This window comes from Xyrauchen texanus, chromosome 14 (assembly GCF_025860055.1).
Source record: "Xyrauchen texanus isolate HMW12.3.18 chromosome 14, RBS_HiC_50CHRs, whole genome shotgun sequence".
NCBI lineage: Eukaryota > Metazoa > Chordata > Actinopteri > Cypriniformes > Catostomidae > Xyrauchen > Xyrauchen texanus.
This window is the reverse complement of record NC_068289.1, coordinates 41684678-41798512: the sequence shown is the minus strand read 5'-3', so window position 1 is coordinate 41798512 and position 113835 is coordinate 41684678. Positions and strand designations below refer to the sequence as shown.

Sequence of the window (113835 nt, the reverse complement as noted above, 5' to 3'; positions counted from 1 at the left end):
CTTTCAACTGGGGAAAGTGCAACGGAACGACACTTTATGTCAGACTTCTAACTTGGAAACTCGTGCCGAAATCTTCAACTCCCATTTAGTCGAGATGCAGGTGTGTGTAATGTCACCCACCTTCAGGGAGGTTTACAGTCAGTAACAAACATTCAACTTTATTTAATAATATCCATTAATGAGTCAAAGTTCTTACATTAAATGATACTAAAACATGTTTAGCAAACATTTTGCAGACACCGTGTTAAAAAAATGGTTAATTACACTCTCTTTGTTTTGATTATTGTAACAATAGCATTGCAGAGCTGTATCAGTTAGTTTGCTATGAGACATCTCTGTCAATCAATGTACCCCTCAAAACCACAATTTAATCAATCTCAAAATTAAAAATATGCATCTTCTTTGACACATTTATGTTTAGTTGTCAGGTATTTGTATCTGAATTTCGAATGAAGTGAAAAGTCACATCATGCGTGATCACTATCAATCATCGTTTTCATGATCGACCATTGCTGCCAGGTCTGAGTACTCGAGTACTTGTGCCCATCCCTAGTGAAGACAGGCTTAATATTATATCTGACTGCCAGAGGAAATATCGTGTTATAATAATGTTGTGCTCTGTTAAGGTGGGTGGGACAGTAGAAAAAAAAAAACAGGCTTGATCTAATGGATGGAACGGATGTCAAAATTTCAAGCACAATCAAAAAGGCAATTTTGGAGGTGTATTCCAATGAATAGACAAATGATTATCTGCTCCATTGCTGTGTGATAAAATCTTTTTGTTTTGTAATTTTTCACACAGGAGAGGGGCCAGAACAAATGTAGACAACCATCCATTCTTTCCCATCTCTCAAATATACTGCGTTCTACAAACTACAGTTAAAAAAAGGTAAAAAACTATAATACTCATGTAAAAGGGTTTAAAATGGGCAAGGAGGAAGCAGGAACTGGCTGAACAGTCAAAGTAATGTTTAATGTAAACTTAAACAAAAAGACACAAAACACAAACTCACACATGGCAGCTGAGTGTGGCTCCACCGCTCCAGGTAGCCGGCAGCGACTCCTCCGTCCTCCGGCGGACGGCCACAGCTGCTCCTTTGGGTGGACGGCAGTGGTGATGACTCCACGACAGTGCATCCATCCTCCTTCCCGGGTTTCGGCACCAATGTAACAGTATCAAGGATGGGCAAGGAGGAGGCGAGAACCGGACGGAGCATCAAAGTGATATTTTAATGAAAACTTCAACAAAAATACACAAAACACAAACGCACACGCGGCAGCTGTGTGTGGCTCTTTCTCTCTCTTAAACTGCTGTATCGGGCTGCCCTTATCCCTGTCCTCGGCTGATTAGCCTGATTGGTGGCCGAGCGTGCGTAGTCTCAATTGAAAATGTAAGCCTATAGGGCTGTTTTTACAGAGATGTACTGAGCTGTACAGTGACAGTTTTGCACGTTTAGTTTAATCTCCAGTTCTTGGAAAATCTGCAAGTGTTGACTATTAAGGGCATTGCAATAGAGAACATGCACAATGAGTTTTAGAAATTGTAACTGAACATTTTAATTAAAACAAGGATGTTTCAAGGAGATTGAAATAAAAATAGATCGTCCGCATCCCATCCAGAGGCCAGACGTGGGGGTTCCAGAGGTCTGGGAGCAGATGCCAGAGCATGCCCCGTCCCTGAGAAAGAAGGTCCTTCCACGGGGGAATTAACCAGGGAGGGGCTGTCGCGAGGAGTTCGAGATCCGAGAACCAAGTCCGAGTGGGCCAATAGGGAGTCACTAGAGTGACCTCCCTGACCTTGCACAGCACCTGTGCAAGCATGCTCACTGGGGGCAATACGTACTGGCGCAGCCCCACGGGCTAGCTGTGTGCCAGTGCGTCTGCCCCGAGGGGAGCCTCTGTTCGGGTGTACCAGAGCGGGCAGTGGGTGGTCTCTCGGGAGGCAAACAGGTCTAACTGTGCTTTGCCGAACCGTTCCCAAATCAGCTGGACCGATTGGCGGTGAAGCCTCCACTCTCCACTGGGCAAGTGTTGTCATGATAGCGCGTCCGCTACCACGTTGAGGTTGCCAGGGATGTGAGTGGCACGCAGCGACTTGAGTTGCTGCTGGATCCAAAGAAGGACACAACGGGCGAGTTGTGACATGTGACGGGAGTGTACGCCGACTTGGCGATTTATGTACGCTACCGTGGTGGTGCTTTCTGATCGGATCAAGGCGTGTTTGCCCTGAATTAGCGGGAGAAACCTCCACAGGGCAAAAAGTACAGCCAACAACTCTAGGCAGTTGATGTGCCATCGCAGCGGAGCCCCTTTCCAACGGCCCGTGGCTGCGTGCCTGTTGCACACAACCCAATTTGGAGGCATCTGGGGTGACCAGGACACGTCAGGACACCTGCAGCAAGGGGACTCCTGTCCATAGAAAGCGAGGCATTTCAGCACTGATTGCGCGCACTCGTTGGTGACGCGCGCTGACATTGAGACTGAGTCTAACTCCATGCCGAGAAAAGATATGCTCTGAACCGGGGTGAGCTTGCTATTTTCCCATTTGACCTGAAGCCCTAAACGGCTGAGGTGCCCGAGCACCTGGTCCCTGTGGGCACATAGTAACTCTTGGGAGTGGGCCTGGATGAGCCAGTCGTCGAGGTAGTTGAGTATGCAGACGCCAGCTTCCCGGAGCGGGGTAAGGGCAGCCTCTGCGACCTTCGTAAAGACGCGAGGGGACAGGGACATGCCGAAGGGGAGCACCTTGTACTGATACGCCTGGCCGTCGAACGCAAACTGTAGAAAGGGTCGATGTCAAGGCAATATTGAGACGTGGAATTACGTGTCCTTCAGGTCTACTGCTGCCAACCAATTTAGATGCTGGACGCAAGTTAAAATGTGTTTTGTCTTGAGCATTTTGAATGGTAGTTTGTGCAAGGCCCGGTTGAAAACTTGCAAGTCCAAGATCGGTTGTAAGCCGCCGCCTTTCTTGGGTACGATGAAGTAAGGGCTGTAGAAACTCTTCTTCATCTTGGTTGGAAGGACAGGCTCTATCGCGTCTTTGAGTAAGAGAGTGTCGCGATTTCCGTGCGCAGGGATTTGGCATCTTCGCGTATATTGCAGTAAAGCGGACACAAAGCTGAGGGGGGGACCTGGCAATTTGAATTGCATAACCAAGTCGAATGGTCCTGGCCAGCCAGCGTGACGGATTAAGAAGTGAGAACCACGCATCCAAACTCCGAGCTAGGAGCACTAAGGGGACGATTATTCTTGACGTACCCGGAGGGGCTTCACAGCGGGGCGGAGCATGTAATGTGGCATCGGGAGGCAAGGGTGCACTTACCTTACTCCGCGCACCCGGCAGGGAGCGGGTTAGTGACTGAGGATGAGGTCTTCATCAGAACCGGACGGCCGGGGAACAGTCGTGGGGCTGAAGGCGAGAGGTCTGCGTCCAGCATGCCGGGACTGTTGAGGTGTGGTGGCAGAGTGCCGTGAGTATGGCATTTGAGGGCCAGGTGACCCAGAGACAAAGGATATAACTCTTTTATTGACAATGTGGGTACCGCAGCCCTAAGGGGGTGCGGCAAATGAAATAAATTCAACTGAGGATTCTCCTCCCGGCCCTGCACCGGGGGATGGAGTGGTCTTCTTACCAGCTCTGGAGTGAACGTATTGGTCTCTGGGTCGTCCGTCTCAGTTCCTCTTGGGAGCCTTCCGGGTCCTCGAAGGGGTTAGTGAGACTTCCTGTGGGGCGCTCGATGCAGTGGCTGAGAGCTGGGCCCGGGTTGAGGCGGAGCTGCTCGTTTTTTGGAAGCCGCAGGAGGATGCCTTCAGCGAGCAGACGGAGCATGGCCCGTACTGGCAGCTTTGCGGTGGGGCACGATGTGAGATATGGCCTCCATCAGCTTCTTCACCGCTGAGAACTGCTGGGCGAAGTCCTCGACGGTGTTGCTGAAAAGGCCGAACTGGGAGACAGGTGCGTCGAAGAAGGGTTTTTTGTCCACTTCGTGCATCTCGACCATGTTCAGCCACAGATGAGGTTTCTGAACCACGAGAGTGGCTGTCGCCTGCCCGAGTGACTGCGCTGTGACCTTCGTGGCCCTGAGGGCGAGGTCGGTTGCTGAGCGCAGTTCCTGCAGCACGTCGGGATCAGGACTACCCAAGTGCAGATCTTTAAGTGCCTTGGCCTGGTGGACTTGCAAGAGGGCCATGGCATGCAGGGCGGAAGCGGCCTGTCCGATGGCACTGTAGGCTTTGGAGGTCAGTGAAGACCGCCGCGTCAGATGCTGCGTCAGATGCCGCGTCAGACGCTGGACCACTCTCCGATGCAGCGGGGAGCTCATCCAGCTCGGGGGGGCTCAAGAGAATAGGCGGGCTGGCTGTGAGGTGAGCCGCTGTTGCCTCGAGCCCAGACGGAAGTCAACGAGCGTGCCGGGGGATGGGTGGTTCGCACGGGAGTACCCGGCGAAATCCAGCCCGCTGCCATCCCCAAATCACATCCATCACCAGTCGGGTCGTCCTCAATCCCGTGGGAAGAAGGAGCGACGCAGGGGGCAGCTGGAGTGGCGTTCCTTTTGAGGAAGGAAAGCCACGACTGCAACGTAGCCATGGACATATTCTCGCTGTGAGAACATGAGCCATCCACAAATGCTGCCTCGGTGTGATCACTGCCCAGACACATGAGACAGCGCCTGTGGCTGTCAGGAGTGGAGAGCACTCTACCGCATCCAGGAACTGCACAGGGGCGGAAAGGCATCTTTATAAAGATGCGTCCTGAGAAGGACATTCAACACCGCTGTGTATTTGCTCTTTTAGAGAAAATAACTCCTTTAACTGCGCTGTCGAAGCGTCCAGGGGCAAGCTGCACTGCTGTGCAGGGAAGGAGAAAGCCTCAAGAGAGACCCCTAGTGTCGATTCTTCGACACAACGTCGAAGTGAGCAATAGATGGGAAATCTAAATTATAAGATAAAAAGTCTAAATTATAAGAAACAAAGTCTAAATTATAAGATGGAAAGTCTAAATTATGAGATAAAAGTCTAAATTATGAGATAAAAATCTAAATTATAAGATAAAAAGTCTAAATTATGAGATAAAAAGTCTAAATTATGAGATAAAAATCTACATTATGAGATAAAAAGTCTAAATTATGAGATAAAAATCTAAATTATGAGATAAAAAGTCTAAATTATAAGAAACAAAGTCTAAATTATAAGAAACAAAGTCTAAATTATAAGATGGAAAGTCTAAATTATGAGATAAAAAGTCTAAATTATGAGATCAAAACTCTAAATTATGAGATACAAAGTCTGAATTATAAGATAAAAGGTCATAATTATTAAATAATAAATCATAATTGAGATGATTTTATCTAAAAAAGTTGACTTAATATCTTATATTATTATATATATTATAAAATATAATATTAATATTTATCTAAAAATCTGGACATTTTTATCTAATAATTTTGATTTCGTATTTTATAAATATGACTTAGCATCTCATAATTTTTACATTTCATCATCATTTTTATTTAGTATCTCATAATTTTGATTTTTTTTTTTCATGTCAAAAGATTGATTTATTTTGCTGCAAAAAACAAAAAGAAGAAGAAAAAAAAGATTCTGACTGACTGGTGTACTTCAGGCAACTCTGCAGGTTTAAGAGTTAACAGGCTGCCACAATGAGCACCTTTGAAGAACTAGTCTAAAACATTTGGATTGGATTTGCCAAAGCTTGCAAAGTTTATTGCACTGAATATTTGAAATTAAAGAGCAGCAACTGTTTCAAGCAGACTGAGCTACACCCTCCTTTACCCCAATTTCATGGGGTCTTTAACAGTCAAATAAAACTCAGTTTAGCTCTCTATGTAAAAATGTGACTTTAAAAGTGCTGAATGAACTCTGGAAACCTGTGGCATCAACCAGAGTTAGGACAGCTGACATAAAATTAACAGCACATAAACAAATGAGTATCACGCAACAGCAGTGAAAATCACAACAAACTCTTCTCTTTAGACTACATTATTAAGAACCTGTGGCGCAGTCCACATCAGTGCATGTAACGGATGGCGGAAAAGAAAACAATATCCACAGGTGTACCGATATGTAGCTAAATAACTTTATCATATGCCCATGCGTTGTTATTAAGTTACACAGAAACATAAGGGCAAGCCTATAATCATTAATACAAAATAATATAAATAGCAAATGAAACGTTTTATGTGTTTGCGACTGAATGGTAAAATAAAAAAACCAAAAACAAATGAATAATAATAATAATAATAATAGTAATAATAGGCCTAATAATAATAATAATAATAATAATAATAAAAAAATACATATTTAAAAAAATACATAATTGCTATGACTTTTCCTATAGGTCATAGTAAAGCAAAGTAACTCACCTCAGCCAATTTAAATAATTTCACAAATATACAATGATGTGTAATTTCGTACCATGATTAAACTCATAAATTAATTTTAAGAGAATATAAACTGTCTGATCTACTCACCATCGTCCAGATAAAATTAGGGATTTTCTGTCAATATGCGCTCGAGCGAAAATAGTCCTCCTCAGCATCCGAGAGCAAAACTTGATGTGATGGTGCAGGGGCGAGGAAAATATACTGTATGGCAACTTTCCTCAAGTAAGTAAATTCCAAAGAGATTTTTCAGCTGAAATAAAATCACTGAAGAATGTGGTCAAGTGTGAAAATCACCTGAGAGGCCAGAGCCATGAGCGCTTCCGGTTCCTACTCGTTACAGCCCGAGAGCGAAATTACCAATCCTACTATGGCTGAGGCATAGCTCATTAATATTTATTTAAGTCATTCCAACGTAGCTTTGTCGACTATTCATTGCCGAGGGCTGGGCTCATTAATATATTTATTAGGATATGATGACGTAAGGTAGTAACCTTCCAATGGAGAGGGATTTTCTTATGAATATAAAGAACTAAACATTTATAAGCGTCGCAAATTCACAAAACTTGACAGACACCGACGCCACACCGAATCCGTGCGACTCATGTTTACTAGAGCACTAAAATGCTCTATTTCAGTGACTACAAGGTTTTGTGTCAAAAGTCAATTTGCATAAATGTTTATTTTCTCAATAATGTATTTATTTGTCTATTATTATTTTTTGTATGTTAGTTTTAAACGCCTAGTTCAAAAATTTCTTAAGGTAGAATATATTTATTTTGTCAATACTATCCTCCAAACTAATATTCTAATATCATCATATTTTTGCTATAGCTTTTGAGTAAACAAGTGAACACAATAAACCCACCAAGGGTCAACTATATAATGCAGTTTTATGAATTGCTGTGTGTTTCATCATTATAATTTTTTTAATAAGCTGGAAAGCAAGTTCTAATGTGACAACTTACCCCACACAGAGTGACAACATGCCCCGCTAACGTGTGTTAAATGTAATCAACTGCATTTTTAGGTTGAGAAGAGTCGATAGCTTAGCTGCTAAGACATTAAGGTCAATGCAGAATTAATTAATTTATTTATTTAAAAAAAAAAAAAAAACCTACCCAGAGTAATATTCACTGGAGAAAAATAAGTGTGACTACTAGCCACGGTCTCATCTACCTTCAACAATATTTTACGTAAAAAGCGTGCGCGCGCCACCTAGCGAGTCAAACAGCAAAATTGCTTGGCACACTGGTTCAAGTTTTTTTTTTTTTTTTTTAATCTAAATTAGCTAAACAACAACAACAACAAAGTAAACCCTATAAAAAGAAATTCACTGTAAAATAATGGTGACAACTTTTCAGGCTTCACAACATGACATATTGTTGCCTGTATATTTTGCAGTTCATAACCGTATATTATTAAATGAAATAATGCTAAAATGCTATTCAACTTGAACTAATTAAATCTGCAATTTTCTTTAAAATATACTGAATACCACCATAATAGTACAGTTGGTAAAAAAGTTAGACAGCTTTTCGTTTAAGCCAATAAACAATTTAAACAATGCGCAGTTACCCACATAAAGACAAAACACGATGGTAACACATATGACATTAACAATACACAATATATATATAACAGCCCGATGTACACAACAGATAACAAAAATAAGTAAATGTAAAAAAAAATCAATGCATCACACTTGAAATAAATTGGACAGTAAAGCTAAATTTATCATCAATTTTACACCATATATGGTCATGGTGAATGCCTGTGACAGTGTCTCTGACAGGCCAGTGTAATAAAAACTTGTTTAGGGTTCATCCAGATGTCACCAGATGGTTGTTCAGCAGCACCTGACAATCAGCAGGACTCAAAGACTTGTCCTAAAGGCACAACAGCACCCTCCCTTCGATTTGGTTTGTGTGTCTGTGGAAATTACACTATACAGCTTGTATGCATCCCTGTGTTTTTGTGTAATTATAGACCTATAATGTTCAATATGTTGTACCACAATGACTATTAGGCTACAGTTATGGGTGAATCACATGAAAACATGTCCTAATCAACTTAAAGCCCTGAATCAAAAGAAAAATAAGAAATTATACTTTGCACAGAGAAGCCTAAATTAACACCCTTAAGAGTGAAATTTTTTATTAAGCATTTACCTCAAAAAATCATCATAATTGTATATGACTGGACATTTGTTTTCTCATTACTGTAATAGAGTGAATTTACATGTTTAAATCAGCATAAATTTGAGGCAGTACAACATTGTAAATACTAACATGATGTATATAAATATCTAACAATTTAAATTACATATAATTGCTTTTTCTCATTACAGTAATGATGAGCGGCACCTGTTCCTTGTTTGTTCATGCCTACTTTAATCCCCTTGTGTGTCATGTCTTTCGCTGGATTGTTTAAAGGGTAACTAAACCCTAAACCTACTTTTTTTAGTTAATGATCTGTAAGAATGGGGCTTTATTAGTACTGGTCATTGATTCAAGTAATTTTTTTGACATTTGTGTATAAAGTGTTTTAATTCTACAATATATGGTGTAAAAACGTCTGAGTGCTGTCCTCTTCAGGTTGAACGGTGGCTACTGCAGTTGAATTTTCCTATTGGCTGTTTGCGGTACTTCGTGACGTAAGCGGTGACAGCTGACGTAAGCAGGTTCCAGCTCACCACACCCTTGGTACGAGCTACCATGCCCATGGCAGTATAAAAACCATCTCGTTTCGTCAAAACCACTGTAGCGAGTCAGGAGTTGGAATTGCGAGTATTGAAAACGATCAGGATAGAGTATTTTAGCATCTGTTTAGCATAGCATTTATATAGTTATTTAGATTATTTCGTGTAGCCTAGGTAGTTAATTAGCATATTTGTTAGTGTAGTATTGTTAGAAGCATAGTTAGTTAGTAGCATAGTATTGCGTCAGTTAGGATAGCTTCAAGTTAGCGTAGATTATCTGTATTTAGTACAGTGGTCAGGATGGTAGGTAGGTGTAATGTTGCTGGTTGCAACAGCACTGCTGGACTGTATTGCTTTCCATATAGACTTGGAAATTAGGCGCCAGGGGTTGCACGTCCTTGTTCTGGAAGACCGCGAGTTCCCGCCTAGAGCTGTAGGAGTGTGCAAACTGCATTTTACGCGGGATTGCTTCTCCAACGCAATGGAGGTGGAAATGGGCTTCTCCAAACAGCTCGCGCTGAAAAGCGACGCAGTGCCAAACGCTGCTCCTCCTGCATGGATTCCACCACCTCAGCGGCGTCTTGAGGTGAGTGATCATATATATTTGAATCACAATTTATGGTAAGGCTAAAGTTAATCCTCTGGGGCCGACAAACGCGCGTTCGCGATGCGGGAGTGTTAAACGTATTGCACCCTTATACATTGTATTATGGTATTGACTACCTGTATAGTTTTATTTGGAGGTATATGGTTTTGTTCATGATGACGTTACGCCTTACGTCACATTCTTCTAAGTTGAGAGAACAGCTAACTGATGTTATGTTCAAGTGAAGCTTGCTAAATAAAAATCCTGCTAAAAGGATAAACATCACTGAACAGCGTTTCGTTTGTTTTTCCTGCACGTGAGTGAAGGTGAATGCGCACTCGGATGCTCAGCAGGGAGTTAAAACCGCAGTTTGAGCCAGCGGCTCGAATTGATATGGCTCCGGCCCTGTGTCCACAGACAATTCACCCTCCTCCACTTCAGGTGAAGGTGGGGGAGAAAGGTCCTCGACTTCAAAAGACCGCTCCGTGGCAAAGCTACTTGCGTCACTCTCCATTTAAGAGTCTGACAGCAGCTGTCAATTAATCTGTCACTACGGGTCTCAGGTGCACGCCCCCCCGCTCATCCCCGCCCTCGGTTCGTCCCCTCTATCCCCGCTGGGGTCTGCCCACTTTTCGAGCATTTTTCAAATATTGCTAGTGGGTGGAGTCAGACTCTGAGCAGGGGTTTAGTTACCCTTTAATGTTGAATGTAGTTTGTTATGTGTTTACTTTATAGATAGCTGTTTGATGTTGAGTACTAACCTCACCCTCTCTGCCTAGTTGGTCCTGTCTTTGTATCTGTTGGTTGCCCGCGTGTCAGGTGTGTGGTTGCCTTCCACTTTGCTGCGTGTTAGCTGGTAATCCACGGAGGATACTTCATCTCTGCCCGTGTGTCGGTTGAAGGATTGTGCGGTCACGGTGTGCTTTTCTCAAAGTTATTGTAAAGAAATCCTTTGAACTGCTCCTCTGCTATTGGGTCTGTTTCACTATCATTCGTTACATATTCTTTCAAGTCTACAACGTCTACATAGAGTGTGACATGTGTAGTCTGATTCCCGAACGAATAACTCTTATGAGTCGGTTCTTTTAAATCTACATTGCAAAACATACAGGGTAGTCTGATTTCTGAACTGTGTTTTATATATATATAGGCCGAGTGCTGTAGGTAATTACAGCAGTACTGATATAGGGACATATAGCACTCTTGCTTGTGTGATATTGCTTAAACACAACAGTTCAATGAATAAGTACATTTTTAAAAATTAGGAAAAACCAAGTACATCATAAAAACGCATTTGTGCATGGAACTACTTTCTTACGTGACCGATCAGAATCTGCCGTTGCTGGTTCAAAACAAATGGTGCACAAGAGTGGATCAATATAGAAACCGCAATGTCCTCCGACATTTTAAACAGCACCCATTGTGTAATTAATCAGTCTGTTGTGTCTCTCAGCTGTGATGAGCCATAATGCTGAAGTTGTTTGTTTAAAGCTATTTAAAGCTATTTCCTAGCTTTAGTAGTAGTGATACGAGCGATCACAGAAGAGCTGTTGTATGTAGACGCGTATTCACATCACCTAACTGGCTCATATTACACACAAAAATTATCTTTTGCCACCACCAGCTGGCTAACATATGAAATGTAAAAAACAAAAGACAAACAGTAACTCTTAACACATCTGCGCAGCTCTTACACTTTAGTTTAGAACGGCACGAACACAAGCGGAGTGATACACACAGTGAATCGCCCGAGTGCTGATGGTGTGAGACCATTATAGTGCTCATGGAATGTCTCTCGTACAATCAGATTCAAGGACCGGAACTATATATATGGAGAAATGTGTCTCATAGATTCATTACTGCTGAAATATTTAGTTACCTTTAAAATCACATTATACTCTATTCAGTTTAAACATTCCTGCTGTGTATTACAGTCATTTAAATATGTCAGTTGTAAATAATAATACAATTTTTACTCTTGTTATATTTTGTTGATATGACACAATATGGTAGTATATGATAGTACACACCCATACCTCAACAGTTCAATTTCTCTCAATCTGTCGCAAGATTATGTGTAAGAGCCTATTTAGTGAAGTCGTCATAATTCAGTATTTGAATCTATAGAATTCATAATTTCCCCTTTGAATATTTACATATTTACACATTTAATTTACATTTCAGATATGTTATGTTGTTTGCAAGTATAATCTGTACTTTTTGCAATTTTTACATTGATTTTGCATTGAGTTTTTCAGGTAGGCACTGAAAATGGTACTGACCCTTTAAGAGGAGAGGCAGCTCAGGAAGGGGCACACAGATGATTGGAGGAGAAAGGAACCAGCTTATATGTATATATGTATGTATGTATGTATGATGTATGTATATGTATGTATGTATGTATGTATGTATATATATATATATATATATATATATATATATATATATATATATATATAATGAGACATCGTTCACAGCAAAAGGATTGTGTGGATATCAGCTTTGTTTGGATGCAGAAGGATTCAAACCAACTAATAGGCTACTCTTGCATTATGTTTTGAAATTGAACATTGTGTGCTTTCCTTTTTATCCTTTTCTGTTATATGGTCTGACTAGAAGAAAGCTAATAATTTCTTTCTCATTTAAGTGAGCATCATTAAAGTGGTGGGTGCAAGGATTAAGAACAAAATGAAATGATTTGTAAATCTTTTGTTCAAAGTAACATGTATATGCAGCATCATTTAGGGCGTAGCAGCCACGGGGGACACGATTTGGTGATTTTTGTTCCCCTCACTTTTCCAAGCTAAACCGATACCGAGTCCAAATGGTGGATTTGTATACAATATTCTTGCATTCTGTTACTTTGGGCTGATTAAGTGACCATCCAAACAATCACAGGTGAGTTCCTTGAGCTGAAACAACCCTTATGTAATAGACCATCAGTCAGACTGTCAACTCATTTCTATAAAGTTGCTTTCAACTATGCTCATTTATCCATGTTTGTATCGGCATTGATGTTGATCTAAATTAATAATCTAGAGATGAGAAACACACAAACAGGGGCATATTTATCAGCATATTGTTCTTGATTGGCAGCATTACATTAAATGCACTGCTGAAAAACAAAGGACAATCCTTCTTTTAACTCATTTGTCACCACCTTCTGGCATCATCAGAAATGGTCATTGAATCATTAAATGTATCTGAGTTAATTTTGGTGAACTCAGTCCAAACACTCGAGCCACTTGAATACATTTCGGGTGTGTTCACACGTGGCAGATTTGGTTAGATTAAACCGAACTCTGGTGTGATTGCTCTATTAGTGCGGTTCATTTGAACAAGTATAAACGCTGCCATCCGAACCTTGGTGCCCACCAAACAAGCGAACCGAGACCCCCTGAAAAGTTTGCCTCGGTCCGCTTCCAAACAAACTCTGGAGCGGTTCGATTGATATATGAACAAAACATGGACCTAAGACATCTAAACAGACCAATAACAGGAAGTAATTTTCCTAATACTGACCTCAAGCATACCTGGTTCTTCTCATCATAGGAGCTATGTTGCCCATTACAGTTCGGTACTGGTGTTGGAAACGCCATCAGCTGTCCTTGCAGCATATCTTCATTTCTGTGTGCAACGGAGGAATTCCTGGCGCTGTTCTGACTCCTTTATGCATTATATTATCTCTTTGTTTGTTCTCAGCAGGTAGAAATACCACCACATATACATATATATATATATATATATATATATATATATAGGAGCGCATTTCGCCCAGCAGCCAGCATTGATTTGGATGATCGGCAAGTTCTGTCAAAACATATACGTCATAAAAGCAGTCCAAGCAGGCTGTGACTTTTTCCTGATGCCTTTCGTGTTGTATTGTTAGGTTTGGTGTTAAAAATGTTAATGTAAATGTTAAGAGAACCAGGACTAAATGTATCATTTTCTTTTTTGGTCCGGATCAAGAGGACCAATAGAACCGAACTACAAGTGTGAACGCACCCTTAAATCCCACAATGCACAAGCACATAGTAAAAATTACAATTGTGCACACGCACAATTGACATTATTGCAATTGATTAAATAATTTATTCAGGACCATTGTGCTCAGTCTTTTATTGTCATGTGGGAAACAGAAGCAAGTGCTCCACAAGATGCCAATTATTTTTGCAGTTAGTTTTGCTAAATCTTTTAATTATTCTGCAATACTTGAATCTTTAAAATACCACATTATTATTACAAATAAATAAGACACACACACATATATAGCATACTTATATATTAATATATACTGTAATATATTAATATTGAACTGTAAGTGTTGGGTATGTGCGAGCCACCTACTGACAACTGTGTTCCCCCCACTTTTCAAATGTCTGCTACGCCACTGGCATCATTACAAAAGGAAGGTGTTGGAGTAGTGGCACATGAATGCTTCAGAAAGTTATTTAGATTTATAAGCAATAGTGTGCAGTGTCCTGCTGTGAAGACTTTGTCCTCTATATAAAACCATACTAGAGTGTATTAGAGTAAATACAGTAAGTGTGATGTATCTGGTATACAATTAGAATTATGGTACCATATGATTCCCATTTTTTTGTTTTACAGTAATGTACAGGCCTCTGTGCTTCCACTAATTTACTGTAAATTAACAGGTTCATGGTTTACAGTGTACTGAGTGCAATCACAGACAGTTGAGCAAGAGTTAGGCCAGCAGTTACAATAGCCTACAGTTCATTGTGGCTTTTTGTGTCAAAAGCAGATTAAGTTTTCCATGCAGGAATAGAGCTAATGCAACAAGGGGCGTATTGTTATTCTGTGGGCGGAATGGAAGAATCAATGGAGCGCACTTTCGACAGTTGTTCAAGTGCGTGACATGCGAGAACATCCATATCCTGCAGGACAACTAAGACGGATTGATTTAATGGAAAACCACGGAAGAGAGAACCGTGACAGCGTTCAACAGGTGAGTTTGCACAATAGGCTATCAAACGATGCATTGAATACGTTTATAACCGGAAGTCTCGAGACAGTGAAAATGTTCCTGATGTGACTTTTTGTGATTTCAGACGGAAGATGACAGGGATTTTTTGTTGTCCCCGCAAAACCATACGGAGAAAGGTGGAACTAGCTCGATGTCTTCGGCCTCATTTAATTTCATCAATTCTATTATCGGATCCGGAATTATTGGTAGGCTAATATTATGTCGTTTTTTAAACAAATTTATATAAAGTCAATATTTTTTCTTTCGTATTAAAATAATTTAAAATAGACCAAAATATGCATAGTATTTAAAAAAAAAAATGTAGTTTTCCTCAAAAAATGTAAAATAGAATATTTATTTAAGCTATTTATTTAGAAATATTTCTATAAAAACTACATTCTTCCAGTGGAAACTGGGTTAGATTTCACGCGGTACTGAATCATATGACTCTAGAGCAGTTCTCGTGCGTCTTTACTCGTGGGAAAAAAACACACATATTTTTACTGGTCCTGTGATATATCTTTTGGCATAAAGGTCAGCATTGAATGTTTGAATGTATGGATTATTCTTACTATTTTTGTGAACTAGATATTTCCCACATTACGCAGAAGGGCCGGGGCTAGTTGTCGCAATTTTACAACAGTGAATAATTGTTGGTTTATTTTATTTTTTTTAAAGACAATTGCTATGTAGGCACTTATAAATACTGGCTGCAAATTATTGAAGGTATTGAAGATTAACTTTGTTAAAAAAAAAAAAAAAAAAAATAGTGGGGGCATGTTGTCACATGTCATCTTTAATAGCCTGTAGTAAAAATAGATAAACAAATAAATACATCAATGGCAAAATAACTATGCAACTATTGCACAATGTATAAACCTATACATTGTAAAAAGTGGTAAAATTAGTTTTGTTGGTGTTTCCCCAATGCATTCAGGTTGATTCAGTGATATTAAATCATATTTTTGATTTGAGTCAAAAGTTAATTTAGATGTTACCACATGAAGGACATTAAACAAAGAAAATTTCATCTTAAAATATGTTTTTATATGGAAACATCTAAATTTATTCAATTCAGAAAGGCTATTTAATTTGACTAAATTGACCTGTTAATAGATAATTGCAGTTTACAACAACAAAAGTATTTTTTATGGGTTAGATCATTAGAAATAGATCACTGAGTAAGCAATTAAGGTTACCACTTTTTTTTTTTTGGTGTAAAACAAAAATATGATGACTTTGGAATTTTAGTTTGGAGGATAGAATTCAATTTAGAATTTGAAGAAGTTTGAAACCAACATGGTGGATAAACCATGCACTTCTGTAGTTGGACATTTAACTCAAAATCTAACAGTATAACCCTAGTGACAACTTTCATAACTGTGTACGCTATCAAATCAAATCCCAAAATCACCTACCTGATTGGAAATAAAACAAATTATTCCCACATTATTGAATCTCATATCCTTCCTACTTGCGTGCATTTCAGATTGAACAAGTCCTTCACATCAGTAACTTTATGCTTTACTTTAATTAGGTTTGCCATATTCCATGAGTCAAGCAGGTCTTCCTCTGGGCCTTCTGTTGCTTATTCTGGTTGCCTTTATCACAGGTACAGTATGCGTTGTGCATGCTCTGTTAATTGTGCATTTCCATGACAGTTATGTGTATTTAAAAATACGTGCATTGACATTAATATAGGTTTGGAATGACAAGAGGGTGAAATATTCCTTTTAAGAAATGATTTCACTTTAAAACAACCAGTACTTTTAAGAGTTTTTTCCTTCTCTGCAGATTACTCCATTATCCTGCTTGTCAGAGGGGGAAATCTGTCTGGGACTAACAGTTATCAGTCTCTGGTGCAAAGCACATTTGGCCTGATCGGATATTTGATTTTGTCAGCTCTACAGTTTCTGTACCCATTCATCGGTAATCACAGACATTATTATCTGTCTTTATGAACGTTTCTTGTAATTACACAGAAATGAAGTGAGATTTGAATGAAAAAACGTTCACCCCGTTGCTTCCCACATATAGCAATGATCAGCTACAACATCATAACAGGGGATACCCTGACCAAAGTGTTTATGAGAATTCAAGGAGGTGAGCAGTTTATTCAACCTCATGCTGTTGAGTAAATGATGGCAGAATAGTTCCTTATCTTATTTCTAAATTTCTTGTAGTGTGTTTTGAGTGGACTATCCCTCCAAAAATCATTAATCCATGTTTTCTTCTTGAAGATGAGACCTGATGTGTACTCTTTATTCTTGCAGTTGGTCCCGGGGACATTCTTACAGAGAGACACTTTGTTATTCTGGTGTCTACTCTTCTCTTCACTCTCCCTCTGTCTCTATTTAGAGATATCGGAAAGCTGGGAAAGGTAAAGTGTTGCAAGTTATTCACTCTTTTAATGAATACTTTAATATCTCTATTTCATTTACTATAATATATTATGCATAAATATAATAATTTTTGAACTACAGATTTAAAGGAATAGTAAGCAATCATTAAAGTTTTGTCATTATTTAGTCACCCCCATGTCACTCCAATCTTGTATGTCATTGTTTTCCCGTGGAAGACAAAAGCAGAATTTTTGAGGAATCTTCATGAAGCTCTTTTCTACAAAAAGACAGTTCATAGTGACACACCGTGTATGCCAAGTTCAAAAAAAGGACCAAAAACCTGTTACATGTGAGAACCAGAGGCTATTTGGCATCAAAGCTGATGTGTTCACTTACCATTTTCTGAAAGAGATGGTGAGATTTCAGAACTTTAGCAATGGGCAAGATTATCAGTGAATAACTATTGATTTCTGGTGTGTTCCATCTTATGACTTCAGAAGTCATGGAATATTATCGCACAAGTCCAACATGATCTCATGAGAATTAGTATGTTTGCTTACGTAAAGTTTGGTTCTAACAAACATTCTCTTACATTTGCATAGTCACCGAAACGTACAATATTGACATATTGACAGCATTTAAATGACATCATTTTACGTATTAACACTTATAGAAACGTGCAAAAGTTTGCGTGCACTGTTTGAATAAATTATTATTGAATTAATAGAACTCATAGAATTAATCAGTTAATTACACATCATTTATTAGATAAATGCCATCACATTTATTTAACGCAGCCGACATTATAATATGACATTTTAACAGTTTCATTCAACTCTGTGGGATTTCTGCAGCCCTATACAATGTTTTAAAGGATTATATCACTTTAAACAAGACAACACTTTAAAAATATTACAATGAATAAAAAATAAATGTTTGCCACGGGATATGAGATTTCAGAATATACTAAAAAACTAAATAAACCACAAATAACACCATAAAACAATAATATAATGAATCCATAAATGCATTCGCTTCTGTGAAGAACCGACCCAAATTCAAGCCTTTTATTCAATGATGCCTCTCCATGCATCCGCCGTAACATCAGCCTGCGTTGGTTGGTTTTGTTTCAAAATGAAAAAACGCATGCCTCAAGAAGCATTAAGACCACAGGTTTTACGGCAGTGATGTTGCATGCTCATTGGCTCTCAAGTGTCTCATGACCGTTTGTGACATGCTGTATTCTGCGATGTATATGTTAGAGCTATGACTTCATGAGCACTGTTACAGTGTGCATCAGGAGAAGATTTACAGCGATTAATAATTATAATCCATTCTCTACCTCACACAATGCTATTGTATCAGGGAGCACTTCCAACATCCAACACACTGCACATCGCCATTTGGACTAATTTTGTACTGATCAATTTTTCGGAATAAATGATTGTGATTAAATGTGCCTGTTATGTTTTATATGCTTAATAATTGGTTATGGTTAGGTTTAGGAGTATTTGTGGGATTAGCGGCTGTAAAATATATTTAAATTGATATAGTGTAACAAAAATAATTGCTACAGTACATTAATATACTGGTTACATGTTTTTATATTGTTGAAAAGTGGTTATGTTTAGAAGTTGTGGTAGGGTTAAGGGATCTAAACCATATAAACTATAAAACAGTAAAATATATTTATAATTGATTCATTTATTCAAATTTATTTGTAATGTATTCGTCAATATTTTACGTTTTTAAAGCTGTAAATCCGTGAAATTGATTACTTTTGAGATGCTTTCAAACGTGCATATTGTACATTTTAGAGTTTGTCCAAACGTACAAACATGCAAATAGCTCCATTTATTAATGAGATCAGGCGGACATCAGCAGTCATATGGACTACTTTTATGGTGCTTTATGTCATTTTTAGAGCTTGACAGGTCACAATAAACTGGAATATTAAAAAAAAACTCTGCGCAAAGATTCTTCAAATAATCTGTTTATGTGAGAAATAAAACACCATACAGATTTGGAACAACATAAGGGTGAGTAAATAATATCAGAATACATTTTGGGAATTCTTCAGGAATTATTCCTTTAAAAAGAAGATGATTCAACTCTCTTTCTGTGTTTCAGGTATCTTTGTTGTCTATGCTTTTGACTGTTGCCATTCTCATCACAGTGATCGTGAGAGCAGCGACTCTTGGACCACAGATGTACAAAAGCTCTCTCGCCCTCTGTGTGCATTCATTCACACCATCCACCATATGCTCTATGTTTGCTGACTGCAGCTCAGGCTAATATTTACCCGTATAAATGCTGATTTCTGAGAAATTACATGCATGAACTTGCATTATTGGTTTGATTTATTTCTCTTTTTTAGTGGTGCTCGCTAAGGCAAGCATCTATTTTACTTTTGCTCACACTTGGAGTTGGTGATGTTGTAGATTTATTTATTTACGCCTATTTCTTTTTGTCCAGACCTCCAACAGAGGGTGCATGGGTGTTTGCTCAATGGAATGCAATTCAGGCAGTTGCTGTCATGTCTTTTGGTGAGATTTTACTTTCATTGAACTATTTTATTATGGGGTAATATTTGCCTAATATTGGTATTTTCATCATTTGAGGATTTTGGATTTTGAATGGATTCACGTCCATTATAGTGCCTTACTCGAACTGCAAGTTTTACAGGGGTTATTTATAAATGATTTATTATTATTATTATTAAATGAGGGACCAGTTGAAACTATTTGTTCTGTGGTAATCAACATCATGCTACAAATGCTGTCAATTGAGTGTAACATGTACTGAAACCTGAACTTTCATTTTAAAGGGACAGTTCACCCCAAAATGAAAATTTACTCACCCTAATGCCATCTAGATGTGTATGACTTTCTTTCTTCTGCTGAACACAAACACAGATTTTTAGAAGAATATTTCAGTTCTGGAGGTCCATATAATGCAAGTGAATGGTTGCCAGAACTTTGAAGCTCATAAAAGCACATAAAGGCAGCATATAAGTAATCCATATGACTCCAGTGGTTAAATCCAAGTCTTCAGAAGCGATATGATAGGTGTGGGTGAGAAACCGATCAAGATCTAAATATTTTTTTTTTACTAGAAATCTCCACTTTCACATTTTCATTTTTGGATGAAACTCCCTTTAAGATAGAGTTTTATAAAATATATGAAATGTTAGATAACAGAGAACAAAGTACCTTTGGTTTTTCCATTTCAGCTTTGACAGTGTTAATATTTTTTTCAGCTTTTATCTGCCACCACAACAGCTTTATGATCTATGGATCACTGAAGGAGCCCACACTGAGTAACTGGTCTTTTGTCACACACGTGTCGGTGGGCTTGGCCTTATTGGTCAGTGTTGTCTTTGCAGCTGCAGGATATGCAACTTTTACTGGCTACACACAAGGTAAATTAAGTACTATGTATCACAATCAGCACCTGTTACTTTGATTGGACTGTATCATAGACAAAAAACTATGCATGGAGAGAGCTTGAACGGAATTGCATGTTTTCCTGTTGTGTTTCTTGCCTGCAGGTGATATATTTGAGAACTACTGCAAGAATGATAACTTGGCAACATTCGGCCGGTTTTGCTATGGTGTCAGTATCATCACCACATTCCCTCTGGAGTGCTTTGTAACCCGTGAGGTAGGACGGTATTTAGTGGTATTTACACCACTACAGCTCACCATTGATATTTGGCCATTTTCAGATTACCAGCATCAGCCAATAAGCATGCCCCCACGTGGCTGATCAACTGACATATTAGCAACCCCTTGTATCAGTTTAGAAATCTACAAACAACCTTATCATAAGATTCTGAGCAATTTCTCTTTTCAATTGTGTTTTTACAGAATTTTGTAAAAACAAATAATAATAATAAGTATATATATATATATATTAGCATGCACTTGAGTTGATAAGTGGCCAAAAATAGTGCAAAATCTTAAACATTTCTTGTTCATCTTATAGCATAACTTTTCTTTTAAAATAGTCAAAACCCTACAACTTTATTTATTTATGGGTTTAAATACAAAAAAAAAGCAGATCTGTCAAACGTGGCATTTGAAATAATGCCATGCTAAAGATGCTTGTTCCAGTATTTTAATAATGTAGTAACTTTTCACATCTCTTTTTTTATGGTTTCCATACTGTGTCCAGGTGATCTCCAATGTCTTTTTTAAAGAAGATCTCAGTAACACAGCCCATGTCATCGTTACCTTTGTGATCATATCAGCAACGACTGCAATTTCCCTTTCTTATGACTGTCTGGGTATTGTACTAGAACTAAATGTGAGTTGTCCAGTTGATTCATCAACATCTAAAAAGTAGTGCTGTCAGTCGTTTAAAATATTTAATCACGATTACTTCATTTTTGTGTGTGTCAATCACAATTAATCGCATATTTTGAAAATGCTGAAATTTTACACCATATATACTTCTATTCCTTATCTTTTTTTTTTCCCTCCCCCTTTTCTCCAAATTTGGAATGCCCAATTCCCAATGCGCTCTAAGTCCTCGTGGTGGCATAGTGACACACCTCAATCCGGGTGGTGGAGGACGAATCTCAGCTGCCCCCGTGTCTGAGACCATCAACTCGCGCATCTTATCATGTGGCTTGTTGAGCGTGTTACCGCGGAGACATATCGCGTGTGGAGACTTCACGCCATCCACCGTGGCATATACGTGCAACTCACCACACGCCCCACCGAGAGCGAACCACATTATAGCATTGGGGCGGCTGTGGCTCAGGAGGTAGAGCGGGTTGTCTGCTAATCGCAGGGTTGGCGGTTCGATTCCCGGCCCACACGAATCCACATGCCGAAGTGTCCTTGGGCAAGACACTGAACCCCAAGTTGCTCCCAATGGCATGCATGGCAGCTCTGCCACCATTGGGACACAGTTTAAAGCACTTTGGTAACCTCTAAGGTTAAAAATAAAGCACTATATAAGTGCAGACCATTTATAGCAACCATGAGGAGGTTAACTTGTAGGCAATCGGGCCAATTTGGTTGCTTAGGGGACCCGGCTGGAGTCACTCAGCACACCCTGAGATTCAAACTAGCGAACTCCAGGGATGGTAGCAGTGTCTTTACCACTGAGCCAGGCCTCCAATATAATGCTTTATTAAAAATTTTCAAACAAAGTCATCCACAGTATAAAGATGTAGTATGTACTAAAATAGCACAAATTCAACTAACATTAAAGGATTAGTTCACCCAAACAATGTAATTCAGTCATTGTTTACTCACCACTATGTTGTTATAACCCTGTGACATTTTTTTATTTTTCTAAAAACAAAGGGAGAAATTATGAATACCAATAGCGCTCAGTGATGTAAACAAAAACTTTATTTAAAAACAGGTCCTCCACAGCGATAGTGACACAACATCACAACACAGCTGCACACAAACCATAGAACAGAACTGACTAAACATGTCTGAAGAGTTTATAGTCTGAGAATTTATGCATTTCTATGTCCAGCCTTATTTTTTGGTAAAGTTTTTGGACCGGAGCCAGTTCACATTGACAGAGTTACCCGCGCGAGTTTATTGCTGAGTCACCAAAGTTTATTCAGATCCATTTAATGACTCAGTGACCATTTCTGGTGATGCCAACATGGGAGTTAAAAAACAGGAGCTGATATTAAAAATAACTTTACATATTTAACACAGATCTAGTAATCTGCTTAAATGGGCAAAAACAACCGATCAAACTATTACCTCACAAACGTAATGTATAAATCAGGACTTAATGAAGACACATGCGCTGATATAAACTCCACTTACAATGTGCATTTAACATAATGCTGCCAATCAAGAACAATATATCGATAAATAACTCTCATTTGTGTCTTCCTCATCTCTAGATTATTCATTTAGATCAACATGAATTATGATAAAACACATGGATAAATGAGCAGTGTTGAAAGTAACTTTATAGAAATGAACGGAGCCATAAAAGCCTGTACCTTAATCCTGTCATGAGGTCTTCACATACCTTGAACTGCCAGAATCTTTAAGACTAAGCTAGCAAATGTCTCTCTTTGCTTGTAGAGATGTTAACATTTTTCTGTAATTTAACTGTTGTGTATTTGTTTCTCTCTCAGGGTGTTCTGAGTGCGACTCCCCTCATCTTTATCTTCCCTGCCGCCTGCTTTCTGAAGCTCTCGGATGGCCGCTGGTTTCATGGGGAAAATCTAATTCCCAGTATCATCCTGATTGCAGGTATTTGTGTTATGATTATCGGATTAATCATGATGGTGCTGTTTCCTCAGGACTGTTCACATGGAGCAGAGATGTTCTACTGTACGGTCTCCAACACCTCAGTTCTCAGCACCACTCCAATGAGCAGTGTGATACAGAATATTAACACCACACAGAATGTTAGCATTTTATGACATTTAAACATGAAATCATTTTTATTTTAAAATGTAACATTTTCACTGGGAGCCGTTTAACAGGATACTGTATGTTGTTTTTTTTGTTGCAATAAATTGTTAAGGCACTTAATGTATTTGTGTATGAAATATGAACATGTATGAAAAGTCAGTAAAATAGCTTTTTTTTCAAGCTGAGTTAGTCTATCATTTTGTTTAAATATTAAAAATGTAGTTAAGTTAAAATACACAATGTTCTCCTTCAAGTAAAAAACGTTTCCACTCAAAAATAATTTTAAGATTTACAAATTGTAATTACTAAATACTTTTTGAAATTCATTTAATTTTGTTAAAAGATTACAGTTTAATTTAATGGAATTGTGTTTTAAATTTGAAATGTGTAAATCTTAAAAAATAGGTTAAAATATTTTTTTTGTGTATCTTTAAAATGTCACTTTTGTGTCACTTTAATGTATTATTAATACATGAAAATACTTTCATGTATTATTAGTGTTCTGATGTTCTTTTGGTTGGAAAATATCTGGAGAGCTGTACCTTAAGTCATTCAAACACTTAAGTACCTTAAGACATACACATGCACCTTCTAAATCTCTGGCAAATGATAGGATACATTTGTAGGACATTCATCCAATTCATCCTGTTATTTGCTCTCAGTGTTCTAAATGATTCGGACTGATATGCAAATTGATTCAGACCATTTATTTAAAGGGATAGTTCACCAAAAAATGAAAATTCTCTCATCATTTACTCACCCTCATGCCATCCCAGATATGTATGGTTTTCTTTCTTCAGCAGAACACAAACGAAGATATTTAAAAGAATATATAAGCTCTGGAGGTCCATACAATGAATAGTGGTCAGAACTTTGAAGCTTAAAAAGCACATAAAGGCAGCATAAATGTAAGTCATACAACTCCAGTGGTAAAATCCATGTCTTCAGAAGAGATATGATAGGTTAGGTCAACATATAATTATTTTTACTATAAATCCCCACTTTCACTTTCACATCTACATTCTTGTTTTGTTTTTAATAATTCGCAATTTATTGTAAAGAATGACACGGGGGCAATATTGATCAAAATGTTTTTATTTTTTAGCAAAGATTAATAATGTAAGCCATGGGACGGGTTTGAAATATTACAAAATGTTTAAATATATATATATATATATATATATATATATATATATATATACACTTACTTTTTCATTCATCATTTGCTTTTGTATCCGTTTGCTTTACTGTCTCACATGATTAATTATTTGGACATTACATTTCTGAAACCTCTGCACAATTTAAAAAAAAATTCATATTCAAGACAAAAAAACATGGTTATCAGCACACAACTATTGATCCTCGACTGGCACTGTCACAAAGTTACATTGTAGCTACGAATTTAGGAATTTCACTTTTCTGGTTTGTCACGACATAACCAGTTATGTTACCACAATGGAAGATTGTGGTATGCGTAGTTACATAACGATCACTTGGTTTGGCTAGCATGGGATGGATTTAATCACTGAAGTCTTAATCACATGCTTTTTGGACATTCAAAGTTCTGGCCACCTATCAATTGCATTGTATGGACTAAAAACCATTGTGTTCTGCAGAAGAAAGAAGGTCATACATGTCTGGGATGGCAAGGGGGTGAGTAGATGATGAGAGAATTTTCTTTTTTTTTATCCCCATTTCTCCCAATTTGGAATGCCCAATTCCCACTACTTAGTAGGTCCACATGGTGTTACTCACATCAATCCGGGTGACGGAGGACAAGTCTCAGTTGCCTCCACTTCTGAGACCGTCAATGCGCGCATCTTATCAAGTGACTCATTGTGCATGACACCACGGAGACGCACAGCATGCGATTACTCATACTACTCTCCACGATCCACGCACAACTTACCACATATTCCATTGATTGGTTACCCCATGTGACTCTACCCTCCCTAGCAACCGGGCCAATTTGGTTGCTTAGGAGACCTTGCTGGAGTCACTCAGCACGCCCTGGATTCGAACTCGTGACTCCAGGTGTGATAATCAGCGTCAATACTCTCTGAGCTACCCAAAATTGCCATTTTTTGACCATTCCTTTAACCTTGTTTGACCAATTATATCAAAAGAACCAACTCAAAAGAGTGATTCATTAGCGAATCGGGCATCGCTAGTTTTGATTCTAAACAGCTGATAGAAATACGGACACACACGATGTGATTGCTGAAATATTAAAGGGGATGGTGCATGTTTCTTATGTCGATATACGGTAATATCCATCGCCAGACAACGATTTATCAGTAAATTTAACTGGGACACAGCAGAAATATGCCGAGGGTAGTTTTTTAAAAATTGCCGTAGCCATTGGGCATGTGAGTCAAACTTGTAGTGGCGTTCGGAGGAGCCATTTTTGAACCTGAACTCCAATTTAAACAACATTTTAGAGCTTCGTCTGAGGGAAAGATTCTGGCCCGTTCCTCACATAACGATATCGAATGGCTACAGAAGATTAAAAACATCACATACGAGTCACATTGACTATGTCTTTTCTTTTTTGGTCATTTATTGAGCTTGAAAGCTGTGGTCACTGTGAACCAAGGGCGTAGCCAGGACATTTATTTTGGGTGGGCCTCAATAAAAATAGATGGGCCAAGTTTTCGCCAAAAACTATTTAACTAAAGTTTCCTTAACAACCGGTGGTGCATTCAAAAAGTTATGTTGCACTTTCAGAAATCAGAATTTATGCATTGTTATAAATTCATATTTGAAGTCAAATAATAATATGTAATATTCTGGGTGGGCCTGGTTCTAATTTAGGTGGGCCTAGTCCCACCCGGCCCATCCTTGGCTACGCCACTACTGTGAACTATTGCTGTATGCAAAAGAGCTGTGTGAATTTAGTCTTCCACGTTAAAATAATAATACTAATGACAATAATAATAATAACAGCATGCAGACTTGAGTAAAAAAACAAAAATCACATTTGGGTGAACGATTCAGTCCCGGGTGAATAATGTACTACACCAACTCTCTAACTAGATGTCACTATATAGCCAGTAATAGTTTGCCACGTCAAGGATGACGTGAACTTCATCAGCAGCATGTGTAACTACAATCCTCTCTGCCTACAAATGTATTTGCATGCGCACCCTTGAAATATAGCATTTTCTTACCACTTTCTTCCTTATATTTATAGTTGAAATTGCATTTGTCCACAGTTTGCAATGTAAACAGGTCCCGTCTCAAACAAGCTGGAAAACTCGCATTGCAGAACGTGGGATTTAGCACATTCGCTGCTTTATTGTGACATTTGTTGTCGGGGGCGGCATGCAAATTCGCATTCCATCGTCTAAATAGTGTGTACAGTCGATGTGTCCAGTGTGAGGATGGCATGGCTGGCAGAGACTCAAACTTACCCATCGTGCCATGACTTTAAAATGCGGGGTTGCCGCCTCCCTCAGTGTTAACACTCGGAACAGAGAAGCGTCTGTTGACTGGGGCAGGACTCTGGAAAATATGGTGGGAGTTGCAGAATTTTAAGTCTCAAAGGAGGGTAACGGGACAGAAGTGATGCAGAAATTGTAGAGAGAGAAGACAGCGTTGGGTTGTGACAGGAGAGAGGCTTTTAAACCAAACCTGCAGCTGTTGAAGTTGATAAATGTGATGATTTTGTCGTTTTGGCAACAAGACTGATGACAGTTGACAGACGCGCAGAGCATCGAGGGCGATCAAGGTAAGTTCGCAACCCGACGCTTCAAGCTCATTCAAACTATGACTTGTTTCCGCGCGCAAATGAGTTTATTTATAACTGGTCGCTTTGGACACTCGGTTAGCTGTTAAAAGTAGCATGTTTCATTGATTATGTGTAAAAGGGATATTCCTGGTTCAATACAAGTTTAGCGCAATCGACAGCATTTGTGGCATAATATTGATATTATATTAATTATACCTCAATATTTCGACTCGTCCCTCTTTTTCTTAAAAAAAAAAAAAAAGCATAGCTCGAGGTTACAGTGAGGGACTTACAATGGAAATCAATGGGGCCACTTTTTAGAGGGTTTAAAGACAGAAATGTGAAGCTTAAAATGTTATAAAAGCAATTACATGCGTTTTTGTGCTAAAACTAATGTATTATTTGAGCTCTAGTGTTGTTTAAAGAGTAATTTTTACAGTTGTTATAGAGTTTGTTGACATTACATCATCATGACAACAAAGTTGTAAAATTGGCTATAACTTTACGCAGCAAAGGTAAGTGAATTTATCATACAAAAATCATTTTAACATATTGTTGCTATACATTTGAAACCAAGTGTATTTTAAAGTTTACTGATTGCCCCATTCACTTCCATTGTAAGTGCCTCACTGGAACCCAGAGTTTAACTTTTTTTTTTAAAGAAAAGAAGGGGCAAGTCAAAATGAATTTGTGTGGTAATCAATATTATGCCACAAATGCCGGTCAAGTGGGCTTAACTTGTATTGAACCTGGAATATTCCTTTTTAAAAGGATATTTCACCCCAAAAAATGCAAATTCTGTCAACACGAGAGTGAGCTCAAGTTGTTATAAACCCATAAGACACCCCATTGTGCAAGTTAAGCAAAGGATTGAATTGTATCATCATGGCGCTAATCCTAACTAAATGTGCTGGAACCGAAGGAAAGCACAACTACCCCCTGTCAACGAAATATCAACCCCTCTTCAACGCCCCTCATTTATATGTTATTTTCCTCCTAATGTAACCATATTAGATCCAGGCCTGATGGGAAACAAAATGCAAGGAAAGTGAATGAGGACTGAGGCTGTTTAATACACATCATTTCAAAATCATATCCACAAGATGTAAACAATATATAAAATTAACATGATTTAAGTTTAATAAAATCGCTTCCGTAACTTATCTGTATAAAGTAACATCTAATATTACAACTTTGTTGTCATGACAACAAAACCCTCAACAATATAACAAATATGTTACTAAGTGATTTTAGCACACTAAAAACATGTTAATATGTATTCATAATATGTATATTTTACATCTTGAGGCCATACTTTTGAAAAAAAAAAATATGGACTACCCCCATTCAATTCCATTATAAGTGCCTTTCAGTAACCGCTTTAAATATATGTAGTTACTGAAACACCTTGAACTCTTCATTATGTTCCTCAAACCACTACCGAACAAAGTGTGCAGTTTGGCAGGGCGCATTATCCTGCTGTAAGAAGCCACTGCCATCAGGGAATACTATTGCCATGAAGGGGTGTAACTGGTCTGCAGCAATGTTTAGGTAGGTGGCACAAGTCAAATTAATGTCCACATGAATGGCCGGACCCAGGGTTTCCCAGCAGAACATTGCCCAGAGCATCACACTCCCTCCACCGGCTTGTCGTCTTCCCACAGTTCACCCTGGTGCCATCACTTACCCAGTTAAACGGCACACACGTACACGGACGTCCATGCGATGTAAAAGCAGATGTACAGACAGATTGTTTAACTTATAATTGACTATCACAGTTCCAGTGGGTCAGAAATGTAACAAGTTAACTGTGCCTTTAAGCAGCTTGGAAAATTCTTTAGGCAATCAGCCAATTAGTTTCTGATTGGAGGTGTACTGAATTGGAGGTGTACCTGTGGATGTATTTTAAGGACTACCTTCAAACTCAGTGCCTCTTTGCTTGACATCATGTGAAAATCTAAAGAAATCAGCCAAGACCACAGAAAAACAATTGTGGACCTCCACGAGTCTGGTTCATCCTTGGGAGCAATTTCCAAATGCCTGAAGATACCACATTCATCTTTACAAACAATAGTATGCAAGTATAAACACCACAGGACCATGCAGCCATCATACCACTCAGGAAGGAGACGCATTCTGTCTCCTAGAGAAGGAGCGAAAAGTGAACGTAGTTTGGAGCGAAAAGTGCAAATCAATCCCAGAACAACAGAAAAGGACCTTGTGAAGATGCTGGAGGAAACAGGTAGACAAGTATCTATATCCACAGTAAAACGAGTCCTATATCAACAAAACCTGAAAGACTGCTCCGCAAGGAAGAAGCCACTGCTTCAAAACTGCCATAAAAAGCCAGACTACAGTTTGCATGTGCACATGGGGACAGAGATATTTTCCTCTGGTCTAATGAAACAAAAAATGTAAACATTTTGGCCATAATGACCATCGTTATATTTGGAGGAAAAAGGGTGAGGTTTGCAAGTGGAAGAACACCATCCCAACTGTGAAGCATGGGCATGGCAGCATCATGTTTTGGGGGTGCTTTGCTATAGGAGGGACTGGTGCACTTAAAATAGATGGCATCATGAGGAAGGAGAATTATGTGGATATATTGAAGCAACATCTCAAGACATCAGCCAGGAAGTTAAAGCTTAATGACAACAAAGTTAAGGTATTGGAGAGGCTATCACAAAGCCCTGTTTGAGCATGGAGGCCTACACACCTGACTCAGTTACACCCGTGCTGTCTGGAGGAATGGGAACTTATTGTGAAAAGCTTGGTTAAGGTTACCCAAAACGTTGGACCCAAGTTAAAGAATTAAAAGGCAATGCTACCACATATTAACAAAGTGTATGTAAACTTCTGACCCACTGGGTATGTGATGAAAGAAATAAAATCTGAAATAAATGATTCTCTCTATTATTATTGTGACATTTCAAATTCTTAATATTAAGTAGTGACTAACTGACCTAAGACAGGGAATGTTTTCTATGATTAAATGTCAGGAATTGTGAAAAACTGAGTTTAAATGTATTTGGCTAAGGTGTATGTAAACGTCTGTCTTCAACTGTGTACATGACGCTCCTATTTATAACTGTGACTTAAGAAATGTTCTACATCGTAATCATGATTTAAGATCCTCCTACTTGGAAAAACACCTGAATGCAACCATAGTGCCCTGTATTGACACAATGTCATGCAGGTATGAAGGGAAGTGATGCACCCATCTTCTGCAGAACTGACTGATCAAGTTTAACTTCTTAATCATTTAGCACTCCTCCAGTTTGCTTTCTGTCTTGCAGTGCCAGGGATTTCAGAGCTGCACAGACTGCCTCAGGAATGGATGGTAATGCACACAGCCGACCACCTGAACGAAGGTACACAGTAAGCACTTAAATGCCAGTATTTACTCTTTCAGCTCTGTTTCTCATTTTAGAGCACTTGTAAATGTAGATCCAACAAGTCTTGTTGGAAAATGTAATGGGAGATTGTAATACAGTACTTCATGCAAATGGAACATGTTCTGTTGCAAATTTGCATATTGTTATGAATCAGGTGGGCAGCACAATGGTGCTGGTGTGTTCTTCTTTTATATTCTTGATATCAATATCTTTGGGAATGCATAATCTAGGCCTTTCCTTTTTTTCCTGCATGTTAACTTGATAAAAGGGCTTCATTGCACATTACAGTTAATTGCACAATTGTATTTTAAAATGGCAGATTGTAATTTCTTCTAATTTCAGTATTTTAGTAATTTATTTGCAGATTAAGAATTGTTAATATATTATGAAGGAAATAACAGTACACATAGCAGTCCAGCAGTCATGGATGGCATGTCCATGGACAGGGCAGTTAAAAGTTACAGGGAACTGTTGAGGAGAGAGAGGGAGAATGAAACAGGTGAGCATTTTAACATTATGAGCTCAAAAGTGTCTGCTCTGAAATCGGACCGTTTAAATGAGACTGTGTTGCACATCTGTCTATAATTGTAGTAACATGATGGCATGTAACAACAAAACGAACCATGACTGGTTGTTTACATGTCTCAGTCACTTCACATGCAAGCAGGTAATTCTCAGCACCCTCAAGAAATAATTTGGCCAAAGAGGAAAATTTATCAGCCGATGGGATAATTACAAAATTCAGAATATCGCCCAATTTATTGGCCTCTACGATATATAGGTCGACCACTAATACATACACTGGTGGCCAAAAGTTTGGAATAATGTACAGATTTAGCTTTTATGGAAAGAAATTGGTACTTTTATTCACCAAAGTGGCATTCAGCTGATCACAATGTATAGTCAGGACATTTATAACGAGCAACAATTTGAAAATAAATGTAATAAATGTTCAGAACTTAAACTACAAAGATTTCTCATCAATAAATCATCTACATGCAGCAATGACAGCTTTGCAGATCCTTGTTATTCTAGCTGCCGGTTTGTCCAGATTCTCAGGTGACATTTCACCCCACACTTCCTGTAGCACTTGCCATAGATGTGACTGTCTTGTTGGGCACTTCTCACGCACCTTACAGTCTAGTTGATCCCACAAAATCACAATGGGGTTAAGATCCGTAACACTCTTTTCCAATTATCTGTTATCCAATGTCTGTGTTTCTTTGCCCACACTCAAAAAAATATTTTTGCCTATTTGCAAGATCTATCCATTTCAATTGAATAACAAATTTCCATCTAATTGAATTGCCTAATCTTTAACAAAATAAAATGTATAAATCTTACAAAATGCAAGTTTTATTAATTACATTTTCTTCAAGACTATTCAATTAAAATAGATGGAAATTTGTTATTCAATTAAAATGGATAGATCTTAAAAATAGGCTAAAATATTTTTTTGAGTTTTTCTTTGCAATTCGTCCCATAAGTCCTGCACTCCTGAGTCTTCTCTTTACTGTTGTACATGAAACTGGTGTTCAGCGGATAGAATTCAATGAAGCTGTCAGCTGAGGACATGTGAGCAAGGGCGCCGTAAAGGGGTGGAAGGTTAGGACGATTCTAAGGGCCCAGGCTGATGTAGGGCCCAGAAGAGCAGACCCCCTTTTTCTTTTCTTATTTCTTTTCTCTTTTTTATACATACATTAAATGTGCTAGGGCCCCTCATTCACTAAATGTGTATTTTGTCTGTTTTGACCATAGATTTAATATTTAAAAACAAATAATGTATTTACTGTTTCAGTCACACCCCTCCCCCTCACAATGGTTCATTCCACCTGCGCTGTTCGAGCTACGATCGCTAGTGTAGCGTCTCTTGCTTATTGCACTTGCTATGATGCAGTGCAGACAGTGGCACACGCAGGCATGTCAAATCAAATGTCAAGGCATCAAAAATGGAAAGAAGGTAAGAGAAGCCAGAGAACGCCGAAGTCGACAGCATGTCACACAGTTTTTCAAAAAGAAAGGTAGCTTGCCCTATTCCTGTATTCCAAAACTTTCAGAGTTACTTATTTTTGTTGCTACATGACCTGCTTTTATCTAGGTAGCTTAGTAAAATAATTACTGAATTATGATTTACATCCAAAAATAATAACATCTTTTTTAAAGTATACTGGGCATGGTTATTGGGTTAAATTTTATCTGTAAAAAATTTAGGGGGCCCAGAAATTTTGGTTTCCATAGGGCCCAGAATTTCTGGCAGCACCTCTGCATGTGAGGCGTCTATTTCTCAAACTAGAGACTCTGATGTACTTATCCTCTTGTTTAGTTGTACATCTGGTCTTCCACATCTCTTTCTGTCCTTGTTAGAGACAGTTGTCCTTTGTCTTTGAAGACTGTAGTGTACACCTTTGTGTGACATCTTCAGTTTTTTTGGCAATTTTAAGCATTGTATAGCCTTCTTCCTCAAAACAATGATTGACTGACGAGTTTCTAGAGAAAGCTGTTTCTTTTTTGCCATTTCTGATCTTAAGACATGCCAGTCTATTGCATACTGTGGCAACTCAAAAACAAAAGCAAAGTCAATGTTAAACTTAATTTATCGAACCAAATAGCTTTCAACTGTGTTTGATATAATGGGAAGCTATTTTCTAGTACCAAGTTAGCATGATTACTCAAGAATAAGGTGTTGGAGTGATGACTGCTGGAAATGGGGTCTGTCTAGATTTGATCAAAAATTACTTTTTTTTCAAATAGTGATGGTGCTGTTTTTTTACCTCAGTATGGTCCTGACTACACTTTGTTACTTTGTAAGCTGTCACTGTAAACTTGCTATTAATGAGGAAAGTGATAACATAATGTGTTTAACTGTGTATCTGCCTTTAGTTGTGTTTGTTTACATGACAGTCTGACTGTAATTAAAGTTCCTGTTGTCACAGGCATTGAACTTTGACATCAGTGCATTTCCTGCCTGCAGAGCAAAGCTGAGAAACACTCTTTGACACATGTGGGGGTCATGGGAAATGAACTTTAGGATGGGGAGTTCTTTGCAGAATCTGCGCTTACTTCTCCTGGTTAATTTCTTAGCTGAGGAAATGAGGACGTAATTGCATGTGAAACTGTACTGCTGGACAAGAACAGTGTCTGATTTTCATTTCCTACATGGATATGACTACAAAAAATAAATAAATAAATAAAAACCTACTAAGAACATATCTTGTGTAGTAATCCATGGCTGTGGGGCAAGAGTACAGTCTCCAGATCAGAAGACTTGTGGCCCTACTAAGACTACAAAATGTAAAATATACAAACCAGTCACACATTTTCCTTGAATACCACATGTGGCTATCTATATCATGATATAACATAAGTGTCAATGATCTTTATTAAAATACTTTCGACTTTAAGACATTGGAAATTTGTGCTTCATGGTCTCAGATTCAGCTAGTGGAGGATGATGTCAATTTAGATCGTTCCAATGCTTGTAAGCATTTACTGTGAAATCCAAGCGAGATTTTCCAACACGTTCTCATAACTATTTTTCTGCAATTTATTGACTCTTTCTCGTGCACACACACACACACACACACACACACACACACACGTTGTGTTTCCATGTTTTATGGGGACTTTCCATAGACATAATGGTTTTTATACTGTACAAACTTTATATTCTATCCCCTAAACCTAACCCTACCCCTAAACCTAACCCTCACAGAAAACTTTCTGCATTTTTACATTTTCAAAAAACATAATTTAGTATGATTTATAAGCTGTTTTCCTCATGGGGACCAACAAAATGTTCCCACAAGGTCAAAAAGTTCGGGTTTTACTATCCTTATGGGGACATTTGGTCCCCACAAAGTGATAAATACACACTCACACACACACACACACACACACACACACACACACACACACACACACACACACACACACACACACACACACACACATTTAGTCTCTCACGTTAGCTCGAGCACATCCCGGCATTATTGAGATTTTAGTTGGAAGCAATTCTGACAGTTGATGGCGTTTTACGAGAGCCTTTTGAGCTTCATGCAAACTGGCTGGTTTTCCATCTAGAAATGTTCAAGTAGTTTTGCTTGTGGTTTTCTGAGGGAAAGTTGTTGTGTAAAACAGTGTGACCCTTAACCACACAGAACTTGCTGTGTAATTCGGGAGCAAGATTCTGGTTTGTCTGGCAATGCAGGGCACCAGGCCATCAACCCTTGCCCTGTCTGTGGTGCAACTTCCTTTTGGATATGCAAAACCACCTATGACCAAGTTACCCAGTTCATTAGGCTGTCTTTACTCTTGGTTTAATTGTTTGGTCAGTGCAGGAGTTCGATTTTATTCTTCTGCTCCTGTAGGTCTCTTTTCAAATCGTATTATTTTGGGTCTGAAACGGTATACGTTTGCGTGGATACAATAATTTGTGACTATTTATCTATAATACCTACTCATTATTTAACTAGCTATTATAAATAAATGGTGGCTAAGCGGTTTTCAGTGGTTGCTCAGCAGTTAAGGCTCTGTGTTACTGAACAGAGGGTCAGGGGTTCAAGCCCCAGCACTGCCAAGAAGCCACTGGAGAGGCCCTTGAGCAAGGCCCTTGACCCTATCTGCTCCAGGGGTGCCATATCATGGCTGACCCTGTGCTCTGACCCCAGCTTAGCTGGGACATACAAAAAAAGATTTTCACTGTATATGTGCAAATGCATAATGTGTAACAAAAAAAATAAAGACACGTATGTCTTTCTTTTTTTATGCGAAACACAAAAGGAGATGTTTTAATAAACACTTCGGGCTGTCTTTTCAATACAATTGCATTGGATTGTGCCGCACTTTAAAGGGGTGGTTACACTAGGCTTTGAGCATGCAATTTTATTTTTAATTTGTTGATGTATGTAAACATACAGCAGATGGATGTCTTTGACCATTTTGATGCGTTTCCGGGGATGTGATACCATATGTGTGTGCGTCATGTGACTGTGTCTTCAGCTTATTTCAGTGTTGATTTGAAATGATTTTTTGGCTCATATCAGCGTGGATTGCTTGTGAAACAGTCATAATAAGATTTCTTCTTTGCAAAGGAACTGTCATTGAAGGAGTGGGCAGATAAAAACAACATAAAGCACAGAAAATGAGAAGTCTGCAGATCCTGCTATGGACTACAGACGTGCACACATTCAGCATTACAATCTTCTCCAGTATGCACAGAATGGTAAAATAATAGACTGACAAATAAGGGGAATTTAAGCTATGTCTAAGCTCTGTTTAAGCAGCTGCAAATATGAAAGCAAGATGTGGAACTTCACAGGTGTTGGCAGAATTCTCCTGAACAATGCAGTTTGGCTTCTTTCACTTGTGACATCTGTCCTTGGAATTCCAAGCTGGATGGACTGCTGTGGTAGTGTGAATAACTGTAGAAATGTTTACTCTCTTATCTTTGGGTGTTTCCAAATGATCACTACAGACACCTCTACTGGACCAGTTTATATATAATATGTTTTAGTTTGAACATTTGCGATGCTTACACCTGTCATCAACCCTTTTTTATATAAATTTTTAAAAGCATGTCGTCATTCTGTTATATACGTTGCTCTGCGTTTAGCTTTTTTTAGCACAAGAACGTGTTCATTCTGAATGCCACCATAGTGTGGATGGCCACATACACACTAATACTTTAATATACACTACACTAATACACTAATACTTTGGTTGAAAATCATGAAAACCATGTTTACGGCTCTCATCTACATTGGAACAGCATTTACCTCCATTGAAAACTGAGACTTTCGAAATCAAATATAATGCCAATATTACTTATGTATAGTGCAAGTCATGGTTTAAAATGATTAAACTAAGTAAGTGTTAAGGGTCAGTGTTTAAACAAAGATTTTGTATGAACTGTAAGATGAATGACTAATGTCTTTGAAGTCCATCCTGGATTAACTGCAAAAGTTCACATAGATGAAATTGTCCTTGTTAGCTGGCTGATGAAGTGTTTTTTTGGCAATTAATTGATAGTCTAAGTATTCCATTTCAAGAGTGTAGTCCATCATTTGACTGAGGTGATGTAGGCAGAGATCAGTGAGGTGCATCGCAGTTCAACCTGCCCGGTCATTTCGGTGATGTCTATCCTAAATCCAAGGTTCAGGTAATGGCATATGAACTATCCCATTATGGTTGGAGTTGGCATCAGTTCATCCTCTGAAGTCCATCGTAATAGACTGAAGTGATGTTTGGCTATTAGTCATCATCACACAGCGACTCGTAGCAGCAGAGTCCAACATAAAGCAGGAATGAGCTGGATACAGCCGGTTCTGGTGACCTCAGGATAGAAGTCCCGAAGTTGAGACAGGGAAACGAATAAAATAAAATTATGTTAGCATATATGCCATTCAATGTATTGCAGAGTTATAGATCATGACCACTGTTTCTGGTTCCGGCAAACCAAACTAAAGCAGCCTAATTGTTAGTTGATGGATAAATGAGGTGTATGCCTGACTAAATAGAGGAGTCTTTTGACTTGAACTTAGTGAGTGTGTTTGCATCTTGTACAGTGTTAGGGAGTCTATTCTATAGTTTAGGAGCCAAATATGAAATGGATCTACCTCCTTTTATGGATTTTGTTATTCTAGGAACTATTAACAGGCCAGAATTTTGCAATCGTAATGAATGTGATGGAATATAGTGTGGTAGAAGGTCACTAAAGTACTGCAGAGCTAGACCATTCAAAGCTTTGTACGTAGTTAACAGAATTTTAAAATGAACACGAAATTTAACAGGTAGCCAATGTAATGATGATAAAATGGGGATAATATGATCATATTTCTTGGTTCACGTCAGCACTCTGGATGCTGCATTTTGAACCAATTGAAGTTAATTTATTGATCTTGCTGGACATCCTCCATGTAATGCATTACAATAATCTAGTCTTGAGATCATGAACGCAACAAAGAGCATGTGTTCTAATTTAGCAATATTTCTTAGGTGGAAGAATGCTGTTCTACAAACATTGGTAATTTGATTTTCAAAGGACAGATTGGTATCAAATATAACACCTAAGTTCTTCACTGTTGAAGATGATGTAACAGTACATCCAACAAGAGTTATACTATTATATTTTAGCGGCTTATTTTTAGAGGTTTTTGGTCCAATAATTAGTACCTCTGTTTTGTCGGAATTGAGTAGAACATTTCTGGCCATTCAATCTTTTATTTAATTGATTCACTGCTAATTTGGAGAATTGTGAAATCTCATCAGGTTTTGAAGAAATATGAAGTTGGGTATCGTTGGCATAACAGTGGAAACTTATTCCACGATTCCTGATAATATCTCCCAGGGGAAGTATATGTAAGGAGAAAATCAGATGCCATAAATCTGATCCCTGTGGCACTCCATACTTTTGTTTGGTTTAACAATTCCTCATTTACATAGACAAAGTGGTAGCGGTCTGCTAAATAGGACCTAAACCATGCTAATGAAACTCCACAAATGCCAACATGATTCTTTAGCCTATTTAAGAGAATGTCGTGATCTATTGTGTCAAATGCAGCACTAAGATCTAAAAGAACTAGAAGAGAAATGCAACCGTGATAAGATTATAAGAGCAAGTCATTTGTAACTGATAAGTGCAGTCTCTGTACTGTGTTTAGGCCAAAATCCTGACTGAAATTGTTCATATATATACTATTTCTCTGTAGAAATGAACATATTTGGGAGGATACTGCCTTTTCTAGTATTTTCGACATAAATGGGAGATTTGAAATCGGTCAATAATTAGCCAATTTTCCAGGATCAAGTTGTGGCTTCTTAATTAGCGGTTTGATAACTGCCATTTCAAAGTTTCTGGGACATGTCGTAAGGATGGCGATGAGTTAATATTAAGAAGAGTTTCTGAGATTTCAGGGAATACCTCTTTTAGAGAGCTTGGTTGGTGTTGGATCTAACAAACGTGTTGTGGCTTTTGATGTTTCAATAAGTTTTGTTAGCTCTTCATGACTTATGACAGGGAAGGATTGAAGTTGCACATGAGGAAAATTATGAGACACTGTTTTCTGAGGTGCTATGACAGATGAAAGAATATTTCTACCTGAACGATAGGATGGTTTAGATTGAGTAACATTAGCTGATTGCAGCATACAAGAGATGAGGTAATGATCCTAGATGTCATTGCTCTGTTATATTATCAACATCAACTCTATATGACCGAATTAAATCTATTGTATGATTATGGCAATGAGTTGGTCATGTTACATTTTGTCTGACTCCAAGAGAGTTGAGAATATCGATAACTACTAGTCCCAATGTGTCATTTTCATTATCTATGTGAATTTTGAAGTCACCAACAATGAAAGCTCTATCTACAGTAACTACAAGATCTGATAAAATGTATTTATTTATATCTGACGGTGTCACATTAAGCATTATTAGTTCAAAAGACTTACATTTACATCCTGTCCTCTGAGTAACACCAAAATATTCACTGTAAATTGCAGCAACACCTCCTCGACCCTTCAGACGAAACCCTTCATGTTTATAACAATAACATGCTCTTTTCTACATTGGAACGGCATTTGCCACCATCGAAAACTGAGACTTGAATTCGACTCTAGTACCACATGCTTTGGAAAACAATGCCGTTTGGTAATTTTAGTTTTTAACCCAAATTAAAATGCCCATTTTCCAATGTTTTTTCTATTTAAACAATCGCCAGACTGACATCTTTGTCCATAACAGCATGTACACCTTAACAACACTAGCAATCCGTCTGCAAGATGTTTAAATGCACCCTTCAAACTGACCTTGAAACTGTTGCAAATTTTCATGCAAGGTTTTGTCAAGTCACCACAAACACAACACAAAGCAACGTAAATATTGTCAAAACAATCTTGCCTTTCTAGTTGTGATTAGTGTGAAAGAGAATGTACTAGTTGAAAGTTGAAAAGAATTTGAAATGTAGTGAGCGCTTTGCATGCCTGCAAAGGTTTAAATTTGGGAGATTTCTATGAACAGAATGTCTCTAATTTGTAATCCAGTGTTTGTCAAGAAAAGTGTAGCATGTATGGTTAAGGATAGTTTTTAAGCAACAACTTCCTAAGATGCTTTTTGACATGATCCTGCACCTTTGGTCTTCTGAATTATACTTTTGCATTCTTTTTGAAGCTTGAAAATGTGGTCACCATAAACTGCCATTGTATGACATCACTGAGCACAACATTTTTGCACAATTTCTTGTGAAGGGAAGAAAGTCATATAGGGTAAAAAACACAGGGGTGAGTAAACAATGACTGAATTTTCATTTGAGTGAACTTTTGCTTTAAATAAAGCTTACGGCTTCAGAAGATTTCGTATACGAGTATGGACTACTTGTAATGCCATTTTATTTGTTTTTGGAGCCTCATTTTCTAGGTAACTTCTTTTGTGTTTCTCAAAAGAAAAAAGTAATCATAATTGCTTCAAGTGATATATTTGTGTGGCTCTCGGTAGGCAGGAATGCTTTATATTATTTACATGCAACAAAGAAGCACAGAGAAAAACAAAATACAGAGTGGAACGTGTCCCAAACAAGTCAAGATGAGGACGGGTTTGATATTAAGGGGGTGTTAGTTTATTTTGTGAACTTTTTAAACTGTTAATATAGAATTCAATTGATGTGTGGTCACAAGTGTGTTGTATATTGGTTATTTTACAGTTGCTTTATGTTGTGTACACATTTGCAACAGCCTTTGTGTTGGAAACATACAGGTAGTTTCTGTAGCTGTCATATATCTTCTGCACATACCATATGTCTTGACTTCTCCACATACCACACATACACATGCTCCCTCTTTCTCAACAGCTGTATTTAAAGGGATAGTTCCCCCCATAATTACAATTCTGTCATCATTTACTCATCCAAACCCGTATGACTTTCTTACTTTAATGGATCAAAAAAAGAAGTTAGGTAGGCAGAATGACACCATTCTTTTTCAGTGCATAATTTTTCTAATGGTTTTGTGTTCCATATAAGAAAGAACGTCATAACATTTGGAAAGACGTGAGGGTGAGAAGCCTAAATAATGACAGAATTTTTATTTCTAGGTGAACTATCCTTTTAAAACTCCAAATTATACAACAATTTCATTAGAACTCAAAGCAGTATTTCTCTGGAGCCCTTGATTTTACACTGCCTTCCCCGTCTGAAGAAAACAAGGTCTTTATTGCTCCACGTTGCATTTCACAGAGCTCTGAAAGCATGTGGCAGGCCTCCAGGGAACACAGGAGAATGGGGTGTCTTTGTTTTTGCTGTCAGGACTGCAGGCAGTGACCGCAAACTGTTTTGAATGCAGCAAAAAGGAATATGCTCCAAATTGATTCATTTGCTGTGTTGTGTGAATGAGGAGTTGGCATGTCTTTTGTGTACTTGTACTGCCTCTGTCAGAGCGCAGATATGCTGTCCTGTTACTGCCACATTCCAGAAGATGTTGCATGTTTGAGTTCTGCAAGTGTGATGCATTTGTTGGCATGACTGTACGCTGTCAGTGTTGTGTATTTTAGTACTTGCATGTACCTGCACACTTCCAAAATCATTATGGATGCTATAGGACTGATTTAGGGGGCTGTTCACATAATTCTGTCTGCTGTACATATGCATCAAGGTGCGCTCACACTAGACTTTATGCTCCGTTCACTCCCATTCAAATGCATCCAAATGCAGGAGATTGGAAATGCAGGATTATGTGAAGAAATGTCACTTTCGCTGTGACCCAAAGTTAAACTTTAGATGGAGGTCAATGGCCATTGTGTCGCATCTAGTGCCATGAGTGTTCCTTTTTTAAAGAAATAGTTCACCTAAAAATGTATTTGTCATTATTTACTCACCCTTGGGGTCCTTACAAACCTGTATGCTGTTTTTATTTCTGCAGAACACAAAAGGAGAATTTTTTTAAATGCTTTTTTCCTTACAGTGACAATACGGCTCCAAAAACTACAAATCTGAATGCAAATGTAATTTCGGGGGAAGATTGGTAGTGAATAAGTAACTAAGAGTGGCAGGCTGTTCCTCACATACTGATTTAACAGATAAAGTATGGGCAAGGAGGAGGCGGGAACTGGCAACGTAAAGTTTAATCAGAAACTTAACTTAAAACAAACATGCAGCACAGCCACGTGAATCTCTCTCGAACTGGTGACTCCGGCTGGTCTTTATCCCCCTCCTGGCTGATTAGCCTGATTCAGAGTAGGCAGTGTGTCCTCACAGGACGACTACATTTCGTGCTATGTGACTAAAACGTATGTTACTAGCCACTGGGTAGTAAATATTCAGATTTTACTTGCCAGTGATTGAGTTGTGTAGTGGTGAAGAACAACTTGAGCATAGCAATCCTATTACTGAATAAGAAGCTGGATTCAGCCTCGTCTTTTACTGCGTGCTGTTTCTAGTGAGCGCGCACTGAATGAAATGTATTTTGTTTGGCTGCAGTGGGTCCTTTGTCACCGACTGTTTCCACAACATTCTTCGTTTTACAGCATGAATACAGACCAGTGCAACACGCCTGTTGGACGTCAGTTAGAAGGTAACAGTCGAGATTTTGTAGATTTGAATATGAGAACTTGTAGAATGTCAATACACATTATACAAGTAAAAGGTTCCATGTTTTGTGTGTCCAAAGACAAGATCCACACAGTCCAAATTTCATGTCTCTTTTAATAACCTTTCTGTTATTTACAATCAGTTGGTGATCAAAAAGGAAAAATAAACATTAGTTCCAATCATACATTGCATGGATATGGAAAATATGCGGTCATTCAAACTTTAATATTTGCTCACGGAGCTGCTGGCTTGCTTTAAGAAACTGTACCAATTTACTTGTTTGTTATACATGGGAGTATAAACTCAATGTAAACTCAAGTGCATATAAACAAACATGTAACATAATGTACAAAGTGTGATTTGTAAATATGTAAATATTTAAAGGCAGGCACAATCATACATTATGAAATATTTCAACTTCAGAAAATACTTTAAATATTAAATAACTTAACAAAAAGGCTTGTGCTGCATCTATTTAAGGGTTTGATAACTATTTATTTGGACTTGTTTTGATGTAGTAGCACTTCAATTATTAATTTTATATTATAATTGTTATACCAGCTATTCTATTTTCATCATTAGTTTCCATTTAGTTAAAAATGCGTATCCAATTTTAAATTGTGACAACGTTTGTATCGTTATTAAAAATACAATTTCATTACATTATATAAATTGATAGAATGTGAAATTTGCACAAAAAAAAAAAAAAAAGCTCAAATGTGATTAAAATGATGAAAAGTGAAATATAAAAGAAAATGTACAATCCCGCATATTATATTGTATGAAGTCATATAATGTATATGAAAACCATATATACTGTATGTCAAGATGCCCCCTTCTCGGTTTGCTTAATGTCGTTTTGAGTTTTCAATTGCATTACAGAAACAAAAAAATAATTTTACTAGCCAATGGCGATTCTTTCTCCAGCGTGTCTATAGAGCGTTGGAACTATTTAAGGAACTATTAACCATTGACCTTTTACCTTTAAGATGTTGTGATCAACTTAAAAAAATAAAATTCCTAACTTTGTAAACATGTAATTCTGGTTCTGTTCACTCTACCTCTCATTGAAAAGTCTCTCATTCACATTCCTTAACAATATGCAGATCTGAAATGTAGGTGGCGCTCTAACGCATTTTACCCCTCACAGAAGTGCTTGTCCATAGACATTCAGTCTAATTTTCAGTTCAAGCAACACCCTTGTTATTTAATTGAATATCTTGGCCTCTGAGTGGACTAGAAGCTGTAATATTTTTCTGATGATTTGCTAATCATGCATTTCCTGCAGGTTGGCATATTTTGTTCTGGACATGTAAGATATAACATTAGATTATTGAGCCAAGCAAGCTCATAGACAATTAAAAAATGGCTCTTTTTTTAGACAACTACCTAAAGTCAAAGCAGATACAAAGTTTCTGGCTATTTGGGGCTTACAGCAGCAGTTATTGGAGCATAAAAGAGATGTTCGTATTTGATGACTTCATATTTCACATTTTGATTCTTTCGAAAATCTTTCGAACTGTGGTATTAGGGCAAGAAAAAAAATTATTCATATAATTTACATTTTTTTTTTTTTTTTAAAGATTGGTTTGGGACTGCTTTTTTTTTTTTTTTGGCTACATATCCAAAACTAGCTGACAAATGTGTTCATGTGAGACATAAAATATGCATCACACTGTTATAAAAACTGATGATAATTCTTCAGTACTGTTGCAAAGAAAACTCCTAAGATTCACTGCACCTGGTGTGTTTTTATAAATTCATTTACCTAGTTTGATCACATTTCAACAGCCATTAAGACTGTAGTACTGTTAATAACACATTTTACCATGATTAAACCCATTCTGCAAAATTTTGTAGAATTTCCAAAAAAATCACCAGACAAAATGCCCCCCAAAAAAGGTAGATGGAGTCGGGGCCTAGACTAATCTAAACACTCTCATTCATCATTGCATTCATGCACACAATAGACATGTCTCTGACTGGTTACAATCCTCAATGATGCAAAAAACTAATTATAAGTAGAACATGTAGACACAACTGGAATATACGCAAAGGAAATTCTGTAATTGACACTTTTCACTATTAGTTAAATGTACCAGCCATAATCTCGATCTTGTAATCTTGATTATTTTTTAAATGAATTTGACAGCCCTAAGTTCAACTTTAAAAAACCATGTCTTGAGACCTCTGTGTTCTGTTCGTTCTGTTGAACAACTTCTTTCTGTTTTTGAACACAAGCGAGTTGTGTCTGCACTGCCTCATAAGTGCAGACACACTCATTAATAGTGTAAATTTCACACTCATGCAAACAGACAGTAGAACTCTGTCTGAGCTTTTCATGTTGAACCTGTTGTGGGAACTGAAAGATTTACCAGTTATCTTGAAAAAAATGCTCCATTGCATTCAAACACAAACTTTTCCACCTTCAAGTTTTTTTCTTAACTTGAACACGCTCCAAAGCCGCAAATCTATCTAACGCAGCCTCGCATATAAATGCAATTTGTGTGGTTCTGCTCACTGCTCAAGTGGTGTTGACTTTTTCATGATGTCATAAGATTAATCCTTTGTGACTACAGTTCATTTTGGGCAATGATTTCTGTTGTGTTGGCAAGATGTGGTGTCACAGTTCAAATACTGAGATCACATGCTAGCCAACTCCTCTCAAGTGGAGCAAGTATACTCTGGGGCATTTTTTTCTGCCGCCCTCCATTTTTCACACTCAAGTTTAAAAGCTCACCATTCACACATACTGTGGACTAATTGCAAAAACTTGGTCTAATTTCTGAAGAATTCCCCCCAAATATAAAAATAAAATAAAAAAAGACTCCAATTATTCATAAATAATATTATATGTGTAAACATGTCATTCTGGTTCTGTTCACTCTACCTCACATAGAAAAGTCTCATTTGAAAAGTCTCTCGTTTCACATTCCTTCACAATATTCAGTTTGAAATGTAGGTGGCTCTCTAACGCATTTTAGCCCTCATAGATGTGCTCGTCCATAGACATTCAGTCTAATTTTCAGTTCAAGCTCCACCCTCGTTATTTAATATAACAAATATCACTGCCTCTGAGGGCACAAGAAGCTAACATGTTTTTCTGATTTTCCTGCTGGGTGACATATTATGTTCTGGACATGTAAGATATAACATTGGATTATTCAGACATGCAATGTCTTAATTTGATATATGACTTGTCCATTTAGGTGCTATGTGAAGGAATTTTTTATTGTCATATAAATATGTATACCCCCATTACCTCTAGGGGGTGCTAATTTGTGACGACAATGTTTTGAAGCCTTAAATTGTTATTTTTAGTAACATAAATGCAGAAGTGATGGTTATCTATGAAAAGTTCTGATTCTAAGCTTTCAAATGATACCACATATTCCTAAATAACTTATACAGGGACGTTTTAAACTTAAACTTTTTAGTGCTATAGCAGCCCCCCTTTTGACCTTCAGGGTTAATTTTAAACATGAGTTCATGCACAATATGGAGGATAAATGAAACATAGTAAGATGAGACTTGGGGATGGGTTCTTTGTGAGCTCACCATTGTGGTAGTGAGCTTCGCACAGGCAAGCACTACTTAAAAAGTAATAAAATTAGTATGGAAAAGAAGTTTATTGTCTTTGCCATGTTTCTGTGGAACACAAGAGATTTTCATGTCCATCTGCCACATAGCTTAGTGATCAGAGTGATTGTGGGACTAGATTGCGGGCAGCCGAGCTCGCCAGCTCTTAATGGTGTCTTCAATCAAGTCAATCGTGTTTTATAAAACCCTGAGTTATATTAAAGGTGTCAGGTACTACTGTCAGATTTCATTTGAGGATTCCTCTTTTGATTTAGTTTTGTTTTCTTATTCTGAATCACACTAAATTAAGGTGCCATTTTTTAAAAATAGCACTTGTCCTAATACATATTTTTCAAAGCAGCTTTACAGAAAACCGTGCCTTAATGGCTCTTCTTGCCTCTAAGTTTGTGCATCTCACAGTAAGGAAATGTTTCATTCAATTAACATTAAATGAATCGATTTAAACAATCGGCCGATTAATCAGTTATATCTGCCTTTTCCACCCACTTAGTAGTATTGGGTATGGATGCTACTGTTTGTGTGTGATTGGTTAAGGGGAAAACACTGACCGGTGTTTCTCTGGCAAATGTGTCTGTGCAGACACAGTGCCTTTTGTATCTAAAGAAAGGATGCAGTGTTATAGTTTTCATTAATACTCTGGGGGAAATGCTTCCCCCCTTTTACTTTTATGTAAATGTTGGCTCTTGAGCTAATAAAAGGGCACTCACAACATATTGTACACGCCATAGTCCATCACAACAGACAACAAGGTTAGTGGATAAAACGGATTTGAATTTCTTCTTGTATGTAAGTTGAGTATTTAATTCCAGATTCCTTATCTTGTAAATGGTACAAAATATTCTTGCAAACCAGTCATCGGTCACATTTCCCTTCTGTGTTGCTTATCTAAATGCTTGACAGATGTTTTGACCAGTCTCCGTAGAGTAGGAGATGTTTGGTCGGCCTTGACTTTCCCTATCTTCGTTTTCCATAGTGGGAATGCAGAGATCAGGACATGTGTGACCCCGGAGAGACGTGTGGGCGAAATGGTAGATTGAGAGTTCATCAACCAGTGCATTGACCTTCTATGTAACCTATACAGGATGGGGGTCATTTTTGGGGTCACATCTGGATCACCCAGGGTGTTCTGAATCCCTTCTTTAACATTACATCTCTGTTGTACCATGTCTACCCTTTGCGTTCGTCATGGGAGAACGCCTTCAGTGTGGACCATAAATGTTGTAAGCTTCCATTAAACTGCATTACCTTTCATTTCTGTCTACGTCCCATTGGTTCTCTAGTGTGATATTGTTTTTAATGTCTCTCCTTGATTTACAGTTGTTGAGTGTAGGGATGGGCGATGTCCCCTAAATTGCCAGTTGACGATGTTGACAGTAAAACATCGCGATGGACGATGATATCCAACCCTAGTTGAGTGGCTGGTATGAGGTGATTTAGTTTAATACACTGCAGTTATAGATGTGGATATTTATATATAGATATATCCATGTATGTAGCCTAGATGTTTATCAAGTACGCAAATGCAGATGTGAATGCTTGGCAAACACGTTGCAACTATGTTTTCCAGTTTAACATATTTTGGGTACGTTCTTGCATTGTTTTGGTGGTAACAACATTCAGTACTTGATAAAAATGATATAAGAGGTGGGCGATATGACCAAAACTCGCAAAATTAGGGTTAGAGTTAGTAATTTAATATCACGGTAATGGTATATATTGTGATGTAGTTTTTTTTTTTTTTGGAGGGGGTCAATAAAAGTGTTTATATATTTAATAACCATGTGATAGGGTGGGCAATATAAGCACAAAATAATATAGTAATATTCTTGAATTTATTTGGTCAATAAACATGTTGGCTACATGATGATATAGCCTACACATTTTGATGTAAAGTGATTCAAAAACTTCAGAAAAAAATATTAAAATGTGTTTTGATTTAAAATGATGTACAAGGTCGCCTAATGGTTAACCTGTCCATTGCAATTAAAAACTAATAATGTTTTATCTACTCTGCATTGTTTTTCAATCTAAGCTAAAAACTAGGCTTCTCTCGAATTGAATACAAGTGTTGGATTTGATTCTGAAACAAACCTGTCCATGCATTTGTTTTGGATTTTGCCTTCCGTTACTAGAAACCTTTTTGGCTACTAAATATAAATGCACTGTTGACCAAGGGCGATCAGACTTCTTTTAGTTTGCCTAAGTATTATGACGAAATGCAATGCGATGTTTTTGTGTGGTTAAGGTGTTGGTGATATTTCTCCTGTTCATGCATATCCCAAATATTATATATCTAGGAGAAATTGGGTAGTCAAATAGCATTGATGATTAGATAACGCTAGGAATGGACCTTTAAAACAATTTTGTAGTCAAGTACTCTAACACAAAATTACTTGAATTTGTATTTTCCCCCCTTTTCTCCCAAATTTGGAATGCCCAATTCCCATACTTAGTAGGTCCTTGTGGTGGCACGGTTACTCACCTTAATCCAGGTGGCAAAGTACAAGTCTCAGTCGCCTATGCTTCTGAGACCGTCAATCCGCGCATCTTATCACGTGGCTCGTTGTGCATGACACTGCGGAGGACACCGGATGTGGAGGCTCATGCTACTCTCTGCGATCCAAGCACAACTTACCACTCACCCCATTGAGAGCGAGAACCATTAATCGTGACCAGGAGGAGGTTACCCCATGTGACTCTACCTTCCCTAGCAACTGGGCCAGTTTGGTTGCTTATGAGACCTGGCTGGAGTCACTCAGCACGCCCTGGATTTGAACTTGTGACTCCAGGTGTGGTAGTCAGCATCAATACTCGCTGAGATACCCCCAAATTCAACCTTTTGAACCTGCTTTTCTTATGAAAAAAATAGCACTATGTAAAGCAGGCAAAGGCACAAAGGAAAACCAAATGAGTGTTTTTGCTAGGCGAATTGTATGAATACTCGATTAATCGATTACTCGTGCACATACCTAGTTTGTTTGTTTGTTTCATGCCAGCTTCTATGGCTATTTTCTTTCCAAAAACCAGGCTAAAATGGTAAAAATAAATACAAATAAAGATGTTAATATCAATTTCATATCCCTGGTTAAATCTAATCGTGGATGTGGTTTGGACATTGGACACAACATTTCTCTGCACATTGTATAAACACAAGCATTGCCAGCTTCTTCAGAATGATGATTTGCTATGACAGTAGTTGACAGTAGTTGGAACCTGAAGTACCTGAAGAAGAAAAGCTAATTTTAAAGGTTAGGCTTATTCCTCTTGCAGCAACACTGAGATTGTGAGGCATACTGGCATTACATTATGACTCTTGTATTGACACATTTTAAAACGAAATTATGCATTTTATATGAGCTTAAAAATCACAGCTACTATATAAGTGGCTGCGTTCTCTTATTCGTTTAGAGTAAATTTTGAGCCTCAAAACCGTTCAACCAAAAATGAAAATTTGCTGATAATTTCCTCGGGTAAAACGTTCACTGCACACCTTCCAGTATTTGAGAGAATGTAGGGGTGTACTGATATCCAGGTTCAACTCGATAAGCCAGAGCTCTAATCTCTCATGATCATGTATAAGCAATCAATGAAAAGTTTATATTTTTCCCGGCGTGCATTTTCTTTGGGCTTTCTGAAGGTTGTAGCATCCAGGATACACACATCAAATGACCATTTTGAACAATACACTTATACAAATACAAATCTACAGCAAAGACAATTACACTTTTGTACAGCACTCCACCTCTTGTTAACAATGACGCACTTCCTGACTCCTCCTCCACGTGACGCGTGACCTTACCAACGATCTTAATCACTCTCGTGAGCTCGCGTCACAGAGATGTACGAAAGCAAACATTTCTAGTTAAAAAGTATATAAGTATTGTTCTGTTTCTAAAAATAATAAATTGTTTGGGTTCATAAGAACTTTAATGGAACTTTAATTGGAGTCGTGTGGATTATTTTGATGCACCCTAAATATGCATTTTGGACCATCAAAAAATGGAGTACATTCACTTGCATTGTTTAAAGGAGGAGGCCTGAAATGAAATCCTAAAAATCTTAAATTCTGTTTTGATGAAGAAAGAAACACAGATACATCTTGGATGGCCTGAGGGTGAGTAAAATCAGCAAATTTTCATTTTTGGGTCAACTATACCTTTAAGGCCTTCGGGTCTTTGCGCAGCAAAATTCCCCAAGCAAAGAAGCTGTGGACGGGTGTTAAGCAAGTTTGAAAGCTGTAAAAATGTACTGCCTTGCAGCCTATTTATTTTATTATTTTTAAATCACTTTATACACTAGGAGAGTGAAAATTCTGTGTAGCTATGTATGAGATCTCTGCCAAACCAAGCAACTTCCTATTGGCCAATGCTGCAAATTTGCATGTTAAAGTTCACCAAACTTGGACCGTATGACAAATGTGTAGGGACATTTTTCTTAAGGAAAGTCCTTAAGGCAAAATCCCTGATTGCATGGATTCCCATTGAGACAACATCCAAGAAATATGTTTACATTTGGAAACTCGCTGATTTCACAAATTTTAAGCGTACTTTGGAAAATTATGATGTAATTTCAAATGAAAATGGATAAGTATGGACATGGCCTGAGATGAGCGTATTTTGCCTGCATAAATTTGTTGTGTAAAGGTAAATATTGGGCCCTTTGAGTTCCATGATGCGGAAAACACTGACGGAATCGCAGAATCTGGTCATAAAAACGGAAATAACCTTAAAATGTGGAATGTCACGGAATCCCATAGATGGGATACAATGTATGTATTAATGCTCAATTAATAAAAAGTAAAAAAAACGTGAAATGTCCTAGTGTGGGGATTAAACCACATAATGCTGAGATTTTATTAAATAAATATATGCAGTCTGAATGTACTGCACACTTCATAGGTAATCTAACTCATACACATGTAACCCGTCCTGCCCGACCCACTCCGAGCAGGATTTGAACCGGTGTCTCCAGCATGTGAGGCAAGTGCGATAACAAGGAGGCTAAAGGCTACAGCCCCTAGTGTCAGTCGCTAGTGCACCCCTTTAGGCCAGGGGAGTGAAGTTTACACACTACACAGCTACCTATCTTCTGGCTACCATTGCACACTGATAAGACCTCATCGTAAGCATAAGCAGCATGTGTGCTTTGTGTAATAGAGTACAGACAGCAGAGAACGTATTAAGCTTAAAACGTGTAGCACATGCAGCCTTTATATTTATACAATTAAATCATAGCCTTTTGCGGTTTAATAAGCATATTTAAGCCATATAGTGAACTGATTATTCAGACCTCAAAGCTGTCGTCAAAAACATACAAACTCGAATTGCATTATTCGGTTTTCTGCCAAAATAAAAACCCAGTTAAACTAGGCCTGTGATATTGAAGAAATTGCAACAGAATTATTGTAATGGTATGTTAAAAATGAATGATTTTGTATTCATTTGATTAGACAGTTTATGATAATTTATTTAAACTTCAAAGATCAGAATTTTTTGAAAACAGGGAATTTGGGAAAAAATTAAACGGAATTTGGAAAAAATAAATCGGACTTCAAAGGGCCCTAGTAAATGTGTGGCATTTCGAAAGCCTGTGTACAAGCCCAGTATGGGAAATGTTTTTACTCTTGCTCAAATACAAAGTCACTGTGTTATTTCCTTCTCACTCTGTCATTCCTCCATCTTTCTTTCTTCCATCTCTCTTACTGTGTCGTCTCATCCCACAGTGCTTTTGTAGTAATGTCCTTTGCAGATCTTCCCTAAACAATTTGTGTTCACTGTGAGTAACCTCTCTTACCATATTACCAGCTGTGGCCATGACATTGTGTTTTGTCTTTCCAGAGGGAATACCCCCCTCTCCAGTATGTGCCCTCTTATGCCTGTCAAACATCTCTGTCCAATCAAAACCATTTCCCTTTGTACATGCCCCACCCAGTTTAACCACAACCCAGATCTTGTTTTGTCATCTGACAGAATGCTTTTGTTCTTTGTATTATTTTTCAGTGTCAGATTGGAACAGGGTTTGTTAATAAAAAGTGATGGTGTGTAGATCTGCCTATTTAGAGAACAACTAATCTAGGACAGTTAGTCCTAACCAGGGGTACGTGTCCCAAGATCAATCTCTTAATATGCAAAGTTGAGCACCGTTGAGCAAAGTTTGGTTTGACTCTGTTCCAGTCCGTTTAATGTGTGTCCAAAGATTAGATCCATGCAATCTATTTATTGATAATGTCTCTTTTAATACCTTTTCTTTTCTTTACAGTCTGTTGTTAATCAAAAACAACAATTGGTTAATTCAAATGAAGTCTTGCAACTTCACTCTCTTTAATATGCGCTCAAGCAAAACAACATTCTAAGCTGCCAGTTCTCTTAAAGAGACAGTACCGTTTTAGCATTTGTTTTCTAAAAGTTGTAAATAGTGCAGATTGCGCATGTAGGTTCCCAAGTGCACATTTTGAGGCTCATTTGGCCCTGTTTTGTTTTTGTTATTGTTTATGGCTACTTTATCTCTTTTCATTTTGTAGGCTACATTAGGAATATTATTGATATGGTTAATTATATTTAGCCCGTGGTACACGTCTATGGTTTTGTGTTGATGAAGGGGTACTTGAATCTTTCTAATGGTGTTGTGGGGGTACTTCTGGCAAAAAAGGTTGGGAAACACTGATCTAGGAGACACCTACAAGATTACTGTGGTCTTAATCTTAGGGGAAACATTTGAGAAACAGTCTCTAAGTTTTTGATATCAGTTAAAAGGAAAGTAATTTCATGGGGAAAGCAAGTTATTACATGTTGATATAAGATTACAGGGAAGACCGTGATTATTTTTTGGAATATTGTGCAACAATTAATTGTGCAAAGACTAGGAATAAGGGTCAATTTTGAAATCATTATTATCTTAAAGAGAACTAATTAAAAGTTACAGTGAAGTGCCTTGATGAGCACAGTTCAGTTTGGTGTTGCGATGGGTTTTCTACTGAAACAGGAAGTGAGGGCAGGAGAAACGACCCTTTAAAAAAAAAAACTTTAGTTTACAGCCACACACATAGCCCTTTCTGAAAAGTGATCTCAATACTGGCCTGCTTTTCCAAAGACCGAAAGATGATCTAACTGACAACATAAATCCATGACCAGCCCACAAATGCACACAGCACATTGCGGTATTTGCCTCGTCAAATACCTGGATACAGATGAATGAGAAGCAAGCAAGTAAAAGATAATATATCCATGCTATGAATTACAATACACTAAGAATAAAGAACATTTACTCAAGCTGTACATCCCAATAAACCTCTGGCTGCACAAAAAATTCCAGTTCGTGTCTAGCTCCCGTGTTGCCAGTTCTAAAAATGTCAGTTCTAAATTACCTTTAATTACTTTAAACAGGACATAAAACACACCTCTACAAGTGATAAAACATATGCGCATTGACACGGAAACTCGCATACACGCAAATGGTTTCCCCTTTTCTCTCAATTTGGAATGCCCAATTTCCAATGTGCTTTTTAAGTCCTTGTGGTCACGTAGTGATTCGCGTCAATCCGGGTGGCGGAGGAATCTCAGTTGAGCGCATTGTTTCTTCGAGACAGCGCGTGTGGAGGCTTCACGCCATCCAACGCAGCATCCATGCTCAACTCACCACGTGCCCCACTGAGAACAAACCACAAACCACAGTGACCACGAGGAGGTTACCCCATGTGACTCTACCCTCCCTAGCAACCGGGCCAATTTGGTTGTTTAGGAGACCTGGCTGGAGCCACTCAGCACACCTTGGTATTCGAACTAGCGAACCCCAAGGGTGGTAGCCAGACCTATTACTTATTTAGCAGATTCCCAAACCAGCATATCACGAAGCGATATGAGTTGAGCGAGTGGCTCTAAGCAGCCTGAGAGAGCATAGCGGTATCTTCAAAAAGGAGCTATGTGCTCAGGTGGAATTATCACCGCTCCGCTCTCACTCCGCTCACATGCTCTGCAACACAGCCAGACACGCTAAACAGTTGATGAGATCTCGTTATAGAAAGCATTTGATTGGGCAAGGTTTCTCAACCGCTATATCACGTCATGGATGAGTCTTTTTAGCCAAAAGAGAGAGAGACTGCAGATTTTATATGATTCTATCTTCTGAAAACAAATTTTGTCCATGTTTAGAAGGACACTATCATATAGCTAATAGATATGGACTAAAAGCAGAAACTTTAACTTCGATTTCATGGGGTCTTTAAAATTCACTAAAACGTTTTACTATTGGCTATGTTTGCATACGCCAGCAGTGTAGAGTCAGACATATCAGTGAAAGAGCAAGTTATGACATTTTTATTAAAGATTACAAGGTCAAAAATGTTTTACAAAAAATATCAAATATGCATGGAAGAATCATTCATATACGCATTAAGAAATTAAATATGGTCGATTTTGATTTCATGCCAACTGTAAGATTTGTCTTTAAAAGGTCCAAAAAAGATATAAATTAAAAACAAAAACAAATATGCATTGATGAATTGTTCAAAATATACATTAAGAAAATAAATTCGGTCGAGTTTGATTTCATGCTGACTTTAAGATTAGTCTTTCCTACAATTGTTTTATTTAGCACACAGTCTTAATTTCCAAACATAATGCCTACATTCATGGCTGTCACACCTTTTCAACAGATCTGCAGGGAGAAGCTGTCAGCAGAGAGCATTTTTAGCATTCCCACTGTTTTCATAAGGGCAAAGGAAATCTGGCAAGATCAACATCTCGCAACGATGAGGTCTGTGTGTGCTGACAAAGCCATAAAGAAAAAAGAAAGAAAACCTTTCTTGTAGTCGAGCCTCGAAGATCTGTTGACTGTCGGCTCTCATTGTGAGAGTGAGGAAACTGCAGAATCATGGTAAACTATGATGTCAAGGTCACCTCTTCCTGTCTTTATGACCGCTTCAATAGAGTGTGCTGAATACAACTTTCCACTGTGCAAACAATGATTTCAGCTTCAAATAGATCCGTATAAAGACAGAGGGAGAGCAAATGCAGGATTATGAGTCAGGTTTGAGCTTGCATATACTGTGTGACTCTGAGGCAGTAATCCCTTAAAGCATATGATTGGAATTTTTGGGGCCTCACCCATAGTCCACTTTCCATAACTGATTATTTCAAGCAGTAGGACTCTCTTAACCTCCGTCTTTTAAACTAACAATATACATTTTTCACGCTAAGCTTGCTGCGTCGGCGCAATATGTATTGTGGAAGCACCATACAAATAAATAAAATTAAAGTTGTCGTCTAACAGTGCAGTATTAAAATAAGTTACAATTTTATCATAATTTACATGTTGTTCCAAACCTGCATAGGTCATTTGGATTACATTTTTGTGATGCTTTTAAAGGGATAGTTCACCCAAAAATGAAAATTCTCTCATCATTTACTCACCCTCATGCCATCCCCTATGTGTATGACTTTCTTTCTTCTGCAGAACACAAGATTTTTTTAGAAGAATATCTCAGCTCTGTAGGTCCATACAATGTAAGTTAATGGTGATCAGAACTTTGAAGCTCAGAAAAGCACGTAAAGGCCACATGAAAGTAATCCATAAGACTCCAGTGGTTAAATCCATGACTTCAGAAGTGATACGATAACATTTAAATTTACATTTATTCATTTGGCAGACGCTTTTATCCAAAGCGACTTACAAAAGAGGAGGAACATCAGCGAATCATCTTAGGGAGACAGTGGTACAAAAAGTGCCATATTACAAAGTTTCACTATCATCATAATAGTATACAAAACAGATTTAAGTGCAACAAGAAATGTAAATAATTTTTTTTTTTTTTAGTGACCGGTTAAGTGCTTTTGGAAAAGATGTGTTTTTAGCCGTTTTTGAAGATAGAGAGTGAGTTAGCTTCCGGATTGAGTTGGGAAGGTCATTCCACCACCGTGGTATGATGAAACTGAAAGTCCGGGAAAGTATTTTGGTGCCTCTTTGTTTTGGTACGACAAGGCGACGTTCCTTAGCCGACCGCAGGCTTCTGGTGGGAATGTAGCTCTGCATAAATGTTTTTAGGTATGCTGGAGCAGACCCAGTGACTGTTTTATATGCCAGCATCAGGGCCTTGAATTTAAAACGTGCATGAACCGGCAGCCAGTGGAGAGAGACAAAGAGTGGTGTAACATGTGCTCTCTTAGGTTCATTAAAGACCAGACGTGCTGCTGCATTCTGGATCATTTGGAGAGGTCTAATAGCACATGCAGGAAGGCCTGCAATGAGAGCGTTACAGTAGTCCAGTCTAGTTATGACAAGGGACTGAATGAGCAGTTGTGTGGCATGTACAGAGAGGAAGGGTCTTATCTTCCTGATATTGTAGAGTGTAAATCTACAAGATCTTGCAGTTTTTGAAATGTGGTCTGTGAAATTTAGCTCATCATCAATGGTTACCCCTAGATTTCTGAGCGTTTTGGAAGGCGAAACTGTAGTTGGACCCAGCTGCATGGTGATGTTGTGTTCAACAGCCGGGTTGGCTGGAAAGACAAGGAGTTCGGTCTTGGCAGGGCTGAGTTGAAGGTGGTGTTCCTTCATCCAGGCCGAGATGTCTGCCAGACAGGCAGCGATTCGAACGGTCACTGTGGTGTCGTTGGGCTGGAAAGACAAGTAGAGTTGCGTGTCATCAGCGTAGCAGTGGTAAGAGAAACCATGTGACTGGATGATGGGTCCCAGTGATGTTGTGTATATGGAGAAGAGAAGTGGCCCAAGCACTGATCCCTGAGGTACCCCAGTAAGTAACTTGTGTGGCTTGGATACTTCCCCTCTCCATGCTACCGATAAGTGTGTGTGAGAAACAGATCAATATTTAAGTCCTTTTTTTACTATCAATCTCCGCTTTCACATTCTTCTTCTTTGTTTTTGGCACATTGCACATTCTTTGTGCATATCACCACCTACTGAGCAGGGGGAGATTATATGGTAAAAAATTATTAAATATTGATTTGTTTCATATCCACACCTATCATATAGCTTCAGAAGACATTGATTTAACTACTGGAGTCGTATGGATTACTTGTATACTGCATTTATACCCTTTTTGGAGCTTCAAAGTTCTGGCCACCATTAACTTGCATTGAATGCACCTACAGCATTATTCTGAGCTGAGATATTAGTGTAAAAAAATCATTGTTTGTGTTCAGCAGCATGAAGAAAGTCCTACGCATCTAAGACTGCATGAGGATGAGTAAATGATGGGAGTATTTTCTTCTTTTGGATGATTGATTTTGTTAAAACCTGCGGCCACATCCACACTAATATGTCTTTGTTTGTGAACGCAGTAATTTCTCAAAGTTTACACCTCTAATCCACTCTAGAACAGCGTTTTCCTGTCCCTGAAAATGGAGCGTTTTGAAAACGCTCTCCATTACCGCATACTTTGATTAGTGTGAATCTGGCCTGAGTTAAGTGATTATTCCTTTCAGTTTTTGATAAGTTGCAACAGCTTTTCATCGCCACATAATTTTTTAAATAGTATTATCCATAATTGTGCTCAAGAAATAATGTTTGGAAGCCAAAAAACTGAGAGCTGAGCCAAAGCAGAATTGTTTGGAATAATGCACCAGTTTTACAGTATCTCATTAAGTACAATCTGGGGATTTAATGAAACAGACTGTGTCTTCCTACGCAACAGTCTGGTTTTGACTGCAGGCTTCTGTTTGTGAACTATTCTCGCATGATAAAGAGAGCAACCCAACCGCCAGACTTGACTCTGTATCAAAATTAAATGATGTGATAATTTCTGAGGCTTTCATCGCTTTAGTGTAGAGGATTACTTTTTATTACATTACAAAACTGGTTGAAAGATAAACAACTTTATTGTTGTTCTTAATGATAAGTTTCACCTATTTTTAAACACCCATTTTTTGTTTTAAAATTGAAAAAGATCCCAAAGGAAGTAACCATATTGGTGGGTTTTTCTTAATTCCCATAAATATTATACATTTTTTAATTATTATATAATTTACCACCCATAAGTACTTCTCACCAGCCATGAAAGTTCTGTTCTTATAGTGCAGATCGCTGTGTGACTTAATTTGAGCCAGTCTTCATCTCTTAGTGAAAGTCCACTTGACACAAAAACATAAAGACTGGTTGTGATTTTGTTCCGATTTCTTTTCATTTTGGTGTCTTAATGCAAGGAACATTCCAGATGCAGTATGTGTCGCCACAGTGAGTTCTGGAGAACAACTTTAGGCATGCTAGATAATCTTCCAGTGATCAATTTTCCACTGAGTTTGGGGTCTGAATCATTCATATTACTTAAGCTAAGGTCATATACGAGGGATATCAATCGTGCAATTTGACTTAACCCCCCCGTTTAATGTAGCATCTGGTGAATTTTTGGGTTGCTGCATGCAATTTTCCACACTCAAATTTAAAAAGCTCTCCATTCACACATAGTGTGGACAAATATAATTGCCAGAAACGACCAAAATAAAAGACTCATTCATAAGAATGATTTATAAGTTGTATTGTATGTGTTTATAAACTTATGATAAACAAAGTTTTTTTTTTTTTTTTTTGTCCTAACTTGAAACATGTTGTTCTGGTTTTGTTCACTCTAACTCACTTTAAATAGTCTTATTTTATTCCACTAGATGGCAGCAAGCTAATAATAATAAAAATAACGTTTTTCTCTATCACATTCCTTCACAATATGCAGATCTGAAATGTAGGTGGCACTCTAACGCATTTTAGCCCTCACAGATGTGCTCGTCCATAGACATTCAGTCTAATTTTCAGTTCATGCAACACCCTCATTATTTCATCAAATATCTCGGCCTCTGAGTGGACTAGAAGCTCAAGCTAAGTCATTATAAAGCTCAGATCCTCCCCTTTTTGATTATATATAACATTTTACCATCAATAGTCAAAAAAAAATTCTGGTGATTTGTTTAGCATGCTTTTCCTGCTGGATGGTATATTTTGTTCTAAGATATACATTAGATTATTCAAGCAAGCAAGCTCACAGACAATTAAGAAAATACGCCTTTTTTTTTTTTTTTTTTTTTAAACTCCCTAAGGTAAAAGCAAATATCAAGTTTGTAGCTATTTGGGGTTTACAGCAGCAGTGATTGGAACATAAAAGAGACATTTGTATTTGATGACTTGCATAAATCATATTTTGGCTAATAGGTTATCTAGTGTCCAAGATAACATAAACCTACATTTGAATTTGCATGTTAAATCATTTTACTGACGTGTTTTCTACGTACAGTACTGTGCAAAAGTTTTAGGCACTTGTGAAAAATGTAGCATAGTGATGATTTCTACAAAAATAATGCCATAAATAGCTTTCATTGATCAATTAATGTCATACAAGGTCCTGTAAACATAAATTAAAGCTAAATCAATATTTGGCGTGACAACCTTTGCCTTTAAAACTGCACCAATTCTCCTAGATACACCTGGACAGTTTTTCTTGGTTGTTGGCAGATAGGATGTTCCAAGCTTCTTGGAGAATTCTCCACAGTTCTTCTGTCTTAATTGCTTCTGTCTCTTTATGTAATCTGACACGATGTTCAGTGGGGGGCTTTGTGGGGGCCATGACAAATGTTGCAGGGCTTCCTGTTCTTCTATTCTAATTTATTTGTAATAGAAATGTTTGTGAGTCTAACATTTATATTTCCTATTAACACACTAAGATATTAATGAACTCTTTCAGGACAAATCTTTTTGTGATAAATCTTATGTGTCTAAGAGTTTTGAACAGTACTGTACACTAGAGGTCAACCGATAGTGGATTTTGCCGATTTGCTAACTAAGGTGTTGGGAAAGGCCGATAACCGATTATTCGGCCAATAGTTTTTAAAATCAATTTATAGAATGTCAGTTTTTTTCTTCACTCTGTGAACAAAGAAAAAGAGTCCAAAATGAATAAAATCTCAGAAGCAGGTTTTTGTTCAAACTAAATCCTAATAATTAGAAAAAAATATTTGGGGCATAACGCAGGACTTTTTTTTTTAGTATAAACAAGCCCGAAACACATCAGGGACTCTTATTTTGAAATGACAAAATTATGAAGAAAAAAAATATCAGCAAATATCAACATAGATTTTTGCCAATAGCAATAGTTCCAAAAAGCAACTATCGGCACCGATTAATCCGTAAATATATCAATATATCGGTCTACCTCTGATGTACACACTGCAAGGTTTTTAGAGTAACAACCGCTTTCAACTGCAGGAGTGAAACCCCTAAATTATCGTTCTTTGTGTGTACAGAATACAGGAGTCACTCCTGAGCACACTATTGTTGTCATTGTGATAACCTTAACAATGATTTTATGTCTTCAATAACACAAGTTCTTGCTTGAACTCCCTGGGAGTGAACTGCTCTAATAGTGCACACTTTTCCGGTTGTTTCTCACCACAACCTGAGTAGCATTGCCTACTTTTATTAAACCTGAGGGGTCCTTTTAATCTTTAAAGTTAGGCTGTATCCTTTGTATTGAAAGACGAACCCCGATATTCATTAAAACATCTCGTTTTGTGGTCCACATAAGAAAGTAAAAACGTCATATGGGTTAGAAATGACATGAGGGCGAGTACATTTTGAATCAAATGTTTTGGGTGAAGTATTACTTTAAGCATTAATAAGAGGAATGACAACTGTATTTAGTTGACGTGTGTGTATATAGCCAATTGAGTTGTAGCCAAGTTGATAGTTAGGAAAGCATGCTTAAATTGTGTGATGTCATAACAGGAAATAAAATGACTGCGAAATCGAAATCCTTCTGATTGCACCCGGCTGTTTTTAAATGCTTCATATCTGTTACCTCCCTTTCTTGTATCATATGAATGCCTAGAAACGGTCACATGTCCTGAACCAATGCTTAATCAATCATTCTTATTTGGCCACTGATTGAGCCGGCTGTTTTTCCTCTTAAACACAGAGAGTGTGTTGAAGATGATGAGATTTCTTGAGGGATTGCATAATTAGGTCCGTCACTCAAAGAAAAGCCCAGATAATAATGAGATCACAGGCAATGGAAAAGAGCAGTGTTCTTTTTCATTCTTGCACATTTAATTGAACCTCTGGGCCCTGACATGCCCGAGCAAGAATGTGAATGAATACTTTCGTATTATTCAGTTCCTTTTTGTTGTTGTTGTTGCAAGAACAACCTCTCAACCTCTCTGAATGTGTTTTAAACAGATTAGAGGTTCAGACAATAAAGATTAAACTCTTAAGCTGATGTGTTTAATTTTTGGGATGTTAAAAATACTGGGCCCTATTTTAAGAGTGCAAGTGTTAAGCGCAGGACAATGCCTTAAGTCATAAGTGCAAAGTCAGTGGGCATGGCCTTGAAGTTTTGGTATAAGTGTGGTATGGCAAGTAAGCGAATGTGCTCTTGCAACATGCAAAAAGGCTGGTCCAAGTGCAATTTAATTCTGAGGTTCTTCAGTTATTCCAGAGTGTGCATCCTATTATAAAGTCCATTCCCTAAAGGACCTAGATTTAAAGTTGATAGCGTAAATGGATTGTATACTATGAATTAGAGGAATGGAAAATTACTTTCTTTGTATCCCAACTTAATATGCGTTGACAACTGTATGAAAGCCATTTGTATTGTTTGTTGATCCCCCCACGAAAGGGCCCGGTCCAACAGGGGAGCTTGAGGGTGCTAAGCAGGGCTGGACTGGTAATCGGGCATACCGGGCATTTTCCCGGTGGGCCGACGCACTTTGGGGCTGATCAGGGGCGGACTGGCCATCGGGAGATGGTGGGTCGGCCGCAAAACGTGCCGAATGGGCCGCAATAAGCTCAAATGAGCCGCAGCGTTATGCAGTAAAGGACAGCGAACACATCATGGTAAAATAATCTATTAATAATTATACTCGGCCTTTATTCAGTTTTACTAACACATGATAGAAAAGTAGCAGCCAAACTTCAAGCAATCACAGAATGGTCCCATCAGTGTGTATACACTTCAGAAGAATTGTGTATCATTCATTGAGAGCATGTGTGCACTAGTACTTTTGGGCTTAAAAGATACAAACATGCAGAACATTTTATAGTCTCTCTATCTACCTAACGGCTGATGTTGCCCCAGTACCAAAACAATTGCACACCTCTGCTCAATTGAATATGTATAACATAAATCCCAGCATTTTGTGAACACACTGTAAAATAGCTCAAGGATGGGCAAGGAGGAGGCGAGAACCGGCTTGTCAATATAAATGATAATTTAATGAAAACTTAAACCAAAACACATAAACAAACACACACGACGGACATGCCCATAATTCTCTCTCTCTCGAACCATCGTCACCGGCCGCCTTTATCCCTCGGCGCCTCATCAGGCCGATTGGGGACCGGGCAGCGATATTCTGATCGGCGCGCCCCCTCCGCTCCACACTCCTCCGGCGTTATCTCAGGCGAGGTGCCACCGGCATGACGTACACCCCTATCCCTGGGGCGGGGTGTATCTTGCGTCCAGCGTGGTCATCCCGCCTTCCTCACCCTGGGAGGAGAGGAGGGAGAAAAAAACAAACAAACAACAAAATAGGCAAGGGAAAAGGCCAACACGGTGCGAAAGGGAGAGAGAGAGAGAAGAACTCACTCACGGTTCTCCGATGTACCGTCGCATGGTCCTCGAACACTCCTCCACACTCAGGCGGAGCGACAGCGCTCCAACCCCGGGCAAACCGGTGACACCTTCGACCCCCAGCGGGCAGAGCAGCGCCTCCGCTTTTCTGGCGGCAAATGGGGACTCCTCGCCCCTGGCGGCTCTACGCTCGGCGAGAGATTATTCCCTCCTCCCCTCGCGGACGGCGGTCTCCCTCGACCCCTCCGGCGTCTCGAGGACGGCAGGGCACTCCTCCGCCCCGGCAGCGGCTCCCTCGCTCCAGGCAGTCGGGTTATCCAGTCCCCATTTGCCCTTGAGGGCGGCGGCCGCTCCCGCATCCGGGCGGTCGGGCCACTCCGCCACCCGGAAGATGGCAGCGCGCTCCCCAGGGTGGGCGGCAGCGTCGAGGACTCTGCGACGGGCATCCCTCCTCCTTCCCGGCTTTCGGCACCAATGTAAAATAGCTCAAGGATGGGCAAGGAGGAGGCGAGAACCGGCTTGTCAATATAAATGATAATTTAATGAAAACTTAAACCAAAACACATAAACAAACACACACGACGGACATGCCCATAATTCTCTCTCTCTCGAACCATCGTCACCGGCCGCCTTTATCCCTCGCGCGCCTCATCAGGCCGATTGGGGACCGGGCGCGTGATATTCTGATCGGCCGCGCCCCCCCTCCGCTCCACACACACATAATGCTGTATCACTCACTGTGTGACAGGCCAGAGTAAAGGGATTTAGAGGCGAGAACCGGCATGACGATATAAATAATATTTGAATGAAAAACTTAAACAAAGACACAAAAACACATAGGACGGACAGCTGCCCGTAAACGATCTCTCTCTGTCGCACCACATTCCGCAGTCTGCCTTTATCCCTCTCAGAGGCTTAATTAGCCAGATAAGGGACCGGGTGTGCAGAATCACCACCCGGTCCCGGCCCCGCCCTCCGCCCTATGTGCAGCATTTTACTGTCATTTGACATGTCAAACTACATGTCCATGTTACCTTACTTAGCTACTGTAGCTTCTACCAAGTGACGGATTATTACAAAATAAAGATATGGAAAGCATCTTCTCCTCCCCTTTTAAAGGCTGATAAGCCATCATTACTGCTCACAATTATATAATTAGTTGCTTTGCATTTATCATTATTTTCCCCCTGCTGTACGTGACCCAATGAGAACAGATCTCCAAACCAGTTTTGAGTTGCAACCCACCAGGTGAGAACTACTGTTTGGTAAAAGCAAAGCAAACATGTAGAAACCGATAAGACTTGATTGCATTAACACCAAAGCTGTTTCAGTAAGAAATAACCTCTTAGTTGCACAGTAAGAGATAAAGGCAGTAATGTTGAGTGACCAATGCCATGCTGTTGTAATCACAACTCCACAGAGACACAGATCTGTGAACAGTTGGCTGTATGGCCCTTATCAGCTGCTTGAGTCACACTTAAACACACACAGACATGCCCACACATACACACACACACACACACACACACACACATTCATAAGCAGTAGAGGGGGTTTCTCTGTCAGTGAATGGGGCCTTAAGAGAGGGTGAGAGGTATGAATAATCTGTGATGTCATAAGAAGGGGCGGTGCATTAACGTAGGCATGATTCTTTGGGCAGGAACACTCTCTATTTGTGTCTGACACTCTTTCTAACTGTGTGGATTAATGGGACAACTCGGATATCTAAAAAGAGGAATTTCACACCACAAAACAGGAGGTAAGAACCAGAAACGGTGGTGTCAAAATCTGGATTTTATGAATGGCTGTCCTTGTCTTGTACCTGTAGGGCAGGTAACTTTAAGGTAGCGAGCGCTTGCAGCTCTGAGTTAATCTTGTTAATGCACGTTCAAATGTCACTCAGACGAGTGTATCGTGTGCCAGTTTATTTTACTGTGTTTACACTACATTGCGAAACCAGTCACACAACCTTACGTTATGCATTTGCTTTGAAATGTGTTTTTACCTGGAAAATGAGTAACTGGACTTGTACTCTACCAGTAAAAAATTGAACACACCTACTCATACTTTATTATTACTAGTTTTCACATTTTAGACAGCATAGTCTCACGACAACTCGCTATAATTCATGCGAGATGGTGCAATCGTAAGATATCTAACAACTTTGATTATGCAAAAAGTTATAAAGAGTTTTATTCCCAAACCAACCAATCAACAAACAGAATTTCAAATATATGCAATATAGGCGTCAAATGTCAAATGTCTGTTGAACTTATTTGGTTACTCATTCCATATGGATTTATGCAATTCAAATTACTGATGTATGTTAATAACCTATAACGCGTTCTTCGTTTAGTTCCAAAACCGACATTCCATGGTACATAAAAGTTTTTTCCTATTAAAATCATGGTTAGGTTAAGGGTTTGGGGTTAGACTTTGCACAAATGGGGGTTAGGTTAGGGTTAGTGTTTTGTTCTTTATGGGAGTAAAACATTTACATTTTTGTATGATTTCGCCATCTCGTACTAATATTACGACATGTCATGAAACTGAAAATAACATATAAAAGCATTGAAATTACGTAGTGACCAAAAGATGCTAAACAAATCCAAACTATCTTATATTTTAGCTTCTTCATGAGGTGCATTCTGTGATGTTTTTTTAATAGTATTGAAGTGGTTCCCATGTATACTGGTTACTTGTTGGTCTCTTTTTGGCTACTATCCAGTTACTTATCCAATTAAATTCCTATTTAGGCACAATTGAGTTTATATTTGTCTACAAAACAAATTTTAAGCATGAGGAACATGAATTCAGTGTACCTAAACTTTTACTGGTAGTGTTTATCATGAATAGTTGAAGTTTTCTATGCCTATAAAAGTGCATCGAAACCATATTAATTCCACAAGATATGTAAATTGATAATGGCCTATAGTATTCATTTCAAAATGCAGAAGTTGAACTGCATTGTTCTAAAATATTCCGGGTGGAGTCCGGTACTGAGCAGGAAGGTGTCTTTGTTTGTTGTTCAGCCCTTAGAACACAAACCCACCTTTCCCCACAGGGCCAATGCTGGCAGCAGCATGTCACCTACACAATGCACTCAGTAGGATGCAACTGTGCTGTGAAATGCACTGCCTGTTTGTCCCAGATTCGCTCATCAGAAGGAGTGTGTGCTTTTGAAACATTCTCCCAACAGTTTGGAGACAACAGTTAGCGTGATCCTTCGGATAATGAAATTCCATGAAGCAGCACAATTGGTCGCTCCTTGGGAAGTTGCCTGGCATGGCAGCTGCAATAATGTGAGCCGGAATGCGTGGAATCTGAGCAACCCACGTGTCCTTACCCCCCTGAACTTCTTCTAGATATTGTTGTTTCCCAATATAATACATATTAAAGATTTGTTTTCTGGTGACCCTAGATGGCCGAACTCTCCCTGACCACTTTAATAATGCAAGTGGTCTTTGCTGAGTAAGTAATGTAAACATTAATTAGGGTACTGTTGCTGCCTCCCACATGATCACATAGCCTTTAATTAAGCCGTTGGAAACGGGTGTCCGACAGGTTATGCCTTGTTAGCTGAGAAATGTCAGACAAGGCTCAGTGCCTCTATGTTTCTATTCTGAAAGGTAGGAAGTCATAAACTTTTGAAGGTAAAGCTGTGTCTGTTTCTCTCTCTCTCTCTCTCTCTCTCTCTCTCCTCACTCACTCTAATGAATAGTTTGCAGTGATTAAAGGACTACTTTAAGTTGATGTAATTAATGCTTACCTCAGGTTTGAATGGATGTTAAGGACATTATTGTGTAAATGAGTGGAATGCAGAATGTATACAGTAACAACATGAAATTAAAATCCTATTTAGTTCTTAATGGACATTCCTGGTCTTATTGTGAATGATTCAGTAGTGTTCGTTATTGCTAATACAAAAAGTCTTAATCTCTCATCCATATGGAATAACTCTCCTTTTCGCCTCATTTTTTTCTCCCCAATTTGGAATGCCCTATTCCCAATCTGGGTGGTGGAGGACGAATCCCCACATTTTATCACGTGGCTTGCGTGTTACCGCGGAGACATGGCGCGTGTGGAGGCTTCACGTTATTCTCTGCGGCATCCACGCGCAACTCGCCATGTGCCCCATTGAGAGCAATTATGGCGACCACAAAGAGGTTACCCCATGTTACTGTACCCTCCCTAGCAACCGAGCCAATTTGGTTGCTTAGGAGACCTGGCTGGAGTCACTCAGCACACCCTGGATTTGAACTCGTGACTCCAGGGGTTGCAGTCTATTTTTAAACGTAGCCTTTCAAGCTTTTGTAATCGCGCAAGACCTTATGCGATTTCAAACTTAACTCAATCAATTGTGCAGCCTTAATGGATGTCATACTAATATCTAAGATATGCAGAATGATATGCAGTAAGATATTTTTGCCCATTACTCCTAACTTGCTTATTCAATGTGCACAAGTGCTTTGTGCACATGCCTGTTTACATTTTGACATCTAAAGCAGAGAATAATCAGGTTATTTCAAGTCTCAACAGGGGTTTCTTGCATTGTCATTTTTTTAATAAGATGATTTTTGATACTTACAGTATCAGTGTATTTATGTGCATGTAAATGCACACAGTGTTTTTAAAAATGAAGGATGCTGTCCAGAATCTAACAAGGTCTCTGCACATGTCATTTCAATGTTATTGGCATGATATTATAGCTGATATATTTAATTTTTGATTTAGTGCTTAATAGGAAAGTGGTTTTTAATCCCAGTCCTTGGCACCTAACGTACTGCACATTTTGAATATCTTCCTTAATTAACACACCTGATTCAACTAATCAGCTTGTTAGTATTGGCTCCAAGACCTAAACTGAATGAGTAAATTATAGTAATCCAAAATGCAAATAAAAATCCAATGTGCTGTGGTGTGTTTCCCCAGGACTGGTTGGAAAAGCTTCTACAATGGATATTAAGTGTTCTGGGTCTGTGCAACTGTTTTTAATGGACTTCACTAACAGTAGTGGTACTAGTGGTGTTTTCCCCCAGACTTTTTGAGAAACTTCTTTGTCATTATTTGTCATTTTGTTGCCATATCAGTTGGGGGTGATGGTGTAGTCCTTAATGGTATTTCAAATATTCAAGTAATGAGCCTCTCAATGCTTACTCCATGAGACAGTCCAAATGTGTTGTGCGTATTGTGGAATCATTACTCTCATAATGCAAATTACCCATAGTTAGGATCAACACGTGCTGTACAGTAACTTAAATGTACAGCTGTGTGCTTTGATGTTAGGCCTCTTGTTTTGAAGACGGCTGCAGATGTTTCTCAGGTGTTTCAAATTGAAAAGATTTGAGGTGTGATTTTTAACAGTTCTCAAGTGGGTTTGGCTTATTAATGAAATTATCTTCAAATATTCTCAGAGACGTTAGTCATGTTTTTCTTCAAATTATGTTATGATTAGTAATCAACTGACTTTCTTTACAATTGGCAACACTGAGCGAGTTTATATGCACATCAATACGCTGATAACTAGCAAAAATCAGCTTTTTCAAAAAATCTGAAAATGCCAGAAAAACACTTTTACGTGAGACTTCAAAACATGGTATTAGTCTTTGCTTTTGACGTTGTATGTAGGGATGGTACAATATATAGTATTTCGATATATCGTGAACCAAACATTATTATGAGCCATAAAACATTTTGTCCATGTGATCATAAATGCAATGTCCAGTCAATCGCTTGATTTTAACCCTACTGTGCTTTTTACTACACTGTTTACAGGGTTCGCACAAGGTCCTTGAATTGCTTGAATTTAACTTTTAGAAATGTAAGTGAAAATCGCCTTGTTTTGATGAAAAGTGCTTGAGATTAAAATGGATCGTTACCTCCGTGTAATGTGTGTCCATCATTTAATAATGTGTTATAATGTTCTTTTTGTTCTTTAGTCAGATAAATAAAAATAATAATATTTTAATCTCACACAGCATGAATGTGATAAAGAAACCGAGAGATTCTGTGAGGCGCTCTTTGAACTCTAACAGTCCTTTTTTAGCGTTTCTTATACAAATTAATGTAAACTCAATGTAATTACTTGTAAATTGAACACATTATTTGAAGCACATTATTTCAAAGAGTGATAGTTCATATCTTTATTATATATATAACATTTCATGATATAATATTAATTAATAGAATGTAGAATTATTTTTATTTTAACAAAGTTAAAATGAGAATATAACAATGATGACAAACAAATTATTAAAAAATTTAATATTCACTTTCATATACTTTTTTCAGGACAGGTTCTGTTCAGTTTTATTGCTTGTTCTCCACCTGATCAGCCTGAACGTACCACACTATTTTTGAAAGCATTTTTGTTTGTGATCTTTTCTTAGAAAAAGGTATTTGAGCAAAACTTACTTAAACTTTGAGCATTTATATTGTGTGTTAAATAACTTTTATTTTGATAACAAATTATGTGTATTTTACATTCTGTAATGTTATGTAATTTTGAGTGTTTTTATATCCAATCGAGATTATATCAAATCGTGAACCTCATATCATATATCAAACGAATCATGAGAACCATATCGTCCCATCCCTACAGGTATGTGCACAACACTTCCATACATTGGGTGAGCCGGTAAGAACAGCTGGTAAATGTTTTTATATGCAATACAAAATCAGAGTAATGTTAATAAATATATATATATATATATATATATATATATATATATATATATATATTTTTTTTTTTACCTTACACCGATAAAATAACAAATTTACATGACTTTACACATTTATCGGAGCCCACTCAAGAGTGGATTCTACAGGCTAAGTGCTAAACATATTTCACAACGCAAACAAATCTGTTTTTTTTTTTTACTTTTGACTATCTTTGTCTATCTAGACTGTAATTTTGCATTGTGATTAAATCAGCTATGTTTGTTCAGACCATGTGGTCAAGGTTAGACTTGTTAGCTTTGTCCAGTTCACCCCTGCTGGTAGATGTCTTAACTACACCATTATGCTGGCAAAAAGCTTCTTTCTCCATTGACAGCCATTCAGAAGTGAAGTTTTTTTTATCAGATCTGAAACCACCTACGAATGTAGGATTGCATTTTTTTTTGTACTGTTTGGAAAACAAATCTGATACACCAAAAAAATCTGATACACCAAAATATATTTTAGTTGGAACAAATCCTGTGTTTGTGCATGTGTGAGTGCTCTAGTTGTTTTTGAGATATGTGATTGTGGTTAATGATAGCTATCAGTGCTGGTGATGAATGAGTTTGGACCGCCAACAATCTAAATATGACAGGAAGTCAAGTCAAGCTACAACATGCCTGTATACTTCTCTTGTCTGCAGATAGTGTTCAAAATTTCTTTGGATTGCACCTTCATGACATCAGCATCCCACTCGTATCTTAAGTGTCATGTCGAGCATTTAATTTTGAATGTAGAGGTCCGCTTAGAATGTTAGTAAGTTAGCAAGTTGTTTTGTGTCAAAACAGTCATAATTTAGTGTGTCATTATTACTTTCCATCTTTTCTCTAACATTTAGAGTTAACGGACATTTTGTTTTTCTGCTGTGTGCCTTTAAGACTTCTATGTAAATGCCCTCTTTGCATGTGAAATGAGATACAGCGCTAATGTGCATTTACTTGTGAGCTGCAGGTTTGCTGTTGAGTCCAATATAGTTTTTAACTAAACTGTTGTTCAATAACAGCATCTTTGCAAAGCTCTATTTTACTGTGATATTCAAGAAACAGTCTGTGCTGAAATGTGCCGCTCAAACTGACAAGATCAGACTGAACTGATCAGTAATCCTTTTAACCTTTATGTTGGTTGCAAGTCATTTTGACCCGGATGACTTTTATTTTATTTTTAATTTTTTTTACTTAATCCAAAATGACAATCCATTGGAAATGAATGGATTAGACAAATTAGAAAATACAGAAATATTATGTGTTTAGGAGCATCCCAATCCTTTAGATGAGCACATATGGTATGTCAGTGTGTGTTTGCTCACACAAAGCCCTCGGATATGTGCACACACACACAACACACACATACACAATGTCTGTTTTGCGCCCTTTTGTGCATTGTCTTTCCATGTACACTTTGAGGAATATTTAATATCTACTCATTATGTTGTGTTTGGGCTTGTTTGAAGCGGGATTGTCTGCTGTAAGTTACATTATGGAATTGTCTATGTTATATGTATGTTTTAGGAAGTAATAAGGAAAAACATGACTCAAAGACACTCCTATTATATTTATATGTGTCTGTGGGAATTTTTATACACTAGTTTGGCCTCTGAGTAAAAGTAAAACATTTCTCCTTGCATTCTACAAATTGAGACTTTCCCAACGATATATAACACATTGCTATCTCATCTTTTTTTATAGCTTTACCAACTCTGAACATAATTGTTGTGATTACTAATTTTCAAATTATGAGAATTAAATGGTTTTTATTTGCCATCAAATTAGAAAGCATTATTTATGAACTGTAGGTGATCAGCTCTATGCATATTAAAGTCCAAATTCTAAGTTTTAAAATGATACTTATTTTGTTCAGATCAAGCAAGTGGTCATTAATTTATTATGTAATTAAATATATATATATTTGATGTTTTCCACAGGGAGTGCCCCCACTATCCCGCTATGAGCTCAGTCCAATGAATCCTATAAAAAAATAAATAAAATAGGGCTGTTGATTTAACGTGTTAATTCAGTGCGATTAATTTAATAAAAAATAACGCGTTAAAAAAATGTATGCAATTAATCGCAATGCCCCCAGACCGTAATAAGGAAGATTCCTGATAAATGCAAGCTTGTAGTACCACCTGTTTACTCCAGGGGGCAGTAAGTGAAACTTCAGCTGTATGAGCAACGTGTAGTTTATACAGAGAACAAAACAACCCTTTAGCAGCAACAACACAAACATGTGTTATGTGCTTGCGTTCAAAACACTTGATGGAGCGCAAATTCTCAAGATGTGTTCTAAGTATTAAACTATATTTAATCTGACACAGTGACCTAAACAATTTATGTTCATGATGCAACGCACCCGAGACGCTACACAAGCATCTGTCTGACACAGGTGTACATTGACGGGTCCTTAAACAAGCCCTCATAATAAATCTCCAACTGATTGACAAATTCACTTGTGAAATGGATTGCTGTGAACTGTGAACTTATGATCTTATGATCAATAATATGGTAGTAAACAATACATTGTATTCTAAAGCAAGCTTTTTGTATTGTCTTATCAATGATTAACTCTTCTGCCACAAGAATGTAATGCATTTTAATTATCTGAATATTTTATATATATATATATATATATATATATATATATATATATATATATATATATATATATATATATATATATATATATATATATATATAATTTTTAATATTTAAAGATAACTATGTATAATTAGATTTATAAACAATCTTCTCTTTTGACCAGGAACACAAAATGTGTTTGCACAATATGAAAACAGCACAAGGGTTAAAAATAAACTTCAGCAACTACTTGTGAAGTTGCTGTTTTTGCAGCTTAGTCTTTTTTGACTGGAAGGAAGTTTTGAGTTTGACAGTTACAGTTTAGTATGTTTACCAGGTACAAGGAACTTTTTAATTAAAAGATCAAGAACATTTTATCTTCATGATATGAGCACTTTAAATTAGACCTTATCGGGTAAACAGTACGGCTAATCTCAATTCGACATCAGTCAACATGCAGTCAACATCTTTTCAGCCCAGTCATATGTTTACAGATACGTGTCAGCAAAAGCTTCTCATGTCAACAAAACAAACAATGTGTGCTGTCAGATGTGACCATGGAGCATTTTGTCATTCAAAATGAACTCTGACTGTAAAACCACAGCCACATGTAGCCTTTACATCTCAGTAGTTTACAATTTCAGTTCCCGGTCTTGCGAGAAATTACCTGAAATTTTCAAGTTTGAGAAGATTTTGAGAAGCAGTTGATCATAATTAGTTTTGCTTTAGGACCCTATACAGTACCACAAATTTTTATCGTACAAATGTAAACACAACTATATTTAAATTCAAACATTGACATTTATTATTATTACCAAGAACTTCATAGGCCCAACAATATGCAACATTTTTGGTTTCTAAATGTCACAATTTACCCATTTTTGGGTAGTGACACTCCAGTTTGAGAACCAATGACATTAAGTGTTACCTGCATTGAAATAATCAGGGATTACTGCTGGGCTTGACAAAGCAGTGCTCTTGAGCTGTTATGGTTACAGAAAAGGGCTTTAGATTTGTGAAACCTTGACATTTCAATGTTGTACACACAGTCTCATTGTTTGTGCATGTGTCTCCATGTGAGTTTGTTTGCTGATTTTACCTTTCAAGGCATGTGGATATATAGAGGTTCTAGCTGTTTGAATGTAGTTTTTAAAGATGAAGTGTGTAGTTTCCTCATATATATATATATATATATATATATATATATATATATATATATATATATATATATATATATATATATATATATAAAAAATCCCATCCCATCTTAATATGCAGAATAGATGTATACAAAAAACTAGCTCATAAATTAAAATGCATGTTAGAAATAACAAGTATGACATGTACAGTGAAATGTATATTTTGTTTTATTCACAAACATTACCAAGAACGGTTTCAAAATCTGCTTTTCTTTTGGGGAAAAAAATGAAATCAACAATATGCATTGAAAAAACATTAATATATATATATATATATATATATATATATATATATATATATATATATATATATTTATTTAAGCTTAGAAACATATAAAACAATGCTGACGGCGTAAGGATAACATATGTAATATGTAATAAATACATAAACTGTCTGATAAAACAAGTGGTTCAAATTTTGGCTTTTTATCAAATGTGCTCTGCCTGTGTTAAAGGGATACTTCACCCAAAAATAAAAATTCTCTCATTATTTACCAGAACTTTTGCAATTTTGAAGCATAAAAGTAATCCATAAGACTCCAGTGGTATAATCCATGTCGTCTGAAGTGATATGATAGGTGTGGGTGAGAAAGAGATAAATATTTAAGTAATTTTTTACTATAAATCTAAACTTTCACTTTCAATTCCACATTGTTCTACTTTTGTTATTGGCGATTCACATACTTTGTGCATATCGCCACCTACTGGGCAGGGGGGATATAGTAAGAAATTTATAAGAAGAAATTCATTATTGATCCGTTTCTCAAACACATCTATCATATCGCTATTTCCGAAGATAATGGCCCTGGCTGACAAGCAGTTAGCCCTGGCTCGCACTGGCCCGATAGTGGAAAAGCGGCTACTTTGGCTCTGTGAGTGCTTTTTGTGGTATGAAACCATTATTGTGATATGTATGACAATTTATGATGTCCACGTGAGGTACATACTTAATTTGCACATACGGATATTTGCTTTGTGTAATAATTTCAAAATAAAAGGCATTTAATTGTGCAGCTGCGGGCCAGCCCAAAGTACTCAGCGGCCCACCGGGAAAACTCCTGAAAGCTCCCGATGGCCAGTCCGCCCCTGACCAGAATCTAAAATAATATTAAGATATTTTTAATACTTCTGAAGGCACTCCAACTTTGGAAGAACAACACAAATTGCCTAAGTGTTTTTATTTATTTATTATAATTCTTTGTTTTTGGACTCCATTGGCATATAGCCTTATGCAACAAAGGATTTTAGTAATAGACCTACCCATATTTGTTCAAATTCAAATTAAATAATGAAATGAAATTGCCAGGTTATTATTTCACCTTGTTTTTCTCCAAATTCATTGGACAAAAAAAGTCATTTTGACCCCCATCTAAAAAATAAGAATTGATTACTCAATAAATATCAATCCATGGCATTGTGCATTCATCTTCATGTATGTTTCTCAAAAAATTGTTTTCGTTATAGAGGCATTTGTGAACTATATTAGGTGCCAGGTTTGTTGGGACTGATTGTGTTTCAAATAACGAACTCTAAATCAACAGTTGTTTTAATTGTTTTCCAGAACAGAACATTCAGTTCTCTAGAGCCACCATATTTAAATTAATTTGACATTCAAAGAAAGCTTATGTAGTTCATATTGCATAATATAGCCTGAAGTGTTCATAATAACCCTGTAACAGAAAAATGTGGCAAAGACGTTTTTGGACAGCTTTGTCGAGTTAAAGGGGTCACATCATGAGGAGTTCAATTTTCTTCCAAAGTTAGTTGTTCTACAACAGGATCAATCAAGACTTCCCAGTGCCAATTTTAGAAGCAAAATTGTGTTTACATACAGTACTTGCACAAAGTCAAATTAAGTGGACCTTAGGGGAAACAAATGCATGATGTGATGACTTTAAAAGAGTTTAACTATATCAAAACCTCATAACTGTGGCAGAAAATTCAGTTCAAAACTAAGGGGTGAATTGCACTGAAATGTTACACGCCACTTTATGCATGTAACATTTCAGAGCAAAAACCTGCAACTTATTCGCTAACCACCAGCAGTCTAGTTTGAAAAAGTGAAATTGCAATGCATCTTGAGTATTTAAATGATGTCATTGTTATTGCTTTCCGTGCAAACATGGCTCCTTTATATGGCTAATTAGTAATTAGGCTTATTATATTATAGTAATATTATTATAATAATTATATTATTATAGAGATTAAGTTGAATCTCCTCTTCAGAGCTCCGTTCTCGTTCTGCTGGAATGAATGAATCACATCACTCCCATGTCTTGTGACTTGTGTGTAAAGTGCATCCAAGCTCTCTCATTAAATAGCTGCTTACTTTGAGTGGAGAAGAATGAAGGTCTTTCAGGCAATACCATGCAATGTTTGTGCTACAGTTACAATGTTTTATTTGATAAATGAAACGACTCAATTTTCACTTAAAGATAAGATGTCTATAAGACAGTTGATTCGGTGATGTCTGTTTTAAAGTAGATGTTTGCTGAGATAGCAGTGATTAGCTTTGTTCGGAAAGGGGTAATTACTACTTACTGAATACTATGCAATGTATTATTTGAACCCTTTAAGCTTGTTTCGGCGCTCTAAGTAAACAATATTATCAATATATAAACAACTACAGTCTTGACCAACACAAAATAGGTATTGTTTTAAAACTTAGAAGCTGTGCTTTACAATGCATGTATCAGGGTCAGAGCATCTCTGAAATGGCAAGGCTTGTGGGGTGCTCCCGGTCAGCAGTGGAGAATACATAACGACTGGTCCGAAGAGGGACAAACAACAATCCGGTGACACAGTGTTGGGCGCCTAAGGCTCATCGATGCATGAGTGCAATAAAGGTGATCCCATCTGGTCTGAATTGACAGAAGGTCTACTGTGGCAGAAGTCACAGAAAATGTTCAATGTTCTTTTGGGAAACCCTGGGTCCGGCCATTCATGTGGATGTCAATTTGACAAGTGCCACCTACCTGAACATCGTTGCAGACCAGGTACACCCCTTCATGGCAATGGTTTTCCCTGATGGCTGTGGCCTCGTTAAGCAGGATAATGCGCCCTGCCACACTGCACACATTGTTTGAGAATGGTTTGAGGAACATAATGAAGAGTTCATGGTGTTACCCCGGCTACACCTCGCAAATTACAGCACTTGAAGGATCTGATGCTAATGGCTTGGTGCTAGATACTACAGGACACTTTCAGGGGATCTTCACAAAAATAAATAGAACATAAAATATCACATACCATTACTTAGAGGAGGGGATTCCTAGTTAAACCCAATGTTATCAGATTAATAGATCTTTAGATAATCCACAAGAAGTGTGACCACAGCACATAATGTGCTTTCTGGTTAAAAGCACGTTAGCTTTCCTTGATCAAATGGTTTCATCGGAAATTATGTATTACGTCATGGAAAACTCAAAACCAATCGTATTAGGATTCAGGAAGTCATCCAAATATGGGCAGAGAGGATCGTTCACTCTAATTACACATGGCCACCTGGAGATGGCACCAAATACACAGACTCAATGATGACTCAAATGACACAGAATGGAACTTAATGAGATCTCGTTACTCATGCCTACATGCTATAGAGAGAGCAAACCTTTAGTCATTGTTGTATTTGCATGTGAAATTAGTTCGTTTTTAGTTCGTCAGTTATTATGTTTCATTTGTTTAGGCAGGATTTGTACTTGCTTTGTTGTGTCAACACAATTGTTTTCTCAGTTACGGGTGATATGATTGTGAACAAAACAAAAGCAGTTCTTCAGAGCTACCTTTATTTACACCCAGAGATATATAATGTCAAATCAGAAATAAGTAAAAAAGTAAATCTTTGGCTTGTTTTTTTTTTTGTTTTGTTTTTTTAAATAGCTTAGGTTTGTAGTCTCATAATTTATAATAATCTGTATTATTAAAAATATTGAAAAGTTTTTTTTATGATACCAAAAAATGGACCCTCTTTGTTGTTTTTTATTTTTATTTTATTTTAAATTTTTTAAATAAGACTTTATTTTTGGGCATGCCACTGAAGCAGGACATTTTTAAAAACACCTTTAGAGCTTAAAGGGTTAAAGCAATTGAAAAAGTTGGCAGTTGTTATCATAAGCTCACTACGTTTGTTATCAACATGTAATTTGATAAGTGGCATCCAGTTATAATCTTGGAAATAAAAACTGTTCATTTGCATTTTTCAAATTATCAATTTGTAAAAATTGATAATCAAATTATAAAAATTGTATTTCCATTTTATGTTTACATGGTGTAATAGACATTTTGAACACCATTACCATACTTGTACCAACAAGCAACCAATAATACAATATTTTGTATGTTATAATTAATATAATATTTATTGAAACCAAAAATTATTTAAAGCTTCAAAAACAGTAACTACAATGAAGAATATTTAGTTTTACACTAATAAATATTGTTCATCTATTATTATCAATAGTCACCATCTTTTCAGACTATTAATCAACAACTCTATCTGTAAATAGAGGTGTATCTATAATATGGCTGAGCTGAGGAGGCACTTAAAACCGTCTCTAAAACAGTTATTTCAAGTTCATTTCTATTAGTACATGAATGAAACTTGTTACATCAGAGTGGGTGAATTGCTTGCTTGCTTTGCAATTAATCCATCCATTTCTACCCTTTTTAAGCATTAATGCAGCTCTTTAGACAAATGTGCATTTTACAAACTAGTTTAAGTGTGTATTGTTTGTTTTGATTTATTTTTGTATTATTGATTATTTTCCTGTCCAAATTGTATTGAGTGTGCAATTCCTGCTCTTCGAAAACGCTTGTATTTTAATCAGTGTTTCTATTCCCTTTCAACAGGAAATCTTCGAAGAACAAAGCTCCACCTCCTCCGGTTTTGAAAGGCCTGGATGCTCATCCGCTCTACCAGAAACTCCCAGAATCCTCTCATCCTGCCATGGAGCAGATGGAGAACAAACTGGAGCAGGAGCTAACACTGACTGTGGTCCTTCCTGGAGGAGTGGAAAAAACCACTGTGGTGCATGGCAGGTGAGGGGTGTACCAGGACTGCAATCAACTCAAATGTTTCTCTTGCCCAAAATGTTTTAGCTAGGCACAATTCATAGTAAATTTCCCCCTCTCAATGTTTTTTGAGCAATAGTAATAGTGATGCTTGCCTTAGCAATTACCACAACTAATTCTCAGATCTTTAGTTAAATTAAGAGCTCTCTAGATTTTAGAAACATTCAGAACTTCTGTATTGAAAACATAAATCTGTGAGCTCTGCTGTAAATGAGATCATGCAGATTCTCAGATGATTGCATGATCGGTCTTATGAAACTAATCAAATAAATGCTACAGTGAGTCAGATGGGTGGGACCGCACATTTCAAAAACCTCCTGCAGACAATGTTGGTGTGTTTGGGCATGATGACGTTAGAGTAATCCTGCATCTTTTTACTCTGATGTGATTTTCATTCCTCCAGATGAAGGCGTGATCACTCAGAAGAAGGATTATTTCTTATTCAAATATGAATGGCCTGTTTACTGTTTATGTCTTTCTGGGTGTTTCAGTGCTCAACCTGAACTATTAAACTATTAAAGGGCTAGTTCACCCAAAAATGACAACTTTCTCATCATTTACTCACCATCATGTGTATGACTTTCTTTCTTCTGCTGAACACAAACAAAGATTTTTAGAGGAATAGTTCAGCTCTATTGGTCCATTTAATGCAAGTGAATAGTGGCCAGAACTTTGAAGGTCCAAAAAGCACATAAAGGAAGCATAAAAGTAATCCATATGAATCCAGTGTTTGAAACCATGCCTTCAGAAGCAATATAATAGTTGTGGGTGAGAAACAAAGATGCAGGATTACTCTAATGTCATCATGCCAAAACAATCCAACATCGATACTAGCCAATCATAGCACTGGGACGTTGAAGTGTAAAGGAGACGCTCCAAAACCGAGCATATCAGAAAGAGGGTCAGAGATGGGGTGCAAAATGTTCATATATTTCTAAATTAGGACTGTTTTAATGCAAATAAACTTTACTAACATTATCAGTGGACCTCAGGGAAGGTAATAAAACTATAAAAAAAAAAGCGTTTCATGACTACTTTAAGTTGGGGATTTACTTAAGCTTGAACAATTAGCATGTTAAGAAAGTAACAGGTGTGTGAATCAAAAATACCTTCAAAAGTGACATTGGCCCTGAAACTTAAAATGTGGGGGCAAAAAGTATATGGCATTATTTATTTTATATGATTAGAAATCATATGCCCTCATAAAGATAAAAGAGTCCATGGGGCATACATTGACCTTTAATGGACGAAAGTGAATTCTCCATGATTAAGAAAATAATAGTTATGTGAAAAAGTATTTGCCCCAATCATTATTTCTTCTGTTTTTGTGTGTATCTCATAATAAAATGTGAAGAAGAAAAAATCTAACATAAAACAAAGGCAATCTGAGTGAACCGAAAATACAGTTTTTAAATGATAATGTTATTTATTGAAGCAAAACAGTTATCCAATACCAACTGGGCCTGTGTGAAAATGTATTTGCCCCCTTAGGTACTTAATTCACAAATCTATGAAACTGCATTCATAATGGTCTTCAGCTGGACTAGACACAATCAGGTCTGATTACTGCCTGCCTTGTTCAATCAAATCAACACCCAAATATAACTTTTTCAGCAGCATGAAGTTGGCTAAAAAGGTCTTACTCAGTAGCACATTATGCCAAGGTTGAAAAAGAAAGTCCAGAAATGAAGAGGAAAATCATCAGTCTGGGAAGGGTTACAAAGCTACTTCAAAGGCCCTGAGCAATTATCTCCAAATGTTGACAACTTGGCACAGGACTGAACATATCCAGAAGTGGCCGACCTTCCAAAATTCCTCCAAGAGCACAGCGACGACTCATCCAGGAAGTCACAAATAGCTAATGACAACATCCAAGGAGCTGCAGGCGTCTCTCGCATCAATAAAGGTCACTGTTCATGACTCCACTATCAGAAAACACTGGCCAAAAATGGCATCCATGGAAGAGTGGCGAGGCGAAAACCACTGCTAACCAAGAAGAACATTAAGGCTCGTCTGAATCTTGCCAAAACACACCTTGATGATCCTCAAATCTTTTGGGAGAATGTTCTTTGGACTGATGAGTCAAAAGTGGAACTGTTTGGAAGACAGGGGTCCCGTTACATCTGAAATAAATCAAACACAGAATTGCACAAGAAGAGCATCATACCTACAGTCAAGCATGGTGGTGGTTGTGTGATGTGTGGGAATGCTTTGCTGCTTCAGGTTGACTTGCAATAATTGAGGGAAACATGAATTCTGCTCTCTACCAGAAAATCCTAAAGGAGAACGTCCGGTCATCAGTCTGTGAGTTGAAGCTCAAGCGCAAATGGATTATGCAGCAAGACAATGAACCAAATCATAGGAGTGAGTCCACCTCTGAATGGCTCAAAAAAACCTAAATTAAAGTTTTTAAGTGGACGAGTCGTAGTCCTGATTTGAACCCAATTGAGATACTGTGGCAGCACCTTAAACGGGCAGTTTATGCTCGAAAACCCTCCAATGTGGCTGAACTAATGCAGTTCTGCAAAGAAGAGTGAGACAAACTTCCACCACAGCGTTGTGAAAGACTGATCGGCAGTTATCAGAAGTGTTTGGTTGCAATTGTTGCTGCTGAAGGTGACACAAACACCCATGAAGTTTAAGGGGGCAGTTACTTTTTCAAATAGGTGATATAGGTGTTGAATAACTTTTTATGCTTCAATAAAAAAATATGTATATTTTGTTTGTTGTTTGTTTTATGTCATATCTCGTTTGAAGGTCTAAAACAATTTAGTATGAAAATACACAAGATAAAAACCAGAAAGGGGGCAAATACTTTTTCACAACACTGTAGATAGATTTTTTTCAAAGGTTTGATGTATTAACTTTGTATAGTGATACTACAGTGAGCTGTTTATCCTGGCATAGGCCTAATCTAACATTTCAAACAGTCTGTCATCATCATTTAATTATAGTTTAATTCGGTTCTTTGATCCGGAGCAAGATGTAAGTCAAACCTGGAAACTTTCTAATGCTAAAACTGAAACAGAATTTAATATGAAAGGATTAATGATCAAATTTGTCACCTGCTTTGCTTCTAAATTTGCTACCCAAACTATTTGGCCTCATTTTAATCAGGATTGAATTATTGGCTGTGTTTTGCAAAAAAGCTCTGATCCTGGAATTCAGAAAGCCGTCGGAATGCATTGTGTGCCTTAAGCTGTTTCTCTAAAGAATTTTCCACACTTTTAATATGCTATATGTCCATCTTATAGGACAAAGTGTTCTCTTAAGTCTTGCTGGACTCAACAGACAAATGACAAAAAAAAAAAGTTCTCAATGTACTGCCATTATTAAGAGCATAGAGAAAGCTCAAAATGTCTCCTTTTGTGTTTTACGAAGAAAAAGGAAAAAACACCACATAGGTTTGTAACTGCATGGGGGTGGGTGATTTAATGAGAATATTCTCATCTCTTAAAGTACCATAGATTAGCAGTGTTCTGCCACAGTAATCTGGTTTAATTTGATCAAAGACTTCTGTGCAGATGACTGCATTGTTCTTGTCATGATCGTTTGGAAAAACAATACAGTGAAAAATGGTTACAGCTCATTTCCTTGACGTTCATTGTTATGATGATATCCCAGCAGCAAAACATCGCTCATGCAAATCTTACAGATACTTCACAGATAGTAGAGCTTGTGACATTTTCAAACTCCCCTTCAGCAGAGTCACATGTTCCATGAGGCTTTTGGCTATGTTTGTGGATTATTCAACAGCAAAATATCATTAAAAAATATCTTTATCAAGATTTTGAACCATTGAAACACAAATCCCAGTGTTTTAAAGAAATGGTTCACCCAAAAATAAAACACTTGCTATCATTTACTCACCCTCATGTTGTTCCAAACCTCTATTACCTTTTTCCTACAGTGTAACATGAAACTGCTTAAGTGACTGAAAAATCATTTGATAGTCAATTCTCCTGTTCGTTGACTTTTGTGTGTTTTTCAGCAAACCTATGATGGATCTGCTGGTCACGCTTTGTGCAAAGTACCGCCTGAATCCCTCAAGTCACACCATTGAGCTTGTCACCAACAACAGGAACCAGGTGAAGTTCAAACCCAATGCCCTCATCGGCACCCTAGAGGCAGAGAAGATCTTGCTCAAACCAAAAGGCATGGACGATAAAAGCAAAAAGAAAGGACCACAGATGCCAGAGGTACAGCACTAATGCAATTTCACTTGCAGACTGTATTTTACTATACAGCAAAGTAAAAAAATTCATATTTATGAAAATACTGTTTCACAATATTTATAGTGAAACAGAAGAAAAAAAAATTATATATATAAATATATTTTATATCGGGAATTGTGGCATGGAGTGCAATCCAGCATGGAGCCAGGTTGTTGGGGGGAGGGACTGAAAAATAAGAGTGCTATATATATATATATATATATATATATATTTAAGCAATATCACACGAGCAAGAGTGCGGTATGGCCCTACATCAGCAATGTTAGGATTTGGTCGCAGGTCGAGTGTCGTAGGTAATCACAGCAGTGCTGATTTAGGGACATATAGCACGATTGCGAGTGTGATATTGCTTATATACAACAGTTCAATGAACAAGTAAATTAAAGAAATTTGGAAAAATTGAGTACGGTCATAAAAACACGTTTGTGCATGGAACTACTTTATTACGCGACGGATCAGAATCTGCCGATGCTGGTTAAAAATAAATGATGCATCCAAGCATTCGTTAGTAATTCAAAAAGTTCACTTCAGAAATAGTATCACGGCTTGTGCTGTTTCGAACAAGTTATTGGATAAACAAGGATTTGTGTGTGTGTGTGTGTGTGTGTGAGAGAGAGAGAGAGAGAGAGAGAGAGAGAGAGAGAGAGAGAGAGAGCAATGGAGCGTGTGGAATCATCTGTTGCCACACCCAAGCAGAGATGCTGTCAGCTTTCTGAAGATCAGCTTTCTAAGTGGGAAAATAGCCGTCCAAGCAGAGGTATTTTTCCCTATTTTGCGGTAGCCGGTGTGCAAGAGTCTTTCAATATAGAAACCGCAATCTCCTCCGTCATTTTAAACAGTGTGTCCTCTCCAATGGGGAAAGTCCGATAAGAGGTAAGTGCCTTGAGTTTGTGTAATTAATCAGTCTGTTGTGTCTATCAGCTGTGATGAGCCGTAATGCTGAAGTTGTTCATTTAAAGCCGTTTAAAGCTATTTCCTAGCTTTAGTAGTAGTGATACGAGCGATCACGAAGAGCTGTTGTATGTCACCTAACTGGATCATATTACACATAAAAATTATCTTTTGCCACATCCTGCTGGCTAACATATGTAATGTAAACAAAAAAAAAAGACAAACAGTAGCTCTTAACATATCTGCACTGCTCTAATATATATATGATTTTTGTCTTTTTGCCAGTAAAAATATCTAAACATTGTTAAAACATTGTTTCTTGAAAAGAAATTTCTTAATTTTTCCTTAAAAAAAAAAATACATTAAATAATATAAAACAAAAAATAAACTTTAGGCAAACTGTTTTTGTTTTGTCTTAAGCATAAACCTCACAAAATAATTAATAATTCAATCAATAAATAATTCTTAAGTAAATTTTGTTGTTTAAAAGTGGTTTAGATATTTTGGAAATCAAAGACAAAATGATTTAAATGTTTTAATTTTGTATTTATAAAAATTTTTTATATATATAATTTTTTTTTTTTTTTTTTTTTTTTTAACGCTGTGACATCAGCTGAAAAAGTCAGTGGCTGAGAAATGTATTGCATTTTCATGACAGATTAAAAAAAATATTTTTAATTAATTTATTTTAATTTGTTTATGAATTAAATTGAACCAAAGAATTTGTGCACAGTAAGACCAGGAACATGCATTAAAGATGAAATGTGTAACTTTTTAAAAATATTTTCTCCTATCTCAGATTAATATGCAGAGACAATTATAAGTAAGCCATTTGTCGCACTGTCTCTCTTTGGCGCTATAAGATTTCCTCTGTTTGTTTTGAGCGACCAGTCCGTCATGGTACGACAACATGTCGTGAGTTGGGGGCGTGATTGTCTGTTTGATCAACAAAGGATGGTGGGCGTTTTCAAAAAGCTGTTTTAAAACAATGTTTATATTTTCAATCCCGATCACTGGCGATAGTGGCGTACAAATTACACACATCAGTTTTAAGAAAGTAAATAGGGTCAATTTTGATTTCATGTTGATTATGAGCAGACATGTTTCTGTAAACTTTTCAGTGTTTTGTCTTTTAAGTTTAGCTCTGATTTTGTTGTTTAGTCATGAGTAAAAGCAGTTCTGTTTTTCCACACCCTGTGAGATTAGCCTGAAGAATATCTCAATGACTCAAAGGGATGAGTTTGAGCCAGGAACATACTAAAAATCCACATCATAACCAATGACAAATGTTTTCATTTTGCACCAAAACTAAAAGCAATTGGCTTTTTGTCTGATTCTATATTAAAAAAGGTTGTTGGGAACAGCACCACATACACACACAAAAACAAAGGCTTTATTCCCTAACTTAGTGAGCTGCCTTGCTGTCTACGGCCCACATGGGCAGCCTTCAAAGACAGCATCCTAGCAGACATGGAACCTTAGAAGTGACCAATTTGAAACACTCTACTTTGACCACAACTTTGTGTGCCATACACAAAGCACTCTTAATCTGAAGCACACAAAAGACTCGACTCGACTTTATTAAAAGCAACTCTGTTTCAACTAAGTTTGACGTTAGCATGTTGCTAAGCTAATGACGCAATGCTCTAATAAGACAAAACCGTTTTAATTGGGTGTTTTACTATTTTTATTGATTATTTTCATGATTGAATGAAGTATATATAATTGACATTTCTTTTGCTTCAACAACCATCCTGGGATGTTTTGTTTTTTCACTGAGCTCATTGTTTTTAGCATCTCAAGCAGGAGCATTGCATTTTTTTAGATGCTATGTCAAGCTAAAAAGAACTTCAACTTATAAAAAGGCACCTCAAGACACATGTGTTCTTTTTAATTTGTTGTGCTGCATCTAGATTTTAGTGAAAGAACACGTTTGGTCTGAACGTCCCCTAAGGCAGCAGGGAATTACTTAACTCTTACAATCTTCTCATTCAAATTGACCTCTCCTCTCTTTTAGGCAACCGTACGATTAGTGATAAACTTCAAGAAAACACAGAAAACCATTCTCAGGGTGAGTCCACGGGTTCCTCTACGAGAACTGCTGCCCGCTATCTGCGAGAAATGTGAATTTGACGTGCACACCACAGTTTTATTACGAAATGTCCACTCAGAAGGCACCTTGGACCTGAGCAGCTCCCTCAATGACTTTGGTTTGAGGGAAGTTTATGCAAAAGAGCGCAAAGGTCAGAACCTACTGTATGTTTATACTGGGTACATAAAAATGACTCATTTTAAATCATGCAGGACCAGTTTTCATGAGGTGACATTGAGATACTCTGTATTGCAGTTCCAAAGCATTTTCAATAGATGGTACTCTTGTGTTTCTGTCTTTTTCACAGTTATTAGCGCTGTAAGTCCTGTAAGTCTGCCACCATCTCCTACTCGCTCAGGTAAGTGCCATTAACACATCACGTTTTCCACTTTAAGGAAATAGCTTACCCAAAAATGACATTTTCTATTTTTGTTTACTCAACTTCATATCATTCCAAGTCAATATGATGTTGTTGTTGTTATTTTTTTTCTGTGGAACATCAAATGAGAATTATTGAAGAATTTGTAGCTGTTGAATGAAAAAGACCTGCGTGAACGTTCTTCAAACATTCTCTTTTTGAGTAAATAATGACAAAATGTTTGGTTCGACTATTCCTATAAGCACCTACAATTTTAAATGTTTTTGAATATTTTATGTTTCTATACTCATCCCATCTGCAACTGCATTGAATTACAGAAAGAATGAATCATGGAAAAGATAAAATACAGAAGGAGAAGGAAAATAAAGGACTGTTTGGCTTATTTAGAAAAGGAAGTAAGAAACAGTCAGAACAGGTGAGTGATGGATAATGCTGTGTAAATTGTGACATTAACGGGATAGTTCATCCAAAAATGAAAATTGTGTCATCTTTTACTTATCTGTCAATATTTGATATAATTGTTGATAAATCTGGCTTGAAATATTTTGACATTTATGATGTGATGCTCATGTTTTTTTTGTCTGGATCTATCAAGTTATTCAAAAATACATACAAATTACATTTTCACACAAAGACACTTACTGGAATAGACATCTTATATGATGAATATGCTTTTAATTCAGTTCAAAGTCATTTTTATAATTGTTCGATTTGGTGTAACTGAGGCAGTAAAAAAACAAAAAATAATACATTAAAAAAACAAAAAAAAGAAATATATATATATATATAATACAACTGAAAAAGGAAAAGTTGGCATTAGAAGTTTTGAAAAATCTATTATTATTATTATTATTTATAATAATAAAAAAGTAGTGATGAAATTTAGGAATACAATTCATAATATTTAAAGATTTAATTTATTTATAATTTCTTTTGCAGTTTTGTTTTGCAGATTGCACCAAATCAAAATCATGTGGTGTAAACAACATGATGGTTGCCATTTTTCTGTTAGACTCTCTTGATTGTGTGTGATTTAAAATAATAATTATAATTTTTATATATATATATATATATATATATATATATATATATATATATATATCGATATTCAGTAACTAAAAAAATTATGTTATTGGTAAAAAATCATAATAAAATGGAGAAGAAAAAAAACTTACAATACCTTTGTTAAAAATTATGATGAAGTTTTGTACACTTATATTTATTCAAGGCGCCATGAAAGTTTTTTAATTAACTTTTACCTGATGGTTATGCCACTTTAAATTTTTTAAATAATTCAATGTATTTATTTATTTATTGTATTTGTGTAGAAAAAGCTGTAAATGTTTAAAAAAAAAATATATGAAACCAATATGGACACAAATATGATATTTCTATAAACTTGACGCATGCGTTTTGAATGGGAGTTTTTTTTATCACCGCAGACAACCTTATTCGTTAATCACCTGCATGCGTGGTTGTTAACGAGATTAGAGAGCTTCCGAAGGGAAGATTATCAGTGAATAATGACTTAAATGTCAACCGGTTCGTCACACAAAGCTTGATAGAATCCTTTGGAAGACTTGGAAAATTGCCCAATTGTCCGATTGATTTTTTTATCACCATTTCCTTTTATTGTATGGTTAAGACTAGCATCAAAATTCTGCTAAACCTCTCCATTTTGTGTTCCACGGAAGAAGAAAAAATCATACATGTTTGAAACGACAAGGTTTGATGAGTAAATGATGACAGAATTTGTACTTTTGAGTGAACTATACCTTTAAAGGTGAGGTCATGTGAGGCATGTTTGTTTTTGTTACTTTGTAAATATTCTCTGAGCACCAGTTGTCTCATATATATATATATATATATATTTATTTATTTATTTATTTATTTTGTTATTTATTTTGTTATTTATTTTGTTATTATTATTGTTTTTGCAAATTGTCAAAGTCTTTACTTGCCTGTGATTGGGGCTGTGGCATTGGTTGGCAGTGTGTTGATTTGTGATTGGTTGTCTCTCTTTGAAGTCAAGGACAGTGAGTGCACCAGCATCGCCAGTGCACAGAAAACAGAGGCCAATCAGCACGAGTTCTTTAAGAACTTATTCGCCAATGTACGATTCGAACACCATGCCCTCGGACATGCCAAAGAAAAGAGAAAAGAGAAGAGCCCCGTTGCCACCAAGCATGATGTCACAGAGCATGCCAACTGACCTCAGTCATCACCAAGGCAACACACAAAATGTAGCGTATCCTGATGGCCACCAGGTATGCCAACTGATCCCATAAGCCTTCAAATCAAAAGGGTTTTAATGTCGTCATGATACAATTTCCTTAGTCAAGTTTGTCCCGACTTTTAACTGGTAGTGTTAGTGGGCCTTAGTTAGGGATCTCTTTTAACTGGGAAGAAAAGAGGCCTCTCAACCTATTATTTCACAACCTCATTTCAAATACCAAGACTGAATGTACATTTAAAAAGCACTCTGCGAATACAGCAAGCCTTTAAACATTGCTTTTACAGTATTTGTTTTGTTTCTACATGAACTCTTTGCTGGGTTGAGTCATTTCATCACCTTGTCATTAAGGAATGCAGTAATGTTTCCCACAGCCAAATGTTTAGAATTATCTGTCATATTTATTGCTGCCCCCTGCTTGCTTTCCAAAGCATATGGCCCATTTGAGCCGCGGATCTTCGACTGATTCGTCCTTCAAGAATTTGTCCACCAAGCGAAAGGCCCCGCCGCCCCCCACCTTGACCAGTGTCGCCCCTGATGTTGAAACTACACAGGACAAAGACTTGACAGGTTAGTTTAAAAGCTCAGTATATTGTATGCAACACAGAACCTTTAAAAAACCGTTTATCAACCATATGTTTCATAGTTTTTCCTTGGATTAAAATGGTGTTAGTTTACATGCATGATCATACATACACGGCAAGCTATTGAGAAATGTAGCTAGAACTGCCATAGTTCTCTATGGAAATATCAGGGAATGTAAAAATGTTGTTTTCCAGGCCTGGAAAAGTCATTAAGGGACATTTCTATAGTGTACATTTTTCTCGTTTTTCTCTACTCAGAAATATTTGATTGGCTAGATATTAGGACTGGGTATTGCCACAGACTTTCCTAAATATCTAACGATATTTAGTTGCCGATTCGATTTGTATTGCAATTTCTGTAAGTATTGCAATTTTATGTTGTGCTATATTTAGATGTGTGTCTGTTATGACATTTGTATTACTCTGTAATAAAGAATTTTGGGGATGGGCAAAACCACCAACTTTCATAAACGACTAGTCGGTGCATTGTCTGAACTATTCGACTAGTCGGTGTTTAGGAACCCATGTATTATTAGCAGTACCGCCGCTCCCTATAAGCAGACTACGCAGTCTGCGTAGGGCACCAACTCCCTAGGGGGGCACCATCTTATCCTAGGAGGGCACCAGAAAGTCCACCGGCTCATATCACGTGAACCCCCCCTCCCACCCCGGTCAGACGATCGCTTCACGCTCATATCACGCAAACCCCCGTAGGGCATCAATTTGTCCAGTGGCGGCCCTGATTATTAGGCTGCATTCTGTCAGTATGACCCGATCAGACGTGATTCATAGAAATATATGGATGCTAAGCTCAGCCTTTGAACAAGATAACTGGCTAGGCTAAATAGGCTAAATAACTATATAACCTCTTATTGCACAAAACTTTGAAAAGTTAGAAAGGTAAAAGACAAAAAAAGATACCAACACCTGGAAATATCATGGAAATTCAATGGTGAAAAAGAATGGGTAAATTGGTAATAAAAAGTAGAATGAGAAGGACAGACTTCATCATCCTCATTGAATGTTTTGGTTGAATCTAAAATACAGCTGTTACTACTGTAAAGGGTGGGTGGTGAAAAGCCTTCTTATTTATGTTTTTGAATGGCACAGCTTTTCCTCATTAATGCTATTTTGAGATATTTCCTCAAGAGATATATCACCAGATATTATTAAATTAATATTTTCTATATATTTTCAAATTCTGTGTTTTTACGAGCTAACAAATCAAAATGTAGTATATTGGCTATTTCATCATGCATTATGCTCATAAATCGATTTGTTATGGGTGAAGAAAATAATGATGAAGAATGTAATTTAGAGGATTATGTTCCATTGAGCATAAAAGGGCTTGAATGAGTGCAGCAGCTGTACTTCAAACAGGATGTAAACACATTGAGAGGTGTTGTGGAAGTGGGCATTTGGGGACAAAGTAAAGGCTCCAATGTGTGTTGATTGTCACTTTGTGTATGTTTTGTCGCCATCTAGTGGTTGAACATATGCATCACATCTTCATCTACGCTTCAAATTTGTTTGTCATTCTTCTCTTTTCTCTTCCAAGAGCACAAAGTACTTAAAAACACTTGCTTTGCTTTCAGTCTCCAGTTAAATGTTCACCCTCAACCAAGACTCTGAATCAGAATTAGACGCTGCAATGGAAGTAATTCGATTTAGACTTTGAGAACCAGATATGGATGCACAAGAAATGAGCTCCGTTCCAAAATCTAGTGAGCTGCCTACCTAGGAGCCTTTAAAGGCATCATAGGTACGCTCTGGACATGAAGACCGTTTTAAAAAGTATAGGCGGCATAATTATGGTAGCTTCTAAAATACCTTGTTTTGGCCAAATTCTTAGGCAGCATCACCCGTATCATTCACGTAGAAGGCAATACTTGAAGTGTTGCGATGATGTCAGTTAAACTTGACACGATGTCTAATAAGCACGGCAGTCCTGCGCGAGATGCTGAAAAAGCAGCTAGGAAGACTCTCGTAGATGTCTGTTAAGTGTATGTTCAAAAAAAGAAATAAACAAAAACAGTGTAGACTTATCCAATAACACGTTCGTAGTGAACAGCCCCTTAGAAGGCAGCTGTCTATTTGACAGTAGGCTGCAGTGTAGCTCCCTAGGTTTTGCTTGAGTTGGGTTGTGACTGGACTGGTGAGAATTTACTGGATGTAACACTGTGGGTTTAAACGTTTGCAGGTGTATTAATTAGACTCTTATGAATTAGACTATGTTTCTTACACATATACAGGCACATTGTTGCAAATATGCCACAGCCCTGTAGTTAAGTACAGTTTTGTAATATTTGTACTTTACTTAAATATTCTTCTAAAAATCTTTGTATGTTTTCTGCAGATGAAAGAAAGTCACACACATCTGGTATGGCATGAGGATGAGTAAATGATGAGCACCACCAATCAAATAAGTTGCTATGGGTTTAATAAACTGTTCTGTAATATATGCAGTTTACTTGTACTTTTGATACTTGAGTAAATTTAATATCAGTTACTTTAATTATTTTACTTAAGTTTTTTCATGAGCTTCTTTAACTTTTACTTAAGTCAATTTCCATTAAGGTAACTTTAATTTTACTCAAGTATGATGATAAATGCTACTTTATACAGCACTGGCTACAGCTGTGGTGTGTGTATATGGGTGTTTCTCCAGGGTGTAAACAGAGCTGTGACATTTCATCAGATGTGTTATGAGAGCAGACATGATTGCAAAACCCTGAATTTTTGTTCTCTAGTGATCAGATATTGATTCCCCTTAACAATTGGAATGGACTGTTTCTCGATTCAAAAGGATAAGTTAGCAGTTTGAGTCTTTTTGACTGATTAATTCAATAGAACCTCCTCATTAGAATAGTTTGTATTTCGTTTGTGAGTAAGACTACACTGATCGTGCTTTGTTTGTTGTTGCGTGTTAACAGCGAGGGTGATGTCTGTCTAGCTGTCTGTCTGTCTTTTAATTTATTCATCCATCCATCCTTCTTTTTATCTGTCTGTCTATCTATATATCTATCTATTGATTGTTCCATTGTCCCAGCTTTCCTTCATTCTATATGTCTGTCTGTCTATCTGTCTGTCTGTCTGTCTGTCTGTCTGTCTGTCTGTCATTCCATCATTCTATGTGTATGTCTGTCTGTCTGTCTATTCTATCTGTCTGTCTGTCTGTCATTCATCTACCCTTCGTTCTATCTGTCTGTCATTCCATCATTCTATATGTCTGTCTGTCTATCTGTCTGTCTGTCTGTCTGTCATTCCATCATTCTATGTGTATGTCTGTCTGTCTGTCTGTCTATTCTATCTGTCTGTCTGTCTGTCATTCATCTACCCTTCGTTCTATCTGTCTGTCATTCCATCATTCTATATGTATGTCTGTCTATCTATCATTCTATCTGTCTGACTGTCAATTAATCTACTCTTAGTTCTATCTATCCGTCTGTCTGTTTTTCTGTCTGTCTGTTGTTCTGTCATTCTATCTATCCATTCGTCTACCCGTTGTTCTATCTATCTGTCTGTCTGTCTGTCTGTCCATTCGTCTACCCTTTGTTCTATCTGTCTGTCTTATCTGTCTGTATAACTTTCATTGTTTCGATCTATCTATCTGTTTGTCTAACTTTCGTTCTTTATTTCTATCTATCTATATATCTGTCTGTCTATCTATCTATCTATCTATCTATCTATCTATCTATCTATCTATCTATCTATCTATCTATCTATCTATCTATCTATCTATCATTCTGTCTGTCTGCCATTATATGTATCCATTCATCTGTCTGTCTGTCTGTCTGTCTGTCTGTCTGTCTGTCTGTCTGTCTGTCTGTATCTGTCTATCTATCTATCTATCTATCATTCTGTCTGTCATTATATGTATCCATTCATCTATCTGTCTGTCTATCTGTCTATCTATCTATCTATCTATCTATCTATCTATCTATCTATCTATCTATCTATCTATCTATCTATCTATCTATCTATCTATCTATCTATCTATCTATCTATCTATCTATCTGTCTATCTGTCTGTCTGTCTGTCTGTCGTTCCATCATTCCTTCATTCTATCTATCAATCTGTCTTCCTGTCACTCTGTCTGTATGTCTGTCTGTCTGTCCATCTAACTTTCATTCTGTCCATCCACTCTATCTAAGATTGCCTGCTTTGATATATTATTTGTAAATAGCTAGTATTCCTTTTTTGTTTCTTTTCCATTATCATAAGCACAAAATACCAACATTTCTCTCTCTCTGAAACCCCGGCACTCATAGTTTCACTTAAGTTCTTGTACACAACATTAAACTAATTGGTGAGAATGTGGAGCAGCAGTGTGATCTCATGCACACTCAGTTGGAGTGAGCCTGCGGTGAGGTTTTCTGCAAACAGCAACACACAGTCGCAGTATGATTGTATCTGCTCGTATCATTAGTTCAGACAGCACAGCCTCATTCATCTCACTTATAGCGGTTACTCTTCTCTCTTCCTGCAGACTCACCAGAAGGGGGCGTGTGAGAATCTCTGCATGTTCTTCTGCAGCTTATCTTCTCTTTGTTCTCTGCTGTTTCTCTCTCTTGTGGTGCCCTCATTCTCATCATCTTTAATTTTTTATGTCCTTTCTCTTGTTTATATCTGTAATTTTCTCTGCAATCTTTGCTCCTGTTTTCTATTTGCTCATTTTCATTGTGAAAGTGCAGTAACTACGGTAACACAGACACAGAGAAGAAATTCATCTTTTGATTGTCCACCCACATGTGGGTTATAAAATAATCTTACTCCGTTTTCTCTGTTTTAACTAAATGTGTACTTGCCTTTTCAGGGCAGTATACAGTTTAGTTGTTATTATAGAAAATGATTTGAACGTTCCACTATGTTTATTAGCATTCTCTCTTCTGGCTTTTTGTCTTTTTAAGGATGCAAAAAAAAAAAAAATCTGTCTTGAGTCTTAAGGGTGCCTTATTCATGCAGGTAACAGAAAAAAGCTACATAGTAACTCTAACATATTAAAACTAGGACTGTCATTTGATTAACATTTTTAATTGAAATAATTACCTGATAATGGTGATTAATTAATTGCATATGTCAATATCTGTCGAGAAAGGCCCCCAAATATAAATTATCCAATATGTAATGGTGAAATAATTATAAATAATATTTAAATTATTATAAATATAAATAATACAATAAATATAATAATTCAGATGATAAAAATGTCGAAGGACCCGTCAATGTAAACATGTGTCAGTCTCACTTTGGTTGTGTCGTGACATAAGCACAACATTTTTAGGATGCTGTGTTAAGTTAAATGTAGTTTGAAACTTAGACAATCACATTTTGAGACCCCTGCATTCAGTGATGAGCTCCGTCCAGCTGCTTTGAATGCAAGAACGCATCCTCATCTTGTGATGTGTGCTGTCAGTCTGCAATCAGATTGGTTTGTTGCCTCTACAGTTTGATTTGCGCTTACTGCCCCCTGCTGAAAACATTGAAGTTCCTTGTTACATTACGGGTATGATTAAATGCGTAAATTGTTTGAATCCATTCTTTTTTATTTAATTAATTGCACTAAATCTACAGGCAGAATTTTCTCATTGTTTATAATTATATAAAGACCCAGGAGGGATCCCTCACTGTGTTTGGTTTCTCGCAAGTGTATTTTTCAAATGCTTCTGTAACTTCGCAGAGTTGTATTACGTGTCTGACCTCCTCCAAACACGGCGAGTTGAGTTGATGCCAAAGAGCTCGATTTTGGTCTCATCTGACCACAACACTTTCCCCCAGTTCTCCTCTGAATCATTCAGATGTTCATTGGCAAACTTCAGACGGGCCTGTACATGTGCTTTCTTGAGCAGGGGGACCTCGCGGGCGCTGCAGGATTTCAGTCCTTCATGGCGTAGTGTGTTACCAAATGTTTTCTTGGTGACTATGGTCCCAGCTGCCTTGAGATCATTGACAAGATCCTCCCGTGTAGTTCTGGGCTGATTCCTCACTGTTCTCATGATCATTGCAACTCCACGTGGTGAGATCTCGCATGGAGCCCCAGACCAAGGGAGATTGACAGTTCTTTTGTGTTTCTTCCATTTGCGAATAAACGCACCGACTGTTGTCACCTTCTCACCAAGCTGCTTGGCGATTGTCTTATAGTTCATTCCAGCCTTGTGTAGATCTACAATCTTGTCCCTGACATCCTTGGACAGCTCTTTGGTCTTGGCCGTGGTGGAGAGTTTGGAATCTGATTGATTGATTGCTTCTGTGAACAGGTGTCTTTTATACTCCCTTTAAGAGTGGGCTCCTAATCTCAGCTCGTTAGCTGTATAAAAGACACCTGGGAGCCAGAAATCTCTGATTAAGAGAGGGTCGAAGACTTATTTCCCTCATTAAATTGCAATAAAATTGTATAACATTTTTGACATGAGTTTTTCTGGATTGTTTTGTTGTTAATCTGTCTCTCACTGTTCAAATTAACCTACCATTAAAATTATAGACTGATAATTTCTTTGTCAGTGGCCAAACGTACAAAATCAGCAGGGGATCAAATACTTTTTTCCCTCACTGTATGAAATTTACATTTACATTTACATTTATTCATTTGGCAGACGCTTTTATCCAAAGTGACTTACAAAAGAGGAGGAACATCAGCGAATCATCTTAGGGAGACAGTGGTACAAAAAGTGCCATATTACAAAGTTCCACTATCATCATAATAGTATACAAAACAGATTTAAGTGCAACAAGAAATGTAAATAATTTTTTTTTTTTTTTTTTTTTTTTAGTGACCGGTTAAGTGCTTTTGGAAAAGATGTGTTTTTAGCCGTTTTTGAAGATAGAGAGTGAGTTAGCTTCCCGGATTGAGTTGGGAAGGTCATTCCACCACCGTGGTATGATGAAACTGAAAGTCCGGGAAAGTGTTTTGGTGCCTCTTTGTTTTGGTACGACAAGGCGACGTTCCTTAGCCGACAGCAGGCTTGTGGTGGGAATGTAGCTCTGCATAAATGTTTTTAGGTATGCTGGAGTAGACCCAGTGACTGTTTTATATGCCAGCATCAGGGCCTTGAATTTAATACGTGCATGTACCGGCAGCCAGTGGAGAGAGACAAAGAGTGGTGTAACATGTGCTCTCTTAGGTTCATTAAAGACCAGACGTGCTGCTGCATTCTGGATCATTTGGAGAGGTCTAATAGCACATGCAGGAAGGCCTGCAATGAGAGCGTTACAGTAGTCCAGTCTAGTTATGACAAGGGACTGAACAAGCAGTTGTGTGGCATGTACAGAGAGGAAGGGTCTTATCTTCCTGATATTGTAGAGTGTAAATCTACAAGATCTTGCAGTTTTTGAAATGTGGTCTGTGAAATTTAGCTCATCATCAATGGTTACCCCTAGATTTCTGACCGTTTTGGAAGGCGAAACTGTAGTTGGACCCAGCTGCACGGTGATGTTGTGTTCAACAGCCGGGTTGGCTGGAAAGACAAGGAGTTCGGTCTTGGCAGGGTTGAGTTGAAATGTATTTTGAACTTATGAATCAGATTTTGTGAATGTGAATTGTGCTGTGCATTTATGAATTGTATTTTGTAAATATATTATTTTTAGATCATTCTCGCTCCATCATTGTAGAGATAAAAAGAGAAAAACACAACAAGATGGATTGAGAGTAGATCAGAGAGATAAAGGGAGAGAGACTACAGAAGCCCTCAGAATGTGATGTCACACTGTGCTAGAGAGACAGAGAGCGAGATAGAGAGATCACAGAGACAGCTCTCAGAATATTTCTTCATCTCACCGGTCCCCAGTGACGGCGATTGAAGAGTGAGACAAGAGAAGCTAGACATCTTAATTAACAGCGCTCGCTCAGTCTGAGGAGCAGAGAATCCATATTAATGCTGAAGATGCCCAATATCCCTTTAAGGATAGAGATAATGGCATCACTTTTAATGTGGGAACTCCAGAGCTTAGAGACACTGATGAACTAGTATAGAAAGTATTAGTAGTAGGATAGAAGAGTTATCTTTCAGATAAATAGGCATATGAAAAAATGTGTGCATAATGTTACTATGTGAACATAGGGAAATATGAGTGGACATCCATGACATGTGGAGTCCCACAAGGCTCAATTCAAAATGCTCCTATTCAACCTGTATATGCTACCACTAGGCCAAATTATGAATAAAATAAAATAAAATAAAATTGTGTACTGTAGCTGTGCAGATGATTCCCAGATTTACCCAGTCCTATCGCCAAATGATTACAGTGCCTGTGCATTGATGAAATTAACAGCTGGATCTGCCGAAACGTCCTTCAGTTAAACAATGACAATACAGAGGTCATTGTATTTGGCAACAAAGACAAAATTCCCAAGGTGAACACATACCTTGACTCCAGGGGTCTAAAGACAAAAAGTCAAATAAGGAATCTTGTTGTCATTTTGGATTCAGACCTTAGTTTCATGGGTCATTTCAAAGCAATAACTAAATCAGCCTATAATCATCTCAAAAATATGTCTAGAATTAGATGTTTTGTATCTAGTCAAGACTTGGAGAAACTTGTTCATGCATTCATCTCCATTTACATTTATACATTTGGCAGACGCTTTTATACAAAGCGACTTACAGAGCCCTTATTATAGGGACACAATGGTGGTGGCTGTGGGGATCGAACCAGCGACCTTCTGATTACCAGTTATGTGCTTTAGCCCACTACGCCACCACCACTCCACCACCAATCACCAGTAGGGTGGATTACTGCAATGGACTCTTCAACGGTCTTCCAAAAAAACCATTAGACATCTGCAGCTCATTCAAAATGCCAATGCCAGCGACTTTCTGATTCTTACCCAAACCCAAAAATCTGAGCATATACTATTCCAGTCCTCATGTCTTTATACTGGCTTCCAGTTATATTTAAAATTGATATTAAAGAACTATTACTCATTTATAAATCACTCAATGGCCTAGGACCTTAACACATTGCAGATATGCTTGTTGAATATTAACCTAAGAGACCTCTACGATCATTAGGATCAAGTCAGTTAGAAATACAGATGGCTCACTGAGAACAAGGCGAGACTGTGTTTAGCTATTATGGGACCTGCAGCAGGAACCAGCTTCAAGAAGAGGTCAGGTGTGCTCCAACAGTCCCCACATTCAAGTCCAGACTGAAAACAACATCTAAACATCTGTTTATATGTGCAATAACATTTTCTTTTTTATTTATTTTATTACCTTTTAATGGTTTTGATTCGCCATTGTGTATGAACTGTGCTATATAAATAAACTTGCCTTTACTTGCCTTAATGTGGTAAAGTCTGCCAAAGCTTGTGCTGTCTGTGTCTGTGTGTAGCACGTGCTGCTCTGCAGATCTTTCTGAAGAATCGAGCATCTGAAGTTTATTTTAACAAGATTTCAAATCATTATAGCCTCATCTTCACAGTTTGAGCTCCACATTACAGCAGCTTGTTTTGTGAATCTGTCAAATATAATACATCTTTGCAAAGAGGTTGTTATTAAAGGATGCGGCAATCTCGCAGCTAGTAAGTTAGCACTGTAGCTAATTTCTCATGCAAAAAGGGCATTTACATAGGAGTCTTAAGGGCACAGCAGCAAAAACATCCTGTTTTATTTTAAGGGTCAACGAGAGGGTGAAATTATACACAAAATGCTTTACTTGCATGTAAAATTGGACCTCACTTGATATTAACCCGTTTGCTGTGATTTGTCAGCAAATTCAGTTCTAAAAACACACTACAGTAAATATTTAAGCATCTACCTTTTTCTATTCGTCCTTAATTATTTTAATTCTTCATTGCAGAACCTGTGCTGGTGTCTCCACTGGAGGAGATCAAAGAACAGGAAGAAGTCTTCATGATAACGGAGGGTCAGGCATGCCCTTTAGAGAACGAGCAACTGAAAGATGACAGCAGCTTGAATCTGTCCTCTGAGATCTCTCTGGACTCAAGCCAAGCTGGGACGGCATCTCCCTCGCAAGAGTCAGAGATTCTAGAGAGTGGATCACCACATGGGAAGGCCAGAGATAATCCGTCATGTAACCTGTCTGCAGATGTAGAGTATGTTGAAGCTAATTGTTTAAGATGGTGTTGGTTATACAGTGTGGACCAAAACAATTTTGGCTGGCTTAACTCGCCATCTCGAATGCATGCTGTCATTAAAGCTAAAATGGGGATCATTTATATCAATTGTTACCAAATTGTAATGCAATTGTTCTGGACCCCACTGTAAATCTCAATATTGTTTGGGTAAATTTGTTTAATATTTGCTTTTTATAAATGTATATACATGTTGGTATCTTTTCTAATTCGTTTTGAGTAATTTATTTAAATACAGGTTTTTTTCAAACCTAGTTTTTAAGTGTTGCATTGTTTTTACTCTTGACAGAGGAGCTGAGAGCACCGTAAATGAAGAGTTCAAATCAGACCAGGCTGTGAGAGCTCATGTCCAATCAGAAGAGATGGGTAAGACAGCAGCATTCACACTACAAAAACAATACAAATATAAAAAATACAAATAATTCTTAATCCATGTACGGTAACATTATATAATAACTTTCATAAATATATATTTAAAAAGATGATATAATGCAGTATAATTAGGTATTGTATATTCAAATAGTTAGAAATATGAGATAATGCTTGTATTAATGATATCTAATGAATTTAACTAACAATACATACAGTAATTCTTAACAGATCTTTAGCTAAAGAAAATTCAAATCTTACAAATTTTATTAAGCTTTCATTCATATATGACATTGCACTTTTTAACATCTACAAATGTTTAATTTTTCATGAAAAATTTCCAGTGTTGTTTAATAATTAACATATAATTTGTTAATGTTTGTGAATGCTTACAAATATCAAACTTTTTCATAAATAATTCATAAATGAGCTAATGCTCTTTTTACAGTTACAAATATTTTCCGAAATGATAAATATGTTTAACCACTACTCTTGTTTCAAGTTAATCATTAATATCCAGCTAATTAGTAACCAAATCATTTACTTTAATTATGAATTATTCCTTCATATTCTTGCAATACCGAAATCTAAAGTTGAAACTAGGGGTTAAATTGAGTTGTATGCTTCAAACAGACAATCAACATCAACAACAACACACAATAACAAGAACATTAAATGGATAAACAGATTATTGCCTCAATAACAAGAATGAAAGTTTAGTAAGATTTGTAAGTAATGCATTTAAATTTAAATGACATAATGCTTAACAGATCATTAATTAATGTTGGTTAATTTCATGAGTTAAACATTAACAAGTGCATCTCATATTTCCATCTATTTTAATATGCATTAACTAATGATCTGTTGAGTATTATATAATGTTTGTTAAAGATTTATTAATGAAAGTTACTCAGTATTTTTGGTCTTGTTTTAGTAAAAATATCTCAATGACCCTTAAACTTTAAAAATCTTAATGGAATTTCAGAGATTTCTTTGTACCAATGATAAACTACACTTATTTTACTCATTTTACATTTTATGTCTTTAGTTACATGAAAGGCACCTTTAAAATGTCCACCATGTTGTGCAGGCTAGGACGACATTTCCCATATGTTCTGGAAATGTAAAAGATTAGAAACATTCTGGAGAAATATATTTGTAACATTGTCATCAATTTTAAAGATCTTTATTTTTTTTTACAATAGACCCTCAACTCACTTTATCTATAGATTTAAGCCTCAGTAGAGGATGACTCGGAAAGTAAGAAGACCGTTTTATTATTTATGACTTCAGCTAAAGTACTGTATTTATGTATAAAAATGGAAAAAGAAGAAAGACGTTGTTATATAGTTGACCTGAGGAATTACATTGATTAAAATATGTAAAATATGTCTGAATCCATTTCTGTGAATGGATAAAAATATACCATGTACCCTTTATAAGGTAATATTACTATTTATAAGGTAATCTGATTGTTATGCTGATCATGTTTTATCTGCCTTATATATTGCATCTGCAATGGGAAAGGGCTAATGTTTTGTCTGTAGATAATTTAAAAAAGCAAGACTAGTTTTTAGAGAATATATATTAAATCAGGTTTATTTTTCGTGCCCCACTGTCAAATAATTTTTTCTGGTATTAAAGCTGGAGTATGTCATTTCTGTGACACTAGTGCCATGAACGGAATTACAAAAATAAACGCTGTTTTTAAAACAGCTTTCTGATTATCCCCCTTGCCTGCAGTTGTTCAAACAGTCAGATAGTCCCGCCCCCAACTCACGCCATTGAGTGCACAGGGAGAGTGAGCGGAGGTAGACAGGTAGGCCATCCAATCATTGCATGCAATCTGCATGCATCAGAGCACTTGATTTATTGATTGCTGTCCAGATGCAAAGAGACATTCAACCAGTATAACAAAAAAATGCTTCCGGTATAAATTGCATATTCTAGCTTTAAGCAAGTTTATTGAACCTTGTTGGATTAATGCTTAAAGAGTAAAATCGGGTAAGAATTATTAAGACTACTGTACACTGCAAATAATTGTATTTTCCTCTTGTTTTCCAGTAAAGATATTTAAATATTCTTAAAACAAGATAAATGTACTATATAAGCGAGGTGCGAGGGTCTGCCTTGGTAATTTTCTCCTTTTTTGCTGTTGGGCCCCTTTACCCTGCACTGCCTGCCATACAATAGGAATGCTGTGTTTAATGTACAATGGTTTATAGCTATATTTAGGAAAAAGCTCCTTTAAGTAAAACTGTAACTCTTAATGTCAAAATGTAAGGCACCAATGCATGATTCGATACTTTGTGTTCTCTTTGTATAGAGCCCCTGAAGGAGAAGACAGAAAAGGCGACTCAATCTTCTCAAAGTGGCCCTGTATTAGAAGAGGTTTCAGTGAACGCCACAGAAACGGATGCATCTTTGTTCAACATGCCTCAAATGTCCGACCGCAGTATTCAGACTTTGCACACTCATACAGACTTGCACACTCAGTGCCTTGATTCCAACACGGTCACTTTGCCAGCAGTTCCCAAGTCTTCCCCTGAGCCAAGCCGTTCAGCTCACGTTGAAGACCAGACACAGAAAACCAACCCTAGTGCAGTCCGCCTTACTCGCACCGAGACACAAACGCAGACAGAACCTGAGATTCCCCCTAATGAACCATCACCTAGCCTTTGCACTGAACCCGTTATGATGATCTCCTCATCCTCAACCGAGCTAAAGAGGAACATGTCCACTTCCACAGAAGAGCTGCATGTTCCTCGACCCCAAACACCTACAGTTCAACCCTCAAAGGGTCCAGCGTCAACACCAACCGCCCCTAAAGCAAGTACCGTACAGTATTTTGCAGATGTCGAACCCAAACCCAAGCCATCCAATGAACTGACACGTGAATACATCCCCAAAGTGGGCATGACCACCTACACCATTGTCCCTCAGAAGTCTCTAGAAAAGCTACGTTTTTTTGAGGTCGAACTAACTCTGGAGCCACGCAGTGATGGGAGCATTAAGAACGTGGACTGCAAACCAGAAGCAAAAATTGTTCCAGATCATACTATAAACATCTCACCTCCACCAGGCCACCTTCCCCAGTTCACCAATGGGAAAGTCGCTCTTAATGGCCATCAGAGTGTCTCCGGAAAAGCCACTGAGCTTTCGCAGACAATTCCACCAGTTTCACCCACAGTCACCATTTCCTCACCCTCTTCCCCATTAGAAGGAACTGAGTACATCGTTAAGGAGAAGAAGGCTCCACCTGCAACAAGACCCAAACCAGCTTCTTTCCGCTTGACACAGCGCAAACGAACACCTGGGGATTATGTCGTCTCCGCGGCTGTACGTAGAGCGAGTGTTGGCAGCACAAGTAGCAGCAGCAGCACCTGTAGCAGTCCGGCAGCTAGACCAGAGGAAGCTGCAGGCAGTCTACAGTCCGAACTTGTGACTGCACTCGACAACTTTCCTCCTCCACCACCACCAATACAGTGGGACGGAGAGGAGCAACATGCCGAATTAAGTAATGTTCCCCTACCTGAGGTCCAACCAAAGCCTAAACCCCTTTTGAAAGGCGCAGAGGCTTCAAGTAATGTTCCCCTACCTGTGGTCCAACCAAAGCCTAAACCCCTTTTGAAAGATGTGGAGGCTTCAAGTGATGGTCCTCTACCTGTGGTCCAACCAAAGCCTAAACCCATTTTGAAAGATGTGGAGGCTTCAAGATTTCCACCGTACTCTCTTCTTTCTAAGCAAAAGAGTCTTTCCACAAATCCTACACCTTCATTGAGTCTGGAGAAGTTGAGAAGCTTTGCAGCACCCAAACCATTTTCGGCCACCTCAACTTCTCGCTTTGCCCAAGCTGTGTTGTCTGCTGCAAAGAGATCCCAGTCTCTTTCCCATCATCCTTTGGAACAGTCCCAACACAAGCTGCCTGTTTGTCATCTCTCAGCACAAAGCACAATTAGAGAGTCACCTGAACCGCCAACAAGTACTGTGAGTACAACCTGGTAAAAGTTTCATAAATGCCTTTTCACAAAGTCATCACCATTTATCAAACTGTTTCGAAGAGCGAAACTCTCGAAAACATGTCCAGGTTCAATAACATTTAAGCTTAATCAAAATCATTTATGGCAATGTTAATGACCACAAAAATATTTTGACTCAACCTTGGTTTTTTGTTGTGCTTTGTTTTGTTATTTGAATTGCAGTTACAGTAAAGCTCTTACAATGGAAGTGAATGGGGCATGAAACCTGTTACATACAGGTCACAGTCATATTTCACCTTAAAAAATAATGACTTTGCCTATTTATTGGCCATAAAGAGTTTTTACATTGTGAAATTATTTTCAAATTCTCTGTAATACGTCCGGATATAATTCCCATAATTCTCAATGTAGTACAAGTACAGTGCTACAATGGAATATAAATACTTCCCAGTTTCAATAATATGGACATTTTGGGTTTCAGTAACAAGAATGCGATTTTTTTGCAATGCACAATACATTTCCCCACAAGATTCTTATTACCGCGATGCTTTTGGCCATTTTAAGTTGAATTTATTTATTAAATTGTATTTTATTTTTTCATGGTGTGCCCTTTAGATTCTATGTAACACTTAATAAAACTTTCATTTATAAATAATTAACAAAAATTATTTAATGCTTCATAGATCTTTAGATAATGTGTAATTCAGACAGGTTGAAATATGAAATAATGTGCTTGTTAATAATTACTGATGAATGTATGATAGCTGGGCCCCTCAGAGTAGCGTCACACATATGTGTTTCTGAAACAACCAGTTAAGTTCCAAGCTGCCAGATTCAAATAGGCTTTCGCGCCGACACAGGCTGCACTGTCAATACATCAAATGCGATCTTCATCCGATGCATGATGCCATTTGTTTATATTAGTAGCAGTTGTCATTCGTCAAACAAACAGCTATTCATAGAGTTTTTGAAGCACATAGTATGTTTATTTTATGTAACACACTACCTAATTTTCACCAAAGTAACACACTAACAGTTCACAGCTTGTATATGCACAGCCATAATATCTAAACGCGATCTTCCCATGCACGCCGTCACGTCTACTCATTAGGTTCAAATGTGGTTTTCATTCACACAAGCATAGGGCTGGGTGATAGGACAGTGTTATCGGATATATACGATATCTTACAAAGATCCTGATGCCGATTGCGACACTCATTGACAGACGATGAACGACAATATCGCGAATGGCAAAACCATGAATCTGGGAAAAAAAAATTCCGAAAAATATTTCACAGTACCCAGGGTGTGAAACTTGCACCCGCAAAATGTGGCTAGGCTGAATCCAGTCCACAAGCTCCTCTTCCTCCTTGTCCTCGTATTTCATGCACGGATAATTTTGCTCATCAACCCGCAACAGGCAGGCGACCTATAAGACATCTCGGAGTGACACATGACAAGAAATGCTGTCACAAATGAAGTCACAAAGACACGCGCTTGAAGAAATACACTTATTATATTTTTAAGAACAGACAACAGAAAAGCCGTCAGTGTTTGTGTCTGATTCGCAAGCCTGTCTCATGGAGCAGGCACATTTTTTTCAGTTTCATTCATCTTAAAACTATTTGCAAGAGAAATGTAATCTATGAAAATGCTGCAAATGATCTCAGATCATCTCAGGAGGTGCTGTGAGTTTAGTTTGCTTTATTTCCACACGGTTAGCATGTATTGTGAACGCAGCTCTTCAGGTTCAGTAGTATACAGAATATATTTAATGAAAGAAAGATGAAAGTGATTCAGTCATAAAGTAATACAAGACACGTTCACATTGAACCTATAATTGAGTTCTATTTTATTTTCTTTAGGCAGCATTAACTGTATTAACAAAAATATTAATAATAATAATAATAATAATAATTCGATAAGAACACGCATTTGGTAGTGTTATTTTGAGAACACAAGGAAATTTATTAAGCCAATTTATTATGATTATTATTGTCTTTACATATATAATTGTCCTTAGTTCTTAATCTGTAGGCTATTAGTAATTTTCCACCTTGTGTCATTGATGGATACTTGTGTGATGGCAAATGGAGCTGTTGGAGAAGGTAATACGATTTTTTGATCCTTTCGTTATTCGTTTTGTTTAGTTTAAAATGCAATTTGAAAATAGAAATGTTTTATGTTTTTCATGTTTCAGTAAATTAATTACATTTTTAAAGCAAAATCAATAAAGCAAAAAAAAAATCACCAAACCTCGGCATGTAATCGTATATCGTGATATTTATTAAGGCAATTATGGATAAAATAATTCTTACATATCGCCCAGTCCTACACAAACTATCACAAAAGCACCACGATAACAGTTTAAAACTTGTATACTCACAGTGAATACATGCTGATTGAGTGTGATTATCCGATGCATGCAATCAAGTCTGTTTACATTAGCGCTTGTCACACAAACACACACATACACAATGTTTGAGAAGTCAAACAGTGCATACAGGCAAACCCGAATGCTGATATTATTTGTTCATTTGTTTTTAACAGCTATGAAAATAAAACAAATGCAATACAGCATAAATAACCCATTTGTTCACATGTTTACTATATTATTTATAGTATTGTATTTGAGTTTTTAATGACAAGAAATCAAAAAATGTTATAAAAAAAAAATTCTCCTCTACACTTTGCCCACCTCTACCAGCTGTGCAGTGTCACATGCAAAAATAACTCACTCCAGGGGGCACTGCAGGGGAATTTAGACCCTACTCATGAAAAGGTTAACTTATGACCTGTTAAGCATTCTGTAATGTACAGTATATTAAATTGCCTACAAATGTTATAAAGCTTTCTTTCCTCTATGGCTTTGCACATTTTAACATCTATAAGCTATTTTATCAAATGTTGCATAATGAGCAACAGAGTATTTGTTAATGTACATTTGAATGCTAACCAATATCTTCAAGCTTTTTCATAAATGAGCTCATGCACAAGTATTTTTCATCACTTCGCACAATCTTGTTTCCACATTCATGTTTCCACATTATTTAATAATCCCTAGCTAATTAGTAACCAACATCTGTAAAAGCCACACATTTACTGTTTGCTGATTTATGTAAGCATGCTTTTACTATTTACACAGCTCATATATAAATCATTTATGAAAAAGTTTAATGACATTTGTAATCATTCAAATGCACATGTACAAATGATCAGTTAATCATTTTATAACATTTGTAGATGTTAAAAAGTGTAAGACATAAATTAATGAAAGCTTGATAACATTTGTAATTATTTGAATCTATATTACATAATGCTTAATAATAATAATAATAATAAAGTTTTATTTATATAGCGACCTTCGCAAAAGATCAAGGTGGCTCTACAATCAGTGTACATTAAATTGTAACATAACAGATCATTAATCAATGTTAATTAAATTCATTAGTAATCATTTACAAGCACATTATCTCAAATTTGTAATAATCACATTTACTAATGTTCTGTTAAGCATTAAATAATGTTTGTTCATTATTTATTAATGAAAGTTATTATAGTGTTACTAGATACTCTTTCATGAATAATAAAAAATTAATAAAATCTTTTATTAAATCAGCATACAAAGAGATAAATACTACCATGATATATGCATGATACAATTTCACTAATATATATATATATTGCACTGCAGTAATGAGAAATATTTGTTTCTATTACGGTAATGATTAAAAGCAATAGTTGTTTCCTTAAAACAAAATATATTTTTGTATTTCTTTTGATTTTGTTCTTTTGTTTCATGAAATTCTCTCAAGCACGACATGGCATGTACGAACTGTGTAATTAGTTGTGATGTGGGAGGCGTCCTGACCTGCAAGGCTTTTTCTCAGTCCTTGATTCTCTGTTTTAGGCTCATTGTACGACAGTTGTTTTGCAAGTAAATAATCTATTGTGAAATACACCCAGTTGCAACCGGCGCTGGTAAATTAATATTAGGAGTAATATGATACGCATCGCTGCTAGCAAGGCTGTGTGTACTCAATGTATTGACGCACAAGAATCATTAATCTATGCCCTGTGTCTTTGTTGTCGTGCCGCTGGGGTCAACTGTTAGCATGTTCAGTGATGCAGTGCACTGTTGTGTGCTGTCAACGTACACAATGTATATTTGTCCCTCAGCACCATCAAAACGATTCTGTGGTAAAGGCTTCTGTTTGCTGATGTGACAGGGTGTGTGTGTGCGTGTGTGTGTGTGTGTGTGTGTGTGTGTGTGTTTGAGTTTCTCATTTGTGCATGTTATATAGACGTTTCTCTTTGAATGTTTCTATAAGTGTGCTTGGAACTAAGGGTGGCCGATTCATTACTTATCAAAACTTTGAAGATCTTAAAAACCTTTTGATCTACAGGCTTAAGTGCTTGTAATTAGTTTTGTAGCCAAATGTAAATTGTGCCATTACATATGAATTTCTCTATAAAACTAAGTATAATTAAGGCTGTCGATTTAACATGGTAATTTGGTACAATTTCTGACGTTAAAAAATATGCGTAAAAAATACAGTTAATCATGCTCTTTGACTGTATGTAAATTCAGTGTGGGAAACATGCCTTGATTTATTTTTAACAAGATTGTTACTGTATTTTACTTCTTGCATTAAATATTTAGAATCTAATTTGCCATAAAGTTTGTTTGGTTGAATTGATGGTGGAAGAACTCTTTTAAGCCCTTTTAGACTGAATACATAATTATTGATATATCATCAAAAGGCTGATTTCAAAAAGTTAATTCTTGTTAAACATATTTTACACTCTCAATATATATATATATATATTTTTACTAACAATTTCCAACATTGTATTTGCATCACAGGAGATTTATGTCTATTTTGCTGAAGGTCAAAGTGTAATATCTATCTATCTATCTATCTATCTATCTATCTATCTATCTATCTATCTATCTATCTATCTATCTATCTATCTATCTATCTATCTATCTATCTATCTATCTGTCTGTCTGTCTGTCTGTCTGTCTGTCTGTCTGTCTCTATCTGCCTACACAAACTCTATCTATCTGTCTGTCTGTCTGTCTGTCTCTATCTGCCTACACAAACTCTATCTATCTGTCTGTCTGTCTGTCTGTCTGTCTGTCTGTCTGTCTCTGTCTGCCTACACAAACACTATCTCTCTGTCTGTCTGTATCTGCCTACACAAACACTATCTGTCTATCTATCAGTCTGTCTGTCTGTCTGTCTATATCTGCCTACACAAACTCTATCTATCTATCTATCTGTCTGTCTGTCTGTCTGTCTGTCTGTCTGTCCTATCTACTCTGTCTATCTATCTATCAATATCTATCTATCTGTCTGTCTGTCTGTCTGTCTATCTGCCTACACAAACACTATCTCTCTGTCTGTCTGTCTGTCTGTCTATATCTGCCTACACAAACACTATCTGTCTGTCTGTCTGTCTGTCTGTCTGTCTCTATATGCCTACACAAACACTATCTGTCTGTCTGTCTGTCTGTCTGTCTCTATCTGCCTACACAAACACTATCTATCTGTCTGTCTGTCTGTCTATCTGCCTACACAAACACTATCTATCTGTCTGTCTGTCTGTCTCTATCTGCCTACACAAACACTATCTATCTGTCTGTCTGTCTGTCTCTATATGCCTACACAAACACTATCTATCTGTCTGTCTGTCTGTCTCTATCTGCCTACACAAACACTATCTATCTATCTGTCTGTCTATCTGTCTGTCTGTCTGTCTGTCTGTCTATCTGTATCTGCCTACACAAACACTATCTGTCTGTCTGTCTGTCTGTCTGTCTCTATCTGCCTACACAAACACTGTCTGTCTGTCTCTATCTGCTTACACAAACACTATCTATCTGTCTGTCTGTCTGTCTGTCTCTATCTGCTTACACAAACACTATCTATCTGTCTGTCCGTCCGTCCGTCCGTTCTATTTATCTATCTTTCAATCGTTCCGTTGTTCGTTCTATCTATTTATTTATCTGTCTTTCAATCATTCTGTTGTTTGTTCTATCTATCTATCTGTCTGTCTGTGCATCTGTCTGTCTGTCTGTCCGTCTGTCCGTCCATCCAGTCCCGTCCCCTCATGCTTGCAAAACTCTAAGTGAAAATCGTGGCAAAAGTGTGTTCTTAACAATACGGAAGACTTCCAAAAAAATTTTTCTTACAATTGCAACTTGATTTACAGTTTTACAAAACATTCTGTGTGCAGGCAATTTGTTTTATTATGCAATTTGATTTAAGCTTTCGCAAGTCTTACTCTTCACATGCAAAATCTTTCATACTATTTAGGGGCAAAATTGTGTTGTGTGGTGGAAATGATGCCACAACTGTGGGACAGTAGTCATTCATGAACAATTGATAGAAATAATTTTCACACAATAAATATTGAAACTGTTTATGCTTCATTAACTCTTTGTTTAGATTATCATAGTTTATCACATGTAATAAGTTCATCTAAAACTGCAACATTTGAATATAAAAGGCATTTGAAAGTACCACAGTTTTAATGTGACCTTTATTTAACAAAAAGAAATATGTTGAAAGCTGTTAGTTTTAGTAAGAATCAACCCCTGGAACATTTTTGTTTTTAAAAACACCCATATTAATACTTTATTAGTACAGTATAAAAGCTATAATGCCCATATCAGCCTGGAACATGTTAATATGCGTGTACATGTGTGTGCATATGTATGTTTTTGTACATGCATGCATATGTCTGTGTGTCTGTGCATATTAATATTTTGTTTTTATAATATGTGTGTGTGTCCCTGGGGGTACAGTGAAACAATATACTGTCATCTTCATTTGATTTATGCAAGTGGCGAGTCTTTTTTCTCTCTCTCTGTCATTGACCCTGTGCCCATCTAACGCTCATCATCCCCAGGCCTGAATGACAGCGTGTATTGTGTGTTTTCTTCCCCCATGTGGATCACAGGTGACAGACAATGGAGAAGGACGCACGGAGGGATATAGAGAGGCCCCATCACAAACAGCAGGCCTTGGCGACCTAGCGCCGAGCTCCGCCCAACGTGGAGACATGGGAACATGTAAGATTGGAAATACTCAGCCATAATTACCAGTGAGTGCATCTAACTCCTAAACTAGATGTAAATCTAACTGACTAAACCACTTAGAAACCTAAATAAAAACAGTAACCTTTTCCATAACTTCCCTAAAGGAATATTCCAGGTTAAGGACTAGTTGAGCTCAATCGACAGCATCTGTGGCATAATATTGATTAACACAACATTATTTCTACTCAACGCCTCGGCACATGGAAAAAAGAAGTATACTTTATTTGGCCTTAACTCATAACCTACCATTCATCACCTAGAAAAGTATTCCCACCTCCAAAACAGATGCTTTCGACAACTTTACAGCTCAAATAGTAACCTACAGAGCCCCCTAGAGCAGTGGTTCTTAACCTGGGGGTCGGGACCCACTAGGGGGCCTCAGCACACTTCCAGGGGTGCCTCGAGCCCCCTATAATAATAATTATAATTCAACTTACTGAAAATGCAAAAAATGTAATAACTCTTAAAAAGCTTCCTTTTTATGAAGAATATACAGTTCTAGATATGACTGGAATCACAAGTTTTAAAGAAAGGACTTATAATAGATATATCTTATAATATATATATATATCTAATAGCCTACATGGGGGGACTTCGAATATTTTCTCCCACAATGGGGGCCTTGGAGTCAAAAAGTTTGAGAACCTACAACCTTCTGATTACCAGATTACCAGTTATGTGCTTTAGACCACTCCTAGGTTGATGGTTGATTGGTTACAATGACTATGGTTTTACTACAAATACCATGGTTAACACTTTAATGCATACCGAGGTCTTTAGTGACCCAGGACCTCATTCCACCCCTGTACCTCATCCATTTTTCGGAATTATGCCCACACCTCTTTCGTTTTTCTCAGCCTTTCTCTTTTGAATAGTTCTGGGTTTCCGCAGGTCTTAAAAAGGTCTCACAAAGTCTTATTTCACCCTTCTCCAAATTAAGTGCCTAATATTTTCTTCCTTTTCTTTCTTAAATATTATCTTTCTTTCTATCATTCTGTCGTTCATTCATTCTTTCTTTCTTACATGTTTTTACTTGTCTTTGCTCTTTCTTTCTTAAATATTATCTTTCATTCATTCTGTCTTTCCTTCATTCTGTCTTTCATTCATTCTGTCTTTCTTTCATTCTGTCTTTCATTCATTCTGTCTTTCTTTCATTCTGTCTTTCTTTCTATCATTCTTTCTTTCTTTCATTCTGTCTTTCTTTCATTCTTACATGTTTTTACTTGTCTTTGTTCTTTCTTTCTTTCTTTCTTTCTTTCTTTCTTTCTTTCTTTCTTTCTTTCTTTCATTGGCTACCTAATAATTTTCTTTCTTTTCTTTCTTAAATATTATTTTTTCTGTTTATACTTGTCTTTGTTCTTTCTTTCTTTCTTTCTTTCTGAATCTTCAGGTTATATTGGCTTCTTTATTTCTCTTTCTTTCTTAAATGTTTTTACTTTTCTATCATGATTTGCCTGTTTTCAATTTTCGGTCTCTGGTGTTTTCACCCGCATTGGCATATATTCTTACTTTGTAAAGTCTTGCATTTGTAGAAACTGACTAAAAACATGTGAATCTATAGTGCCGATACTTCACAGAGTCGACATGACAGGCCACAGGCAATTAGTATCATCATGACACCTCCCAGTGATTGCTCAGGAAAACTGTGGATAACCTTTAACCTGTTCTGAACCCAGAACATTCCTTTTAGTACCTACACAACCGCCAATATCTGACAGTTTATAAAGATGTCATAAACATTTATTAAAGACAATGTGTATACTTGTTGTCCACAGGGGTCTGAAGCATCTGCAGTGCTGTCTTCCACTTTGAAGGGAATATCGGAAGCCGTACGCTCTGTGGAGGGATGAAGCATTCGTACTAGCCTTAGTTCACTCTGTGCCTTCATTAACGGAACTTCACTGATTCCCAAACATCACGAAAATCTGCAATCTTCACATTTCTCAAACATCTTGATTTTTATGTGATCACAACTCAAAAGACTTTCAGCAACTTTATTCTGGATCTGACCGGAACTGCGTAGAGCGCAGTTTTCCCGCTTTGTAGCTACTTCACAGTGTGTCACTTTCTATGATACAAATATGCCTTAATGAAAAGATTTTGTTGATTGGTCATATAGTGCAGAGAGATTACTTTAATTTGACGCTGAGCAGATACGTGGAGGAGATGTGGATTTCTTCTAATTTATTCTACAGATAGCTTAGAACAATTTTATTTACTATCTGTTACTTTTTGTTTTTGCTCAGTAAAAGTAGCAAATTTTATTAATGTTATCAAATTTCGAAATGTATTCATTTGAATATTGTACGGTTGCTTTCTGACATGATGAATGGTGTTAATGTGCAGATTCACAGAAAATGTGCCGTTCTATTTTGAGGCCTTTATTTTGAGTAAATTATTATATGTAGATTTGATTATAAAATGATTAGCCAATGAAACATTTTTCTGAAATATCCCCAATTCTCTTGCCAAACATTGGTACGAAGTGTATCGTTGTTACTTATGGCTTTTGTTCTTGATCATAAATAATAATACATTATTGAACAGGTCTTTGAGGCCCAACAAACTTTTAAACAAAGTTTTGCCAAGACAGAAGACACTGGTGTTATTTGTTGTTTTGTGGAGGATACTGCTGTAATATCTGAAATAAACTCTTCTCTCTTCTCTGTATTATAATATAACAGACCTTTAATGTTTGAGCCCTCTGATTGTGTTATTTATGGGTATAATTCTGATCCAGTAATTTTGAAGCTGTAAAGCTGCGGTCACACTTGGCTTTGCGCTTGCGAAATTCAGATCCTTCAATGAAGGACATATTGGCAAACAAAATATGTTTTTAACTTTATTGAGCCAAGAGGTCAGTGTGTGATATTTAGATCCTCAATTTGTCAAATGTTCTCTGGCTATCCAAATGAACATTGTTATGCACCATAAATTATATTTTTCGCATAAGTTTGTATTTCTGGGCTCCTGTAGCACGAAGTCTAGTGTGAACACAACTTTAGGTTGTCAAACGATGTAACGAACACTCACTTTGAAACACAGTGACTAATTACTGCAATTTGATTAGTATTTGACTTTATTTGTGGTCAACCAGCTGTGTTACAGAATGCAGAGTCATTTATGTAATAATGAAGTTCTTTTAGACTTTAATAGTTATTTTAAATGAATGCCACTCGCCACTTATTCAGTGTGAATTTCTTATATAACTTTAAAAAAGGCCATTTGTATAAAGTTTTAATGCAGCAGTAGAGGAACTCATGCTGTTCAGAATTTAAATTTTGTGGATTACTTGGGTACAGTGGGGTTAAAGCCTCCTTAAATTTAAATATATGTATATGTATATGTCAATCAAAATATTACATTATTGGAGAAAAGAATATTGATGAAGCAACATCATTTGAGTAAAATAAAATGGTATGTATGTAGTGTACCCTACTGGCTACCTTTAGAATGTATTATTATTATTATTATTATTATTATTATCTCCCCAATTTGGAATGCCCTATTCCCAGTGCGCTCCAGGTCCTCGTGGTGGTGTAGTGACTCGCCCAATCTGGGTGGCGGAGGATGAATCTCAGTTGCCTCCGCGTCTGAGACCGTCAATCCGCACATTTTATCACGCGGCTTGTTGAGCGTGTTACCGCGGAGACCTTGTGCGTGTGGAGGCTTCACGCTATTCTCTGCGGCATCCACGTACAACTCTCCACGCGTCCCACCGAGAGCGAGAACCACATTATAGCGACCACGAGGAGGTTACCCCATGTGACTCTACCCTCCCTAGCAACTGGGCCAATGTGGTTGCTAAGGAGACCTGGCTGGAGTCACTCAGCACGCCTTGGATTCGAACTCGTGACTCCAGGGGAAGAATTTTTTCTGTCTTTGATTCTTTCTACCTAATATTGTCTTACTTAAATGTTTTTGCTTTTCTGTCTTAGTTCTCTTCTTTCTTTCTTTCTTTCTTTTTTTCTTTCTTTGTCTTTCACTTTATTTTATTCTTTCTACCTAATAATTT

At 37.3% G+C, this 113835-nt stretch overlaps 2 protein-coding genes across 4 annotated transcripts; both read left to right on the top strand.

The window, feature by feature from the left end:
- The first annotated feature begins 14530 nt into the window (after nt 1–14530).
- On the top strand, nt 14531–23565 carry LOC127655225 (putative sodium-coupled neutral amino acid transporter 11). The gene is made up of 12 exons (XM_052142901.1): nt 14531–14660; nt 14764–14884; nt 16216–16290; nt 16473–16607; nt 16716–16781; nt 16952–17058; nt 19151–19230; nt 19496–19566; nt 20280–20441; nt 20571–20683; nt 21197–21328; nt 23145–23565. Exons 1-12 carry the CDS (start codon nt 14571–14573, stop codon nt 23433–23435), a joined length of 1443 nt encoding a protein of 480 aa, XP_051998861.1. The 5' UTR covers nt 14531–14570; the 3' UTR covers nt 23436–23565.
- Nucleotides 23566–26897: 3332 nt separating this feature from the next.
- cobll1b (cordon-bleu WH2 repeat protein-like 1b) lies at nt 26898–112490 on the top strand. Of its 3 annotated transcripts, none has more exons than XM_052142928.1 (14): nt 26898–27157; nt 30454–30528; nt 77635–77823; nt 81848–82055; nt 85000–85225; nt 85382–85432; nt 85771–85868; nt 87481–87720; nt 88118–88256; nt 98069–98324; nt 98653–98729; nt 101059–102719; nt 109682–109793; nt 111596–112490. In XM_052142928.1, exons 1-14 carry the CDS (start codon nt 27117–27119, stop codon nt 111601–111603), a joined length of 3381 nt encoding a protein of 1126 aa, XP_051998888.1. In that variant the 5' UTR covers nt 26898–27116; the 3' UTR covers nt 111604–112490. The 3 variants fall into 3 exon arrangements, with proteins under 3 accessions (XP_051998888.1, XP_051998887.1, XP_051998889.1); XM_052142927.1 differs by having other exon boundaries at nt 109682–109825; XM_052142929.1 differs by lacking the exons at nt 26898–27157; nt 30454–30528 and adding an exon at nt 63918–64053 and having other exon boundaries at nt 109682–109825.
- The last annotated feature ends 1345 nt before the right edge of the window (nt 112491–113835 follow it).

Excerpts from the sequence above, each read along its gene's own strand:
- LOC127655225 (XM_052142901.1), top strand. The coding sequence starts at position 14,571 with ATGCGAGAACATCCATATCCTGCAGGACAACTAAGACGGATTGATTTA. Across the intron at positions 16,291-16,472 it reads TCTGGTTGCCTTTATCACAG|ATTACTCCATTATCCTGCTT; the intron begins GTACAGTATGCG and ends CCTTCTCTGCAG. Across the intron at positions 16,782-16,951 it reads GTTTATGAGAATTCAAGGAG|TTGGTCCCGGGGACATTCTT; the intron begins GTGAGCAGTTTA and ends TTATTCTTGCAG.
- cobll1b (XM_052142927.1), top strand. The coding sequence starts at position 27,117 with ATGACAGTTGACAGACGCGCAGAGCATCGAGGGCGATCAAG. Across the intron at positions 27,158-30,453 it reads GAGCATCGAGGGCGATCAAG|TGCCAGGGATTTCAGAGCTG; the intron begins GTAAGTTCGCAA and ends TCTGTCTTGCAG. Across the intron at positions 98,730-101,058 it reads TGTCCAATCAGAAGAGATGG|AGCCCCTGAAGGAGAAGACA; the intron begins GTAAGACAGCAG and ends CTCTTTGTATAG.